This window comes from Megascapheus bottae, chromosome 35 (genome assembly GCF_031878675.1).
Source record: "Megascapheus bottae isolate mThoBot1 chromosome 35, mThoBot2.hap1, whole genome shotgun sequence".
In the NCBI taxonomy this organism is placed as follows: Eukaryota; Metazoa; Chordata; class Mammalia; order Rodentia; family Geomyidae; genus Megascapheus; species Megascapheus bottae.
This window is the reverse complement of record NC_143543.1, coordinates 3,276,402-3,381,306: the sequence shown is the minus strand read 5'-3', so window position 1 is coordinate 3,381,306 and position 104,905 is coordinate 3,276,402. Positions and strand designations below refer to the sequence as shown.

Below are 104,905 nucleotides of genomic sequence, written 5' to 3'. Positions count from 1 at the left end.
GTACATTTTTTGACTGAAGGTTTCAGTAGAGATGTTCAGAGGGGAGGGTCCTAGACATACCTACACTGTTCCCTAGTTACTACAGCCTTAAAGCCCACTGTGAATTGCAAAACTCCTGATTACATAGTCTTAGGCATTAACGTGGGGGTGGGGTGGGGATATAGAGGCATATGTAGTACAATTTGAGTGAATATTCTCAATTAAAAACTTTAGATCTATTAACTGAGTCACACTGCATAGCAATTTAGAACCTAACTTTTATAGATTATCAAAACTTTGTCCACCATTGCACAATTTTGTCCAAAGATTGGTAGCTCTGTGAGGCATGTTGAATGAGTTTGCACCAGTTCATCTCATGTTGTATTCCAGTGATCTTTTTTTTTCCTCCCAGCCATGTTTTTCTCCCAGCAAACAATATGTATACACACATTTAGGCGAGATTTTTATTTTTTTCCTGTTGTTTAGAGGCAGACAATAAACATGATCTGTAGTCATTTCCATTGGACAATGTACATTATGTAGTAATGTTTTGTTTTTTTTTAAACCCAGCAATGATTTCAAAACTGAATTTGAATCTTCTAGCTTCTGTGTTAATATTGGATAGCATGACTTCTGTATCGGGAAACTGAGTAGCGTACAACTGGTAGCTGGAACAGTGTGTCAGAATGAAAATTCTTTCTAAAGAGAGGCATTTTTATTAATAGTCATAACTAGATGAAAATCTGTGTAATAGTTTGAAGTGCCTGTGTGGGACGGTGATAGACATTTAGATGAATTTAGGAAAATGCTCATTTCAGAAGCCTCCCTCCCCCGTGGAGCTCAATGGGTTATACATTTTATCTGGAAGTTTCTAATTCCACTGTCTTGTGTTTTCATGTTGAAAATACGTTTGCATTTGTTTTTTCCTTTTGAGTGCCAATTTCTTACTAGTACTATTTCTTAATGTAACATGTTTACCTGGGATGTATTTTAACTATTTTTGTATAGTGTAAACTGATACATGCACATTTTGTACATTGTGCTTTTTTTTTTGGTTTTTTTTTTTTTTGAGGGACATATGCAGTGTGATCCAGTCTTTTTCCATCATTTGGTTGCGCTGACGACCTAGAACATTGGTCATACCAAACATGAAATTTTAAAATGACCATTCTTTTAATTAACTTTTAAATGTTTATAGGAGTATGTGCTGTGGAGTAATCTGAAATTTGTCATATTTTTGTCATGAACTGTACTGCTCCTAATTATTGTAATGGAATAAAAATAGTTAATGGTGACTACAAGTGTCTTATTTCCTTTTTCAAAATTCAATCTTTAATTTGATCTTCCTGGGGATGCTGAAACTAACCCAAGGGGCCTTGGCTCTGAGTTCAAGCCCCAGGACTTAAAACATAAAATAAAGCTCTTGTAAGGCAGACAGTAAAGTATACCAGTGTAATCTTTATTGCTTTGAAGTCAGAAGTGTTCTCTGTAAGTTATTCAGATCATTAAAGTAGTTGCTTCAACTTCGAGTTGGGACTTGTCATGGTAACTCATTTAGAAGCAGATGCAAAACAGATGTGCTTTTATAACATTACTGATGAGTTTTCGGGAGGGAAGCCTGTTGGTGAATTGCAGGAGCCAGTACTAGTCACTGACAGAAACCCGAATTCTGTGTCGAAATTATCCTTAGGAGTTGTCTGTCCACAGGGAACCGAGAATACGTGCCTTCATGTACCAGCCAAGGGAAATAAGAGCGTGCTTTGCTTAGTAGATGTGCATTAGATCACTTCTCTTGATAAGTAAAGTGGAGAAAGTGGCCAAGCGCGGTTGTCTAAAACACTCAGGAAACCTGCGTGTGTATCTTGTTTCCAAATTAGGCACTCGATCCATGACGTGGTGCTATCACTCTATTCATGGTATTTAGTCACTGATAATGGTAATATCCGCCTTATTTTAGGAATAGCTGAACATAGAGGGTTGTCGATAGGCGCCATCGGGACAGCGGGGGACCTAACACAAACTTCTTATTACATGTGGGATGGTTGTAAGAGCACTTCGTGACTCCTGGTGTACGCAGGCGCGTTGCTGCCCTGATGCTTCACCCGGTTTTTAGGGCGCCACGATCAGTCCGAGTCGGAATAGTAGCGCCGTTTCATGGCTCTGTACTTCCTCAGGAAGTACAAGGCCTCCAGCTCCTTCATGACAAACTCGCCTCGCTGGACGAGCGCTCGGATCTCCTCGGGCTCGGTCACGTCCTTGTTCTGCAGGAAAGCCTTCCTCAGCTGCCTTCTGAAGTAGTCTGCTCCTCTTGGGTAGTCCCGCCCCAGGTGCAGCAGCTTTAACGAGCGAGGGCGGCGCGGGCTCGACACAGCGCACGCACACGCGCACCCCGCCCCACGCCCCCCACCCCCGGTCACCGCGGCCGTGCACGTGCGCGCACGCACCCCGCCCCAAACCCCACACCCACACCCCCGGTCACCGCGGCCGTGCCACTTACGTTCTTGTAGAGGTTCAGCACCTGTCCCCTTACAGAGCCGGCCATGGTCGTGTCACGTGGAGGCGGAGCCTTCAGACGGGGGCGGGGGAAAAACAAGAAACAAGATGGAGGTGCGGGGACGGCGAGAGACTGAAGGACGACGGGCCGGGGAGTCCCCGCCCTGGGGACGAGGGGCTGGAGGGGCTTCCCCGGACGCAGAGGGTACCCGCGGCCTGCTCTCGGTCTTCAAGGGGACTCCTGAGCAGACGGAGCTAGGTGGGGAGGAGCCAAGGGCAGAGCATCGTCATGCAGCAGGAAGCCGACAAGCGCCTGCTGCAGCGAGCGCCCTGCGTCCCCCCGCGTGCCGTGCGCCTCCTCGTCCTGCCGAGACGCCGCGGTCCTGCGGAAGGTGGGTCCATGCCACGGGGGTGCGAGGCCGCCTGGGCCGCCTGGGCCGCCTGGGCCGCCGGCCCGCCATTCAGGGCCTGCGAGGAGCCTTAGAGGCTGGGGCAGGGGCGAGCGAGGCGGGACTTCCGGTTCCCACTGAGCACGCACACCCGCAGCCGCTGGGGGCGGAACTTCCGGCTCCCATTGGGTAGTGGTCACAAGCAGCCACTGGGGGGGGGAAGGAACTTCCGGCTCTCATTGGGTACTGCTCACAAGCAGCCACTAGGAGGGGAGGAACTTCCGGCTCCCGTTGGGTACCGGTCCCAAGCAGCCCCAAGGGCGGGGAACTTCCGGCCGCATGGCCGTACCCAGCTGGGCGCTGCCCGCAGCCTCTGGACACCAGCGCGTCTGGAGGGGCTGTGGGCGGCGTTAGGCAGGCGCTGCCCCCTCCGCGGGGATGGCGTCCGGCTCGCGTCCACCGGGCCGCCCACGGCCTTCTTCCTTGGCGGGTCACGCGTCTGGACCCGGCCTGGCCCTGACTTGAGCCTCCGGGGTCTTGTGGACGACAGGCCGGGTGACGGTGCTACACCACGGCTCCCCGCCGCCTAATGCCTCGGTGCCTCCCCCTGCTGGAGTGTGCAGGCCCGAGCGCCGCGGGCCCGCGTGCCAGCACGTCCGCTCCAGGCTGATCCCCCTCCTCCCTCCTCCTCCCCCTCCTTCTCGTCCCCCTCCCCCTCCTCGTTCCCCAAGGGGGCAGAGCCCGTCCCCTGCTGACCCCCCACCCGGTCTCTGGGGACTCGGATAGGACCGGGCGTGTCCGCCATGGATGTGTCCACGTCTCCCGGTCACCCTGTCTCCACGGAAAGTTGATGGAGGTCCGTCTGTCCGTCTACGTTAGGAGCCCAGGACAGAAGGCCACAGTCCAGGCCGGCCCTGTAGAAACGGGGGGCGCTGTGCCCACCTAACCAGAGTTGGGGCCCCGGGGCGTCTGGAGGACCGCAAGGGCCGCACCATGGCTAGGAGCCCAGGCGAGCCCCGAACCCCGTGACCAGGAGCCCAGGAGAGCCCGGTACCCCGTGACCAGGAGCCCAGGCGAGCCCCGCACCCCGTGACCAGGAGCCCAGGCGAGCCCCGCACCCCGTGACCAGGAGCCCAGGCGAGCCCCCCGGCAGGGGACGAGCGACAACTGCAGACGCGCAAGTCACTTGAAACTGATTCTGCATCTGTGCAATCTCATCTATGCTCTGCTTACCCCGAGGTAAATGAGCTTCATGAGAGTTTGAGCTCTGGCTTTAGTTGTACTTTTCAGTACACCTTTTCATAAATTATGAATAAAAGATTCGCGTAGCCATCCATCCTCAGCCCCCCCAAAAATAGTATGGCCAAGACAAATTTATCTGATCCTCTGATGCCAGTTTACATATAAATCAAAGTAGCTCATCATCATCACCATCATATCACCATCACCATCATCATCATCACCATCACCATCACATCATCATCATCACATCATCATCATCATCATCACCATCATCATCACCATCATCATCATCACCATCATCATCACCATCACCATCATCATCATCATCACCACCACCATCATCACATCATCATCACATCATCATCACATCATCATCACCATCATCATCTTCATCACCATCATCATCACCATCACATCATCATCATCATCACCATCATCATCACCATCATCATCATCACCACCATCATCATCATCATCTTCATCACCATCATCATCACCATCATCATCATCACCATCATCACATCATCACCATCATCACCATCACCATCATCATCACCATCATCACCATCATCATCACCATCATCATCATCACCATCATCACATCATCACCATCATCACCATCACCATCATCATCATCATCACCATCATCACCATCACCATCATCACATCATCACCATCATCATCACCATCATCATCACCATCATCATCACCACCACCATCATCACCACCATCATCACCACCATCATCATCACCATCATCATCACCATCACCATCATCATCACCATCATCATCACCACCATCATCACATCATCACCATCATCATCACCATCATCATCACCATCACCATCATCATCATCATCAGGTATTCAGGCTTTAATTTCCAAATAGGAAACGACGTATGGCTCGGCGCCTCGGGGTTCTTAATCCTGCACAGTGATGGAAGACACAGAACAGAGAGAAAGGGGAGGCACGAGGGAACAGTAACCCGGGATCTGACACCACCCCGTCTTCCAGAAGAATCCGGTTGCCAGCTGAGCCAGGATGAAAGGAAATTCCCCAAGGAAGCCAGCGCAGGGGACAGGGGCCCCTCACCTGGGGCAGACGCCACAACAGCTGCAATGGGAGGGCCTCAGGTGCCCACTTCATAGGGCAGCCCTCTCATTCAGGGGTCTACGTTGGGCACTTTTCCTCAGTTTCCCTTGTGACTCTGGGCTAAGAGATTAAGACTTACACTCCAGTCCCAGATAAATGGACAGTTGCCCTTTTACCAAAAACACTGTCATCGACAATAACCAGATGTTTTGGTATCCCTTTCTGTCAAAAATGTCCTAAAGTTCAGATGATGATAAAGGCTCAAGGAAAATCACCAGAGGAAGGCAGGATCGTGTGGCCATGAGGTTCCATTTGCCAACTCACGTGTTCTCATCTAAAAAGTCACTCTGGAACCAGTGGCTCACGCCAAAGATCCTAGCTGCTCAGAAGACTGAGGTCTAAGAATGATGGATCAAAGGCAGCCTGGCCAGACAATTTTGTTAAGATTCTTATCTCCATTAAACCACCCAAAAGCCAAAGTAGAGGCATGGTTCAAGTGGCAAAGCACTAGCCATGAGGAAAAAAAACAAAAACAAAAAAAACCTAACGGACAGTACCCAATAAAAGCTCCAGTAATGGCACAATTTTTTTTACTCCAAAATACCAATACCAGAGTGTAACTGACCAGAAATCATCCTAGGATTGTGCCCATGAAGACAGATCTAGTTCTGTCTAGGTGTAGAAAACATGATGTGAAAAAAGGAGCGGGCACACAGGTTTAGAAGGGACTACACCTGTCTGAGGGTGACGAGATCTTATGAAACAGGCCTCCCGACGACCCATGAAGCTTGAACAAGTAGCACTAGGGCTATGAAATTCACAGGTATAATTCCTTTTAGCACATTATAGAATATTCTAGAATGCAATCCACTGTCCTAGGAATCCAACATCTGTGCAGTTCCTCTTCCCTCGGAAGAAAATTTATAAGAGTTTGGATATGACCTTTCCCTGTGAAAGCCAACATTTTAAGATAATTTAGAATTACCATTATAGCTCCTTACTCTCCCCCGCCCCCCCACTCATTAATTGTATTTTGGAGCATTATTTTGTTCAGTCATGGGACTTGAACTCTGAGCCTGAGCACGGCCTCTGAGCTCTTCAGCTCAAGGCTATCGCCCTACACTTTGAGTCACAGGGCCACTTCCAGTTTCTGGTTAATTGGAGATGAGTCTCACTGAGGGACCTGGAGTCTGGCCTAGTGGTAGAGTGCTCGCCTAGCATGCACGAAACCCTAGATTTGATTCCTTGGTACCACAAGTGGTAGAGCACTAACCAGTGCCAGGCTATGGGTTCAAGCTCCAGGAGTAGACTGAAAAAAAAAAAAAAAGGGATCTCATGGACTTTGGGTGCTCAGGCTGGCTTTGAACTGCTGTCTTCAGATCTCAGACTCCGGAGCAGCTAGGATTACAGGCGTGAGCCACTGGCACCAGACAGCATTACTTTGTGTGTACCAGTCTTGGGGCTTGAACTCTGAACTCTGGGACTGTTTTCTCTAAACTAGCTCTCTACCACTTGAGCCACAGCTCCCCACTTCTGGCTTTTTCATGACTACATATTCTCCCCCCTTCCTCCTGTTGGCTCTGAACTGTTAACCTCAGATCGCAGTCCACTGAATGGCTGGGATTACAAGTGTGAATCACAACCTGCTTTACCCAGCCCCCAGCTCCCCCTCACCTCCTGTTAGTGGTTTTACTGAAAGCATTCAAAACAAAGCAGCCCTCATAGTAACCAGCTATGGTAAGCTACATTAGATCTTTATAGGACACGGATGGTGGTGACACAGGACACTGCTGTTAGTGTTTGGAGGGAGACGTGATGACACAGCTGTGACATAACACTGAAATGGGTGGGGACTCCTAAAGAGGGGTACGTGTTGCTTCCTTTAGGAATAAGTGATTACCAGTGACTGTACAACCAGGACTCAGACCATGAGAAATAATGTCAAATTAAATAGTACTTTGGATCTTTCCAGGAACCCAAGCTTATAATAGTAGCTACTCAGTAGTTCCAAACCAGCCTGGGCCAGAAAAGCTAAGTCAGACTCCCATCATCAACAAACCAGCAAAAAGAAGTGGGGAGCTGTGGCTCAAGTGATAAAGCACCAGCCGCTTTGAAATAGCTGAGGCCCTACGTTCAAACTTAGGGATGCTCACAAAAATAAATTGAAGAAAATGTAAAATCCATGGAGTAATACTTTGCAGTTACAGGCATAGGGCCCATTCGACTTAAGCTATGTTTAATCTCACAAAGGAATTGGCTCTAAAACTGCCCATTGTACCTACTGAAATGGAATCTACTGTATCTATTGTATCCACTGAAATTGCATCTATTGAAATTATTCTATTGAAACTATTGTGCTGAAATTGTATCTGTTGAAACTATTGAAACTGTATCTATTGAAATTTTATCTATTGAAACTACTAAAATTGTATGTATTGAAACTATTGTATGTGTTGAAATTGCATCTAGTGAAATTGCATCTACTTATTTATTGTATCTATTAGAATTAGATCTATTGAAATTGCATCTATTGAAACTGTATCTATTGGAATAGCACCTATGGAAGCTGTATCTACTGTGTCTATTGAAATTGTATCTATTGGAATGGCATCTACTGAAGCTGTATCTGCTGTATTTACTGGAATTGTATCTTGGAATGGCATCTATTGTATCTATTGGAATTGTATTTATTATCTATTATCTATTGGAATGTCATCTATTGAAGCTGTATCTATTGTATCTACTGGAATTGTATCTATTGGAATATCATTTACTGAAGCTGTATCTACTATGTCTATTGGAATTGTATCTGTTGGAATGTCATCTATTGAAGCTGTATCTACTGTGTCTATTGGAATTGTATCTGTTGGAATGTCATCTACTGAAGCTGTATCTACTGTACCTATTGGAATTGTATCTGTTGGAATGTCATCTATTGAAGCTGTATCTACTGTACCCATTGGAATTGTATCTGTTGGAATGTCATCTACTGAAGCTGTATCAACTGTACCCATTGGAATTGTATCTGTTGGAATGTCATCTACTGAAGCCATCTACTGTGTCTATTGAAACTGTATCTGTTGGAATGTCATCTACTGAAGCTGTATCTACTGTATGTATTGGAATGTCATCTACTGAAGCTGTCTCTACTGTATCTATTGGAATTGTATCTATTGGAATGTCATCTACTGAAGCTGTATCTGCTGTATCTATTGGAATTGTATCTATTGGAATGTCATCTACTGAAGCTGTATCTACTGTACCTATTGGAATTGTATCTGTTGGAATGTCATCTACTGAAGCCATCTACTGTGTCTATTGAAACTGTATCTGTTGGAATGTCATCTACTGAAGCTGTATCTACTGTGTCTATTGAAACTGTATCTATTGGAATGTCATCTACTGAAGCTGTATCTACTGTATGTATTGGAATGTCATCTACTGAAGCTGTCTCTACTGTATCTATTGGAATTGTATCTATTGGAATGTCATCTACTGAAGCTGTATCTACTGTACCTATTGGAATTGTATCTGTTGGAATGTCATCTACTGAAGCTGTATCTACTGTATGTATTGAAATGTCATCTACTGAAGCTGTCTCTACTGTATCTATTGGAATTGTATCTACTGGAATGTCATATACTGAAGCTGTCTCTACTGTGTCTATTGGAATTGTATCTATTGGAATGTCATCTACTGAAGCTGTCTCTACTGTGTCTATTGGAATTGTGTCTACTGGAATGTCATCTACTGAAGCTGTCTCTACTGTGTCTATTGGAATTGTGTCTATTGGAATGTCATCTACTGAAGCTGTCTCTACTGTGTCTATTGGAATTGTGTCTACTGGAATGTCATCTACTGAAGCTGTCTCTACTGTGTCTATTGGAATTGTGTCTATTGGAATGTCATCTACTGAAGCTGTCTCTACTGTGTCTATTGGAATTGTGTCTATTGGAATGTCATCTACTGAAGCTGTCTCTACTGTGTCTATTGGAATGGCATCTACTGAAGCTGTCTCTACGGTACCTACTGGAATGGCCTCTACTGAAATGGTACCTATTGTTATATTGTCGATGATAGCTCAGGGGCAGCACGCCCAGGCCCCGAGTTCAAGTCCCAGACCTGCCACAAAGAAACAAAAGGAAGAAGCGGCCCCGTGGAGCGGGGGTGGGTCGCCTGGGGCCGAAGGTTGTGACCCGGGGACAGGAGGCGGCACAAGGTCGTGACCCGGGGACAGGAGGCGGCACAAGGTCGTGACCCGGGGACGGGCGGGGCACAAGGTCGTGACCCGGGGACAGGAGGCGGCACAAGGTCGTGACCCCGGGGACGGGCGGGGGGGTGGGGGATAGGCCTCGCCGGGCCTCGGCCCCCGGCACGTCCAGAGTCCCGGCCGACCGGGAGGGAGAGGGGCGGACGCCGGGCCGGGCCCCGGGGAAAGGGAAGCGTCGGGAAGGCGCCGGCCCCGCCTCGGAGCCCACGCGGGGGGGGGGAGCGGGGCCGAGCGCGCGGCCGCCGCCTCCCCCTCCTCCCGGTCCTCCCCGGCGGCGGGCGTCGCCCCCGAACCCCGGCCAGCACCCCGCGACTCTCACCCGGCGCGCGCGGCTCCGCCTCGCCGACGCTCGGGGGTCCCCGGAGCCGTAAAGCGCGCCCGCCGCGACAGCAAGCGCTGTGTGTCACGACGCGGGCCGTAAAAGCGCCCGGAAACACCCGCGGCGGGATCGAGGAGGCGGCCGGAAGGGCCCAGCGCGCCTGCGTGGACCTGTGTGGGCGTGGTCGAAAAAAACGTCGGCGACGAGGGCGGGACGGAAACCGAAAAACAGCCCCATTGAGACTGCGCAGACCCGTGTGGGCGTGGTCGAAAAAAACGTCAGCGACGAGGGCTGGACGGAAACGACCGGAAGAGCCCCAAACGCGGCTGCGCGGAGCCGTGTGGGCGGAGCCTGTCGTCCCGACAACGAGGGGGCGGAGCGTCTGTCCACACAGGTGAATTCGGACTTGAGGCAGGCAGCCGGGAGGAGGAGAGGTCGTCCTCCATGGTGAGCTCGGGGAAAGGACGAGCGCCGAGTGACGTGTCGAGTCCGGAGGGGACGGGGGAGGGGTGGCCCTCCTCCCCTCCCGACCTTTGACCTTGTCACCCCTCCCCCCAGTCATGGACTGGAAACCTGGGCCCAGCCTTCAATTCCGGCCCGATCCTCGTTCCTCTCCCAAATGGCTCTTCTTATTCTGGCAATTTGGGCCAGAAAGGGATTTATTTTAATTTTTTAAAAATTTATTTATTTATTTGTTTGTTTGTTTATCTATTTTTATGCCTCCTCAGCCTTTCATGAAACGCGGATCTCATTTTACTTTGCTCCTTGCAAAGGCTCGCGTACGAAGACGGATTTTTTTTTTTTTTTTTTGGTCACTTGGAGAGACTCAGATTTCAACATCTTCCATGTAAACATCCACCAGGGGTGTTGTGTGTGTGTTTCCCAGGCGTGTCTCCAGGAGGCAGGCTTAGCCTCATTCCCTTTACGGGAAAAACAATCTGATGTTACAGATTGTTTATATGTGTGTGTGTGTGTGTATATATATATATATATATATATACACAAACCTATACATATGCATCTATAAAAACAAGCATGTATATATACATATATGTATGCATATGTATGTATGTGTATATGAGTATATATGTGTGCATATGTATGTATGTATGTGTGTATATGAGTATACATGTGTGCATATGTACGTATGTGTGTATATGAGTATACATGTGTGCATATGTATGTGTGTATATGAGTATACATGTGTGCATATGTATGTATGTGTGTATATGAGTATACATGTGTGCATATGTATGTGTGTATATGAGTATACATGTGTGCATATGTACGTATGTGTGTATATGAGTATACATGTGTGCATATGTATGTATGTATGTGTGTATATGAGTATACATGTGTGCATATGTATGTATGTATGTGTGTATATGAGTATACATGTGTGCATATGTACGTATGTGTGTATATGAGTATACATGTGTGCATATGTACGTATGTGTGTATATGAGTATACATGTGTGCATATGTACGTATGTGTGTATATGAGTATACATGTGTGCATGTGTACGTATGTGTGTATATGAGTATACATGTGTGCATGTGTACGTGTGTGTGTATATGAGTGTACATGTGTGCATATGTATGTGTGTGTGTATATGAGTATACATGTGTGCATATGTATGTGTGTGTATATGAGTATGTATCTATTCACACACATACACCACGTGATCCATTCTATGCTTGCAGAGTTAACATGAACACCAATAATCAGTCATGACCCATTAGTAACTGCTATACCAAAATATCAATAATGACTATTTGTAACCTAGTTAATGGTCCTTCCTGACTGGACAGTGAATGAGCCACATCTTTAAACGATGATCTTAATATTGGGTGACGTCACATAGTCTTTGTCATCCTAGCTACTCAGGAGGCTGAGATCTGAGGATCATGGTTTAAAGCCAGCCCAGGACAGAAGTCCCTGTGAGACTCTTATCTCCAATTATTCACTAGAAAATTGGAACTGGTGCTGTGGCTCAAGCTGTAGGGCAGTAGCCTTGAGCTGAAGAGCTCAGGGACAGCACCCAGGCCGAGTCCAAGTCCCATGACCCACAAAAAAAATAGTAATTTAAAAAATGGCTATTCCAGGGCCTGAGCACTGTCCTTGGACTTTCTCAAGGCTAGAGCTCTACCACTTGAGCCACAGCACCACTTCCAGCTATTTTCTATGTATGTGGAACTGAGGAATCAAACCCAGGTCTTCGTGCATGCCAGGCAAGCACTCTACGACTAGGCCAAACTCCTGGCCCCCTTTTACCCATCTCCTAACACCTTACGTGATCATGTTACTTTCCTTCAAGGTATGAATTTTAAAATAATTTATCGATTCTTGTGTTTTCTCATTTTTAGGGTCCCAAAGCAAAAAAGGTATGTGGAAATTATTTTCTCAAAGGAGATCTCTGAAAAGATATTTCTTCTGCAATCTTAAAACAAGTTTGTGTTTGTATTTCACGCTATAGAATTTAGGAAACTGTTAGAAATTAATGCTAGTTAAAACCATAGAGTTAACTGTCTCCAGGCCAACTGTAATCCTACTCAGGTTGCAGAGTTAAGACTGCCATTCAGCCATCCTGGACAGAAAAGTCCATGAGACTCTTATCTCCAGTTAACCAGCAAAAAGCTGGAAGTCAAGCTGTGGCTCGAGTGGCACAGCTGTAGCCTTGAGCAAAAATGAATTCAAGACCCATAACCAACCAAAACCAAAAACAAAACATGGAGTAATGCTTTACAATTACACACATGTTGCAAATTTGATCTTATGTTTCAATATTTACCCTTAAAAAGTCTATTGTCTCTAGTTCTTAAATTTTTTGTTACTTTTTGTAGAAAAACGTTGAATTAACAGTCCATGCTTATTTAAGAAAAATTAAAAAAATTAGAAAACTGCTGTAAGTGAGTCCTGGCTGGGTGCCTGTAATCCTAGCTATCTCAGGATGCTGAGATCTGAAGATCCCAGTTCAAAGCCAGCCGAGGAAGGAAAGTGTATGAGACTCTTATCTCCAACGAATGAGAAAACTCCAAGTAGTAGAGCATTAGCCTTGAGTGAAAAAGCTCTGGGACAGTACTCAGGCCCTGAGTTCGGGCCCCAAGATCGACCAAAAAAACAAAAAAGTGAACCCTAAATGAATAAGATTTTAGATAGGTTAGTGTGTGTATGTGTGTGTGTATGTGTGTGTGTGTGTGTCTGTCTGTCTATACTGGGTAGAAAATTTGGGTTCAATAAAGAATATACTGTTCTGTCAGGAATATCCATTTCATTTTTCTCTTTGTGGATTTGGACTTTAAGACAAAGATTAAACTACCTATGTATTTTGTTTGACATCAGAAGCTTCATTTCTTTTTAAAACTCAGTTGCTAAGCTAGACATATTAGTACATTCCTGTAATCAGAGCTACTGAGTAGACTGAGACAAGAGAATCATACATTTGACCCCAATTTGGGTGATAAAGAAAAATCCTGACAAGAAGAGGAATCAAATCAATAACATTAAAAATGAACAGTCAATTGTCAAAGTATTTCCATGTAAAAAATGATTTTTCATCTCTTATGAGATTGGGATTCTGTTAATTTGGGACTGAGCGTCCTGAGAGATAATAGTTGACTGGGATACAACCTTCAGGAATGCAAAAAAAAAAAATGTTTTGTTTGGCACAGATCTGACCAAGGCCCCTTATTTTATTGACCTATGTGGTCCCCGCAGGGATTTAGGTTTAGCATGCCTGCTTTAAGGCTTTAAGACATAACTTACAGATGACTGCACCATAGATTCCCTGTCCTTCTCTTTCACACTAAGAGTCCTCATTACTTGTCAGTTCTGCATCCACGAATTCAACCCAATGCAGATTGAAAATGTATTTAAAAAAAAAAAAAAACTAGGCAAGGAAGGAAGGATCCTTATCTCCAGCTAACCAGCAAAAAGCCATAGGGGAAGGTATGGTTCAAGTGGTCCAGTGCTAGCTTTGGATAGTGCCCAGGCCCTAAATTCACTCACGTGCACAGACACACACACACACACACACACACACACACACACACACACACACACACGGACTCATAAACCAGTACTATTTAAAATGACATTAGGGTCTCAGAAAAGAAAATTAGACTGAGTGCTGGTGGCTCATGCCACCCAGGAGGCTAAAATTGAGGATTATGCTTTGAAGCCCCCTTGGGCAGACAAATTCAAGAGACTCAGATCTCTAGTTAACCAAGAAAAAAAATGGTATAAGCTTATACCTAACTTGAAACATTTTTATTTCCATGTTCATTTTTGTCAGTTGTGGAACTTAATCTCAGGGCCTGGACGCTGTCCCTGAACTTCTTTGTACAAAGCTAGTCTTCTACCACAGCTGTATTTCCATTTTTTTGGGGGGGTGGTTCATTGGAGATCAAAGTCTTGTGGCCTTTTCCTGCGTGGCCCACTGTACCATGATCCTCAGATCTCAACCTTCTGAGTAGCTAGATGTGATTACAGACGTGAGCCACTCATGCTTAGCTCATGCTTAGCTTGTACGCTCAGGGCTGTCGCTATAACTTAAGCCACTTAGTACATGCCTCAGTGAAAACCCTAATGCTATTTTCCTGTACTTAGTACCACAAACTAGTCAAGTCAGGATATAAAAATATCAGGATGTTTTTATTTTTATTTTTTATGGTGCCAGTTCTGGGGCATTAAGTGGTTGCTTGATTTTGTCCACTCACATCTGGCTTCTACTATGTAAGCCACTGCTCCACCTCCAGTTTTTGCCGGGATTACAGCTGTGAGCTACCAGCACAGCTGACCATAAATGTTATTGCCAGTTGCTATACAGACATGTTTACAATTTCCAAGCTATATGTACGCATGTATGACTTCCTCATAGCAACAGGATGAACTTTGCTATTATTTTAAGGCTAAACTAGAAAGGAACAACTTGTCTAAATTGTGTGTGTGTGTGATTTTCTGTGTTTGAGTAATTTACAAGCTGGTCTCTTCCTCCTTTATTCTCTCTCTCTCTCTCTCTCTCTCTCTCTCTCTCTCTCTCTCTCTCTCTCTCTCTCTCTCTCTCTCTCTCTCTCTCTCTCATTTGGTGCCCAATCAGGGCCTGGGTGCTGACCTTGAGCTTTTTTGCCAGCACCCTACTTTGTGACCCACCCTCCACTTCCAGCTTTTTGGGGGGGATTATTAATTAGAGATAAGAATCTCATGGGCTTTGCTGTCTGGGCTAGCTTTGAACCACAATCCTTAGATCTCAGTAGCTGGAGTTCCAGGTGTGAGCGACTTTTCAAGCCTAGCTGATTCTTATTTGTCTCCAGATTTGTTTTTTTTTTTCGATATCTGCACACTCTGAGGTTGTCTTGTCTACAAGAAAAATGGATTCATGAAAGCAGAAGTGTTTTTCATACTTAATAGTTGAGGAACATGTCTTTTTTTTTTCTTTTTAGGTAAGTTGGAGGCATATTAGTAACCTTTTATATGTTGTGGGCTTTGTTTTGGGTCAGGGTAAGAAGAAACTCACCAAAGCTGAGCGACTGAAACTTCTGCAGGAGGAAGAGGAGAGGCGACTGAAAGAGGAAGGTGCAGAATTTTCTATGATCTTTGCATATATATATATATATATTATATAACTAATGGGCTGGTATTTCCATACCCAGTAATTTTCTTTTCAAAATTCTTCCTTAGGGTAAAAAAAAAGCTAAGGGACAGCACCTAGGGCCTGAGTTTTCACCCTAGTACCACTTTTAAACTTTAGTACAATTCTTTAATTTCAGTCTCCTTTGGGATCCTGTTTGGTCTGGTCTTTGAACTGTGATTCCCCTATCTCAGCCTCCTGAGTAGCTGGGATTACAGTTCTGTCCTGCCAGCACTTGGCTCATAAGTGATTTTCAAGAGCCTAAATATATACTGATTGAATCAGTAAGATCATTCTTTATACTTTGGTTCTTTAGAGGAAGCCCGGATGAAATTTGAGAAAGAAGAACAAGAAAGGCTTGAGCGTCAGCGAATTGAAGAAGAAAAATGGCATCAACTTGAAGAAAAAGTAAGTAGGAGTTAGTGATGGCTTTTGTGGGCATAGACCTAGAGTTTGAAGTCAGGGTCTAAGGGTCACAGGGTGTGGAGTCTACCACCTGAGCAGTAATATTCTTTTTGTTTATTTTTCTTATCATGAAGTAGTTATACAAACAGGTTTCAATTCAACTTGTCAATGTGACTCATGTCTCTCCTTCCCTCCTTCTCCTCTGTCTCCCCTCCAGTCACCTGGCTTCATGTTTACTCAGGGACATTGAATGTGAGGCCTGCATCCACCCTCCCTTCCGCTCTCCATTCAGCCCTGCTTCCCAGTAGTCATTTCCTTAAACTACAACTTGTTCCAAGGAGTTCTCCCTTGTATATACCATGCCTACTTAGTTCCTGTGTTTGTGCGTGTGTGCATATGGCCCTGGATATGGTAACACATATTTAGAAATTAGACCTAACTTCTATATAGGAGAGAAAACATGCATTCTCGGTCACTGGACCCGATTTCAATTGATATAACTTTTTCAGGTCCATCCGTTTGTTTGTAAATGAAATAATATAATTAATTCTTCATTAGTGTAACATTCTATTATACATGCATAATACATAAATATAGATTTATGTATATAAGCAAGTCTATGAATATGTTATATATTATATACACTATAAATATTATATATGCTATAACACTAGTGTAATACTATGTATATAAAACTAGTGTTATGTATAATAGCATATATATACTAGTATATGTTATATTGTATATATCATTATGTTTACCACATAAGCAATATAGGTAGTATATATAGTACATATATGTAGTATAATATACATAGTATTTATATAGTATAGTATACAGTGTATAGTATAGTGTGTACTGTATATTGTACAGATATAGTATATATAGTATATAGTACATATATAGTAACATAGTAAATTAACACATATATGTAATATATATACATATACATAATGTTATATATCATTATATATACATGTATATGATGTTACTTATTATGTAATATAAAATATATGTGTACAATGTATTGATGTTTTATACTATATGATATATAATCATATAACAATATGTACATATATGTAGTATATATTGTATATAACTTATAACATATATCAAATACCATCACATATATAATGCATTGTTATTTTATATATCATATATTGTATATTACTCTCATATATATTATATAGATTATATCATATATATTACATTATATATATTATACAATATAGATATTATATAAATGTTGAATATATAGTATAGATTGTATTACATATAGATTACATATAGATTTCTATATTATATGCATATATATGCATTTAATATTGCATATGTATAATATATTATATGTAATGCCGCAGTTTATACTCAGGGCCTCATGCTTGCTATGCAGAAACCTACAGCTGAGTATTTTTTGCTAGTTCATTGGAGGCATCACTTCCTTCCTGGGCACATGTAGGTAAAATCTACTTATCTTGGGCTAAAAAAATTTTTTTTTTGTATCAGTCCTAGGGCGAGTACTTAGGACTTAGCATTCTGCTACTTGAACCATAATTCCACTCCTGGCTTTTTCAGTGGTTGACTGAAGAGAACAGTTTAATGGTCTTTCCTACCCAGGCTGGCTCTGTCCTCACAGGGGTGTGTGTGTGTGTGTGTGTGTGTGTGTGTGTGTGTGTGTGTGTGTGTGTCTGTCTGTCTGTCTGTCTGTCTGTCTGTCTCTCTCTCTCTCTCTCCCTACCTCCCTTCCTCCCTCTCTTTCCCTCCCTACCTCCCTCCCCTTCCTTCCTTTTCTTTTCTTTCTTTCTTGTGTACTACCAGTATTTGGACTTGAAATCAGGGCCCTAAATCTATTCACTCAAGGCTGGCCCTCTACCACTTGAACCACAGCGCTATTTCTTGATTTTTCCAGATTCACTAGAGATAAGAGCCTTATGGACTTTTCTACCCAGACTGCCTTCCAAACACGACCCTCAAATCTCAGCCTTCTGGGTAGCTGGGATTACAGCTGTGAGTTGCTGTACCCAGCAGCTGTTGGGCTTCTTGATATGGCTAGGGTGACAGGCACAGACTGCCATGTCTCGTCCTCCATTGAGAAGGGGTCTCGAGAACTTTTCTGTCCAGGCTGGCCTCAAACTTCCATTCTTCTATTATTAGTCTCCCATGTAGATAGAATTACAGGCATGTTGCCTGGTTATAATTGAATTCTTATTTTATTTTTATTTTTGGCAGCCCTGTGGTTTGAACACAGGGCTTTACACTTACTGCCAAAGCAAAGAATGAGTAAATGGAACGAGGAATTCAGGTCTGAAGCTCAGATAATCTGAAGGCGGCTTTTATACACTACAGAGCCTGCTTTCGCAACACTAGTTTCAGATGTTACCATTGTATACAAAGTCCTTTAAATTTCTACTTTGAAACGATGTCCCCAAAGAAATTATGGATGCTACTTTTGAGCCAAAGCTGAAATGAAAGATCAGATCGATGCCAGTACTGGTAGCTCACACCTCCCAGCTACTCAGAAGGCTGAGATCTGAGGATCGAGTTCTAAGCCAGCCTGGTCAGGAAATTCCATGAGGCTCTTATTTCCAATGAATCACCAGAAAACCAGAAGTAGAGCTGTGGCTCAAAGTGGTAGAGCCCTAGCTTTGAGATGAAGGGCTCAGGGACAACAGCCCAGTCCCTGAGTTCAAGCCCCAGGACTGACTGACAAAAAAAAAGAGCAGATGGACTTATCTGTTTTTGTCTCACAGGATCTGGAAAGGAGAACCCAGGAGCTAGAAGAACTTTATCTATTAGAGATGTGTTTCCCAGAAGCAGAGAAATTAAAGCAAGAAACCAGATCTCTTTCTCGGGTAAGGTAGATTCATTTCCTTTCTCAAGCAAATAGTTTTGTGAGCACAAGGGTAGTCTTCTAGTCATTTTAATTCCAGGAAACTTCAAATTTATCTATAGAAAAAGTTCTTTTAATCTCACTCTCATGCCCCCCTCCCGCGCCCCACCCCGAGTTTTAGTATCAGGCCTAACACAAAGCGGTCTTCTTTGCGTACTTCTGACTTTCACAGGTGCATAGAATGGGTTGAGCTGAAATGCACAGATGACCAAGGAGTGGCAGAAGCAATTGGTGACAGGAAGCCAAAACATCCTGTAGGGCTGGGGTGTAGATTAACAGCAAAGCGCCCGCCTAGCAAATGCAAAGCCCTTGGTTTGATCCCTGGTTCTAAACAAAAGTAAATAAAGACAAAATAGATACAGTTAAAAGAAAAAGAAGGCTAGGAGTGTGGCCTGGTGGTAGAGTGTTTGCCTAGGGTGCGTGAAGCCCTGGGTTCGATTCCTCAGTACCACATATATAGAAAAAGCCAGAAGCGGTGCTGTGGCTCAAGTGGTAGAGTACAAGCCTTGAGAAAGCACAAGGAGAGTGGCCATGCCCCAAGTTCAAGCCTGAGGACTGCCAAAAAAGGAAGAAAGGAGGGAAGGGAAGGAAGAAAAAGAGAAAGAGTTCCACAAAGCAGGGATCAGAGACAGCAAAGGGCAGAGAATGTGGTGAAGAGCCAGTCAGGAGGGACTGTGTGCCCAGGGTATGTTAACTTTAGTTCCTGGGATCTGCCATGCCCTAATGATTAAGGGTTCAAACACTCAAGGCTCAAGAGCTGTGACCCTAACTTGCATGAGGAACCAGGGCTCTCAACACTCAGAGACTGGGGGTGATGGCTAAATAACTTCTTCCTGCCCGCTGCTAAGAGCCAAGGAGTTCACTAGCTGCCAGTGTCTGGCCTACTCTGGACTCTAGAGCCTGGATCCCAAACATCTCTCAGCCTGGCCTCGGAGCTAGAAGATTCTGTGAATGCAGCACATGACCCTTTGGGACTCAAGGTCCCAGGTCCTCACTGACTGGTGAATTCCATCTGAGTCGAGTGGCTCACACCTGTAGTCCCAGCTACTCTGGAGGTTGAGATCTGAGGCTCCTGGTTGAAAGCCAGCCTGGGATGGAAAATCCAGGAGACTCATACCTCTAATTCACCAGCAAAAAATAAAATAAAATAAAGCCAAAAGTGAAGCTGTGGCTCCAATGGTAAAGCACCAGCCTTGAGCAAGAAAGCTCAGGTCAGTGTCCAGGCCCAGAGTTCAAGCCCTGGGACTAATACACACACACACACACACACACACACACACACACACACACACACACACACACACCCCACCTTGAGAATTCCCACTTCCAGCAGGTACTTGGGTTGAATTGTCATTGTCATCAGCATGTGTCAGCTGCCAAGCGTGTTCGTTCCACAGTGGATGCATTACCTCGCGTGTGACGGGAATCCTGACCCCTCAGAATCCCAGGAAATGAACAGCTTCATCAGCCTGTGGAGAGAAGAGCTGAACCAGAGCTTTGAAGCGGTTATGGAGAAAAGTAAACTCGTCCTGTATGTAAGTGCCGCAGCCCTGTCTTGTGCACACCATCTGATAGGAAACTCCCCAAAGGGAAATCGATTAACAACAAGAGCAAAGTACACGAGGGAGAGCCAGGGAGCAGGTGCATGCCTGCCATCTCAGACACGCAGGTAACACCTGGCTTGCAGGGGTGGTGGGTTGAGAGAGGCCCCAGGCAAACCAAGAATTAAAGCTGTCTGCACTCATGGCTCACAACTGTAATTCCAGCTACTCAGAGATCTGAGATCTGACCGTCTTGGTTTGAAGGCAACCCAGACAAGAAAGTCCGGAAGACTCTTTATCCCCAGTGAACCCAGAAGTGGAGCTGTGGCTCAAGGGACCAAGTTCTGGCCTCAGAACAGTGCTAAGGCCTGGAGTGCAGAAAGCAAACCAAACAACCAAACAAGAAAATGGTTGTGGGGCTGGGAGTTTGGCCTAGTGGTAGAATGCTTGCCTAGCATGCACGAAGTCCTGGATTCGATTCCTCAATACCACATACACAGAAAAAAACCAGAAGTGGTGCTGTGGCTCATGTTGTAGAGTGCTAGCCTTGAGAAAGCCCAGAGACAGCATCCAGTCCCTGAGTTCAAGCCCCAGGACTGGCAAAACAAAGACAAAAACAAACAACAATGTGGAGGATAGAAGAAGAGGTCACAAATGCTGGAGGAGGTAGAAAAGGGATGAGTAAAAATGGTTGGGTCAAATGAGGGAGAGAAGATTAAAACCTTTACAGCTATGTCAAACTAAAGCAGGTCCTCAAACTAAGATAGACCCTCCAGTAAAAAATCTTTCTTTAGTTCTCACATTCATTCAACAAACTCGCATACACAGGTCAGTCAGTGAAGCTGACACTGTTAACCCCATTTACAAAGGAGGAAACTGAGGCCCAGAGATGTTAAATAACTTTCCCAAGGACACACTGCTAGTGAGAGAGCTAGGACTGAATCCATATGACTTATCTTCAACCATGCTGTCTTTAGTTTGTGGGTCTGTCCTGGGGCCTGAACTCAGGGCCTGAGTGCTGTCCCTGAGTTTTTATCACTTCAAGGTTGGTGCTGTACCACTTGAGCCACAGCTCCACTCATATTTTTTTGCTGTTTAGTTAGAGATAAGGGTCTCATGGACTTTCCAGTAGGGGCTGACCTCGAACCACAATCCTCAGATCTCAGACTCCTAAGTAGCTAGGATGACAGAAGGAGCCACGAGCAGACAACAGCCACCCTGGCTTAATGTAGAACTTTTCTGTATGTTATCTGTTAATATTCAGATTTTTATCCCTTATTCTGGTAAGAGGACATTCTGAGATGATGAATCCATGTCATCACCACCCCCCAGGACACTGGACCCTGGGCTGTGGTGGGCTGGCATGGCATCTCTCCTCTTCCCTTCAAGGCCTGTGCCATGGCAGCTAACACTGCCTTTCTTTGACCCCCATCTCCATCATGAGGCCAGGAGCAGATCTGAGGCTCACACAAGTTGGAACTGAGTGAACCTTTTTTTCTTCCTAAATGTCCCCGTCTCAGGTATTTGTCTGCAGCACGGTGGACACCACAGCCTCACGTGGCAATAGGCTACCACTCACCCACGGGCTCTCGGCTCATGCTCTGCCATGGAGAGTTATCCTGGAGTTATTCTGAAACCACAGAATAAATACAGAATCTATACACAGGGAGATATCCCTTGGGTCCAGAGTGCCAGGACTTCTCTTTCTCCCTGAGCCTCTGCTTCTCAGTGGATTAATGTAAAAAGATCCTTTTTTTTTCTAGTTAATTGAGAAAATGAAACTGATGTTATTGGAAACTCCACGGTGTGATTTGGGGAACAAAACCACAATGCAGTACAAAGGGATGATCCTCGAGCTGCAGGAACTCCTTCATTTCAAGCTCAACAGAGCCACGGAGCTGCTTCTCCGAGTACGTGCGCCCCTTCCCTCGAGTTACTAGCATTTAGGAACATAGTGGCTGTATATACTGCAGAGAGAAATGATCTTAGCCAGGGGCTAGTGGCTCATACCCGTAGTCAGAAGATGGAGATCTGAGGATCATGGTTCAAAGCCAGCCCAGGCAGACAAATCCAAGAGACTCTTATCTCCAATGAACCACCAAAACCTGGGAGTGGATCTGTGACTCAAGTGGTAGAGTGCCAGTCTTGAGCCAGAAAGTCCAGAGATAGTGCCCTGAGTTGAAGCCCCAGGACCAGCACCAAATAGATGAATAAATAAATAAATTAATGAATAAATAAATATTTAAAAAGGAAAGAGAGAGAGAGAGAGAGAGAGAGAGAGAGAGAGAGAGAGAGAGAGAGAGAGAGAGAGAGAGAGAGAGGTGAAACCAGAAGCCTTGTCCTGGTGTTCATGCCTGTAATCCCAGCTACTCAGGAGGCTAAGATCTGAGGATCTCAGTTCAAAGCCAACCTGGCCAGGCTGAGACCCTTATCTCCACTTAACCACCAGAAAACCAGAAGTGGAGTTGTGGTTGTAGTGGTAAGATGCTAGCCTTCAACAAAAAAGCCAAGCAAGAACATGAGACCATGAGTTCGAGCTGTAATACCACCCACCCTTCTCCCCACTCACCACTGTACCCAACACAAAAAGAGCCAAAGGAACCAGAGAGCTTGGTTGGTGATAGGACACTTGGTCTAGCATGTGTAAGATCTGGAATTGAATCTCTAGAACCATATGCAGAAAGAAGGCAGGGAGGGAGGGAGGGGAGAAAAGACAGAGAGAAGAAGGAAGGAGAGGAGGAGGGAGGAAAGGAAGGGAAAGAAGAAAAGAAAGGGAAAAAGAAGGAAAGAAGGAAGGGGGAGAGAAAGAAGGAAAGAAAGGGAGACAGAAGGAAGGAGAGGAGGATGGAAGGAAGGGGAGGAAGGAGGAAGGGAGGGAAAGAGGAAGGAGGGGGGGGAGGACTGTAGAGGGGAGGAGAAGGACAATGAAGACTATTTGGGGCACCCGGTGGGTTCAGGTCCTGACGAGGCTGGATTATGTCCTTGCATAAAGTAGCAAGCAGCTGCAGAGATTAATGGGGTCCAGCTAGTGAACAGAGACTGTGTCACTCACTCTTAACTGGACACATTTGGAAGAATGTGATTATCTCCAACAATGAGTGCAGAAACCTGCAATGTGATAGATCAGTACCCATCCACGAGTGCATGATAACACTGTCCTGAAGGAGGGTGGAAAAGGACCACGTGGCTCACAGAAGATGTCCTCTGGGGAATATGGAGAGAAAGACCCTCTGTACAACAGAATCCGGGAAGAGCCCCCACAAGCGATGAGGCTAAAGTCGAGGAGGTGGACATTATTCTCAGATCACACCTGCCATCCTGGCTACTCAGGAGGCTGAGAGCTGAGGGTTGGGGTTTAGGGCCCACCAGAGTGGGGAAGCTTGTGAGACTGTACTTTTTTTTTTTCTAGTTGTGGGGCTTGAACTCGGGGCTTGAGCACTGACCTTGGGCTTTTTTCTCAAGGCTAGTGGTCTTGCCACTTGAGCCACAGCACCCCTTCTAGCTTTTTCTATGCATGTGGTACTGAGGAGTTGAATCTTCGTGCATGCTAGGCAAGCACTCTTAATCACTAGGCCAAACTCCCGGCCCTGAGACTCTACTCTCTTAATGAACCACCACACACAAAAAGGCAGAGTGGAGTTGTGGTTCAGATGGTAGAGCACCCACCTTGAATAAAAAGTTAGGGGCAGTGCCCAGGCCATGAGTTCTCAGTATTAGCACAGATGTAAATAATAGAACAAGAAGTATTTTATGTAAATATGCCAGTATCCTCCAGAGAACGTGTTATTTCCATTTAAATGAAGCAAATCTTAATTGTACAGAGGCTTTTCATTTTATAATTCCATACATGTGTCAAATATCCTTAAAACAAGTCTATTTCTTATGTGATTCCCCTCCTTTCTTCCCTTACCTCTTTTCACTATTGTAAACAGGATTTGGTGAGTCTTTTTTTTAAAAATTATTTTATTGTTGGGGTAATGTATAGAAGGGTTACTGTTACATCTGCCAGGATTTGGTGAGTTTTATTATGCTAGCTTTATATTTGAACTATTTTGATCCTCCTCTTTGTTACCCCCCTAGTAATATTTCCTCTTCTCTAAATGGTCCTCATTTTCTATTTATGTCCCATGATCTGCATCATCATCATTATCATTATCATGTTATGTCTAGATTTGACATATTTGTGAAAGTAGGCAAAACTTTGCGTGTGTGTATGTCAGAGAGAGAGAGAGAGAGAGAGAGAGAGAGAGAGAGAGGAGAGAGAGAGAGAGAGAGAGAGAGAGAGAGGGAGAGAGAGAGAGAGAGAGAGGCACTGAGGCTTGAACTCACAGCCTGGGTACTATCCCTGAGCTCTTTCACTCAAGGCTAGCATTCTACCACTTGAGCTACAGTACCTTTGAGCCCCAAACCTCAGATCTCAGCCTTCTGAGTATATGAACCACCAGCATCTGGCTAGTATTGACCTTGGTGGGGGTGGGGTGGGGTTGTCTTACCTTGCTTAATTTTTCTTTTGGTGATACAATTTCATTAGAGAACTATTCAGAACCTCCATCATCATTTTCTTTTTTCTTTTGGGTTGGTCATGGACTTGAACTCTAAACTTGGGCACTGTCCCCAAGCTCTTCAGCACAAGACTCATGCCCTCCCACTCGAGCCATAGACCACTTCTGGTTTTCTGGTGGTTCATTGGAGATAGTCTTACAGACTTTTTGTGCCCGGGATAGCTTTGAACCATGATCCTCATATCTTCAGCATTCTGAATAGTTAAGATTACAGGCTACTGGCACTTGGCTCCATTGTCATTTTCATTTAACCTTAATTTTAACCATGGGTTTGGTTCACTAAGTGAGCACATAACTTATCCAAGTTCCAATTTTCTAGGGCCTTTGTGTCCTTTATTTTTAACACGTTCATCTTTCTCTTACAGCAATCTAGTAATTTAGCTGACGTGGACAGTGGAAATATGGAAAAAACCATTCGGGATGAGAATATTAATGTGTACCTGTGGGCAAACCTCAAGAAGAATCCGAGGTACCCCAGGGGTGACCCTTCCCTCATGGGCAGACGCTGGCTAGGGTTGACAAAAAGCTCCTGTAAAAACGACTATGTCATTAGCATAGAAAGTTCCTTAGCTTGGCTGGGGTCTGTCAGACAGTGACTCTGTTCCTTAATGGGCTTCACTTGAAGATCTCACATGGACACCAGGATACTTCAGCAGGTAAATACTGTCAAAAATCAGTCCAAACCAGGTACCGGTGGCTTATACTGTCATCCCAGCTACTCGGGAGGCTGAGATTTGAGGCTCACAGTTTGAGGCCAGTCCATGAGACTTATCTCCAATAAACCACCAGAAAACCAGAAGTAGAGGTGGGGCTTAAAATGGTAGAGCGCCAGCCTTGAGCAAAAGAGCTCAGGAACAGTGCTCAGGCTCCGAGTTCAAACCCCAGGACCAACCAAAACAAAAGTGAAACAACAACAACGAAAAACAATACCAGTACTGGTGTCCCTGAGTTCTGGGTCTTCCTCTTCTGTTTGCCCACTTACCTCTGCTGAAGAAGGCATGGCTGACCATTTCCACACAGTATTTTGGATCTTCCAGAAATGTTTATCTCTAATAGAAACAGGAGAGGTACCTGTTGGTTATTGCACGCTCACATGCCAATCCTGGGCCTTGAACTCAGGACCTGGTACCATATCCCTTAGATTCTTTTTTTTTTTTTCACTCCAAGCTGGCACTCTTACCACTTGAACCATAACTCCACTTATAGCTTTTTGGTGTTTTCTTGAAGATAAGAGCCTCACAGCCTTTTCTGAGTTGCGATTCTCACATCTCAGCCACCTATGTAGCTAGGATTACAGGTGTGAGCCACTGTGCGCAGCTCATGCTTATAATCTTATTTATTATTTCCATTTCACTAGCAAAAAGCTAGACATGCAGGGGTCACTAGTCAAATGCTAAGGGACAGTGCCCAGTCCCTGAGTTCAAGCTGTAATGCTACCACAAGAGAAAGAGAGACAGACAGACAGACAGACAGACAGTACCAGAAAGAGAACAAGAGTGTGTAGAGGTGTAAAGTCCAAAATAAGGCTGTGGGAAGGGTGGACTTCATGTGGGAGGACTCACTGCTGATGTGTGAGTGTGAATCACACTTAAGTGTTCCTTCAGGCTCACCCATTCTGCCCCCCTCCACTCCATTCCAGGCACAAAAGTGTCCGCTTCCCCTCCACTCAAATGGGACTTGAAATCCCAAGGATTTTAGCCACAAGTGACATCGCCCTGCGACTCCTGCACACAAGCTACGATCACATCTCACCCGTGCTCCCCACACTGGAGCCCGAGGAAGAAGAGCCAGCCCCAGCAGAGCCCGTCAAAGAGGAGGCAGAAGCCCCAGAGACGGAGAAACCAGAGGTCGAAGAAGCAGAAGGTTCAGCAAACGAGCTCGTTGAGTTAACGCAGGAGGAAGCCAAAGATGGCGAAGAACAAGAGAAAGAGGAAGGCCAAATGGTAGGAGTCGTGGTTCACCTCCACACTTTTTCTTCAGGCAATACATGTTTCTTCACAACCTGGGCACTGGCCTGCCATCCCAGTTCCCTCAGGAGGCTGAGATCTGAGGATCCTGGTTCAAAGCCAGCCTCGGTAGGAAAGTCCATGAGACTCTCATCTCCAATAAACCACCAGAAAAACCAGAAGTGGAGCTGTGGCTCACGTGGGCAGAGTGCTAGCCTTGTGCAAAAGAGCACAGGGACAGAGTCCAGGTCCCGAGTTCAAGCCCCACGACTGACCAAAACAAAGAATTTTATGGAGTAAAAAATGCTCATTTCTCCCGTTCCGGTACTTCTCTCTGAAATCACAGCCACCTTCACATGCATTATTTGAACAATTCCGGGGTCCCCATCTGTAGTTAGAGTCTGTGTATGTTTTTTATTGTCAAATGAAATCTCCTTACCATGAACGGGAAGACATGGATCAAGATGTATTATACTCATAAGCCGACATGTTGAACTGAAACCCCTCTGTAAACTACCTAAAGATAATTTAGAAAGTTAAAACAAAGCACAGAAATCTCTTTAAATTAGAGAATGGTCCAGATGGCCCCCCCCCCCCCCCTTTTTTTTTCCACCCAGGCCTCCTAAGACTGTTGCCACTAGGGGGCAGAGGACACCATAGCTTAACGTAAATAGCTATTACTAAAATACTCATTGTTTTTCCAAGTAATTAAAAAAAAAAAACAGTATTTAGAAGGGCCTAATTTTTTTTTTGTCCATCCTAGGCCTTGAACTCATGGCTTGGGCACTGTCCTTGGGTTTTCTCAAGGCTAGAGCTCTACCCTTGAGCCACAGCACCACTTCTGGCCTTTTCTGTGAGTGTGTGATACGGAGGAATTGAATTAGGGGAGCACTCTACCACTCCCGGCCCCAAAGGCCTAATTTTAACTGTAGTGCATTTCTGAAAAAAAATTGTAAATGGTAATTACCTATAGAAATATTTGCATGATCTAAAGTAAATTTATGATGGAATATAGATCTGTATGTTTATACAAATAGGTACAGGACTGAAGCTAAATATCTATATAACTATATTATAGTTATCTATTATAATTAGTCAAACACAATGATATTTAAGTGCAAAATACATTACAAATTAGATAATTTATATGTAATTTACTGTATTAAAATACCATGTAGAATGAATGACAATATATTACCATATTATATGTACTATAATTAGCTATTATGTATAATATGTATTACTTATTTTTCACACCCTTGTTATCTACTGTAAGGGCTTTAACATGAGCTTGCTACTAATAATCTTGCAGTGTTTTAGAGAAGCATCTCAGCTACAGAATTCTGATATATGCTCTCATATTGTACAGGAAAAGTGATAAAAAAAAACCAAGCTCTGGTGGCTCTCATATTTATTTTAATTAATTAATTTTTGGTCTGAGACCAGGAACTTAAACTTGGCACCTGAGCCTTTTACTCATTAGCTAGGCATCTACCAGTTGAACCTTGCCTCCAATCCCAGAGATTGGATTTGTTTTTGTTTTTGTTTTTGTTTATTGCTCCTGAGCTTTTGTGTTCAAGGTTACTGCTCTACCATCTGAGCCACAGCTCCACATTCATCTTTTTTTTTTTGCCAGTCCTGGGCTTAGGCTCAGGGCCTGAGCACTGTCCTTGGATTTTTCTCAAGGCTAGAACTCTACCACTTGAGCCTCAGCACCACTTCTGGCTTTTTTCTAAGTATGTGGTACCGAGGAATCGAACCCGGGTCTTCGTGAATGCTAGGCAAGCACTCTACTACTAGGCCAAACTCCTAGCCCTCCACATCCATCTTATTTGAAGCTTAATTGGAGATGAGTATCATAAGCTTTTCAGATCAGAAAAGTCTGTGAGACCTCATCTGTAATTAACTAGTTGAAAGCTGGGCTAGGAAAGAGGTTCAAGTGGCAGAGTATCTCTGAAAAGCCAGGCTGGGAATATGGCTTAGTGGTAGAGTACTTGCCTAGCATGCATGAAACCCTGGGTTCAATTCCACAGTACCACATACACAGAGAAAGCACAGAAGTGGCACTGTGGCTCAAGGGGTAGAGCACTAACCTTGAGAAAAAGAAATCCAGGGACAGTGCCCAGGCTCTGAGTTCCTGGGTTCAAGCCCCAGGACTGGCAAAAAAATAAAAATTGAGGACAAAGCCTGAGATGAGGCTCTGATATGGGGTACACAAGAGAAGAGGGTGGAGAGGAAAAGGAAATATCTGACCCAATATTATTTGGACTTTTTTTTTTGCCAGTCCTGGGGCTTGAACTCAGGGCCTGCATTGTCCTTGGACACTTTTTTGCACAAGTCTAGTGCTCTGCTATTTGAGCTACAGTGCCACAGTGCCATGGTGTGCTTTTTCTGTGTATGTGATACCAAGATACTGAACCCAGCGCTTTGTGCACAGGAGGCGAGCGCTTTACCATTAGGTCAACATCCTGGCCTGGGATGAATCTTATTTTATCAATAGTGGGGCTTGAACACAGGGCAGGGCACTGTCCCTGACCCTCTCCATGCTCTACCACTTGAGTCATGGCGCCATTTCCAGTTTTGGAGTGGTTCATTGGAGATAAGAGTCTCATGGGGATTTCTGCCTGAATTGGCTTTGAACCTCCATCCTCAGGTGTCAGTCTCCAGGAGGCTGGGATTACAGGCAGGAACCACTTTCGGCTGCCTTTAAATTTGATCGAAATTATAAGCATAATAATGGAAACCCCTTTCAGGAATGGAAAGCCCTTCGTACTGCTTCTTAAAGATAAGAGGTGGTGGCTCCATGCCTGTCGTCCTAGTGACTGAGGAGGCTGAGATCTGAGGATCCCAGTTCAAAGCCAGCCTGGGCACTAAAGTCCATGAGCCACTGATCTCCAGTGAACCACCAGGAAACCAGAAGTGGAGCTGTGGCTCAAGTGGTAGAGCACTAGCCTTGAGCAGAAGAGCTTAGAGACAGTTGCCAGGCCCTGAGTTCAAGCCCAATGACCAACAAAAACCACAATAATAATAAATAAGCAAATAAGGAATCAAAATTAATTCATCATGGCTTCCATTAAAGTGGGAAGAGCTCTTAAGACTGTTCTAGCTAGTGTGTAGGGGATTTTAGAAGGTTGTCCATGCATGGGTCTTGTAGTGTCGGGGTACAGCCTGCACGATTATCACCCAGAGAAAGGAGATAGTACCAGTCTGAGAAGATGAATTTATGGGCTTCACTTCAGCGATCAAATCCATTCCACCCTTTGAGATGCACTGAGAAACATGGAGGAGGTTGATCTACTTGACACAGATGAGATGGACAAGAATGGGTAGCCCAGGAGCCATGACAGCGGCGCTGGTTTTGTGTGGGGCACCGTACATGTTGGCATGGTCCAACAGGCAAAGGTGAATGTGGAGCTCGGGAGCGCAGGAAGACAAAGGCGTGTTTGATCACACACCAGTGAGATGCGGCAAGGCACAAAGCCAGGAGAGCCTCACTCGGTGCTCTTTGAGAACCTTTGGCCTGTGAAAGGTTTTTAAATCAGAAAGACTAAGAAAGACCTGGCCTAGGAGTGTGGCCTAGCAGTAGAGTGTTTGCCTAGCATGCAGGAAGCCCTGGGTTCGATTCCTCAGTACCACATACACAGAAAAAGCCGGAAGTGGTGCTGTGGCTCAAGTGGTAGAGCTCTAGCCTTAAGCAAAAGAAGCTTGGGAGCAAAAGAAGCTTGGGGACAGTGCCTGGGCCCTGAGTTCAAGCCCCATTAGTGGAAAAAATAAAGACCTAAGAGACTCTCTTTGTACAGGACTTTCTTTGTCTCTGTCTCTGTCGCTGTCGCTGTCTCTGTCTCTCTCTCTCTCTGTCTCCCCCTGTGCCAATGCTGGATTCAGGACTTGGTTACTCTTGAGCCTTTTTGTTCAAGGCTGGATCTGTACTCTTTGGTGGTTCTCTTTGATGGTTTCTTGAGGATGTGAGTCCCACAGATTCTCCTGCATGGGTTGGCTTTGAACTGGGATCCTCAGATCTCAGCCTTCTGAGTAGCTAGAATAACAGGTGTGAGCCACTGGCGTCTAGTTTAGATAATCATTGTTAACTTATACCTACTATCATTTTCTAAATCCTTACCTCAAATTTTTTCTTTTTTTTTTTCTTTTTCTTTTTCTGCCCATCCTGGGATTGAGATCAGGGTCTGAGCACTGTCCTTTGGTTTTTCTCAAGGCAAGAGCCCTACCACTTGAGCCACAGCACCACTTCTGGCGCTTTTTTTTTCTATGTATATGGTACTGAGGAATTGAACCCAGGTCTTCATGCATGCTAGGCAAACACTCTACCACTAGGCCATACTCCTGGCCTCTCCAGTTTTTCTTCTTAATCAAGAATTGATTCTAATGCCAGAAGTGTGGCCTGGTGGTAGAGTGCTTGCCTGGCATGCATGAAGACCTGGGTTCGATTCCTCAGTACCACATACATAGAAAAAGCTGAAAGTGGTGCCATGCCTTGAGAAAGCCCTGGATTTAGCTTTTTTGCTAACGGCTGCTGTTCTATCACTTGAACCATGACTCAACTACTTTTGAAATACCAAAAATTCATAAAGTATCAATGTTATCTATCGCTTACGAACACAACCTTCTGGTGTTATATGATGCTTTTTGTCATAGTTGAAGCTTGGGAAGTAGAGATGTGGCTTAAGTGATTATAAAAGTTTGGGAATAGCACCTAGACTGAATTCAAGCCCCAGAAACAACACATACACACAAAATAAAATTAAGCCACGCACTGATGGCTCCCACCTGTTATCCTAGCTACTTAGAAGGTGGAGAGGATCCTGGTTCAAAGCCAGCAGAAAAGTCTGTGTGACTTATTTCCAATGAACCACCAGAAAACTGGAAGTGGAGCTGTGGTTCAAGTGGTAGAATGCCAGCCTTGAGCAAAAGAGCTCAGGGACAGCGCCCAGGCCCTGATTTCAAGCACACACACACACACACACACACACACACACACACACACACTGTTGCAGTCCTCGCTTATGCCAGAGCACGTGTCAGCGTGACAGATATCCAAAGAGAAAATGGAATAGTAGAGGGCCAATTGTTTGACATCCCATACTCATCCTTGTGGTTTTTGTTTTGTTTTGTCTTTTTTTTTGGTAGATTTTTCTTGAGGAAGACACTCTCGATGAAGCCAAACAATATGAGCTGGAGATGAAGTTATTAAGTGACAAAGTATTAGAAGGTATTGAAATGCACTTTATTGAAGTTTTCTTCACCCCCACTCCACCCCCCACCAAAAAAAAAAAAAGAATTCAGGACCTGGTAAGGGTGCCTCATGCCTGTAATCCTAGCTACTCAGGAGGCTGGGATCTGAGGATTTCTATTGGAGATCAGTCCAAATAGAAAAGTCCATGAGACTATGATTCCCTACTAATCAGCAAATACTGGCAGTGGAGGGGTGGCTCAAGTGATAGAATGCCGTCTCAAATGAAAAAATAAATGAAGGACAGTGCCCAGGTCTTGAGTTCAAGTCCCAGGACCGGCACCTATTCACAAAAACAGTAATAATGACTGCAAGTTACTTTAACCTATATCAAGAAGAAGAAATTCATAGCTTAGTTTAACTCAGTGTGTGTGTGTGTGTGTGTGTGTGTGTGTGTGTGTGCGCGCGCACACAAGTGCACCAGTCTTTTCTACTCAGGCTGGTTTTGAACTACAGTCCTCAGATCTTAGCCTCCTGAGTACCTAGGATTAAAGGCCTGAGCCACTAGTGCCCAGATTTGACCTTATTTTTATTGAAAAAAAAAAACCAACCTGTAATTTCAGATATAGACCAAAATTTACCTTTTAACATTTACTCTTTTTTTCATACTTAAATTGCAGTAGCCCCCGTACAGGGATTCCATGCAAATTCATGAAGTGCTTGTATTATTTTCACATTATTTTATGTCAATAGTAACACACACCTATGATACTTATTATTCCTGGAAAGTTATATCCCCCATCCTATGGAAGCTAGCTCTGTGTGAGTTTAACACGTTCCCTTTTCTAAGAGTCGAATTTTTGATTCATTGCCCAAATGAATGCATTGCTGAGCTCAGTGGCTGTCATCCCAGCTACTCAGGTGGCTGAGATCTGAGGATCACAGGTTCCACGCCAGCCCGGGCAGGAAAGTCCCTTGGACTCTGATCTCCTATTAAACTAGTAAAAGGCTGGAAATGAAGCTATGGTGCCTTGAATGAAGAAGCCAGGAAACAGTAAGCTAGGCCCTGAGTTCAAGTCCCAGTAACAGTGGGACACACATACACACACACACACACACACACACACACACACACACACACACACACCACGACCTGTTTCAAAACTGTATGGCTGTGCTTCCCTTCAGCACAGGAGTTCCTGGTGAAGAATGCCTCTGAAAAGCCAGACGTGACCCACAGTGCTGATGTGGACCTGTGCCAGTTTATGATGGTGGGTGGAGTATTTCACCTGGACATCCTGCACCTGCCCCCACTCTGCAAATCAGTCAAGGGCTGGATGATGGTGGAAGTAGGTAACGCCCCTGCCCCAGTCTGGGCTCACTGGCCAACCCCTCTCCTGCCTTCTCACTTCCCCTCCCCTCGATCGCAATATCCAGTGAGCTTTGAGTCCATGACCTTGACACTGTCTTCAAGGGCAGGAGCCATTTCTCAGCACTGGCATCTCAGCTGCTCAGGAGGCTGAGATCTGAGCATGGGGGTTCAAAGCACGATTGTGGGCACAAAAGTCCTTGAGACTCTTTACTTCCTGTTGCCCAGCAAAAGGCTGGAAGAGGAGCTGTGGCTCAAGTGGTAGAGGACCAGCCTTGAGCACCAAAAGCTGAGGGACAGTGGCCAGGGGGTTTGGCCTAGTGGTAGAATGCTTGCCTAGCATGCGTGAAGACCTGGGTTCGATTCCTCGGTACCACATACCTAGAAAAAAGCTGGAAGTGGTGCTGAGGCTCATGTGGTAGAGCTCTAGCCTTGAGAAAAAAAGCCCAAGGACAGTGCTCAGGTCCTGAGTTCAAGACCCAGGACTGGAAAAAAAAAAGCTGAGGGACAGTGCCCAGGTTGTGAGTTGAAGCTCTTTAATGAGTACACACACAGATACACATATATGCACGCTGACACAAACACTTTCCATTTAGTAACATTTCGGATGTGTGATCTAACTATAAAAGGATTTTAAAAATAGTAAAATTCATAGCAGTTCAGTTCATGGGAAAGCTGGCCAGATCCAGGCTTTAAACTTGACATCCAGGCTGTGCGGTAGTAGCTGAGATGGGAGCTTAGCAGGCTTTATTCTAGGGAGGGGCCAGCGGTATGTATTTCCAGCTGTGCCCCAGAGTCACGCTAGCTCTGCTGAAACCACACAACCCTCCTAGCACCAAAACTGATTTGTAAACGGAGGGGAATGTTTCTGTTCTCTCTGCAGGAAGCCATGATGGGGAAGGAGACTGGGGCTTGTAGTTAACAGACTACTTTAAATCTAGACCTGATTTTTCTCATGCAAGTTTTGTGCTATTTTTTTTAAAGTCTTAAGGCATGAACTCAGGGCCTGGGCACTGTCCCTGAGCTTTTTTGCTCAAGGCTGGTACTCTACTACTTGAGCCACAGTGCCAATTCTGGTTTCCTGGTGGTTGATTGGAGACTAGGCTGGCTTGGAACCATGATCCTCCTATCTCAGGCCTCCTGAGTAACTGGGATTAGAGGCATGAGCCACTGGCATTTGGCTATAGAGAGATTTTTCCATCATCTTCTTCCCCCAATTATTTTTTTGATATTTCTCTTCTTTTCTCTGCCTCCAAGAATCCTGAGAACACTGGTAAGCTAAGGCAGAGTCCTTGTTCTTTCTATAGAAAGGACCAGGCTGAGCTAGGATTCATGCCAAAACTTATTCTTTGCCCTGCTTTGTGCTCACATCTGCTTTCTTCTCCAGAACAGAGGCTTCACCCCCTTTCTTCCCTGCATTCTTATCCCTCACTTCCCAGGATCCTCTGCAGGTTTACCCCAACTCATGTGCTTTATTTCCTATGTTTCTTAACATGTGTATTCTTGACCTGTTTCCCAGATTTCTGATGCATTCAGGTAAAGCATGTGTCTCTCCTCTCCAGGGAAAGCTAGATAGCCTGCTGCAGCTCTTGGTCTCCCAAAATCTTAGTTATCTGCTCTGTTCCCTAGAGAGCCTTGGGGTGGAAGATAGGCTCAAGTGGTAGAGCACATGCCTAGAAAGCATAAAGTCCTGAAAATCAAACAGAGGTTGCTTAGAAGAAAGAAATGATGGAGAAGTCATCATAAAATCTAGCTCGTAATCCCAGCCACTCAGGTGACAGAGATATGAAGGTCCTGGTTTGAAGCCAACCCAGGCAGAACTCTTATTTCCAATGAAACAACCAAAAAAAAAAAAGCCAGAAGGGAAGATCTGGATCAAGTTGTAGAGTGCCAGCCTTGATCATAAAAGCTAAAAGACAGTGCCACGTCAGTGAGTTCAAGCTCCAATACCAGTGTACACACACACACACACACACACACACACACACTTATGCACACCCAATCTGGCTTATAAGAATTCACATGATTACACTGAAATGTCATGATTCATTTTTTGTTTTTCTCCTGGGTCATTTGTCTTTCAATTTTGTTATGACATTGTCTTAGTCAATCTGTCAGTAAGTTTGGGCACCACAGCTCCCACTAGCTAGCTACTCAGGAGGCTGAGATCTGAGGATCGCAGTTCAAAGCCAGCCCGGGCAGGGAAGTCTATGAGACTCTTATCTCCAAGAAACCACTAGAAAATCAGAAAGTGGAGCTGTGACTCAACTCAAAGTGGTAGAACACCAGCTTTGAACAAAAGGATTCAAGAACAGCACACCCAGGCTCTTAAGTTCGAGTCCCACAAATGACAAATAAAAATCAAATTGGTCCCTAAGAGAAACAAAGGCCAGTGCTTATCTAAAAATCAGACTTTTTATGGGAGGATGGGAATGGAGGGAAGGAGGGAGGGAGGGAGGGAGGGAGGGAGGGAAGGAGGGAGGGAGGGAGGGAGGGAGAGAAGGAGGAAGGGATTAAATTATTTTCATATGTGTGTATGAAAATTAATACACACCAAAATCATGAATGGCACAGAACTGGCGAAGGGGGTTGTGGGTAGGAAGGAGATTGATGTGACTATGTCGTAGGTAGGCCCACACGTGAACGTGAACTGTGAGGCGTGCAGAGGCGGCCTGGGGAGTGAGGGGGTGTCATGGGATGCAGGGAGGAGTCACCAGCGCCTCCATAAAACACACGAGGGGAAAAAGCACTAGGCTGTGTCTTCCACGCACTCATCCACCTGTTTCTCCTAACACAACGGGGTTGTCATTTTTAAAAGCTGCCAAAAGGAGGATTACAGAACTTTACATACCCTCCAGAGAACGTAGAAGATGTGGATCCAGAGAATGTCTTTCCACCCATCGAAGTCACCCTCGAGGTCCCGGAGCATGTGGTCTTCTTCGAGGAGCCCGTGGTCGTAAGGTGGGATGCAGAAGGTACAGTGGCAACTGAACCTGGCTCTGAAAACCCTGCCATCAAACTAGGACTGAAGTTACCCAGGAGGCTGTGATAGGAGGATCGCAGTCCAGAGCCAGCCTGGGTAGGAAAGTCCATGAGACCCTTATGTGTAATTAGCCAGCAAAAAAGCTGGGAGTGGAGCTGTGGCTCTAGAGTAGAGCCCCCAGCCTCGAGCAAAACATGAAAGCCAAGTGAGAGCTCAAGGCCCCGAGTTCGAACCCCAGTATTGGTACAGCCAGACACTGGTGGCTGACCCCTTAAATCCTAGCTACTCAGGAGGCTGAGATCTGAGGATCACAGTTCAAAGCCAGCTCAGGAAAGAAAGTCTGTGAGACTTATATCCAATCCTTCCTTCCTTCCTTCCTTCGATCCTTCCTTCCCTCCTTTTTGATGAGAGGTTTTGAACTCAGGACCTTTTACTTGACAGGCACTCTACACTGAACTATACCCTTTGCCTTTGTTGTTTTTGTTTTTGTTATTAATAAGATCTCATTTTTGTATGTGTGGGGGGGCTGGGCTGGACCCCAGTCCTCCAGTTTATACTTCTTGTGTAGCTGAGATGAAAATTATATTGTTGTGCCTAGTTTCTTATCCATTGAGATGGAGGGTGTCAGTCACTTTTTGTGTATGCTGACCTCAAACCTCGGTCTTCAAATCTCAGCTGCTTAAGTAGCTGGGATTACAGGGGTGAGCTATTTTGTTCAGCTTTGGATATGCCTTTAATAGAGATGGCTAGAAGCTTGTGGTTTTTAAAAAAATATATAGGTATTATTGAGCTTTCTCATCCTTAGTGCTTAAAATCTTCATTTTTTCCATAATCTTTGGCTATATCATTATGTTTTTAAAAAGGAAACAAATGAACAATGTCATTGTATGGAAAAAAGGAAAGCCAGTCAGGGAAGTACGTGAAACCTTTATCTCCATTTCACCAGTAAGAAGCCACAAGTGTAACTGTAGCTTAGCTTTGGGAAAAAAAAAAAAAAGCTCAGGGTTCAGGCCTGACATCCCAGCTACTCAGGAGGCTGAGATCTGAGGATCACAGTTCAAAGCCAGCCTGGGCAGGAAAGTCCATGAAACTCTTATCTCCAGTGAACCACCAGAAAACCGGAAGTGGAGCTGTGGCTCAATGGAATGGATTACCAGCCTTGAGCAAAAGAGCTCAGGGACAGTGCCTGGGGCTGTGAGTTCAAGCCCTACAATGGACAAAATTACGAAAACAACTAAGGGAAAGTTTCAGACCTTAAATTCAAGTCCCAGAACTGGCACAAAAGGAAAAACAACAAATAGGCTCACTTAAACACCTTGAAATTATCCTGGCGGGCTTATTCATGTTCGCTTTGATAGAGAAAAATGAAAGCAATGCAACTTCCTTTTTTTTCCCTCTCAAGATCAGTGCTGGAAAAAAGATGCCATCAGTGATGTATATTACAGAGAGGAGGAAAAACTGCTGTCCTTCAGTCTGGAAATGCCCTGTCCCATTAGCTTGGCTCAAGACTTACATGTGAACATGCCCTATGTGACCTGGGAGCTGACGCCCCTCGACCTGAACAAAGCTCTGCTGACAGTAACCACTGTATTCACCGAATTCCAGATTCAAATCAAGGTAAGACTTCAAGGAACTTAAAAATTGGGTGTCAGTGGGACCAGGAGTTTGGCCTGGTGGTAGATTGCTTGCCTAGCATACACGAAGACCTGGGTTCGATTCCTTGGTACCACATGCATAGAAAAAGCTAGAAATGGTGCTGTGGCTCAAGTGGCAGAGTGCTAGTCTTGAGGAAAAAACCCAAGGACAGTGCTCAGGCTCTGAGTTCAAGCCCCAGGACTGGCAAAAAAAAAATGGGTGCCAAAACAACTACCCCTGCTTGATATATTAAAATAGAATTCTTCCCTTGGCACCAGTGACTCATGGCTGTCATCCAGATCTACTCAGGAGGCTGAGATCTGAGGATCACAGTTCAAAGCCAGCCCAGGCAAGGAAGTCCATAAGAGTCTTCTCGCCAATGAAATCACAGAGAAAGCCAGAAGTGGAGCTGTGTAAAGAGCTTGAAGCTGAACCTGGAGGAAAACCAAAACCATCATTTTGAGCTTTTTTTTTTTTTGGTGGGTCATGGGGCTTGTCCCTGAGCTCTTCAGCTCACGGCTACCACCCTACCCTTGAGCCAAGCCCCACTTCCTGTTTTCCAGAGGCTGGCTTTGAACCTTGGTCCTCAGATCTCAGCCCCATGAGTAGCTAGGATTACAGGCATGAGCCACCGCGCCTAGCTCATTTTGAGCTTTTTATGAAAGCTGCTTTTTCTTTTTTTTTTTATTTAAACTTAGGAAAATCTCTGTTTGTTATCTTCAATCAAGCTGAAAGACCCAAGGCCCTTTTCCACTTTGGAAGGAAAATGGATGGCTCCAATTCCCTTCATTATCGCTTTGAAAAGAGCTGGCCTCAATATCTTCCCTACCCGATATGCTTGTTTTTATGTGACTGACAACCAAAAGGCAAGAATGAATCTTTCACATTTATTTGGACATTCAGAGTGCTGGCAGGTGTTGAATTTTATTTGTCTTGTGTTTTAAGTTTTGTTTGTATTATTATTAATTTTTTGCCAATCCTGGGCTTGAACTCAGGGCCTGTGCACTCTCCCTGGGCTTTCTCAAGGTTAGCGCTCTACCACTTGAGCCACAGCACCACTTCTGGCTTTTTTCTGTGTATGTGGTACTAAGGAATCGAACACAGGACTTCGTGCATGCTAGGCCAGCCCCCCCACCTTTTTTTTGTAATTTTTAACAGGGTTTGAACTTAGAGCCTTGTGCTTGTTTGGCTTGGTAGGCAGGTGTGCTTCCACTTGAACCATGCCTCCGGGCTGGGTTTTTTGCTAGTTGTTTTGTAGAGATGGGAGTCTTGGGGGTTTTACTGAGTAGACTGGCTATGAACTGTCATTCTCCGGCTCTCTGCCCCCAGAAGCCTGAGATTCCAAGCTGGTATCCCCACACCTGGTAGATGCCATGAATTCTACACTGGATTAACTTTGGACAGGGAGGAAATAATAATTGAAATCCAGAGTTCTTTCAGCTGAATGATCTTCCTTAGAAATTAAGCCTGATTACAGTGTGGTCTTCATGTTTACCAGTGGAGCAAGCTTAGTGCAAAAATACCCAAGTCCCTCGTTTTGTATCAATTCTTGCCTTTTATTTCCTTTTTTTTGGAGGGGAGGGGCGTGCCAGTCTTGGGGCTTGAGCTGTTTAGCTCCAGGAGAGTGCTCCATCACTGACTCAGCCACCTCTCCTCTTCCAGCTTGTTGGTGGTTCCTTGGAGGTAAGAGTCTCTCAGAGTTTCCTGCTCAGGCTGGCTTCAACTTTTCTCAGTAGCTAGGATTATAGGCATGAGCCACCAGGCCTGACAGAAGGTTTCTTTAAAGAGGAAATAAGCCTGTATATTCTCTTCATCTGGGAATAATTATATAGCTAAGAGTGTGTGAATAAATGCAAACATATACACACACATAAAACCTGCTAGGTGCATTGACTCATGCCTGTAATCCCAGCTACTCAGGAGGCTGAAATCTGAGACCAGATATGAAGTCAGCCTGGGCAGGAAAGTCCATGAGAGTCTTTTTTTTCTTTTTGCCAGTCCTGGGCTTGAGCTCAGGGCACTGTCCTTGGACTTTCTCAAGGCTAGAGCTCTACCACTTGAGCCTCAGCACCACTTCTGGCTTTTTTCTATGTGTGTGGTACCGAGGTATCGAACCCGGGTCTTCATGCATGCTAGGCAAGCACTTTAACCACTAGGCCAAACTCCCGGCCAGTCCATGAGAGGCTTATCTCCACATAACCAGCAAAAAGCCAGAAGAGGAAGTGTGAATCGAGTAGTAGAACGCCATCGTGTACACGTACACACACACAATATGGAATTTTACTCTTCTATTAGAAAGAATGATATATCATTTACAGAGAAATGGATGGACCCAGAAGAAATTATGTTGAGTGAAAGAATTCAGGCTGAAAGAGGACGTGTGCCATTTCTCCTGGGGAAGTTAGATCTAATTTATAAACATATAGGTAAACATGCACAGAGTCATACGCGTGTATGAACTAAAGTTCCGTGTACACAAGGGGGGATTCCAATGGTGTGAGTCTTTCCAACAACTTAGAGCTTGACAAAGTGAATACCACAAAGCTGGAGCTTGGTGGGGTGGGTGGGGGAAAGAGTGGGGGGACAGATGATGGAAGAGGAAGGGGGGGCACACAAGCAAATATAGGCAACATATTCCATGTCCATAGGCGAACATTGAACCACCTGACTTGAGGGGAGGAGTAGGGTAGGAAGAGATGGAGAAGGAGGGAAGGGGTGATGTGGAGCAAGATGGAATGACCTCACCCTGTGCCATGTTGAAGCCCTGTGGTACAACTACTTAAAGGAAAACAGAAGAGACCACTTCTGCTCAACTGAGATCCATTGAGCAAGATCTTCCCCCCCAAAAAAATTAAATGAGGAAAATGGGTCCTTGGGTGAGGACCCAGGAGGATAGGAGGCCAGGATGGGGGGGGGGGGGGATGGGGAGACCCCATGGGAACACTCAGATGGCTTTCCCTCATGTGTCCTGGGCACAGGCTTCCTCGGTGGAAATGAGAGCCTACCGGCAGATGGCGCTGCTGAGCTCAGCCTTCGCCTTCCACTGGAGCAAGTGGAATTCAGTATGTAACTATAAGAAAGTTGTATTTAAGGTATGTACACTATTCAGGATCCCCCCCACCCCGCAACCCTCCCCAGACTCCCTGAATCTCACACCAAAGTCCAACACCCAAGAAAGCAAGACTGAAGACCAAGTCTTCTTTCCAGAGGGAAAACGTTTTACCATTTACCATTCACAGGGGTTTCACATTTCAAAACACTGCCAGGTGCCAATGGCTTCCCCCTCAGGCTGAGATGGGAGAATCTGAGGTTCAAAGGCAACCCAGACAGGAAAGTTCTGGAGACTCTTATCTCCAAGGAACCACCAGAAAACCAGAAAGTGGAAGCTGTAGCTCAAATGGTAAAGGGACAGCCTTGAGAAAAAAAGAAAAAAAAAAGACTAAGGGACAGCACCCAGGCTCGGAGTTCAAATCCCAGTACCAGCGCACCCCCCCCCACACAAGTAAAAAACTGTTTTTAAGTGGTCAAAAATAGAAAGCCAGGCTTAACCAGTCAGGTGGCTGAGATCTGAGGATCATGGTTCAAAGCCAGCCCCAAGCAGAAAAGTCCCTGAGACTCTTATCTCCAATGAATTACTCAGAAAAAAGCTGGAAGTGGTGCTATGGCTCAAGTAGTAGAGCAGTAGCCTTGAGTAGAGAGTTTTAGGGATAGCACCCAGGCCCTGAGTTCAAGCCCTAGGATTGGTGAAAGAAAGAGAAAGAAAGAGAGGAAGGAAAAGAAAAGAAAGCTTTATTATGTCAAGCTAGCCCTAGTCTAGTGGCTCACACTTGTAATCCCGACTCTTCTGGAGAGTGTCTCCTAGCAGGTGATTAATGTGTCACAAGTATTGGTTGCACAAATGGATACTTGTGGCTCCTCAAATAGCAGAACACAAACGTTCCTGGTTTAAAAGCAGTCACCCAGGCTAAGTGGCTCCAGCCAGTAATCCTAGCTGCTTGGGAGACAGAAACTGAGTGGACTGCAGTTCAAGTCCAACCCAGGGAAAACAGACATTCGAAAGACTCCATCTCACCCAGTGTCCGGGCAGGGTGACGTGTATTCGTCCTCTTCAGCAACGTGAAGAAAAAGCACAGATAGGAGGATCGCAGTTCCAGGCTGGTCTAGGCCTGAAGAATGAGACCCAACCTCGAAAGTAAGCAATGCCAAAAGCATTCTGGGAGAGTGATGGAAGTGGTAGAGAGGCTACCTATCAAGTACAGAGGCTCCACATTTCATCTCTTCCCCTGGAACTAAGGGCACAGTAAGAACATTTGCTTTAGTAGTGTCAGGCCTTGATTAAGTTCTTCCAACAATACCCAGACACCAGAATCCTGACCAGAAGCAGAGCCACTAATGGACTTTGTCTCATTCTCTTCCCTCCAGGTGAGGGAACAGGTGACCAGCAAATCCGACAGCTCAGCCTGGGCCCTTTTAATGTTCAGTGGTGACAGAGCCCAGAAACTGAAGCTGACTGAAGAGAGCGAAGCGTTTTCTGAGACTGTGGAAGAAGGCACCGAGTTCCACTCCAGCCTGTACCACATGGTGAAGGATTTCGCCTCTCAGGAAGCCATGGAGAGAATCAGGAACTCCACCTGCCAGTACGTCGACTCGGTCTGTCACCTGCTGCTGTCCACCCGTGTCCTCAACTTTGCCTAGTGTCATCTGCTCTGCTCCCTCAAGGGCTTGAAGAATCAGCCACAGGAGGGGCGGGGAGGGGGCGTGTCAGGCATGTGTCCAATGACTGATGAGCTTTTCCTATGTGCTAGTAAAACCGTCCAATAGCATTTGAGATGCAAATTTAATTCAAAAGCCAGTGTGGTTGCTTAGAAGGGGTGTTGCTTAGAAGGTTTTGGCTGCATGTATGGCTGTAGACATGGATGGATGATGAATCTAAGCCATGGGTGTACGATGAATTTAACCAAGGGTGTATGGATGAATCTAGCCATGGATGGATGATGAATTTAACCATGGGTGTATGGATGAATCTAGCCGTGGATGGATGATGAATTTAACCATGGGTGTATGGATGAATCTAGCCGTGGATGGATGATGAATTTAACCATGGGTGTATGGATAAATCTAGCCGTGGATGGATAATGAATTTAACCATGAGTGTATGATAAACTTAACCATGAATGTATGATGAATTTAATCGTGGGTGTATGGATAAATCTAGCCATGGTATATGGCTGTATCTAGCCATCCACTCTGGCTATTGGAATGGTTCTTTATTTAGCTACATTTGAGCAAACCAATAATATGTCTTTCTCCAAAGGTCATGAAACTAACATATGCAGGCCCCCTTCTCGGCCTCCCCCATATTTTGTCCAGTTCTTCTGTCGATCCCTGCTTAGGCACTTCACTTCTGCAGTTCAAGTCCAGGAGACAGTCACACCGGTGGGGGTCTGTGGGGCTGGAGTCTGGTCAGTGACCACAGGATGTGTTCTAGAGACCCCCAGGGGGCCCCTTCCTGCGTGGGGGCAGCTTCCACGGGCTTCTGAAGAAACCAACCCGCCAGGAAGCTCATGAGAGCCGCAGACAGCACCAGGAAGGTTCCTGAGATCCACAGCGTCTTGTTGGCTTTGCCCACAGCCGTCTTGACATGGGTCACCCAGGAGGCCACGGGGACAGAGCTGCGAGGGGAACACACGCAGAATGAGGGGCAAGGACCCCACCTCCCTCAGAGCACCGACCCGCCCGCCCCCCTCCCCGGTTTCCCCACACCCCTGCACAGAAAGCATGCGTCCTCCCGAGAATGCAAGTGTGGATCATACACCAACTCCACGCGTGTTTATCTCAGCCTTTAGGTCAGACAAAGCACACTGGAACCTCACAGGAACCAAAACCACAGGGACCAAGCTACCTGAGCATGTACATTACCTATACATGTACACGCACATGTGTAGACTCACATGTGTGTGTATACACGCATACACACAGTTATATATGCATGTACTATATATCACATGTATGATACATAATATCTACTGTATATTGTGTATCTACTGTCTACTGTGTATAGACACACATATAACTATACATTTTACATAATTATATATAACCTGGGTACATAAGATATGTGGTTGTATATAAATGGCTATGATAGGTAATGTATAAAGTTTAGATGTAATACTTGTGTATATATGCAGATGTATATATACACAAATATATGTGTGTATATTCACACATATACACATACACAATATATAATATATAGAAATACATGTATATGAAAGTTCATTATTTTTCATTATACTCTGTTATGTGTGCTGTGCTAAGACTTAAGATTTTTATTCTACAAATACCACCAACATGAGTGCTGGTGGCTCATGCCTGTCATGTTAGCTGCTCAGGAGCCTGAGCTATGAGAATTTAGGTTCAAAGTCAGCTCAGGCAGGAAAGTCCATGTGACTCGTATTTCTAGTGAACCACTAGAAAACCGGAAGTGGCACTGTGGCTCAAAGTGGTAGAGGGCCAGTCTTGAGTTCATGCTGGCAGCATGATTCACGTGGTAAACATCTCACCTACACGTCAACACCCAGAGCTCAAAAGCAAAATAAATGAAAACAAAACCTAAACTTAATTTAATCTCCTTTAACTTTGTGCTCATCTCTGATCTGTGCCATGGTCACATTTCCTGTCCTTGTCAGATAATTTCAGGGGTAACTACCATAGTAGAGCAAATAAAATCTGGGGTGGGGAGCATGGCCTACTGGTAGATTGCTCACCTAGCAGGCATGAAGCCCTGGGTTCGATTCCTCGGTACCACATATTCAGAAAAAAAGCACCACAGAAGTGGTGGTGTGGCTCAAGTGGTTAGAGTGCCTGCCTTGAGCAAAAGAAGCACTGGGACAGTGCCCGGTCCCTGAGTTCAAGACCCAGCACTGTTGTTTATCCTGAATTTAACAACTCGGCCTGTTTTCAAGTTTTGCGTTTCATTCTGTGAGACGCAGTCCTGGGGCTTGAACTCGGGGCTTAGATGAGCAGCTAGGATTATACATGTGAGCCACTAATGCTTGTCTGTATTTAAGTTTTGATTTTCAAACAAGGCCGCACTAAAGTTACCAGCACAACCATATTCACTGCAGAATTAGTCATGTAACTCAGTTATTGGACCATCCCGTAACTTAGATTCCCCCTCAGTAGATGAATGGATCCAGAAGATGTGGGATACATACAATTGATCTCCTATCTTAACCCTGCATTACCCTTCCCCCTTCAACTACCCTGGTGGCGTTTGGGATGGAGTCAACTTACAAGGACGACATGTCCCACTTGGATGGAGTATTTTTCTTTTCAGAAAGGCTGGGCTTCCTCGCCCTTTCCACCATTTCTTCTCCAGGAGGGTCTGAGTCCTCTTTAGTCCTGCGAACAAGAATTGGGTGCAGACATTTGAAGCCAGTACTATCATGCTCTACTTATAAAATACTGTGTTGTTTTACTTTATAACTTAGTATGCCCGAATACTTGTTTCGCTTTCTAAAACTTTGATAGATATCTAATTCGAAGAGGTATGCCATAGGCTGCATAGGAATGTGTGTGTGTGTGTGTGTGTGTGTGTGTGTGTGTGATTTAAACTTACAGCCTGGGCACTGTCCCTGAGCTTTTATGCTCAAGGCTAGCACTCTGCCAATTGAGCCACAGCGCCACTTCCAGTTTTTGTTTTTGTTTTTCGGGCTAATTGGAGATAAAAGTCAAACAGACTTTCCTGCCTAGTCTGGCTTTCAATTGGAACCCTCAGATCTCAGTCTCCCCCGAATAGCTAGGATTACAGGCATGAGCCACTGGCACCCAGCTACAGGAATTGAATGTACAAATCACTTTTTCAGCTCAGTCTGGGCGGTCTACACTTCTGATGTTAGCTGCTCAGAAGACCATCTCCAATCAATCAGTCAATAAATCAGCAAGAGCTGTGACTCAAGAAGGAAAGTCTAATGGCCTCAAGGCCCTGAGTTTGAGTCCAGCTCTGGAAAAAGAGCACCGTTTTTAGTATCCTGCCTTAGCTGATGAGTTATTGATTTAATTGACAGGTTGATTTAAAAAAAAATCTTAGTGGATGGATATTTTTACTTCTGTGGGTCATCATTGAGCCTTTCCTCTGATGGCAGCCATTTGAAATGGAAAAGAATTTACCATTGCAAAACCCAGGACTTAGTTTCTAACTGAAAATCACAAAGTTGAACTTTAAGAACTAAAGAAACAACAAACAAAAAAAAGCCACCAGGGTCACCTGCCTGTAATTATAGCTACTGAGGAGACTGAGATCTGAGAATCATGACTCAAAGCCAGCCCAAGCCAGAAAAGTCCCTGAGATCCTCACCTCCAGTAAACCAGCAAAAAAAACCAGAAGTAGAGCTGTGGCTCAAGTGGTAGAGCACCAGCCTTGAGTGAAAAAGCCACAGGAAAACATCAGGCGCTGAGTTCAAGTTCGAGTACCACCATCACCACACACACACAGCTAAAAAAAAAGTGAATTTTCACTAATAATACAGAATGCTTTAGGACTTTCAATGAATCATCCTATGAATGCAGCATTGGCCTTATCTCATGGAATTCAAGAAATGCCCAATGTTTCTACCCTCTCTCAGGTCTAGTGGACAAACATGGCCAGTTTCACTGACTTCAGCTCGTGTTTCTCGTCCTCTGCATCTGCCCAGCAGTAGGTGTTGATGAATCGGTGTAAGGACGGACGGTGTTCACTCTGCTTGGGCCCCAGCGCACGCCTGTACGAAGAAGACGAGCTGTACAGCGAATCAAATATGTCTTCAGTGGTTATTCATTCATTACCTTCCATCAACACAAACATGATTCCTCTCCCCTCCACCCATGGTACTTTTCCCATAAAGTCAGGAGTCTCTCCCCCCACCCCCAGGTTTTGTCTTTGTTCTGTTGCTACTCTGAGAAAGACATGGTACTATACCAACTACCCCCGAGACTGCTCTCATTCAGTTATAAAACAAAAAGGTTCCCAGCGGTGAGTGGCAAAGACAGACGTACCAACTGCTGGCTCTTCTGCTGAATCGGTCATTGCCATCCAGACCGGCCACCTTGGGTAATTCACATATTAAATGACCAAAAAATACCAATTTAGTGAAGGACATATTTCTGTTCAATAAAAAAAAATGCATAGATGTTTGACTGAAACTTGGGAAATTTGCTTACCATGCCCGCACTGCCAAGGTTTCTGGGTAAAGAAGCGATAGTCACTCTCCGAAGGGAAGATGGCTAGACAAAGACCAAAATGGACATTTAGAAAAATTCTCCATATTGTGAACTCTAGGTGTTGGTGGTTCATGCCTATAACTTACTTAGGAGGCTCAGATCTGAGGATCATGGTTCAAAGCCAGGCCGGGCAGGAATCTCCAATGAACCACCAGAAAACCAGAAGTGGAGTGGTGGTTTAAAGTGGTAGAGCACTAAGCCTTTGAGCTAAAGAGCTCAAGGACAGTGTCAAGCCCCACAACTGACAAAAAATAAAGATATAAAAATGCTCCGTGTTTTATTCCTATATACAACACTGACAGGTGTCTTTATAGATGTAATTTAAAGACTTTTTGTTGGTGTTTCTCCAGCCCTAGGGCTTGCACCTAGGGCCTGAGCTTTTTCATCCAAGGCTAGAGGTCTACCATTTGAACTTCAGTTGTGATTTTTTATGGTGTGTTGGTGGAGAGAAGCGTCTCACAGACTTTCCTGCCCAAGCTGGCTTTGAACTGCCATCCTCAGACCTCAGCCTGTTGAAGATTCCAGATGTGAGCCACTGATATCCAATTCTAGCATTTCTCTATGGCGAAATCAGTTCAGATTTTTCTCCTACTGCGATTTGAAATTTACAATATGCACACACACACACATCTATGTGTGTAGACATATATGCGTGCATACACATATGTGATAGATATGTGTATGTGCACATTTCCATAGCTGTACACACATAAGTTGGAATCACTGTCACTATTTACGTTTAAAGGGTATATAACTTTATACCTGAAAACAAAGCATTCCATATGCTTGTTAAGTGACTACGTGAGATAATATTTACCTTAGAGTTCAAAGAAGCAGAGCGTTTTTTAATCTGACAGTCATCTGAAAGGAGAGAAATTGGTTGCACATTTTAGAAAGCACGTGGGTAAATTTATGTTAAGACAAAGGCCAGAGTGACATGAGGTATTAATTTTACTTACAATACAAATATCCTCAGTCCTTCCTTCCTTCCTTCCTTTTCTCCTTCCTCTCTCTCTTCTCTCTCTTTCTTTTTCCTTTTTCTCTCTTTCTTTCTGTCTCCTTCCTTCCTTCCTTGGACTCGGTGCTTGAGCACTGCCCTTTAGCATTTCTGGTCAAGCTGGTGCTTTACCACTGGAGGCTTTTTGCTGGTTCATTGGCTTTCCTGCCTAGGCGACCCTCAGACTACCACAGCCTCCTGACCAGCTGAGATTACAAGTGTGAGCGATCAGCGCCTGGCCCAAATGCCTTTATTTTTAATTTAGAGATTCCTACACTGGCAAATGCAGTCCTCTGTGTTCAAAGTCCACAGAGCCACTGGCATACGGCCAGGCTGCTAAGCAAAGGAAGCTCCGAAAGGATCCATGCTGTTCATTTTAAAAACAACAACCCAAACATAATAAAACCATAGGTTTACAGCTGTAATCCTAGCTACTCCTAAGACCAAGCTTGAGGTCTGGAATAATGTGGTTTGAAGCCAGTTAGGGCAAAAAAAAAAAAAAGTCCGTGATCCTCCATCTTCAACTAATCAGTAAAAAGTCAGGCTGGAGGCGCGATTCAAGTGGTGGAGCAATAGATGTGCAAGTGTGAGGTTCTGAGTTCAAATGTCAGTACTACTTAAATTCATCATTCCAACATATCCCAAACAATTGGTTCCCGCCTGACTTGGGTCAACTTAATGAGTTCGATGGAATAGAATGTCTTATCTCACCACTCCAAATCGATTTATTTTCAAAGTCATCACCAAAGACTCCTTCAGGTGGTCTGATCTAGTTTCTGTGACGATACTCTGAACTATATAACAAACATGACTCTTATTTTTCTAATAACTGGTGTGTATGTGTGTGTATTACCCAAATTTGAACTCAAGGCCTTGGGCTCCCTTAACTTTCTTGCTCACGGCTGGTGTTTTACCACTTGAACCACGCCTCCAGTACAGCTTTTTCATGGTCGATCATCTGCTTTTTTTATTAGTAGTTCTTCTTCTTATTATTATTACAAAGGGGTTTCAATTCAACATGTCAATGAGTGAAGACAATGCATCTTGATCCACCTAGCCCCTTCCCCACACCTCCCCTCCCCTCCCCTCAAATCACCTGCTCCATGCTCATATATACATTGAATTTTATGACTATAATCACCCCCCTTTCTTTAAAAATACTTTTTTCTACCTCCATGCATTTTCCTGCAAATAATATAGCATAGTGCTTCCTGATGGATGAGCAAAACCCCAATATATATAATATATGCACTTCGTATATAACATCTCCTGAGTAGCTAGGATTACAGGCATGAGCTACTGATGCCCAGCTTTATTTCCCTAAGGAAAATTTCATTTAAGCCGTTTTATTCTAAGACACTGAATAGGACAGTAAGAGAGCCTGAAAAGAACATTATGAAAACAGAATGCGATTATGTTAAATTTTAACACGACTTTATAATTACTATATACTACTACTATATTATTATTTTTTAATTACCATCATCTTCCAGGGGGTTAAAGGGCCTTTCATTGTGGAGAAGAACCAGTTTTAGCTCTTCTAACTCAGCATGCTCCTTAGCATACATTCTCTTCAAGTTTTCTACATGCTGAATCATTACCTCCACAGCCTTGCTAACCCGGCTTTCCTAGGAAGAGAAATACAATCCACTTGATAGGAGAAATACAACTCTCAATACTTCGTTCAAGGATAGAGATTGAACTCAGGTATTTACTTTCCTTTTATCCCTAAATCCAACTGCAATGGCAATATTAAATATTAGAGCGAATGAGGGAAAACAGAACAATAGTCAACGAGCAACTGGCTTTGCCACAGTGGAAAATTCAAGAATGAAATGGGAGATCAGTAAAACTCAGACAAGAGAAACCTTAAGAATTACTCTCGTTCTGAAATATGGTGTCTATTGCATTCTGTTATATTGCTACATTCTATAAGGAAGACATGTTTTTTTCCCTCTCAGTGTGGCTGTGAATCCCTGAGCCTGACTCATCTTAGGTATCATTTGGGGAACTCTGCGAGCTACTGTGAACAGTTTTGTGCTATCAACAGATGATGATACAGTTTGGTCCTTCTATATAAGAATTTTCTCCATTGTAAGGCTTAGAATTAGACTGGATTTCTAAGACTAGATTATTTGAAGCTTCTAACCAAGAGTTTTATTCAGAAACTATCACAGTATTCTGATTTCCAACTTTATAATCATATAATATAAAAATACTAAGATGACAATATCGATGTGCGTATGATAATCTAAACTAATATTTGCAAAATGAACTCCAAGAAAGGGAAAAAAAAGAAATGTATTAAGTCACTCCTGTAATCCTAGCTACTTAAGAGGCTCTGAGAATCATAGTTCAAAGCCAGTGCAGGCACAAAAGTCAGTGAGACTCTTTTTTTTTTTTGCCAGTCCTGGGCTTGAGCTCAGGGCTTGAGCACTATCCTTGGACTTTCTCAAGGCTAGAGCTCTACCACTTGAGCCTCAGCACCACTTCCGGCTTTTTTCTATGTATGTGGTACCAGAGGAATCGAACCCGGGTCTTCATGCATGCTAGGCAAGCACTTTAACTGCTAGGCCAAACTCCTGGCCCCATCAGTGAAACTCTTATCTCTAATGAACCACCAAGAAAACCAACAGTGGTGCTGTAACTCAAAGTGGTAGAGTCCTAGCCTTGAGCTGAAGCGCTCAGGGAAACACTAACCGTCTAGTTATACTAGAGCAGAATCTTGGATGCTGCAGAATAAATAACATCCTGTACTTAGAAGGCTGAGATCTAAGGCGCACAATTTGAAACCAGGCTGGGCAGACACATCAGAGAGACTTTTTTTTTTTTAATTGTAATCAGAGAGACTCTTTTAACCAACTAGCCAGCAAAAAAGCGGAAAGTGGAGATAAGGCTAAAGTGGTGGGACAGCTTGAGCCTTGAGTGAAAAAGCCAAGTAAATCCTTGAGACTCAGAGCTCAGGCTCTAGTGCCAACACACACACACACACACACACACACACACACACACACACACACACGTTTTGAAGATGAGTATGTGGGGAAAAAAAATCTACAAAAAGCAAAAGCCAAAGATCCCCTCTTACCCAGGCCAGCAGAGAGACTCTGCCATTTTGGCAAAGGCTATATGATTATCTACTGAGAGATGGAATAAATAATGCGTGATGAAAATTAGTGCTCAGGAAACGGATTCCAGGAGAAAGTACGCGCATCTATGGAATAATCAAGCATCTGTCCATTATTCCTCCATATGCTATAACATTTAGAAGCAGAGGTTGTAATCTAACATCCAGAATGGAAGTCCAGAGTGCAGTATCCACATGGACTATTCTAGATAGAAGAGTCCTTCTTGAATTAAGCTCAGAGTTAGCAAGAACTTGGTATCCAGTCAACACACACACAACTTCCAGTCAATGTTGTGTTGTATCGTCCAGCCTCCCCTCAGACATCAGAAAACTTTTGTATTCATCGGTCAAGATCTGAGGATCCTGGTTCAAAGCCAGCCTGGGCAGGAAAGTCCATGAGACTCTGATCACCAATGAACCACCTGAAAATCAGAAGTAGAGCTGTGGTTCAAGTGGTAGAGCGCCACCCTTGTGCAAAAGAGTTCAGGGACAGTGCCTAGGCCCGGAGTTCAAGCCCCAGGACTGACAGAAGAAGAAAAGGAAAAAAAAAAACATAGCCACAATAAAATGTAATATATGTTGTGCACAATAAAAGACAGCTACAAAAGGGAGGAGGGGCTAAGGCTCAGGGCAGGTTGCACGGCAGGTGTTATTAAGTCATTTGCTTTTCTCTGGAGGTGACATCTGAGCAGATTGAAGGAGCCAGGTTGGAGACATGGTGAGAAGAATAGATCTAGAACTATACCAGTAATATCATAATCCAGGAAATTAGCCACAGTAGATAAAATTCAATTGGCCAGAGGACTCGTGTAAATTCTTTTTTTTTAATTTGCCATTCCTGGGATTTGAATTTAGGGGCCTGAGCACTGTTCTTGAGCTTTCTCAAGGCTACAGCTCTACCCCTTGAGCCACAGCACCACTTCCTGGTATCCTGGTGGTTCATTGGAGATAAGAGTTTCATGGACTTTAGTGCCCGGGCTGGCTTTGAACCATGATCCTCAGATCTCAGCCTCTGAGTAGCTGCATGACGGGTGTGAGCCACCGTGCCTGGCACTTCTGGCTTTTTAAAAATTGGGGATCAGAGTCTACTTTCTGCCCAGGCTGGCTTTGAACTGCAATCCTCAGATCTCAGCCTCCTGAGTAGCTATGAACCACCACGCCCGGTCTTCAACTGAGCATTTGTTTTTACTCTGAACAAAGAGAGGAATTGCTAGAAGGTTTTAAGTCATGTAAAATGGCCAGTGGTACATTCTAAAAGCAGTCATCTGGGCCTGGCCCCAGTGGCTTATGCCGTCAGCCCAGCTACTCAGAAGAATGAGATGTGAGGATCGTGGTTCAAAGCCAGCCTGAGCACTAAAGACCACGAGACTCTTATCTTGAATTAACTACCAAAAAGCTGGAGTCGAAGCTATGCTTCAAGTGGTAGCACATCAAGACAAAAAGCTCAGGGATTACACCACATGCAAGTCCAAGGACAGGCATTAAAAAGAAGGATTCAACCGCTTGACTGCTAGGAAGAGAGACTGGGATTTGAAGGAAGTAGGAAGATTTTTTTTTGCCAGTCCTGGGGCTTGAACTCAAGGCCAGAGCACTGTCCTTGGGCTTTCCCAAGGCTAGTGCTTTACCACTTGAGCCACAGCACCATTTTTGGCTTTTTCAGTGTATGTGGTACCAAAGACTCGAACCCAGAGCTTTGTGCATACTAGGCAAGCACTTTACCACTAGGCCATGCTCCAGGCCCAAGGGAGATATTTTTAAGTTCCATTGTTTGTACATTCCACTTTTCCTACATTAAATACATGTCATAGAAAGGTGACCCACAATGTCACTATTACGGGATAAATGACAAGTTACCTGGTTAATGGCTCCCAACATCTCGGCTCTACTGGCTGCTCGGGTAGAACACTGGCTGAGAAATGTGATACTCTTTCCCAGCTTCTGGATGATTTCTTGAGCCTGGTTGTCATCCTCACACAGTGGTATCAGAGACTGCATGAAAAGCGAAAAACCCGTGGACCAACACAATGTCATCGTGTCACCCTCTGCTCAAGTCTCATTGCAGTTTTCACAGTGAACCATGAAAACAAGAAGATCAGTAATAAAGGATATCATTTTTTTTTAACATGCAGGGACTCCAAGGAGTCACAACAATTTAGCTCCAGGCACCCACAGCTCACACCTGTTATCCCAGCTCCACAGAGACAGATCTGAGGATCACGGTTCAAAACTTGAGTGGGCAGGAAAGCCCATGAGACTCTTATTTCTGATTAATCAGCAAAAACCCCAAGTAGAAGTGAGAGTCAAGTGGCTGGAGTACCAAGAGTGGTTGTGAAACTCAAAGTTTAAGTGACAGTACTAGCACAAACACACTAATTTAGAAGACGCATTTCCTGGTTTTAAAACACATTTCAAACCTATGATAATTCAAACAGCATGGTACTATCATGAAAACAGGCACAAGGACTAAAGGAACGGCATGTAAAAGGTATTTTATTCATAAAAACATTTCATCTGATCTTGCTATTTTGCTTTCTGTCAACTCACATGCGGGTGAGGCAGAGCCTTAAGTATTTCCAGAATCTTCCTGAGCAACCATGAAAATGTTAAGAAGCTCATGAGCAATTGTGTCACCCCTGAACCCACTGATTCTCACCTCTACCAGCTTTAAACAGTGTGTGATTTCCTTCTTGAGATTTTCTTCTGCCAGGTCCCTCGATCGCTCTTCCAACTTCATTCTTTTCTCCAAGGTAAACCAGTCACACTTAAATCCCAGGGATAATCGGAGAAATTCTGCCTAATAAATGCAGCATGCATTAGATGCAGTATTTGATTAATCTTCACACCAAACTAAGGTAGGCAGGCAGGTGAAGGCTTTACCTAAATTTACCATTGCCAAGCCAAACCCATGCACACACACACACACACACACACACACACACACACACACACACACACACACACACGGGAGCACAACAGGAATACCAGGCTCAAAACACCTTTTAAGAAAGAAAGAAAAAGAAAATCAGAAGCCTGCAGCTGAGCTGTAAAGGATTCCAGTTCCACACCAACCTGCGAGGAAAAGTTCAAGAGACTCCATCTCAACAAAGAACTTAGGTGTGGTGGCACATGCCCATTTTCTTAGCTACAACAGGAAATAGGAGGATCGCAATCCAGGCAAGGTCCTGGACTGGAAATAAGGCCTTATTGCCAAATAACCAGTGGGGGGACAGGCAGAAAGGAAGGGGGACCAAGAGCACATGCCTAGTAAGTAAGTATAAGGTCCAGGGTTCAAATCCCAGTTCTACCAAACAGTAATCATCTATTTTAAAAGAAAGGAAAGGATTGCCTAGCAACATACCTCCACTTCCTTCTCGTTCGTGGAAGCGCTGCAGGAGAAAACAAAGATCTTATTTGCATCTACATCCACAGAAACATCAAAGCCTGCTAAGTGACAGCAGGAAGAAGGGCTTACTTGTCACTTGGCCTGAAGTTAACCGATTTCGCCGTGGTTGTGGGAGCAGAGGAAACGCTGGTGTCTGTGAAAACAATAAACGACAACAAGGTTAAAAGCTTTTCCTGGCTTGGACCTGGTGGCTCACATCTGTAATCCTAGCTACTCAGCAGGCTGAGATCTGAGGATCTGAGGTTCAAAGCCAGCCTGGGCAGGAAAGTCGATCACATTCTTATCCTCAATAAAATCCCCTGAAAAAGCCAGAAATGGAACTGTGGCTCAAGTGGTAGAGCACTAGCTTTGAGTGAAAAAGCGAAGGGACAGAGCCGAGGCCCTGAGTTCAAGCCCCATGACTGACAAAAACTGCCGTAAGTAAGTTTTCACCATGAACGTTTGGATTCTGGCTTTCCTAATCAAATACATTTCATTATAAGGTATGTGAGAGGCCAGGAGTTTGGCCTAGTGGTAGAGTGCTTGCCTAGCATGCACGAAGCCCTGGGTTCAATTCCTCAGTACCACATGCATAGAAAAAGCTAGAAATGGTGCTGTGGCTCAAGTGGTAGAGTGGGAAAAAAATTGTGTGTGGGATGTAATGCGCTTGTTTAAAGTCTGTGGTAAGGATATGCTAAATTATTAGGATCATAACTTTAAAAATCACTGACATGGCAGGCACTGGTGGCTCACACCTATAATCCTTGCCTACCCAGAAGGCTGAGATTTGTGGATGGAGGTTCAAAGGCCACCTGTGAGACTCTTATCTCCAATGCCAGAAGTGGGGGTGTGTCTCACATGGCAGAGTGTCTGCCTAGAGCAAAAAAAAAAAAAGATCTGAGAGACAGTACCCAGGTTCAAGCCCCAGAACCAGCACAAATAATTGAATAAATAAATAAATAAATAAATAAAGTTACTTTATCTTTGCCAGTCCTGGCATTTGAACTCAGGGCCTGGGCGCTGTCCCTGAGCTTCTTTCCCTCCAGGCTGGCGCTCTACCACTTGAATCACAGCTCCACTTCTGGTTTTCTGTTGGTTCATTGAAGATCAGAGTCTCCTGGACTTTCTTGCCCTGGCTGGCTTTGAACCTTTGATCCTCAGATCTCAGCTTCCTGAGTAAGTAGGATTACAGGCGTGAGCCACTGGTGTCTGGCTAGAAATAACTTTGTAAGAGCCCAGTTTGTCAGAAATTGATCCAGCCTAGATCTTGTGTGATTCCCAAACGTAAAGTCTATCCACCATTCCATCCTGAGGAAGGCCAAGGAGGGCAGAGTAGCTGCTCTTGTTCCGCATCTGTTGGCATATTTACTTATACATGGAATATTCTTCAGATGTACCAGAAGAACGCCTAGCAGGTACCATCACGTTGACTTCCTTTTTAGTTCACAATAGAAGCCAGCTTTTCATTCCAAGGGATTCAGGATCAGTCAATGCCACAGCAATGTGGGTTTTTTCAGAACGTGTTACAGAGGGAAACTCAGGCCTGGCAGGGCAATTCAAGTGTTCACATGGGGTCGAAAAAAGACAGTCCTTACCTCCTACGGCACCTTCTTTGCCATGCTCTTCCACTGTTGGGGGGTTCTCTTGGGTGTCCTAAAATCACGAGACATGTATTTCTATCCAGAGTTGAAATCCTTCATTACGAGACATTCCTCAAACTTCCTGTCCTCTCCATTCTCACCGAGACAAGTGTCTAGGCCACCCTCTGCCTATTTGTAGTTTGTCTTCATGGAGACAAACTTGGAGATTTTTTTTTTTCTGTTCCAATGGCCCTGTAATCTCCAGCCTCTCTATCTCCCACTTGCTGATAGGACAGGCTGGACTCGAACCTTCAACCTCCCATTCTCAGTCTCCCATGTCACTAGAATTACAGGGCACTCAGACATATGAATCTAATTTAAGGTTGTTAATCATCTATAGTACAATAAATCTTTAATGTTGATGTTTGCCAGTCCTGGGGCTTGAACTCAGGGCCTGGGTACTGTACCTGAGTTGTTTTTTTTTTTCCTCCCTCTTCAAGGTTACTTAATTCTACTGCCAGCCATCGCTCCATCTCTGGCTTTTTGGATGATTACTTGGAGATTAAGAATCTCATAGACTTTCCTGATTGGGGCTCATTTTGAATTGCACTCCTCACAGCTCAGTGTTCTGAGTTGCTGGAATGGCAGGTGTAAGCCGCCATCTGGCTAGTGTTATATATATATATATATATGTATATATATGTGCATATATACACACATGTATGGTGTATACATATACTATATAGTATATACTACATAGCACATATTATATATATACTATATATACACTATATATTATATACACTATATATTATATACTACAATATATAGCATATTATATATATGATATATAGTATATCTACAGTATATACATATACTATTTATACAAATATATAGTATATCTACATTATGTAGATATACTATATATACTATAGAGTATATGTAGTATCTATACTATATAGTACACATATATACTATATGTTATATAGTATATATAATATATATAGTACTGTATATACTGTATAGTAGATATGCTATATACAGTATATATACTATAACTATATAGTGTACACACTATATACTATAGAATATATAGTATAGAATATATACTATAGTATACTATAATAGATATAGCATATACTATCATGTATATATACACGATATACTATAATATATACGTAGTATATCTAAATATTATATCTAAAGATATTTATATAAATATAAATATGATACATATACACTATATATCAATTAATTATATATTAATTAATTATGCATTAATTAGATATTGTATATATAGATACATACAAGGGCTACAATATATACATACAGGGTTATACTGTCTACCAGAAAATATCTATCTATCTATTTATGGGCTATAATAACCACAGGGTTATACTGTATACCAGAAAAAAAACTAAAGGGAATATTTTAGTCATGTAGTCATCTTATGATAGTATTAAACTTCCTTCAATGAATGGAAAAAATGAAAATGAAAGACAATTTCTATTTTAAAGAACATTTCTGTGGTAGATTGTGTGGCTTGCTGGCCGCCATTTTCCTCACCAGCAGTGCGCCAGCTTTGGTCTTTGCTTCTGTCTCCTGGCCTGCTGGGTTCTCATCTGATGGACTGGTGCCTGCCAGAAAAAGGAACAAAATAAACTAGGGGGGGCAGGAGGAAGCAAAAGGGGCAGAAAGCAAAAGGGCGCAGTGGAGACAATGACCTAGGATTAGGTTGGAAGACAATTCCACCCCAGGAACAAGTGTGCTTGCCCTTGAACTCAGAACCCGGAGGCACCTCCACCTAGGTCTCCCGACAGAAACAAGCAACCAACAGATGACAATTCTGTCATTTCTTTTTTTTGCCAGTCCTGGGACTTGAACTCACGACCTGAGCACTGTCCTTGAGCTTTCCTCAAGGTTAGAGTTCTATCACTTGAGCCACAGCATTACTTCTGGCCTTTTCTGTGTACGTGGTACCAAGGAATCGAACCCAGGGCTTTGTGCATGCTTGGCAAGCACTCGACCACTAGGTAGAATCACAGTCTAATGTCTTTAGACTAAGGAGACGTGCATTTTAACATAGGCCACGGCGGGCACTGGTGATGAGTTGCTGGTGTGTGCTTGCTCTCTCTCACCCCCTCTTCCTCCATTCCACTTCTCTCTCCCTCCTCCCAACCTCCCCTTTCCCTTTTCTCCATCTGCCTTCTCTTTCCCTTCCTTCCATGTTTTCTTTCTTTCTTACAAGATACGCAATTTCACCGTTCTATCCTAAGTAACAGAATACAATGAATATGACAATGCTGACTATACTACCACAAGAATAAATATAACATGATGATAATGCATGCATATTTACATCCCACTAACATGTATTAATAGTTATACCACATTAACATACAGCAATTAATTAGCATACGATAGATGAACATTGTACAGTACTATTATATTACTATATCAATCCATTAATTAATATAGTAATTATAATAGGAATGACTATAGTTGTGTTAATTAATATGATGATTATAATAGTAACCAATATAGTTCATGATTAACATTAATTAATGTAATAATTATAATAGCAATGATTATAGTCATATTAGCAATTATTGATTATAACCAATGATTATAATAATTAACATGCATTCGTATTTTATCATGTAAATAATCTTCTATAAAGGATATTTTATACGATATAATATATTTATATAATATATAGCATACATTCTAACTAAGCATTTATGAATATAATATTTTTATAGTAAATATACGTAAGTCATTAATTATAAAATTATTATTTACTTTATTATTTATACATATTTCATATACTACCTTTACATAAATATAGAATATTTGTAGGGTATTATAAACAATTTTATAATATTAATACTTGCAATAATTATGTTAATTAAGAATGAAATAGGATATAATGCCTGGCTAAAAGTTTTTGGTAAGAATTATTTCATAGAGAGGAATATTAAATGCTACTGCGGTACTACAGGCAGTTGCTTCTGCAGCTTAAGCTGGCTTAGTGTCTGGAACTGCACTCAGCCTCTTTAGACTCACCCATCATGGTGGAAATTGATTTGCTTCCCTCCTCTTTCTCACAGGCTGATTTGCAGTTAAGGTCACCGGATGCCATGAGCAAAAGGTCTTCTCTGGAATCTGCAAACAGGACGAAGCCATGCATGTAAAGTTTGCACTAGAGAGAGAAAGTGTGTGTGTGTGTGTGTGTGTGTGTGTGTGTGAGAGAGAGAGAGAGAGAGAGAGAGAGAGAGAGAGAGAGAGAGAGAGAGAGAGAGAGAGAGAGAGGGAGGAGTTGCAGCTACTCCCATTTGCAAAGCCACAGGATATGGGATTTATAGTCATCATAATCTATGTTCTTGCCTCTTGTCAATCCACTCACCACTGGAAATCACCACGCTTCCTGTGGCCTCAGGGTGTCTGGTACCTGGGAGTGAGAGACAGTTTCTGCCAGGAACACACAAGAAATAATTTGAAGTATTAGTGGCCAAGAATCCACTTGAAGGAAAAAAAAAACACAAAACTGAACATGCAGAAAAGATGTTCACACACACAACACATACCACGAACCTGATGGATGGAGAGCTGTCAGAAGGCAAGAGTTCAATACCATCCTCCTGAAGGGACAAAACCGAAAAAATAACAATAACATCAACAGTTTACCATTTTCTATGTCCAAATGCACCTATTTTCATATATTTTTTAAATGATTTCATAATCTCCAGTTCTTTTGGAGAGGTGAAAGGAATGCAATTGTAAAGAGAATATTTATAAATGCGTCATCAAAATTTCACTTATGCAAAAATATTCAGATTTTAAGGATATTTACAAGTTGGATATGTAAAGAAAAGCTGATAAATCCCCAGGCACAACACATTCTCAACTTAAAGGACAGGGAGAGTTTATTTCATGGATGGAAGTTTTGGTTTGTTGAAATTGACTATTCTATATTAACATGAAACTACATTTCTATTGATAGGAATATGTCAACATTTGACATGGTTATAAAAATGTTTCTCAGGTTTCTAGCTACACAAATAATACATTAAGAAAATCCTTAATCCACTTAAAGAGAGTCTTCTCTGAAGAAGAAATAAGAATGGCCTATAGACACATGAAGAAATGCTCAATATCTCTGGTCATAAAAGAAATGCAAATCAAAACAACTCTAAGATTCCACCTCACTCCAGTTAGAATGGCCAGGATCAGGAAAACGAATAATAACAGATGCTGGAGGGGATGTGGCCAGGAGGGATCACTACTACACTGTTGGTGGGAGTGCAAACTCGTTCAACCACTATGGAAAGCAGTGTGGCAGTTCCTCAAAAGGCTAAACATAGAACTCCCCTATGAGCCAGCAATTCCACTACTTGGCATTTACCCAACCATCCAGAAACAAGGACATACTAAATCCACTAGCACAACAATGTTCATTGCAGCACTATTCACCATAGGAAAGATATGGAACCAACCTAGATGTCCCTCAGTTGATGAGTGGATCAACAAGTTGTGGTATTTGTACACAATGGAATTCTATGCTGCTGTCAGAAAGAATGACATCGCCCCATTTGTTAGGAAATGGAAAGACTTAGAAAGAATCATATTAAGTGAAGTAAGCCAGACTCAAAGGAACTTAGGCTCAATGGTTTCCCTCATTCGTCATAATCAGTAGAAACCTTGGGCTCTACTAGCAGAGATTTATAATAGAGCAAAACCTAGATACATAAGGCCATATAGAATGACGCTAAATGAAATGACCTCCAGGATATAGAACCAAAAGCCATATTGTTGTCCTTAATGTACTATGTTATCTCTCATCTCTTTTGCTGTCCCTTGGTTATCTCATATTGTTACAGTATTTCACCTTGTTATCTGATATATTGAATATATGCATAGTTGGTTATTTGAAATTGGATAGGGAAGGGGGAAAACAAGATGAGAGGTGGGGGTGGGGGGAGGGAAATGGGGACCAAGACATGAGAAAGGGTATCAATGTATGTGAAGTAATGCACCTTCCATCTGGTGAATATAATGTAACCCTTCTATTCATTACAATAAAAATATATGGAACAAAAAAAGAAAATCCTTAATCCATATCTCACATAGCTGAAGGATTCCATCTAATTTAGTACTTAAGACCTGGCATTTGAAAAGAAACTTTCCAAAACCATGGTCCTAGCTGGCCAGAGAAAATTGTTTTTTTTTCTTGTTTTTCTGCCAGTCCTGGGATTTGAACTCAGGGCCTAGGCACTGTCCTTGAGCTTTCTCAAAGCTAGCGCTTTACCACTTGAGCCACAGCACAACTTCCGGCTTTTTCTGTGTATGTGATACCGAGGAATCGAACCCAGGGCTATGTGCATGCTAAGCAAGCACTCTGCCAGTAGGCCATGCTTTTGGTCTCTAGGACAAGACTTTTAAAGAGTTATTTTAATCTTGAAATAAATCAAGAATTCCTAACTTTAGGACATTGTTGGTACATATCTTTCAACAAAAACAGTGGTAATGTCAGCTGCTGAGATCCGAAGATCAAGGTTTGAAGGTTTGGACAAGAAAGTCAATGAGACTCTCATCACCAGTTAATCAGCAAAAAGCCAGAAGTGGAGCTGTGGTTCAAGTGGTAGAGCACTAGCCTTGAGCAACAAAAAAAAACACAGGGACAGTGCCCAGGCCCTGAGTTCAAGTCTCATTACTGATATGCATATACACATGCATGCACATACACACACACACAGTTTTCTATATAGTTATATATAACAAATGTAATATATAAATACATATAACTCATACAATAATAATCAACAGCCTGTATCTGTATAAGACATTAAAATTTACAAAAGCTCATTTTATATATTATCTAATTCTTTCCAAAGCCTTCTGCAGTGAATTCTATATATCTGTGTGCTTATTTAGTGGCAATGCCATGGCTTGAACTTAGGACCTGGATGCTTTCCCTTAGCTTTACCACTTGAGATACGCTTGTACTTCCTGCTTTTTGGTGGTTCATTGGAGATAAAAGTCTTTCTGATTTCAAACTAAAATCCTCGGATCTCAGTCTCTCCTGCGGTGCTCAGATTACAGACTTGAGTCCCACATATGCTTGGGTTGCAGTGAATATTCGCGAAAGATTTACCTAGGATAGGAAATTAAGGCAAATGAGTAAAGCAATTTCCATGCGTACCAGGAAGGGGTGGTGGGAGGAGAATGGCGTTTCTGCTTTACAAGCACAGAATAATTGAATATGCATTCACTCCATTACTTAACAATAACTCTAGGCTAAGTCAAACCCTGGAAGAAGACTTCCCAACTATTGTCTTAGACTCGTGAATGCTTCCAAGATAAACTTTTAAAAGTGTTTACTTTCACTGCTTAAAAGCCTTCACGAACCTGAAAAACAAGACTTGACAGCTTTACTCTGACTTGCTCAATCTCTGTGTTATCATATTGTTACTTGTTATCTTTTTCTTTTTTATACAGGTACTGTGATTTGAACTCAGGGCCTGCGTGCCGTCCCTAAGCTTTTATTTTTTTGCTCAAGAATGATGCTCTGCCATTTGAGGCAAGTCACTATTTCTGGCTTATTTGGTGGTTCAGTGTAAATAAGAGTTTCCTGGACTTTCCTACTCAGGCTGCTTTCCAATCACCATCTCCAGATGTCAGCTTCCTGCCTAACAAGATTACAGGCATGATCACCAGTGTCTAGCTTTTAAATAAAAATTTAAAATGGACAAATAATAATGGCAGATAGAGCAGGGAGTGTGGCCTAGTGGTAGAGCGCTTGCCTAGCATGCACGAAGACCCGGGTTTGATTCCTCAGTACCACATACATAGAAAAAAGCTGGAAGTGGTGCTGTGGCTCAAGTGGTAGAGTTCTAGCCTTGAGAAAGCCCAAGGACAGTGCTCAGGTCCCGAGTTCAAGGCCCAGGATTGGCAAAATAACAACAACAACAACAACAGTAATGGAATATATCAAGCATTTTGGTATATGTATGTAATGTGGCATAATCAAATCCAGGGAGCTAGTACACTCATCGCTTCAAATGCTCTTGGCATGAAGAGTCTTTGGGTTTGATATCTGTGATCAAATCCTTGTGCAACCACAGTTTAAGCTCTTGAAATTTCTCCTAGCCCCCAAGAGATTCAAGAGGAACAAATACACAAAGAGATACTTTTATCATTCATATGCAACGTTTCACAGGGAAAATACATTCTCACAACCTAACCCACAGAGTACCATAATACTAGCATTACTTTTGCTCAGCCGGTGGTCCACACCTGTAATCCTAGCTGCTTAGGAAGCTGAAATCTAAGGATCACAGTTCGAAGCCAGCCTAGGCAGGAAAGTCTTCAATGAATTAGGAGAAAAGCAGAAGTGGAGCTGTGGCTCAAAGTGATAGAGTGATCGCCTTGAGAAGAAGAGCTTAAGGACAGAGCCCAGGACCCTGAGAGTTCAAGCCCCACACCCAACCCTCCCCTTAAATTCTGGGGAGAAATTGTACCTTACTTTCTGTAGGTCATTATTTAAATGACCTACATGTTATTTAAATAAACCAGTAATTATCCTTTTTATTATTCTGTTTACTTTTATATATAATATTCAACATGTTATATATGTTTATAACAATAATTAATATGTATTATTATGTATTACATATCTTATATTTCATGTTATATAATCAGTTATATAGCATTATACGTGTTATTGTAGTATATTATTTATTTCATTATATTTTTATCCACCTATGCTCATACACATGTGTGTTTGGAAGACAAATGGAGAAAAATCAAAGAGCCTTCAGTGTCTTTGGATATTCTACCTTATCTATTTCTTAATAAAAATCAGACCCATTTTTCATTTCCTACATATAAAAGTTGTTGTGTGGTATCATGCAATCATATTTACTCTGGTACTATAACTAAGAATTAAGTCTGTCACAAAAGATACCATGTCCTACCTAACAGGCCAGGGATATTCATATTTAAATTTAAGAACTAGGAAAGAAAATATAGTTACTATTTCATGCTTGATTGCATTGGTTTCCAAAATAGAGGAAAAGGCAACACAATTATTTTGTAAACTCGTATGAGAAAATCCTAATTATATACGATTTAAAACCAAAACAATAATTTCAGAAAGCATATAGCTCGCTTCCAATCTTATAAATAGCCACCGTGGTCCAAAAAAAAACTTCTTTCAACAAAAAATGTGGGTTCAAAAAAAAATTCTCTGCTTTGTTTTTGTGCCGGTTCTTGGATTTGAACTCAGGGCTGGTCCCTGAGCTTCTTTTGCTCTAGGCTAGTATTCCACTACTTGAGCCACAGCACCACTTCCAGCTTTTTCTGTGTGTGACGTACTGAGGACTCAAACCCAGGGCTTCATGCATGCTGGGCAAATACTCTACCACTAAGCCACATTCCCAGGCCAGCTGTACATTTCTTCATCATTTTGTGAGAGCATCACAAAACAAGAAATTGAATGCTATTGAATATTATCTAATTATATAACTTCCAGTCATTCAGCTTAATACATATTATAAGGAATGAGAAAACAAGCTAATTTTCTACCACTTATCTGGATTTTAGCTTAGCCTAAATTTGAGCTAAAGATAATATTTTCCCTCTTTTGCACGAGTAAGCAGAATAAAGATTTTTTTTTCTACATATAGGATTTTTAATTAGTGAGAATCAAAGATGCAATTCTTGGGGTGTCTGAGCTTGTGGAAGTAAAAGATGAGAATTCACCCAGCTCTAATTCCTCACCTGTGTACTTCCTCTCCCCCTGCTTCAAGTCAGAATCCTGGACCCACTCATGAGCCAAACCCACGGCCCTGGATTGGGAGAACTGGACAGAGGAGATGAAAAGATATCACTGCAGAGAAAACAGTCTTGGCTGTGTGTTGCAGCCAAGAGAAAATGCAGGCAGGGATTAAGGAAAAGCAAGTTCTGCTGTGAGTCTTACTTACATGGAGAGAAGATTGTGAGGCAGAAGCCAGGCCCCGAGCACTGAGCAGGAAGAAAGTGGAAGCCATTCAAACCTTCAAATATTCAAATATGAACCTGCAGAGAATTTACATGACACATGCTCCAGCCCTCTCATCCTGCCTCACAGCTGCTACTTAATACAGGGTGGGGAGAGAACAGAGAGAGAAACTGACAGACAGGAAGGAAGGAAGGAAGGAAGGAAGGAAGGAAGGAAGGAAGGAAGGAAGGAAGGAAGGAAGGAAGGAAGGAAGGAAAAAAGAAAAGGAAAGGGACAGCAAGAGACAGAGACAGACACATGGGAAGAGAGTCAGAGAGAGAAGGCAACATGAGACAAAGACTAAGAAACAGAAGCATGGGGTGAGAGCTAAGAGGAAGGGAAAGAGAGAAAGAGAGAGGGGGGAGAGAGACAGATGTGGGGAGAGGAGGAGAGGGAAGGGTGGGGAAGAGAAAAGGGGGAGGGGTGGGGAGGGAAGGGAAAGAGGGAAGTTGGGGGGAGAGGAAGAGAGGGGGGAGAGGAAGGGAGGGGGAGAGGAAGGGAGGAGGAGGGGAGGGGAGGGGGGAAAGGGTGGGGTGAGTTGGGCAAACCCACACCTGCCATTCACACAACACACACATAAAATGCTGGTCAGTATTTAGACGTAGGGAGAACAGCAAAACTTGGGAACTTAATTGTCATGGCAAATTCACTAGGCCAGAGGAGTTTGAGGACAAGCTGGGTGTTTTCAAAGAAATGTCGCATGAAAATCTCCTCATCTAATGTTTTATTTCATAAATTAATATGTTTCTATGACATACAAACCCTTAGCCTAATTGTGATTAAGTTCTAAATACTCAGTCCCAGTGATTGTAAATAGAGATTCCCGCCTTGAACACTTGTATGTTAAACTTGTCATTTAAAACACGATGTAAAAATCAATGTCAATACATTCTTTAAAAAAACAATCTCATAATCAGAAATGCTTTTGTGAGCAGACCTTGATGTTACCAATATAAGCTTTCCGATTCGACCGTGTTCTTTTACTGCTTGATCTAGCTGAGACAACTCATCAACTAAATTAACGCGAAGAGCAAAAGCATGGGACAAGAATCTACAAAGACTGAAGCTTCCACCCTGCGTCCATTTACCAGCTCTCAGACGAGGAGAAAGAAGGTGACCTTGGATTTGAAAAGATGAGAGCGGAACTGGGCGCGGTGGCTCACGCCTGTAATCCTAGCTACTCAGGAGGCTGAGATCTGAGGATCAAAGGTTCAAAGCCAGCCTGGGCACTAAAGATCTTGAGACTCTTATCTCCAACTAACCTCTAGAAAACCAGAAGTGAGGCTTGGCTCAAGGGTAGGGTGGTAACCTTGAGCTGATATAGCTCAGGGACAGTGCCCAGGCCCAGAGTTCAAGCCCCATGATCCAGAAAGAAAGACAGAAAGAAAGACAGAAAGAAAGAAAGAAAGAAAGAAAGAAAGAAAGAAAGAAAGAAAGAAAGAAAGAAAGAAAGAAAGAAAGAAAGAAAGGAAAGAAAGAAAGAAAGGAAAGAAAGAAAGAAAGGAAAGAAAGAAAAAAAAGATGAGAGCTAATGGATGAAACCGAATTCCTTTATACTTGGGGATTTTAAAAGTTCTAATGGAAAGAATGTCACAGTACATGCTGGGGGCTCACAAACTGAAATTCTGAGGATCGTGGTTCAAAGCCATCTCAGGTAGGAAAGTCCATGAGACTCTGATCACCAAGAAACCACCAGAAAACCCGAAGTGGAACTGCAACTCAAGTGGTAGAGCACTAGAAAAAGAATGTCAGAGAAAGTGCTCAGGCCCGGAATTCAAGCCCCGGGACCAGCACAAAAACCACAAGAAACATGTCACACTCTCGAATGTAGAGGAGGTGCCATCATGCTGTGGGTCATTTATAATCAGTTATCAGCTGCCAGGTACGAGTTTCAACTTTCCAACTGACAAGCTTATTTGTTCTTCAACAGTGTTAATGCTGCTTAAGAAAATGAGATAATGGGAAATCCAAGGTATTTTTTATATTGGTCCTGTTCTTTGTCTTAATAAATCTCCTTGTCCTTGTGGTCAGACCTAGTAATTAATTCATGCATTAATTAGCCAGGCCTGGGTCTTGAACCAGGGTCTTGAGCTTCTTTGCTCAAGGCTAGTTCTATACCTCTCGAGTCACAGCCCTACTTCTGGCTTTTTCTGGGTATATGGTACTGAGGAATTGAACCCAGGGCTTCATGCATGCTAGGCCAGCACTCATCCACAAAGCCACCTTCCCAGACCAGGACATAATCTTTTAAAACTTGTAATGGCATGAAGGAAAGCGCAAAGGAGGAAAGACATTTTGATTTGATACATGTGATCAAAAATATTTTTTGAATGGTCAAAAGGGAAAAAAAATGGAGAAATTCATCCTTGGATGCTTACTTTACAACGTGTCCTAAACTTTCATCCTATTTAGAATTCAGATTCTGACTACGTGTCACACCTGCTAGTATTTATGTGAATGTCTACCATTACCAGATATTTCATTTATGATCTAAAATATAGTAGTGGAGTCATAGCAAAAGATGAAATAAAATACAATGGAGGGCATGTAGTTCAAATCCACTCTGGGGCCAAAAAAAAAAAAAAGGCCTTGGAAATTTTTATTTCCAATTAACTAGCAAAACATTGGAAGTGGAGGTTCAAGAAGTACAGTGGCAGCTCAGAGCAAAACCAGGCGAGCAAGAGCTCATCATGCACTCATCATGCTGCAGTGTGTTTAATCTCTACCACATCCTGACATTCTCTTATCTAGAGCTTAGCAGGTGCCCTCTGACCCGGACCCCAAACCACCCAAGCTCATATGGGCTCTCTGACCATGGGAAAAGGTTGGGAAGGGTTGCCATGAGAAAGAAAGGTCTTTCTAACAGTCAACCAGTGGGAAAACAGGGGCTGAGGGAAGCTGATTTCCCAACACAAAGAGCATAGCTGGTTTCTTTCCATCTATTGTTGAAATGGGAATTTGGCTGTGCTGAACTCTCTCCCACACATATAATATACATATATAATATATATTATGCATATATATTATAATATAATATGTAACCTATTTATCCAGGCTTATACAACTAGCCACTAATGTGTGCATTCTTTTGTGGGGGGCAGGAGGGTGTCGGTTGTGGGGCTTGAACTCAGGGTGTGGGTCTGTCCCTGAGCTCTTCTGCTCAAGGCTAGCACTCTACCACTTCGAGCTACAGCTCCACTTCTGGTTTTCTGGTAGTTCACTGAAAATAAGAGTCTCATGCACTTTCCTGCTTGGGTTGGCTTTGAACCTGGATCCTCAGATCTCAGACTCCTGAGTAGCTAGGAGGACAATTGTGAAATATAGTGCCCAGCTTGTGTGCAATCTTAAATCCAAGGCAGTCACTCGAGAGGAGGGCTTCCTTCTGCTTCCCAGCTTCTATAACAAAGCTGCATCTTTGAGATGAATGTATAGAAAATAAAGTCAAGGTGTCTCATCCAAGTTCTGCCCAGTGAAACACACAAACATGACAGATCCCCAGACCTTTCCAGAATCCCAGGGAAAAACCTGGTCTATCAACCTCTCATCTCTCATTAGAGCTATCTCATGAAGAAATATTGCCAATATTTCACATTGTCTCTGAAAAAAGTTTTGTGCAAGCTGGACACCCATCTTTCTTCTAGCTACTCAGGAGTCTGAGATCTGAGGATCCAGGTTCAAAGCCAGCCCAGGCATGAAAATCCATGACACTCTGATCTCCAGTGAACCACTAAAACAAAAAACAAAAAACAAAAGTGGTGCTGTGGCTCAGGTGGTAGAGTGCTAGCTTCGAGCTGAACAGTTCAGGGACAGTGTCCAGGCCCAGAGTTCAAGCCTGCCCTACAATCAACCAAAAAAAACCCACAAAAAATGTTTAATACAACCACTGGCTTTTGAAATGAGCTTTGACAGTCGTATGTGTGAGTGTGTGTGTGTGTGACTCATGATAACAATACACACTACCTGACACAGACAAGTGGCCCCAGACATGCACACGGGTGTAAAAGTACAAAGGGTATTTCAGTGTGTTTACTTGTAGGTTTATGGCACATTGTAGGTGTGGCACAGAAAAGGTGAAAAATACAGTGAACAAATACAACAATGATATTCACTGGATGCTATGTAGAAAATGAACTCTGTGTAGGGCCAGACAGACAGACAGACAGACAGACACACACACACACACACACACACACACACACACACACAGTGCTACAGAAGGGGAGACATGATTCAAATAGAATTGTCGGGCTAGGAATATGGCTTAATGGTAGAGTGCTTGCCTAGCATGCCTGAAGCCCTGGGTTCGATTCTTCAGTACCACATGCACAGAAAAAGCTGGAAGTGGTGCTAGGGATCAAGTGGTAGAGTTCGAGCCTTGAGAAAGCCCCAGGACTGGCAAATAAACTAAACTAAAATAAAGGTAAGGCATCAAGAAAATCAGACCATTTTTGGAGGGGAATGGTATACTGCACTGAACAGAGGTTATGATTTGGGGTTATTTTATTTATGTTGATTCTAATTCTCTAAACTCCTAATAATGAGATCGCTCAGAAGCAGAACTGGGCTATTTGCTTAGATAAGGATGAAAACATGGAGAGGTAATGAGTAGAGCTACAAAATACACCCTGTAGACAACTTTCTGAGACTGTAGACGTGGGCCAAGAGCTGATGTGAACATCTTCAGGAAATCTATGTTTTTCCAGGAGTATTTGACAGTAGTATTTGTCTATTGTTCTCCAATTACCTCCTATTTCTTTATTATTATTATTATTATTATTATTATTATTATTATTATTATTATATGTGTGTGTGTGTGTGTGTGTGTGTGTGTGTGTGTGAGCACGCTGGTCCTGGGGTTTGAACTCAGAGCCTAAATAGTGTCTCTGAGCCTTTTCTGCTCATGTCAAACACTCTGCCATATAAGCCCCAGTGTCACCTCTGGCTTTTTCAATCATTTATTGGAGATAAGAGTCTCTTGGGCTCTACTTGCTCAGGCTGGCTTTGAACCTCAAACCTCAGATCTGAACTTCCTCGGTAGCTGGGATGACACCATGCCCAGCCAGCTGGCTTGGTAGCTCCTATTTCTGACTGGTTGTCATGACATCAGACAAAACAACACGCACACATTCCAGTGAGTGGACCAGGAACTCATCTTAGGTAAATAAATGCAAACCATTTCTTAACCAAAAATAAAAACCCTTCAAGGTAACTCAGTGTCTTCAGAGGGGTTGTAAAAAAAAGGGGGGGCATGCATATCTCAATGAACTTGAAGCTCAATGAACTTGAATTTGAAGCTCAAGGTTGAGAGAATTAGTATGCAATATTTTTGTTCAAAGTGCCTGGTACTTAACCAATGTCTGTTTCTTCCTCTTTAGTCAAAGCAGTGTCGGATAAAAAGGGAAATTACTAATAACCAGACATTCTGTTAGCTCGTAAGTCAACTTCCGTTTATTAAAACTGTGAAAGAGCTGTTAAGTAACAGCAGATAGATTTCTTTCCCCTTTGCTTTCTTTTTGAACTCGTCGGAAAGACAACAGAGGCAAAATGTCCGATGAACCACACTTTCAATGAACACCAAGAATGCTTCACCTAAGTAATATGAAAAGCAGTATCATCTTCTATTCAAAAAAAAAAATAAAGGATCTGAGCACCAGTGGCTCAACCCAGGGAGGCTGAGATCTGAGGATCAAGGTTCAAAGCCAGCCTGGGCAGGAAAGCCTATGAGACTCTAGTAAACCACCAAAAAGACAAAGAAGTAGAGCTGTGGCTCCAGAGGTAGAACACTACCCTTGAGAAGAAAAAAACACAGCATTTAGGCCTAGAGTTCAAGGCCTGGGACAAGCAATAGGTAAGTAGGTAAGTAGATAGACAGACAGACAGACAGACAGACAGATAGAAAGATAGATAGATGAAAAGATGAATTTTCCCCATGGATCTAAGTTCTGTGGGGTCAGACACATAATTGCTGTAAGTACCAAAAATACATATACTTATATATGCATACATATGTATATATACACATAGTAGTATGCACATATAGATATACATGCACATGTACACATATATTTTTGTGTATTACATGTGTGTGCACATTCATACACATATATGTATGTGTATACATGTATATTATTTAAAATAATATAATGTGATTAAACATGTGCCTACATGCATGATAATATACTACTATACAAATGTAAATATACATATAGTATTTAAATATATGCATATATATGCCAGGCCTGGGGCTTGAACTCAGGGCCTGAGCACTGTCCTTGAGTTTTCTCATGGGCTAGTGCTCTACCACTTGAGTCACAGTGCCACTTCTGGCTTTTTCTGTGTATGTGGTACTGAGGAATCGAACCCAGGGCTTCGTGCATGCTAGGCAAGCACTGTACCACTAGGCCATGCGTCTGGCCTTATGTATATTTTTTAATGAAAAGGAAAGAAGAGGAGAACACCCAGTGAAGGGTGGAAGGGAATTGGCACAGAAGTGAGAGCAAGCCATGTTCAGTATTCACATCCACTCTTCCGTCCTGGTTCATCCAGAGTCCACCTGAAATATCCGATCTGGGGATCCAGTCTCCCCTGGGCCCTGGGTACCTGGCAGTACAGAGCAGTTTCTCACTATGATGAGAACACTGGACAGATTAGCATGGGCTACAATGGCTTCTCTCCTAACCCCCAGCTTAGGGCATCTGAAAGTAAGTGGTTTAAGAAAGATAAGGTAAGACAGGGCCTGGGGATGCAGGTTGCCAAAATGAACCCCCCAGACAATGATAACGCAGTAACCAGGGGAAAGGGACTATCAACACCCCCAAATCTCTTTGTGGGAGTCTCAGCTTCAGAGACATCTGAATCTGTCAGTGACAGTAGAGGTCAGAGCCAGGCTGAGATGGGAGGATGGTGGTTCAAAGCCGGCCCAAGCAGGAAATTCTGTGAGACTCTTAGCTGGTATAAACTTCTCAGAAAAATCAGGAAGTGGTGCTGTGGTTCAAGGCATTAGCCTTGAGCACAAAGAAGCTCAGAGACAATGCCCAAGCCCTGAGTTCAAGTCCCAGAAGACACACGCACACACACACACACACACACACACACACACACACACACACACACACGGCAGGCCAAGGAAAATGAAGATTTTCCAATGCAAAATCTGCCCTTCCTCACCCTGGCCCCAGGAAGCTAATGCTCACAAACTCCATTAACATTCTAGAACGTTCTTTCCTATGGAAAGTCTGCCAGCCTTGTTCAAAACGGGGTGTTGGGGTAGTGATTCAAAGATGCATCGGAAGAAGATGGGAATGAGGATAGCAAAAATCTCCCTAAAGGCCAGTTGACCTTGACCGTGGAAGGAGAAGAAATAGGAACGTAGGGCCAGATCTCAGCCAAGCTAATTCAGCAGTAGATACCCAGCATTTCCCTAAAATCAGGAAAGTACCACAAGCAGCCTAATTTGTCTACTAAATTTTTAGAAGTATGAAAATGTAAAAAAAAAAAAATCATGAGGCTGGGAAAAATGAAGGAGGAGGAGGAAGAGGAGGAGGAGGAAGGGGAGGAGGAGGAGGAGGAGAAGACGGTGACATGGCTTTGGATGCCTGTGTTGACTGGGGGGGAACTGACTTAGACTAAAAATCACCCCCCCCAACCCCAACCACCAAACCACCATATCTTAGAACAAGCCAGGCTACAAATAAGATTCAGGACCATGTCACCTCCCCCTCCCTCTCCCCAAGCATACCTTAAAAGAGATAACCTGGAAACTGAGACCCTGGCTTTATGTTGACACATCTGCTAAACACAGATGCTGTTAAAAAAAATTAAAAAATAACAACACCCCTCCCCTTAGCAAGATAAGGCTCTGTTTCAGTATCATTAGTTCTTTCTTTAGTTCCCATACTGCCTCCCCCCTCCCCACCTAGGATAAACTACCCCAAGACCCTTACCCTGTGTGATTTTGCTCTCTCTGCCTGATAAAAAGAGATGTCATCTCACTGGGCTCTGGTTGGACACGCCTGTAATCCCAGCTACTCAGGACACCAGGATGTGCGGATTAGTGGTTCAAAGCCAGCCTGGGCAGGAAAGGTCATGAGACTCTTGTTTCCAAAGAAACCATCAGAAAACTGGAAGTGGGGTTGTGGCTCAAGTGGTAGAGTGCTAGCCTTGAGCTGAAGAGCTCAGGGCCCTGAGTTCAAGCCCCACCACCACCACCATCACCACCAACAACAAATGAGACCAGCTGTAAGAGAGTGTGCCTTTGTTTCTTCTGTCTGGATGGAAGATTCTGGTCCCTCTTGTCTGAAATGTCTGTTGGTCTGTTGAGTTTGCTCTTTCTTTCTTCTGATACCCCCAGGACTTGGTTTCCTAATACTTTAAAACTGACATGAATTGGAGCTCCTTTGTGCAATTATTTAAAGATAAGGGAAATGTAAAAATAAAATAAAATAAAATAAACAAAAGACAACCGAAATGGAAGCTGAAATGAAATCAACGTTTTTGTCATTTGCAATGACATGGATGGACCAGTGTTATAAATGCATAACTGACACTCCCAGGTCAGAAAGGAGTAGACACACAGGAAATACAGGGAATTTTGTCAAAGTAATTTACTTTTGTGCAAAAAGGACAAAGTGCCATCACTCCACTCAGACCAAGGGAGGCAAATAGAGCAGTTTATTTGTTCTTGTCTTATTTCATTTTATTTTTTGCTAGTCATAGGGCTTGAACTCAGGGTCTGGGCAATGTCCCTGAGCTTCTTTTGCTTAAGGCTAGCACTCTACTACTTGAGCCACAGCACCACTTCCAGCTTTTTTGTGTGTATGTGGTGCTAAGGAATCGAACCCAGGGCTTCATGCATGCTTGGCAAGCACTCTACCGCTAAGCCATATTCTCAGCCCCTCCAGTACATTCTTTGAACTTGTTTGACACAAGATTCAGGTAATAATAGTTACAACTGAAGCCAAAAAGCAAATAATTCCAGGCAATGTCAATACCAATAAAAAAAAAACCATTAATACACAATTCAGAGGCACTTTAGTTGGGTAGAAAAAAGTACTTTTTCTCGCCTGGAAAAAAAAAATTATGTGAAGTGGGCACTGGTGGTTCACACCTCTAATCCTAGCTCCTCAGGGGGCTGAGATCTGAGGATCAAGGTTCAAAGCCAGCCCGAGCAATACAAAGCCAAGAGACTCGTATCTCTAATTAAGCACTAGAAATTGGGAAGTGGGCTGTGGCTCAAGGGTTAGAGGGACTCAGGACCTGTTGCTTTTATCTGGCTTTTTCATTCAAGGCTGGGGCTCTACCACTTGAGCTCCACTTCCACCTTTTTTGGTGCTAAATTTGGAGATTGAAGTCTCATGAATCGTTCTGCTTCCATTGGCTTCAAACTTGGATCCTGAGTAGCTAGGATTACAGGCCTGGCTGGAAAACATATTAAAAATATTTGGAACCTCCTGTAGCAATTGCCATATCAGTAATTATTTATATATCTACATTATTTTTTATTTATTTATTTTTGTGTGACAGTACTGAAGTTGGAATTCAAGGCCTCATCCTTGTTAGATGGCAATTCTTTCCCTCAATGCTTTTTACTTTGATTTTCTTTTCTTCTCTGGTATCGGATCTGACCTCTGCCTCCCTAACATCTGGAATTACAGGAACGACTCACCATGCATGATAAGATTTGTAGATTAAAGGGGAGGGGGGAATTTATGTTAAGTATACTAAGAAATAAGACCTCCCCCCCCCAAACTCTTCCTGGCCTCCCTTCAAACAGCCGTCAGAGCTCTCAGAAGTAGCCATTGTGGTTCTGAAGGGTCTATATCTCCAAATGATAAAATCAAAATACCAGCTGGCTGTCAGTTGCTCATAACTGTATTACCAGCTACAGCCGAGGTGGGAAAGTCCATTAGACTCCTGTCTCCAGTGAACTGTGAGAAAATCAGAAGGGGCCTCATGAATCAAGTGGTAAAGCATTAGTCTTGAGCTGAAGAACTCAGGGGCAGCACCCAGGCCCAGAGTTCAAGCCCCCACAACAACACAAACAACAACAACAACAAAATACCTTCTCTTTTCGGTGTGTGTGTGTGTGTGTGTGTCTTGGGGTTTGAACTCAGGGCCTGGGTACTGTTTTTGAGCTGCTTTTGCTCAAGGCTATCATTTTGAGCCACAATTCTACTTCTGTCTCTCTTTCTTTTTGGTGATTCATTAGGGATAAGAGTCTCACGGGCTTTTCTGACCCAGCTGGCTTTGAACCGGGATCCTCAGATCTAAGCCTCCTGTGTAGCTGGGATGCCAGCTATGTGACCTTTGGGCCTCCAAATACCCTCGTGGAATGATTACACTAAGACGTGATGATTCAGGCTGGCCATGTGAATAATAGCTCGTGTGCTTTCCCACCTGGGTTACTGAAATAATTGAGTTGAAGATATTCAAATTGAAAGCCCATTTCCACTGGTGTTTTATGCAAGCAGGATCGCCTTATTTCCATAACTTTCCATCTGTCAAACCAGCTGGATCCGGACCAGGTTTGCATTTGCTTTTGCATACGTCTGCTGTATGGGGAGTGAGCCAGCCAAGGATCCAGGATGTTTATTTTTCTTCTTCACAGGGACACAATAAAGCAAAGGCCACTGTCCCCTGATGGTGGCCTCTTAGGGATGCTTTGTCTCTCAAGGAAGCCATTTTCTAAAAGGCAACACAAGGAGACTCTCAGGCAAAGGCCTTTTTAACTGGTTGTAAGAAAACATAGAACACGGCCCTGTGCTGGTGGCGCACGCCGCTAATCCCGGCCACTCAGGAGGCTGAGATCGGAGGATCAAAATGAGAAGCCAGCTCAGAGATAGGACAATTCACGAGACTCTGATCTCCAGTGAACCAGCAAAAAACGTCCAAAAGTAGAGCTGTGGTTCTAGTGGTAGTGCACAAGGTGAGAGAGAGAGAGAGAGAGAGAGAGAGAGAGAGAGAGAGAGAGAGAGAGAGAGAGAGAGAGAGAGGGAGGCACTCATTTCAATTTCAATAATGGCTGACATGCATGGAGTTTTACACACACACACACACACACACACACACACACACACATTACCGTAAATCTGTTACTGGGCACTATATGTTTTATAAAACTAGGCATTCAAAATATCAAGGTTTAGCCAGTGGCTCAGATCTGTAATCCTTGCTGCTCAAAAGGCTGAAATATGAGGATCATGGTTTTAAGTCAAGCCTGGTGAAAAAAAAAAGTCTATGAGACTCTTATCTCCAATTCATTGGCAAAAAAAAAGTTAGACATTGAGGAGTGGCTCAAGTGGTAGAGGACCAGTCTTGGTGAAAAAGCTAAGGAACCAGCAGGCCTTGAGTTCAAGCTTCATTATGGGCCCAAAACGTGTGTGTGTGTGTGTGTGTGTGTGTGTGTGTGTGTGTGTGTGTGTGTGGATGGATAGATAAAATAGCTAGATACATAGAAGAAATATAGATATCTAGCTGATCCATCAATTGTAATATATGCAAAAGTATTCATCTTCAATGCATTTCTGAGACCAAGTCTTACAAGTAAAAGCTCTAGTTTACAAGTAGGAAAATAAAACTTCAGTCCAATGACATCTCCCCTAAATATTACACGAAGAAAAAGCTCCATCTCTTTGAAAAAAAAATCTCTCCCTTCAATCAGGCTCTGGTAGCCAATGCCTGTAATCTCAGCTACTCAGGAGGTTGAGATCTGAAGATTGTGGTTCAAAGCCAGCCTGAGCAGGAAAAGTCCACAAGACTCTTATCTCCAATGAACCACCCCAAAAAGCCAGAAGTGGCACTGTGGCTCAAAGTGGTACAGGACCAGAACCCAGGCTCTGAGTTCAAGCCCCAGGACCTGTACAAACAAACAAGCAAACAAAATCTTCCTTCTTGTTGATGCTTCTTATCAACACTAAAAGTGGTAGAACTGGATGCTGTCTGGTAGAATTAACCTAATTGATGTATCATTATCTTAAAGAAGCTTTGACCAACGGGAAAAAAAGAAGGAAAATGATGGCAATATGGGTCAAAAATGCATTGCACTCGTAACCTGACATGTTGAATTGAAACCTCTTTGTACAACTAATAAAAAGAGTCAAGGTTCATTAGTCATGCATCAGAAGACACCTCACACATGTGTGTCTAAAAACTTAACATCTATAATAAATGTACAAACACATGATTTGTGTGATGCTGTGAAAAATGAAGCCTGGTTTATTTGGTGAGATAGAATCTCTAATTTCTTCTCTTTTTTAAAAAAGAAATCTGGTCTGGCTTTGAACCTCATTGGTTCCTATCTCTACCTGTAGTAGCTGGGATTACAGATGCGAGCCACTAAACCTGGAATCTTCCCTGAAAAGTCTCAAGGAAGTTCCTTCTTCCATGCCTCAGGCCCTTATTTATGCATGACTCAAGTATGACAGGGAAAAAAGATGATGAACTGATCAGATGGATTACTCGATGTTTTCTGTGATAATTAATACATCCTATGCCTACCCTACAAAACATCTTAATTTTCTTTGTCAAAGCAAACCTCCATTCCAAAGCCAATTTGATTAGGTGAGAAAGGGACTTAGATACAAATGAAGAAGGGAGAAAATAAGCAAGGTATCCTCTCAAGAAATTTAGCAGTGGGGTTCAACATGCCTATAATCTCAGCCCTTGGAAAATGCTGGGTGGCTTAGGTCCTAACTAAGAAAAATAAATAAATGAATAAAAATTAAGTTTACAGTTCCAATAGTACGTTTCATGGAATCTCATTATAAATCAGTCCCTGGATAGAGTTTTTCTTTTATTAATGTGTATGCTGGTACTGGGACTTGAACTCAGGGACTGAGCCCTGCCTTTTAGTTTTTGTGCTACCACTTGAACTTTGGGCTTTTTTTGTCCCCTGGTTAACCGGAAATAAAGGGTATTATAAACATTTCTTCCCGGATTGGCTTTGAACCTCCATCTTCAGATCTCAGCCTCCGGAGTAGCTGGGATTGCAGGCATGAACAACCAGCGATTAGCTATAGATACATTTTGCTAGGTGCATCCACATGCGATGTTTTCAACATATCAGTTGATTCATGGCCTGGTGGTAGAGTGCTTGCCTAGCATGCACAAAGCCCTAGGTTCGATTCCTCAGTGCCACCTGCACAGAAAAAGCAGAAATGGTGCTGTGGTTCAAGTGGCAAAGCATTAGCCTTGGGAAAGCCCAAGGACAGTGCCCAGGCCCTGAGTTCATGCCCTGGAACTGGCAAAAAAAAAAAGCCAAAAATTCTCAGAAAGTAGAAGCTGATTTAAAAATATTTGGGTTTTTTTTGGCCTCAGAATTCAAATGTCTGACTCAGAATGCAAATAACACGGATTGGTGTCCGTGGGTATGGTCAAATGTGGGATAAGTAGTCTTTTTCTTTCCTGTTGAAGGTTATTTGGAATGTATAGAATATAGTGTATCAGCTCCATGGGAGCCTGAGATCTGAGGATCTCAATTCAATGCCAGGCCAGGCAGGGCAAGTCCATAAGACTTGAACCACCTGAAAACTGTAAGTGGCACTGTGGTTCAAGTGCTAGTCTTGAGTTGAAGAGCTCAGTAACAGCGCCCAGGACCTGAGTTCAAGCCCCACAACTGTCCAAAAAAAAAAAAGAAAAAAATTGAACTCTGGGCCTGGGCGTTGTCCCTGAGCTCTTCAACTCAAGGCTACCACCTTACCCTTGAGCCGCAGTGCCACTTCCAGTTTTCTAGTGGTTGATTGGAGATCAGAGTCTCATGGACTTTAGTGCCCAGGCTGGTTTTGAACTGTGATGCTCAGATCTCTGCCTCCTGAGTAGCTGGGATGACAGGTGAGAGCCATCAGGAACCAATTTATACAGAACAGTTTGGAAATAATGAATCCAATTTCCTTTGTCTTTCGAAGGTTGAGTTTTGAGGGTAGTATTATTTCTCCTGACACTGATGGCAGAAAATAGAAATATATAAGAGTTTCATAAATCCAGAAACCCCCATGAATAACTTAAGCATTCACCTTACTTCATTCATGCAGAAAACTAAATACATGCATCCAATCAAGGTAGCACTTTTATTTTGCCAGTCCTGGGGCTTGAACTCAGGGCCTGAGTACTGGCCTTGGACTTTCTCAAGGCTAGAGCTTTACCACTTGAGCCTCAGTTCCACTTCTGTCTTGTTTCTATGCATGTGGTACCGAGGAATCGAACCCGGGTCTTCATGCATACTAGGCAAACACTCTACCACTAGGCCAAACTCCCAGCCCTGTCACATTTGAATAGTTTATAAAATTATGGGATATAAACTGGGCACCAGTGGCTCATGCCTGTAATCCTAGCTATGCAAGAGGCTAAGACCTAAGGATCACAGTTCAAAGGCAACCCTGACAGAGAAATCCAAGAGACTCTGATCTCCAAGTAGCCAGTAAAACAATGGATGTAGAAAGGTGTGTGGTTCAAGTGGTAGAACACCAGCCTGGAAGGAAAAAAAAATCCAAGCAAGAGCATGAGGCTCTGAGTTCAAACTCCAGCAGTCTACAAGAAAAACAAACTAAAAAGGAAGCAAAATATATTAAAAAAAACCATGAGGTATAATGTCGAGTTAATCAAAAGATAAATATAGATGAAAGATGGGTATTGTGGTTAAAACAGTCGTGCCTTAAACTCAACTTGGGGTACTGTTCATGCAAGAATTATTTCTGGCCTGCCCTGGTGGTTTACGCCTGTAATCCCAGCTACTCAGGAGAAAGAGATCTGAAGATCATGATTCAAAACCAGCCAGGCAGAAAAGTCCATGAGACTCTTATGTCCAATTAATCAAGAAAGAAAAGGAGGACTGGGCTGTGGCTCAAGTAGTAGAGGGCTGGCCCTGAGCAAAAGAAGCTGAAGGAGAGTGTCCAGGCCCTGAGTTCAAGCTCAGGAGTGGTTAACACATACACACACACACACACACACACACACACACACACACACACACACGACTGGTTGTACATATATTTCTCTACATAGAATATATATATATATATACATATGATAAATAATGGAATGATACTCAGACTGAGTAAATGAAAATCAATATATTGACCCTTCAAACAAAGTGGCAAATTCATACAACTGGGAAATAATAATAATCGATTGTTGAATAGCCATTGCTGTTTTAAATTGTTGCAATTTCTTCAACTCGATGGTCTGCTTGCTCAGAAAACAGTAAGAGTTCAATCAGCCACAAACAAAACAGAAGCCTGAGAATTTTTCTTTCAACTTCACTCGGAGGTCATATTTAGTTATTTATTACTCACACCAAAATAACTTCCTATACATAAAAAAAGAACATTTATTTATACTGCCATCTTAAGGAGCTTGCAGAACAAAGAATTTGTCTGACAAATGACAGAATAAATAAATACTAGGTTGGTTGTACTTTGTTTCTAGAACAAAGTGTGTTTATAAATACTCTGTCATCTGTAATCTGACAATTGCTTCTTATATATAATCTTAGCACATGTTTTTCCCTTTTTTCCTGTTCTTTTTTTCCCAGCCAGTCCTGAGACTTGAACTCAGGGCCTGGGTTCTGTCCCTGAGCTTTTGTTTTCTGGCTACAGCTTTATTTCCAGCTTTCTTGGTGGTTAATTGGAAATTTACCACTGGGCTGGGTTTGAACTGTAATCCTCAGATCTCGGTCTCCTGAGGAGTTAGGATTTCAGCAGGGTCCAGCCATGTCTCCACGTGACAGAAAATGTACACATATTCCAATATTTAAATCATCTTTAAATTGTACCAAGGGATTTTTGCTTCCACATGTAAACTATGGGGACATTCTGAAAATGTAAACTATGTACGGGAAGTGTGCAGTGACATAGTACAAGACTTCCCACCTCTTTTAAATTTTGATACAGAATTCATGATCATTTCATCCAGTTCTCTTGCTTTAAGGGAGACACCACACCAGTTGCTTCATGACTGAAAAATGGATTCTCCACTGGTGAATAAACCATCTGTAGAACGACCCTCACAATCTTCAAGTTCAAACACCCACTGACACACACATTTTTCTCAGCGATCACTTTTAGAGAGTTGAGAAGCTTTGTTTTACTTTCGACACGAGAGCAGCCATGACAAACCCAGCTCACCAGAAACAACCCACAGAGAAGATAAATGGCTGACCTCTATACAGTGGGAGCTACACGCTGCAAATCCATCAGTATTAGCTCCAAACCCTTGCTTATGTCAGAAATAGTTGTGATCTCAATGAAAGAAAATCAAAGGAAATGAACATTTAAAAACTAGCCGAGTCTCCTTTTCCCCAGTCAAATGAACTAGGATAATACAGAAAGATTGGTTTCTTACCTTGTGACTTTTCTTGCTGTGGCCTCCAGTGACCCATCAGAATTCCAACAGTCTGTCTTTGTCACTCAGGATTCTGTGTGTGTGTGTGTGTGTGTGTGTGTGTGTGTGTTGTCCTGAAATCGCTCCTTGTAATTCACACACAAGAAAGGTGTCACTTTTGCAAGTCAGGCCCAGGGAACTGTCTATTTTACACACACACACACACACACACACACACACACACACACACACACAAAGTCAAGGCTGAGTGTGAGTTTGGCCAGGCAAGAAAGCAATAGAGCATACACGCTTATTGATCACGCCTGTGACGCTGAAAATCTGCTTTTCTTCCCAGGCAGGCGATAAGTGTGGACTGGCTGTGGGGAGTTAGTTAGTGCTGGGTGTGTTGGCACACGTAGCCATGCTGGTCCTCTGGGGTCCAGTTGGTGTTTTGGGTAAAATGGTATTTCATCAGCAACCTGCTTCCTCCCTCTCTCCTCCCCTCCCTCCCAGCACCCCTTCTTTACTTCCTCTGCCCAGAGAGTCAACTTCACAGTTCCTCTTTTTTTTTTTTTCTAGTTCCTCCTCCATTTTTTCCTTCATGGTTTTCAGAGCATTAGAGGAGCATGAATCTTGGATCCATGAGTCCATTCACCCACCATGGCTGGCTGGAAAGCTTCTCCTGACTGGCACCATCTTCTTGAAGTGATGGAGTTGTTTCTGATAGAAGATCTAGCTGTTTCTGATAGGAGGAGGAAGAGGAGGAGGAGGAGGAGGAGGAAGAGGAGGTGGAGGAGGAGGAGAAAGAAGAGGAGAAAGAAGAGGAGAAAGAAGAGGAGGAGGAGGAGAAAAAGAGAGGAGGGGGAGGAAGAGGAGGAGGAGAAAAAGAGAAGAGGAAGGAGGAAAAGGAGAAAGAGAAGGTGCAAAAGGAAGACAAAAAGAAAAGAGGAAAAGGAAGATAAGGGAAAGAAGGAGAAAGCAGGAGCTAAATGACAAGAAGGAAGAAGAAGAGGAGGAGAAGGAGAGGGAAAAGAGGAAAGAAGAGGAGGAAAGGAAGAGGGGAAAGGGGGAAAGAGAAAGAAGGGAGAAGAGAGGCAGGAAGAAAGGAAGGAAGGAGGGAGAACAGAAAGAGAGAGGAAGGAAGGAGAGAGAGAGAGAGAGAGAGAGAGAGAGAGAGAGAGAGAGAGAGAGAGAGAGAGAGAGAGAGAGAGAGAGAGAGAGAGAGAGGGAGGCTTTTCCGAGCACAGACTAGGAAGGCAGGTGTCGGCTTCCCTGCGTGGGTACCCATGCTGAGTTTCCTTTCCTTTCCTTCTACACCAGCTCCCAGGACCCCAGCATTCTGCATTTGTTGACTGATTCAGGAGGCAGCTACAATGAGGTGGGGAGGGGACAGGTGCAGAATGTCCACGTCACCCCAGGTTTTTATAGACAGAGGGAAGGGGAAAAAAAGAGAGGGGGGGAGGAAAAGGAAACCAAAAGACGTTTGTTCCATGACACAAATAGCTTTCTCCTCCTCAGCTGTCTGTGCTCTCAGCCCAGAGCAGACCCTTCTCCCTCAGCAAGGCCTGGCTCTGCAACACACTGCTCCAGTCCTTTCCCCCCTCTCTTTTCTCCTTCCTTCCTTCTCTCCTTCCTTCCCCCTTCCTTTCTTTCTGTTCTCCCTCCATCCTTCCTTCTCTCCCCTCCTCCTTTTCTTCCTGCCTTCTTTCCTCACTACCTTTCTTCCTTTCTTTTCTCTTGCTTGCTTTCTTTTCCTTCCTTTCCTATCCTTTCTTTCTTCCTTCATTTCCTTTTTCCTTCCCCTCCCTCATTTTTCTTTCTTTCTTCTCCTCTCTTTTTTTCTCCTTTCTTCCTTCCTCCTCACCCCTTTCTCTCTTTTCTTCCCTTTCTTTCTCCCCCTCGCCTCTCTCTTTCCTTCCTCTCCTCTTTCTTTCTGTGTGTGTTGGTCCTGGAACTTGAACTCAGGACTCGGGTGCTGTGTCTGCTCAAGGCTGGCACTTGAGATCACAGCTCCACTTCCAAGTTTTTTGGTAGTTCCTTGGAGTCTCACTTACTTTCCTGCCCGGGCTGGCTTTGAACTTGCACCCTCAGACTGAGGCCTCCTGAGTATCTAGGATTACAGGAATACTCCATGAACGCCTGGTCAGTCCTCTCTTTTCTGAAGTCCTTCCTCTCTCTCATTCTTTCTTCTTATGAAGCCCTGAGTGTCATGATTTATTGTCATTGGAAGTCAATAATAATCCCCAAATGCAGGGGCCAAGAGCTGTTGACATTAATCAACGCATGAACGCATCATCGCTTCTCTGGAAACTTGACTTGAACAAAGAGGTCCAAAAAATTGTGTATAGAGGAAGCCTCAAGATAACAAGAGAGACATGCTCATGACTTCTCTGCTTCTCTCCTATGGATATGGAGCAAGAGTCCCATTGAATGCTGGGTAATCAAGCACTTAAGACAAGTTCAAGGTGATGGACTTTATCGATACAGATCTTAAATATAAATCTTTGCCAGCTACTCAGGAGGCTGAATTGAGAGGTTCAAAGCCAGGCCAGGCTGCAAAGTCCATGAGACTCTTATCTCCAATGAGCCACTAGAAAACCTGAAGTAGAGCTCAGGATAGCACCTGGGTCCTTAGTTCAAGCCCCATGAACAATGTGTGTGTATATAGAGAGACATGTATATATACATATAGAGAGAGAAAGACATGTATATATACATATATACACATACGCATATACACACCTATCTACATCTATGTCTTCAATACATTTTGAAGTAGATTTTTTATGTACGGTTCAATTCTATGTGTGGTCCAATTTCTGCATTTTATCTGCGAATACCCAGGTTCTCTGACACCATTTGTTGAAGATATAATTCTTTCCCTATTCGATCTTGTTTTAAACAAGATCCATTGGCCATGTACGTACAAGTTAATGTTGAACCTCTATTCTGTTCACTGATCTATATGTCTGTCTCCATGCCAGTATCATACTGGTTTGGTTATTGTAACTTTATAGTATACTTGGAAATCAGGAAGTACAAGCATTTTATCTTTTTCTCTTTCTCATGATTGAGTTGGTACCTCAGGGTCCTGGAGATTTTGTATGGAATTTAGAATTTTTTTTTTCAATTCAAAAAATGTTAGTGGGATTTCTGATAAGAATTTCATGGACACTCTAAAATATTTTAATTAGTAAGGACATTACATAATGTTTTATTTCATAAATGAATATGTATCTATGATATACAAACCCTTAGCCTAACTGTATGTTCTCAAAACTAAGTGCCAGTGATTATATATAGAGATTCCCTTCTTGAACACTTGTTTGTTATACATGTCATTTGAAATATGATGTAAAAATCAATGTTAATAAATTCTTTAATAAAAAATACAAAAAATTAACTATAGTTAAGCAATGCAGTCCTAGCTACACAGGAAGCTGAGATCTGAGGATTTTGATTTCAAGCCAGCCTGGGCAGAAAAGTCCAAGAGAGTCTTATTATCTATTAACCAGCAAAAAGCTGAAGTAGATCAATGGCTCAAGTGGTAAAGTGCCAGACTTTAGTAAAAAGCTCTTACTTTTTATTTCATCATGAGTATAATTCCTTTTTCTGAGAGTTCGTTAGTAGCATTTAGAAATGAAACTTGTTTTCCTTCATTTTCTTATTTTTATCAGTGGTAGGGCCTTGAACTCAGGTCCTGGGCGTTATGCCTAAGCTTTTTTGCTCAAGTCTGGTGCTCTACCACTAGAGGCATTTTTTTGCTGGTTCATGGGAGATAAAAGTCTCACAGACTTTTCCTACCCAGGCTGGCTTTGAACCATGAGCCTCAGGTCTCAGCTTCCCAGCGGAGTAGCTGGAATTACAGGCCTGAGCCTGGCCTTAGTAGACTTTTGATGCCCATTTTATGGCAGTTGTGTACAGAAAGTACATCGTCACCTAACCCAAACATCCACCCCTAAGTCTGGACAATTTGCTCTTTAGATAAATTGGAAGATAATCTTCTCCTAAGATCTCTCTGGTATTAAACTCTTTCTGGTGTCCTTTCTTGGGGGGAGGGGGTATGGGGGAGTGGGTACTAAGATTTGAACTCAGGACCTGGGTGATGTCCCTGAGCTTTGTTGTTCAGGACTAACACTCTACTTGAGCCACAGCTTCACTTCTGGCTTTTTTGGTGGTTTGTTGAAGTTAAGATTCTCATGGGCCTTTCTGCCTGGGCTGTCTTTGAACCTTGGTCTTCAGATCTCAGTGGCCTGAGTAGCTGGGATTACAGAGGTGAGTTACCAGCACTTCTTTCTTCTAGGTTTCCTTTCTGAAAAACCAAGGAACAGCCACCTAAGAAGTCACCGTTTTCCAAATCTTCTTTAAAAGTGTCACAGGCTCAAAAATAAGATGGAAGAGAATGCTGGAAGGGTTAATAATATCAATCAAAATACTTGTGGAATTGAAGTCTCTTATGTAACGACCTAAAAAGTAAACAAATACAATAATCATTTAAAGCCAGGCATTGGTGGCTCATGCCTGTCATCCTAGAGATTCTGGAGGCTGAGAGCTGAGGGTCAGAGTTTGAAGCCAGCCCAAGTAGAAAAGTCTGAGAGACTCTTTTATCTCCAATGAACCAGCAAAACGCTAGACGTGAGGTGTGATTCAAATGGTAGAGTACTGCTCTTGAGTGAAAAAAAAACAAAAAGCCAATTGAGACCTGAAGTTTAATACTTAGTACTGGCACAAAACCAACCCTCCCCCCCCAAAAAAAAAACCCATTTAAGACCAAAGACTGCAGTCGAACTAATTCAGAAAGTGCATGAGTTTTGGGGTTCTTGGGATTCAGCAAATAAAAAGTCCCTAACTTGTGGTCATTTGAAGATGCAAACGCTTGCCAGGAACTCTGTCCATAGTGAGATATCATAGATTAGAAAGAAAACTCTTCATCATTTTTTGCTAGAACAAACGCATCTCATTTTTATCCCTCTTCCAACTGGAAGCAAACATTTTTAATGACTGTTCTGTCAAATATTTCCATCAAATTATATATAACCCACCATAGTCTAAGCATAGTTGAAAGGAACGAGAAATAGAAAGCAAACATACAAGAAGTTAGTTTCGAAATGTCTCCAAACCTTCTAGCATTTTCGCTGAAAAATGGAGGGGAAAGAAAAGCCATTCGCAAGAAGGAAAAGGAGAAGGAAATTCTTGAAAAGATATCTATGTCCTCGGTGGTTTGATAAGATTAATTCACTGAAACAAACAACAATTAAAAAAAAAACATGCTCAAGTTATCATCTCTAAAATCAATCTATTAATCTGAATTGATGCAGCCCTGGACAAGCAACTTTAGAAAAGCCAACGAAAAAGTCTTTTCTTGGCCAGCAAGGTGGCTCGGTGGTAGAGTGCCTGCCTAGAATATGTGAAGCCCTGGGTTCGATTCCTTACTACCACATACTTCTGAGGTTCCGCTTTTATATTTTGACATTGTTACTTCCCATCCTTTTTTTGGTCTTTCTTAATATTTGTTAAAAGTTTGCCATGAGTGTATTGACATTTTACTGTATAATCCAACCTTTTGAGTTATTAGAATATTGGCAAGAAGATAATAATTTAAAAATATGGGCCAGGAGTGTGGCCTAGAGTGCTTGCCTAGCATGCACGAAAACCCGGGTTCGATTCCTCGGTACCACATACATAGAAAAAAAAAGCCAGAAGTGGTGCTCAAGTGGTAGAGCTCTAGCCTTGAGAAAATCCAAGGACAGTGCTCAGGCCCTGAGCTCAAGCCCAGGACTGGCAAAAATAATAATAATAATTAATAATAATAATAATAATAATTTTAAAATATTCACAGCCTCAGACAGAGATCAACTTTCCCCAATGTTCGCATATGTATTTTCAGATTTTACCAAAAATCACATTACCCTCCATATTTTCCATTTCAGGACTCTCTGTAGTTAGTACATATAAATATTTCTATTGTCAATATCATTGCAATTGCAAATGACTCAAATATAGATAGGGATATGATTTAGTCCACTTCCCCCCACACACCTCTTTTTTTTTTTTTACTGTGCAAATTACTAGTGTTTGAAATCAGGATCTCACATCCTTAATTGCCTTTTTCACTGGAGGCTGGTGCTTTACCTCTTGAGCCAGTCTTCCCTGCTGGCTTTTTGCTGGTTAGACTAAAGAGACTCTCAGATTTACTTGCCTGAGCTGGCTTTACACATGAGACCCTCAGATCTCAGCCTCTTAGGATCACAGGCGCGAGTCACCGGCTGTGCCTGGCTAAATGAGTTTTGAGCATGGCTAAGGTGTTTGAGAACATTAAGAAAGAACATCACTGAGCTGGGGGCTGAGGATTTGAATTCAAGACCTCCAGTTACTCAGCTTGCTTGTTTGGCTGGTGCTCTACCACTTGAGCCATGCCCCCAACCCTGTTTTATTGTTGTTGTTTTACTAGTTGCTTTTCAAACAAGGGCCGGCCTCAAATCCGGATCCTCTAGATTCCAGCCTCCTCAGGGGTTGGGACTCTAGACTCAGCCACTGGTACCTGGCACCCCAGTTTCTTTTTCTTTTGTTTCTTTTACATTAGCTTTATCACAGTGAGTGTGAGTCATTCACCCGTTGACCAGAACTGGTAGACACTTCAAAGAACACCTCGAAATAAATAGCAGGAGTAAATAAATAAATAGAAACAAACAACCAAACATCTGAACTGGGAAGTGTTAGGCTCACGTGAACAGCGCTTTACAGATTCTCAGAGCTTGCTGGCTGCAAAGAAGGTATAAGGAGGGGGTCCTGGGGCGGGGAATGGGGTCTCAGCCCAGAGCCCAGGTCGCAGTCACCGAGGCACCGACAAACACAACAGACAGGAGACAACCCATGCCAAGTGAGGATGTGAAAAGCAGGTGTGAAAACATGCAGAGGGTCCCGGGGCATGCACACATACACACACACACACACACACACATACACACACGCACACACTCACATACACATGCACTCATATACATACATGCACACACAGGCACACATATACATTCGATACACACATGTACCCAAATACGTACACACAGACAACATGCATACATGCATGTGTACTTACACGCATACAAGGGCACGCGTGTACACAGGCACGCATGTGCACATACACACGCATACATATGCACATACACAGATACACTTATCCACATATGCAAACACACAGAGCTACACAGGCCTGTACACATAGGCACAGATGCACACACGCATCTACATCTACATCAATGCACGCATGTGCACACACACTCAGACGTGCACCTGCAGATACACACATACACACGCACACATTGCACACATGCATATAGACACACATAGGCATGCATGTGTAGATACAGATACACACACACACACGTATGCACAATACGCAGCATCTCTTTCTCTCTTCTCTCTGTGTATTTCTGTGTCTGCCTCGTCTCTTCATTTCCCTAGGTGTCTGTCTGTCTGTCCGTCTGTCTGTGCCTCTCTATGTCTCTCTCACTGTCTCTGTCTTGCTCTTTCTCCTCCGTCTGTCGTTTCTGTTTTTTAGTCAGTCTGTCTGTCTTTCTTTTGTGTTTCTTGGTGGGTCTGTCTGTCTGGGAGGCACCAGGGAGAGGACAATCTTGTGAGCGGCCCTGCGTCTCTCACATCCGTGATTTGTGTCACAGCATGTCCACCCATCTGTCTGTCCATCTGTCCATTTGTGGATCTGCCCATCCGTCTACCTTTCCACCTGGATCTCCCCCCCCTCCCCGCCCCGCACCCCCAGGGGCGTCACAGGGGCACAATTTCAGATGCTGCTTCTTCCTCTGCAATGCCCTCGTCCTTCTCCCACAGGACTGGCAGTAGAAAAAAACAAGAAGTGGCAGTGGCGCAGTGCAGAGCAGTGACCTGTTGGGCTCTGACCAGTGACACAAAGAAGTGATTGTTTGCTGATTTCTTTGGTGTTTGTGTATGCAAAAGTTCACACCAGTACTGGAGCGCAAACTCACAGCCTGGCCACAGTGCTCTACCACTTGAACCACGCCTCCACTTCTGGTTTTCTGGTGGTTCATTGGAGATAAGAGTCTTTCAGATTCATCTGTCCTGGCTGGCTTTGAACCACCATCCTCCGATCGCAGCCTCCTGAGTCGCCAGGACAACAAGCGTGAGCCTGTGGCGCCCTGCTACAACACTGTAAGAAGTTTCCCTCTGGTGTCTTTGATAATCCTGTCACTTCTGTGGGGTTAAACTTGAATCAAATCTATTTTCAAGTCAGTGGCGAGATGTCACATGTTTATCATTCTGCACCTAGGTCAGATTTTCTATCCAATGTTCATTTTATTTATTTGGCAGTAGTGGGACTCGAACTCTGGATGTCTGGTGGCTCCCACCTGTAAATCCTAGCTACTGAGGAGGCTAAATCACGGTTCAAAGCCAGCCTGGGCAGGAAAGTCTGTGCCACTCTTCTCTGCAAATTGAACATGATGACTCGGAAGCTAGCGATGCAGATTTGCTTCTCCCGGTGGGCACAGATGTGCTGTCCAGGCTACAAGGAAAGGCCTCTCGGAAGACATTGTCACTTAGAAATGTCACCTGGAGTCAGGACACACATTTCTATTTGCGTCTTCATTCCAGTAATCCAGTTCTCTCGGTTGCATTTTCTTTTCTTTTCTTTTTGCCAGTCCTGGGTCTTGAACTCACGGCCTGGGCGCTGTCCCTGAGCTTCTTTCCCTCTAGGCTGGCGCTCTACCACTTGAACCACAGCTCCACGTCTGGTTTTCTGGTGGTTCACTGGAGATCAGAGTCTCCTGGACTTTCTCTCTGAGAAAGGGGCCATGCGGGAGGAGAGATGCCGTTCATTTGAAAGTAAAAGTAAGATGTCAGGGGAAACTGAGGAAAAGACTCTTAGCGATTGGTAGATTGATGTGAACCATGCCATCAGAGGTTCTAAACCCTTGCCTTCTGGGAGAGGAGGAGCAGGAGGAGGAAGAGGAGGAAGAATAGAAAGAGGAGGAGGAAAAAGAGAAGGAGGAAGAGGAGGAAAGGGCTGAAGAGGAGAGGAAGGAGAGGGAGAGGAAGAGAGGTGGAGGGGAGGGGAGAGGAGCAGGAGGGGAAGATGAAGGGGGGTTGGATGAGAAAGAGGGGGAGAGAAGAAGGGGAGGAGGAGTGGGCAGAGGAGGAGAGGGAGGAGGGGCAGGAGGAAGAGGACAGGGGGAGGGGCAGGAGGAGGGGGAGGAGAAGAGGAAGAAGAGGTGGAGAAGGTGAGAGAAAAGGGGAGGAAGAGGGGAGGGAGGGGGAGGGAGGGGGAGGGAGGGGGAGGGAGGGGGAGGGAGGGGATGCTGGCCCTTCTTTAGTGGTGGTTTTGGTGAGTCCACAGGCAAACACGTGGTGTCAGTCCTGTCATTTCAGTGCCTGCCTGTCTGTCTGTCTGTCTGTCTGTCTGTCTGTCTGTCTGTCTGTTTGTCTACTCGTTGTAAGAGGGGTGAATTTCCTTGTTCCATGTCAACTTCACATCTCCAATCCCTCCTGCCTCTCCTCCCTCAACACTCTGAACTGCATCCACTGGACTTTCTGCCTTCTTTCCTTCCTCCCTTCTTTCCTTCCTCCCTTCTTTTCTTCCTCCCTTCCCTTTTCTAGTACCTGGGTTTGAATTGGGGGGCCTTGTACATTTCCTCAGTCTTCACCACTCCCTACTGGCACGCTAGCGCTTGAAGCACGCCTCCAGTCTAGCATTTTGCCGGTTCCGTAGAGATTAAGGATCGCTCTGATTTGTCTGCCTTCACTGGCTTTGAACCTAGATCTTCCAGTTCAATGTCCCGAGTAGCTGGGATTACAGGTGTGAGCTACCGGCCAAGCCAGGTTCTTTTTCTCTTAGTCAAATCTTATCTGACTGAGCTGGAAGAAGAGCAACACAGACTTAAAAAAAACAAAAACAAACAAAAACACTAGATAGCTGGGCGCAGTGGCTCACACCTATAATCCTAGCTACTCAGGAGGCTGAGATCTGAGGATGGCGGTTCAAAGCCAGCCTGAGCAGGAAAGTCCATAAGAATCTTAAGTCCAATGAACCACCAAAAAAACCAGAAGTGGCACTGTGGCTCAAGTGGTAGAACACCAGCCTTGAGCTGAAGAGCTCAGGGAGCCAGAGTTCAAATCCCAGCCAGGCCCTGAGTTCAAGTCCCACCACCACCACCACCACCACAAAAGAAACTATATCATCACAGAGTGAATTTTGAAAAGAAATCTTTGGTGTTCTATGTGTGTGTGTGTGTGTCCCACAGAGGAAAACCATACACCCCTCTGTGTTGGGTGCTTTGGGGGAGAGAATATTGGGATTTGAACTCAGGTCCATGGGTTTCAACCACCTGAGTCACAGCCCCAGCTTTTTCTAGTTTTTGTTCTTGTTGCTCTGAGGCCTGGTCTTGTCTTTCTTTCCTCCCTCGTAACCCTCTCTCCTCCAGCAACATGTTGGCTAGGCAAAGTGGCTGTCACGGATCAAGAAGAGATTAATCTTAGAGATCCACCATATATTTTTTGGAAAACTATTCTTTTGAAAGCCTAGCACATAAGACTTGGTTAGAAAGAAGGGAATGCAGCTTACTTATTCTTTTTCTCTTCTTCCTTCCTTTTTTTTTTTTTGGTTGGTCATGGGACTTGAACTCTGGGCCTGGGCGCAGTCCCTGAGCTCTTCAGCTCAAGGCTACCACCCTAGCCCCTGAGCCAGAGCGCCACTTCCCGTTTTCTAGTGGTTCATTGGAGATAAGAGTCTCATGGACTTTTTATGCCCAGGCTGGCTTTGAACTGCAATCTTCAGAGCTCAGCCTCCAGAGTAGCTAGGATTATGGGTGTGAGCCGCTGGAACAAGGGTTTGAACCCAGGACCTTGCACTTTGCTCAGCTTGCTTTCTCCATGGGTTGGTGCTATTCCACTCAAACCATGCCTCCAGTCTGGGTTTTTGTTGCTGATAAGTTTTTTTGAAGAGGGAAGGAATTTTCTGCCCAGGGTGGTTTTTCCCTTCAATCCTCCTTAGGAGCTAAGATTGTAGATCTGAACCACTGGTGCCCAGCTGGAGGGATGCGCTTTAAATTCCAGATTTTCTCTTACTAACGTGTGACAGATGTAATTTCCTTCAAATGGCATTTGAAGGAAGGAGGGAGGGAGGGCCAAAAGGAAGGAGAAAAGAAAGGAAGGAAAGAAAGGAGGGAGGGAAGGAGAAGAAAGGAAGGCCCAGGGCTGGCAAGAACAAATTTTTTTTGGACAGCCTTGAACATGCTAGACAAGTGACAAACCCTGGCTATAATTCTACCCACCAAGACAAGTGTACAGTGTGTTATTTGTGTATGTGTATGATGGGTTTTGTCACATGGCTTTAAAACGTACAGTTACATTGCATTCTTTGCCTTTTCTTTTGCCAGTTGCTGGACTTGAACTCAGGGCCTGAGCACTGTCTTTGGACTTTTTCAAGGCTAGAGCTCTACCCCTTGAGCTACAGCACCACTTCTGGCTTTTTTCTATGTGTATGGTACCGAGGAATCGAACCCGGGTCTTCGTGCATGCTAGGCCAGCACTCTACCACTCGGCCATGCTCCCAGCCCATTGTTTTTCTTTTATTATTTTCATATGGTTCATGTGACATCAAGGCCAGGGACCAGTGTTCATGTCTGTAATCCTCAAGAGGCTAAGACTGGATGGGCACAGGTCAAAGCCAGCGAGGGCTGACAAATCTCAGAGGCTCTGCTCTCCAATGACCCAGGAAAAAGCTGGAGGTGGAGGCGTGGTTCAAGTGACAGAGAACCAGCCTTGAGGGAAAAAGCCAAGCGAGAGTGAGTTCAAACCCCAACACTGGTTGAAAAACGAATCCTGGTTCACGCCTGTCATCCCAGCTACCCAGAAGGCTAAGACCTGAGGATGGCAGTTCAAAGCCAACCTGGGCAGGAAAGTCTGTGAAACTCTCCTCTCCAGTGAACCTCGAAAAAGCTGTCAGGGAAGCATGGCTGAGGCGGTAGAGCGCTAGCCTTATGCAAAAACCACTGAGGGACAGTGCCTGGCTGTTCAAGCCCCGGGTCTGGTATACAAATGACAACAACAACAAAATTCCAGAACCACACACACACACACACACACACACACGAAATCAGAAGCCACAAATAATCGCGTCATATAATGTAGATTTGCCAAATGCCACAGTGCTGCAGTGATGCCTGTATTGAAACAGATCTCTTTGTGTGGTGGAGACTCTGCCTCCTGGTGCCCTCTGCTGGTCATGTATTGAAATTTAATTTAATTTACATTAATTTTAATTTTTTCCCCCTCCAATTGTCCGTCGAGTCACTTGTGCCCAGTCTTCAAATAGTCTATCACCAATTAACCATCTTTTAAAATTTTTCATTTAATACTACCACTGGGGACACATATATAATCTGATAGACTCTATGATTATATATGCATATATAATCAGGCACATATGTTCTATATATTTATAAAATTATAATATATATGCTTATATAAATATTTGTTTATATTTAAAATTAAATATTTAAAAAATATTTATATATTATATATACACATTATATTCATGTATAATCATATATTAATTTATAAAACATATAAATAATATTTTATTCATTATATAAGCATGTTTAATATATAATTATATATGATATTAATTTATGCAATACATAAATAATAAATTATCATATATCATTATATGAGCATATTTAATATATAATTCTATATTATATTAATTTATGCAATATATAAATAATAAATTATCATATATCATTATATAAGCATATTTAATATATAATTCTATGGTATATTAATTTATGCAATATATAAATAATATAAGACAAAATAACAAATAAATAGAATTCATAACATAATTATGTATTTTATAATATGCTATATTAATATATGAAACACTGTATGTTATACAACATAATACTATATTATAAAATATATCACATATTCTATACCATCTATAATAATAGATGATATGTTAATATATAATATGTAATCATACATAATATATAATATATATCATAGATAGATAGATAGATAGATAGATAGATAGATAACCACCAGAAAGGCATAAGTGGAGCTGTGGTAGAGCAGTAACCTTGAGCAGAAGAGCTAAGAAACAGCACCCAGGCCCTGAGTTCAAACCCCAGGACCAGCACACACACACACACACACACAGACACACACACACACTCAGACATTCAGTGTCTAATAGGCAAGGAACATCTATTCTAGGAAGCTCACAAGTTAGAACCTGCATGTCCTGGAAGACTCCAAGACTTCCATGTGAATTTGGCCACCACCACTGTGGTCACTTCTCACCATTCTGACACTGAACTTCCAGGCAAGATCCAGAGAGAGGTAGGACGACTCCACTGGGGGAGAGACGTTCCCCCCTTCCCCCCGAATCTTCCCTGTGTCTTCCCCATCCTGCCAGATTAGAGCCCCACTCTGAACACCTCCCCTCATTAACTCCTTTAAGGACTTAGCTGCAGATCCGCCATGCGGCCACAGCTGTGAACTGGGGCTTTGTAGTTTGAGTAGGAGTTTGAGTAGGAGGAGTTGGATCAAGCAAGATCCAAACAATAGCATCTAGAAACTTCTTTCACAGTGTTTCAGATGCAACTTCTGTTTTTTTAAAAAAAATTAATTATTACTCTGTGTGTGTGTGTGTGTGTGTGTGTGTGTGTGTGTGTGTGTGTGTGTGTGTGTGTCCTAGTGCAAGTGTTTAAACCTGGGTCCTATGGCCCTGTCCCTGAACTTTTTCCCTTCCAAGCTAATGCTCTACCACTTGAGCCACTTCACTTCTGGCTTTTAGTGGGTCCCTGAAGATCAGAGTCTCACACACTTTCCTGCTCAGGTTGGCTTTGAACCGTGATACTCCAGATCTCAGCCGGTAGAGTGGCTAGGGTGACAGGCGTGAAGCCACCCATTGTCTGCACGTGGGTTTTTGACCACAACAACTAGTCAATGTCTCCCAAGATCTTTGCTCCAACCAGACTTTCAAGAACCTGGGATTTTTTTTTTTTTTTGGCTTTAGGGCAGGCTGGTTTTTGCCCTGATTTTCTGCTAGCTAACTCCACATTGGTATTTAGAGTCTTAGAACCTTCAAACCCTGCTAGAGCTCAGCTTTCAGCACAGTGGTTCTCTCTGTGATCCTGAGAATCATGGCTCAAAGTCAACCTGGAAGGCTGGATACCTGTCATCCTAGCTACTCAGGAGGCTGAGATCTGAGGATCACGGTTCAAAGCCAGCCCGGACACTAAAGACTGTGAGAGTCTTATCTCCAATGAACCATTAGAAAACCAGACGTGGAGCTGTGGCTCAAGTGGTAGAGCGCCAGCCTTGAGCAAAAAGAACCTCAGGGATAACGCCTAGGCCCGGAGTTTAATTTAGCACATACATACCATAATGAAAACATTTCTTCCTCTATGAGTTTTCCTACCTTTTAGTTTGTTTCCTTGAGCACAAGAGGCATCATAATAAACAGAAAAATAGCTACTTAGCAGGCTGCAATGCAGAGGATGGGAATTCAAGGCCAGCTCGAGCAGAAAAGTCCTCAGGACATCGTCTTGAAAATACTCAGCAAAAAGCAGAGTTGGCTCAGGTGGTAGAGCACCCAGCCTTCAACAGAAAACCCAAGGAGATGAGAAGAGGAGGCCTTGAGTTCAAGCCCCAGTAAAGGCAATAAAAATAAATCCTCAAGTCTAATAGGTTAACATTACTCTCACACATAATGTTTTTTTTATAATATTGAGAGTATGGAATATTATTCCAATACCTTTTCACATCAGCAGTAATCATATTTTGTAATTATCTTCGAGTAAACGTAACACCCAAATCCTCAACTAACTTAAAATTCTGGACAGTAGTAAATCGATTTAACAGTGCATCTTTGGTTACCTCGACAGTTTTAGGTGATGCAATCACTGACCAGTGAATACCATTCTGGAAACAAATCTATTCTTCTTTTAATGGGACGGAACGAGTCACTTTACACTGTGCAAAAGGTACATATTTTCCCAGAGATCATGGCTCACTCTTGTAATCCCGGCTACTCAGGAGGCTGAGATGGGAGGATTGAGATTCAAAGCCACCAGGAATTGAGAAATCCAGTGAGATCCTAATCTCCTCCAACAAGACGTGTGTGTGTGTGTGTGTGTGTGTGTGTGTGTGTGTGTGTGTGTGTGTGTCCTGGGGCTTGAACTCAGGGTCTAGACACTCCCTGAGCTCTTCAGCTCAAGGCTGGCACTCGACCACTTGAGCCACGACGCCACTTCTGGTTTTCTGGTGCTTCCTTGGAGATAAGAGGATCATAGACTTTCCTTCCCAGGCTGGCTTTGAACCCTGCTCCTCATCTCTCAGCCTCCTGAGTAGCTGGGATGACAGGCGGGAGCCACCCTCACCCAGCCAAAAAAAAGAGTTGTGTTTTGCTGTATGACTGGAGTGAGAGAGCACTGGTCTTGAAGAATAGAAATTATTATTATTATTATTAATAATTATAATAAATAGCTAAGGGACAGCACCCAGATCCTGAGTTCAAGTTCCAATGTGGGTAAAAAACAAAACAAGCAAAATAAATAAATAAATGAAACAAAGCACAACCCTTGCAAGACTTCTGTTTTTATAATGGGGAGTCGCTTTGGTGATCCTGAAAAGTAACATTTTTATGAATCCCCACTCCCCCCACCGCCAAAATATTAGTTGCTGGTTCTGTGCTGGCCATCTGGGGGCAGCAGATGGCAGCTTTCTCCTGCACATGTGATCTGCAGAGCCGAGCAGAGCAGAACCCAGCAGAGTCACCACACACCAGACTGGTCCAGGGTCGCCACGTGTCTGCTGCAGGCTTGGCTGCAGCAGAAGCAGAGAGGAAGCTGAAGTCGCCCTGGGATTGATTTTCCTCTCTCTCATTCCAGCACAGCCATGAAGGTAAAGCCATTTTTTAATACCTCTGCTCAAATCCATCGAGAAATTCATGCAAGGCCTCTATCTTCACCTTCTCTTCTGTGGGTAGCAGGAAGATGGGGGGGGGGAGGCTTTGTTCTTCTAGAGATGCCCAGAAAGTCCTGGATCAGAGTATCTGGGGAGGGGGGTGGGTGGGTGGGGGTTATTGTAAAAGTCAGGCGGTGAATCAGAAGCAGGTGATATATGTTCATCAGTGTCACCCCTGCCCCCATCTTTCCTCTTCTTCTTCCTCCATTGTTCATGTTACAGATGAGTGCATTTAAGGATGAGGGATCTGGGGTGTCCCTGTAAAAGGGGGGGGTGCCTGTCGATATGGAGATTGGAAGGAGAAATTGAGCCTCAGCCTGGTTTATTTTATTTCATTTTAAAAAAAAATCGTGCTTTCAATGTGAAAGATGGGCTTCCGTCCATTGTGAATGGCACAGATTTAGTTCCCTGTGGGAGAAATCGAATCCCGGCAATGGTTATCCTGATCTGAAGGAATTAACCAGCGTAGGTGACAGTCACTTCTGAAATTGTGGGTAAAGGGAGGAATGGGGGGGGGTAGATCCAGGGTCCAGGTCTTCAGGAAGGGAAGGGACAGGGGGTTTTCTTTTTCTGAATTCGTGACTGAAAAGTTGCTATGGCATTTCAGCTCCAGATTCAGCTTTAAAAATATATATATATATTTATTTATATATGTATATTATATATATATTTATATATACGTAAATATATATATTATTTTATTTTATTTTCCATAGAAACAATGCAGAAAGGGCCAAATGGGTGTGTGTACTCAGTCACATTTAGGAATAATCATAATCATAATAAAAATCTTTTTGTTTTTCATCCCCAATATGGGGGTGAACTTAAAAGCTTGCTTCCTTCCTTTTTTTTTTTTTGTGGGTTGTGGGACTTGAACTCTGGGCCTGGGTACTGTCCCTGAGCTCTTCAGCTCAAGGCCACCACCCTACCCTTTGAGCCACAGTACCACTTCTGGTTTTCTGGTGGTTCATTGGAGATAAGAGTCTCAGGGAATTTAGTGCCAGGGCTGGCTTTGAACTGTGATCCTCAGATCTCAGCCTTCTGAGTAGCTGGGATTACAAGCGTGAGCCACCACACCCGGCTTTCAATTAAGCTTTATTTCTGTTTTCAAAGGAGAGACGAATGAACTCTTCGCTTCTTTGAACATTAACCCCCAGTTTCATTGAGAAGAAATAATATATTTGCGATGTTGTTTATATAAATTATATACATATAAACATATAATTTTATATATAACATATACAAATATAAGTATAAATGTATAAATATAAATACATAGTGTATTATCTATATATAACGATAAGTGCATTTTTATGATTATATAGAAATAACATAAATATACATGCACACTTATGTTTCTATGTAAATAATATATAAATATATATATATAAATATATAATACATACATATATTATATACATATATAATTTTTTTGGTCTGCTAATCCCCCCCCCAAATTCCACCACCAGCAGTCACAGGAGTGTGGAATGAAATCTTGTGGATTGCAAAGATTCTGCGAATGAGTCACCGAAAAGTTTAGTAACTTCTCTGGGCGTAGTGGGGCTATGGGTAAGCCTGTTTCCTGCTTCAGGTTGCATGGAAAAATTCACTTAGGTCAAATGGCCCTGAGTGAGTAAACGTTTAAAAGAATCAAGAGAAGAAATCTTCCCTTCCCACCATTGCCTGGTTCTGGGTGGAGTGATTGTGGCTAGGATAAGTTTTCTTTCTTTCTTGTTTTCTTTCCTAGGTACCCAGATTCTTTAACAGTAGCTCTACGGTAGCCTTATCTCTTTTTACCACCTGGGGCTGTGAAGCAGGTTTTGCTTGTCAGGCCTGCCAGTCTGGAGTCTGAGATTTGAGGATCACCATTTGAGCCTGGAAATTTCCATAAAACTCTTAACCTCCTATTTCCTTAAGAAGAAGAAGCCAGAAGTGTGTGGCTCAAATGGCACAACTCTAGCCTTGGTTAAAGTAAAAAGCTTAAGGGACAGCCCTCAGGCCCCGAGTTCAAGCTCCAGGGCCATCACCTGCTCCTAGGGTTTAAATGATTGAAAGTGATAAAGCAGGATTCAGTGCTCAGTCCTTCCGCAGAGGGTGCCTGGCTTTCCTCTCTGGTAGGGGAAGGGTTAGATAAAGGCCTGGGGTAGGGCAATTGAAATTCCTGGGCTCCACCCGGGGGCCCTAAGGTCAGGCTTGGAAATGCAAAGGGGTTAAGTCAGCGGCTATTTCCTGCTGGGGAAATAAAATCTGTGGAGTCTCTCTGTGGAGCTGAGGCTCTGGGCCTCAAGTTCCCCAAGATCAAGGTCAGAGTTTCCCGTGAAACCCTTTAGAAGTTGGCTCAGAAATAGAACACATGACTTGAACCAATAATAATAATAATAATAATAATAAAGCCAAGCAGAGCTCTGAGTTCAAGACACAGTAGTGGCACAGGAAGGAAGGAAGAAAGAAAAGAAGGAAGGAAGGAGAAAAAATCTGAGGCGATCTATTTGAAAGAATTTCTGGTGTAATCTATAATTAATATTCATATAAAATAATATATAATATGTACTCTAATATATAATAATATACAACATATAGTCATGATATATATCATATACTATATATTGGTGTCAGTGGCTCACGCCTGAGATCTGAGGACCCCAGTTCACAGTTCAAAGTTAGCCAGGGAAGGAAAGTGTATGAGATTTTTGTTGTGGTGGTGGTTGTGAGATTTGAACTCTGGGCCCGGGCATTGTCCCTGAGCTCTTCAGCTTGAGGCTACCTCCTTGCCCCTGGAGCCACAGCACCACTTCCAGTTTTCTAGTGGTTAACTGGAGATACGAGTCTCGTGGATTTTTTTTTTTTTTTAGTGCTGGGGTTGGCTTTGAACCCGTGATCCTCAGATCTCAGCTTCCTGAGTAGCTAGCCACCTCGCCCTGCTATGAGATTGTTATCTTCAAGCAATCACCAAAAGGCTTCTGATTTTCAACTCATCAACAAAAGGCAGGAAGTGGCACTGTGGCTCCATTGGTAACACGCCAAGTTGAGTTCAGGGACAGCACCGGGGCACCAAGTTCGAGCCCCCCAAACTGCACACGCAGAGGGGAAAAAAAAGGAGTCATAATTAGGCATAGCTCATGCCCCTAACCTTAGCTATTCTAGAGGCTGAGATGTGAGGATGAGAGTTTGATGCCAACCTAGGCAGGAAAAAGACAAATACATGTATTTATTTATTTATCTATTTATTTCAAAATAGTCTAAAAATCAAGGCGATATCCCAACACTCAGTTAAAGTAGCTAAGCAGTCTTGATTGGAGAGGCTAACAGTCTGCCAGGCTGGTCAGTTACCAAGATCTGCAGTCCGGAATAGAAGTTGTGCCAAGCTTTTATTCTTGTCAGTGGTAAGACTTGAACTCAGGTCCTGGGTGCGATCCCTGAGGTCTTTCACAAGATGGCTTGTTCTCACCCCCAGGCCTTGGAGCTGGGTAGACGCTGGCCAACTTCTTTCTTTTCTGTTTTATTTTTTGTCTTTTTGTTCCTGTCAGTCCTGGGTCTTGAACTCAGGGCTTTCTCAAGGTTAGGGCTCTACCACTTGAGCCACAGCACCACTTCCTGCTTTTTCCCATGCACCGTGGTACTGAGGAATCAAACTCACGGCTTCATGCATGCACTCTACCACTAGGCCACACTCCTGGCTCCCCAGCTTCTCCTTTCTAAGGGACCGTCCTTTGGTTTTCCGGTGGTTCCTTGGACATAAAAGAGTCTCATGGTCTTTCCTGTGCGCATTGGCTTTGAATCGTGATCCTCATATTTCAGCCTCCTGAGTATCTGGTATGACAGGTACAAGCCCCATTTCTCCTTAGCAAAGGGCTGGGAAAAGATTTCAACCAACCTGAGCAAGCCCAGCACAGTTTTTCCATGGTTGGTGCAAGGAGAGAGCAAGGAGAGAGAGATGGAGGAGATTTGGGACTGAGAGTCTGAGCTAATCCTCTTGCTGTGCAATCTTTGTTTTGCTTTTTTGGGGGGAACAATGAGGGCTTTAAAGCCAACTTTGCACATTGACACAATGCATATTGTGACAAAGGACACTTCCAGGCAGTGCTCATTGAATCCTAGAGTTTAGAAAGAAAAAAAAAAGGAGAAAAACAATTCATGAGGACATTTTGCACTTTTAGCTCTATCAAGAAACCATTATTCTTTCTAGCTTATTTTTGTAGCTTCTGTTAGAGGGACTCAAGAAACAACTGCTCAAAAAATCTGTATTGCTATGGAGTGCGTTTATATTCTGACTTTGATCTGTTCCTTCATTCTCTTTCTCATATTTCTTTTTTTTATTGCATATACTGAGGGTTGGTATTTGGCTATTTTGACCAATTCCCATGTGTCTTTTTGTGAAATGTTGTTGAATTGAAGTCCTTTTGGACAACTAAGATTTTTATATATACAGAGAGATTATATTTATATATTTATAATTATATTTTACATTTTAGAATGCATAATTCCATTTCTAACAGATTTTGTAATTAATAATTTATATATGATTATTATATACAAATATAAGTTATCTTTATACATAAATTCTTTACAAAGGAGCAAAGTGGACCAGGAAATGGAGAATATCATGTTGGCTCATTTACAATTTCAATTTCCAAGAGGGAGGCTGTAGATGAAGGCTCTGGAATGGAGGCTGTGGGGGTGGATGGAGGAGGGGAGGATTCAGGGATGGCTCACCTGGATCAAGATACTGGCTGGGTTGGTGGTGGGTAGAGCTGTGCAGCTGGGGTCTTTGGGTAACCCATGATGGTGTCACCAGCGGGGCCAGGAAGGAGACAGGACAGTGAAAAGGCAGATTGTGAGATGAAGGACTCACAGTGGGCTGTAAACAGGTTGTCTTGTGCAGTTGTGATTGATTGCTCAAGGCTTGTGCTCTACCACTTGAGCCACAGCTCCATTTCCTGCTTTGGGGTGGTTGATTGGAGAGAAGTGTCTCATAGACCTTCTTGTCTGGGGTTGGCTTTGAACCCTGATCCTCAGGTCTCAGCCCTTCTCAGTAGCTGGGTTTACAGGTGTGAACGCAGGCATTTGGCTGTATGATTGAGTTGTGCTCATAAAGGGACCTGATGTGTCGATGGGCTCATTTCATTTATTATGCAACAGAGGCATCATGGACATCATTATTAAATAAACGAATGTGGATACGATTCGGGAATGTGGGCCCCCCGCCCCTATCTGCAGTTGTGATATTTGGGAAAGAAGTGCTACCCAGCCAGGCTGGCTGAACCATCTTTCCTCTGATCTCTGCCTCCTGAGCGGCTGGGGTTACAGGTGTGTTCCACAGATAGCTCTTTGGGGATCTGTTTTGCCTAAAGACAATGCCTAGCGGACAGCACACAATTTAAGGGGTGCTGAAGTGGTGCCCCACAATCGCAGAGGTAGAATGCCAGGGGATGTGCAGTGTTAAGAAGATCCAGCCCTCTCCTCCTTTACTTCACACACCTGGGGGGGCAGGGAATTGAGGCCAGGCCCCAAGGCCAGGAGGGAGGGCAGAACCCACCTGGGGCCCTCGATTGCCTGGGAGGGGCAGTCCGGTAAGGTGCATTCTTGGGGTCTGCTGGAGACCCAGAGGTGATAGAGACTCAGGGATGATAGAGGCTGGAGGTGGTGGAGGCCTGGAGGCGATGGAGACCCAGAAGTGATGGAGGTCTGGAGGGTGATAGAGACCCGGAGGTGATGGAGGCCCAGAGGTGATGGAGACTCTGGGATGATAGAGGCTGGAGGTGGTGGAGACCTGGGGGTGCTGGAGACCCAGAAGTGATGGAGGAACAGAGGTGATAGAGGTCCAGAGGTGATACCCAGAGGTGATGGAGGTTCCAGAGGTGATGGAGACTCTGGGATGATAGAGGCTGGAGGTGGTGGAGACCTGGGGGTGCTGGAGACCCAGAAGTGATGGAGGAACAGAGGTGATAGAGGTCCAGAGGTGATACCCAGAGGTGATGGAGGTTCCAGAGGTGATGGAGACTCTGGGATGATAGAGGCTGGAGGTGGTGGAGACCTGGGGGTGATGGAGACCCAGAAGTGACGGAGGACAGGAGGCGATAGAGGCCCAGAGGTGATACCAGAGGTGATGGGGTTCCAGAGGTGATGGAGGCCCAGAGAGTGATGGAGACTCTGGGATGATAGAGGCTGGGAGGGTGGTGGAGGCCTGGAGGCGATGGAGACCCAGAAGTGATGGAGGAACAGAGGTGATAGAGGTCCAGAGGTGATACCCAGAGGTGATGGAGGTTCCAGAGGTGATGGAGACTCTGGGATGATAGAGGCTGGAGGTGGTGGAGACCTGGGGGTGCTGAGACCCAGAAGTGATGGAGGAACAGAGGTGATAGAGGTCCAGAGGTGATACCCAGAGGTGATGGAGGTTCCAGAGGTGATGGAGACTCTGGGATGATAGAGGCTGGAGTGGTGGAGACCTGGGGTGATGGAGACCCAGAAGTGACGGAGGACAGGAGGCGATAGAGGCCCAGAGGTTGACACCAGAGGTGATGGGGGGTTCCAGAGGTGATGGAGGCCCAGAGGTGATGGAGACTCTGGGATGATAGAGGCTGGAGGTGGTGGAGGCCTGGGGGTGATGGAGGCCCAGAAGTGATGGAGGAACGGAGGTGACAGAGGTCCAGAGGTGATACCCAGAGGTGATGGAGACCAGAGTGATGGAGACTCTGAATGATAGAGGTTCAGAGGTGATGGAGGCCCAGAAGTGATGGAGGAACGGAGGTGACAGAGGTCCAGAGGTGATACCCAGAGGTGATGGGGTTCCAGAGGTGATGGAGACCAGAGATGATAGAGGTCCAGAGGTGATGGAGACCCAGAGATGATAGAGGTCCAGGAGGTGATGGAGACCCAGAGATGATAGAGGTCCAGAGGTGATGGAGACTCAGAGATAATAGAGGTCCAGAGGGTGCTGGAAGCCAGTGATGGTGGGGGCTGGGAGGTGATGGAGACCCGGAGGTGATGGAGGCCCAGGCCAGGATCGGAGAGAGTTGGCGTTGGAGTCAGTGAGCTCGCGGTATCTGCTGGAGAGCCAGGGATGATGGAGCCGGGGTGGTGGAGGTCTGACCTTGGCAGTGGCTTCTGTTTGGGGTGGGGGGGTGGGGGCACAGCACAGAGCCACGCGGTGCCTGGAGCCTGCGCTGAGGGCGCAGACCCTGCAGCCTCTTTGCTACTGCGTCCTCCAAAACCGGGTCCCGTCCCTGCCTTCCTCCACTCCATGTCCCCTACCCCAGGGGGCAAGGTCCT

The 104,905-nt window shown here is 43.7% G+C and overlaps 4 protein-coding genes across 5 annotated transcripts in view; 2 read left to right on the top strand and 2 right to left on the bottom strand.

Moving 5' to 3' along the window:
* Positions 1-2,102: 2,102 nt before the first annotated feature.
* On the bottom strand, positions 2,103-2,784 carry Etfrf1 (electron transfer flavoprotein regulatory factor 1). Its single transcript, XM_090324485.1, has 3 exons — positions 2,682-2,784; positions 2,477-2,545; positions 2,103-2,315 (listed from the first exon to the last, which is right to left on the bottom strand). The coding sequence occupies exons 2-3, from the start codon at positions 2,519-2,521 to the stop codon at positions 2,103-2,105; spliced, it is 258 nt and encodes an 85-aa protein (XP_090180611.1). The 5' UTR covers positions 2,522-2,545; positions 2,682-2,784.
* Positions 2,785-11,831: 9,047 nt separating this feature from the next.
* On the top strand, positions 11,832-42,756 carry Dnai7 (dynein axonemal intermediate chain 7). 2 transcript variants are annotated; one of them, XM_090324534.1, is made up of 15 exons: positions 11,834-12,169; positions 15,284-15,359; positions 15,731-15,822; positions 18,570-18,671; positions 20,107-20,244; positions 22,014-22,160; positions 25,178-25,281; positions 26,452-26,755; positions 31,904-31,985; positions 33,135-33,295; positions 36,134-36,290; positions 37,701-37,915; positions 38,632-38,799; positions 40,912-41,025; positions 42,356-42,756. In XM_090324534.1, exons 3-15 carry the CDS (start codon positions 15,742-15,744, stop codon positions 42,626-42,628), a joined length of 2,046 nt encoding a protein of 681 aa, XP_090180660.1. In that variant the 5' UTR covers positions 11,834-12,169; positions 15,284-15,359; positions 15,731-15,741; the 3' UTR covers positions 42,629-42,756. The 2 variants fall into 2 exon arrangements, with proteins under 2 accessions (XP_090180661.1, XP_090180660.1); XM_090324535.1 differs by lacking the exon at positions 22,014-22,160 and having other exon boundaries at positions 11,832-12,169.
* A 431-nt stretch (positions 42,757-43,187) lies between these two features.
* Irag2 (inositol 1,4,5-triphosphate receptor associated 2) lies at positions 43,188-82,373 on the bottom strand. The gene is made up of 17 exons (XM_090324474.1): positions 82,294-82,373; positions 59,875-59,921; positions 59,687-59,751; positions 59,347-59,445; positions 57,847-57,917; positions 56,296-56,353; positions 54,791-54,854; positions 54,677-54,704; positions 53,972-54,112; positions 53,173-53,307; positions 49,672-49,819; positions 48,012-48,055; positions 47,135-47,197; positions 46,970-47,019; positions 46,594-46,695; positions 45,230-45,337; positions 43,188-43,605 (listed from the first exon to the last, which is right to left on the bottom strand). Exons 1-17 carry the CDS (start codon positions 82,294-82,296, stop codon positions 43,362-43,364), a joined length of 1,470 nt encoding a protein of 489 aa, XP_090180600.1. The 5' UTR covers positions 82,297-82,373; the 3' UTR covers positions 43,188-43,361.
* Positions 82,374-97,447: 15,074 nt separating this feature from the next.
* The window catches only part of Bcat1 (branched chain amino acid transaminase 1), a 35,681-nt gene continuing 28,223 nt past the window's right edge, over positions 97,448-104,905 (top strand). The window contains exon 1 of the mRNA XM_090324434.1: positions 97,448-97,573. Within this exon, the coding sequence (XP_090180560.1) occupies positions 97,568-97,573 (6 nt within the window). The 5' untranslated portion in view covers positions 97,448-97,567. The remainder of the gene's footprint in view (positions 97,574-104,905) is intronic.

What these genes read in the sequence shown, in the direction of transcription:
- Etfrf1 (XM_090324485.1), bottom strand. Translation starts at nt 2,521, where the DNA reads ATGGCCGGCTCTGTAAGGGGACAGGTGCTGAACCTCTACAAGAAC. An exon ending in TGCTGAACCTCTACAAGAAC is followed by an intron (nt 2,316 to 2,476) that starts GTAAGTGGCACG and finishes CGCTCGTTAAAG; the next exon opens with CTGCTGCACCTGGGGCGGGA.
- Dnai7 (XM_090324534.1), top strand. Translation starts at nt 15,742, where the DNA reads ATGAAATTTGAGAAAGAAGAACAAGAAAGGCTTGAGCGTCAGCGAATT. An exon ending in AACCTCAAGAAGAATCCGAG is followed by an intron (nt 25,282 to 26,451) that starts GTACCCCAGGGG and finishes ACTCCATTCCAG; the next exon opens with GCACAAAAGTGTCCGCTTCC. An exon ending in ATAAGAAAGTTGTATTTAAG is followed by an intron (nt 41,026 to 42,355) that starts GTATGTACACTA and finishes TCTTCCCTCCAG; the next exon opens with GTGAGGGAACAGGTGACCAG.
- Irag2 (XM_090324474.1), bottom strand. An exon ending in CCAAAGCTGGCGCACTGCTG is followed by an intron (nt 56,354 to 57,846) that starts GTGAGGAAAATG and finishes TCGTGATTTTAG; the next exon opens with GACACCCAAGAGAACCCCCC. An exon ending in AACTTCAGGCCAAGTGACAA is followed by an intron (nt 54,705 to 54,790) that starts GTAAGCCCTTCT and finishes TTTCTCCTGCAG; the next exon opens with CGCTTCCACGAACGAGAAGG.